General features: G+C 36.4%; 19 protein-coding genes, 2 long non-coding RNA genes, 3 other non-coding genes and 2 pseudogenes across 37 annotated transcripts; 14 read left to right on the forward strand and 12 right to left on the reverse strand.

Moving 5' to 3' along the window:
* The first annotated feature begins 1,997 nt into the window (after positions 1-1,997).
* LOC106352166 (F-box/LRR-repeat/kelch-repeat protein At1g09650) lies at positions 1,998-5,552 on the forward strand. Its single transcript, XM_048761912.1, has one exon. It carries the CDS (start codon positions 4,220-4,222, stop codon positions 5,336-5,338), a length of 1,119 nt encoding a protein of 372 aa, XP_048617869.1. The 5' UTR covers positions 1,998-4,219; the 3' UTR covers positions 5,339-5,552.
* A 7-nt stretch (positions 5,553-5,559) lies between these two features.
* On the reverse strand, positions 5,560-8,504 carry BNAC07G28020D. The gene has a single exon (XM_013791837.3). It carries the CDS (start codon positions 6,260-6,262, stop codon positions 5,612-5,614), a length of 651 nt encoding a protein of 216 aa, XP_013647291.1. The 5' UTR covers positions 6,263-8,504; the 3' UTR covers positions 5,560-5,611.
* A 1,574-nt stretch (positions 8,505-10,078) lies between these two features.
* LOC106348674 (serine--tRNA ligase, cytoplasmic) lies at positions 10,079-13,321 on the forward strand. Of its 3 annotated transcripts, none has more exons than XM_022706408.2 (8): positions 10,079-10,942; positions 11,015-11,085; positions 11,279-11,440; positions 11,528-11,836; positions 11,916-12,019; positions 12,100-12,283; positions 12,375-12,557; positions 12,659-13,321. In XM_022706408.2, the coding sequence occupies exons 1-8, from the start codon at positions 10,810-10,812 to the stop codon at positions 12,830-12,832; spliced, it is 1,320 nt and encodes a 439-aa protein (XP_022562129.1). In that variant the 5' UTR covers positions 10,079-10,809; the 3' UTR covers positions 12,833-13,321. The 3 variants fall into 3 exon arrangements, with proteins under 3 accessions (XP_022562129.1, XP_022562130.1, XP_013643915.1); XM_022706409.2 differs by having other exon boundaries at positions 12,662-13,321; XM_013788461.3 differs by having other exon boundaries at positions 10,083-10,942; positions 12,647-13,321.
* A 118-nt stretch (positions 13,322-13,439) lies between these two features.
* LOC106348673 (peroxisomal adenine nucleotide carrier 2) lies at positions 13,440-15,472 on the reverse strand. Its single transcript, XM_013788460.3, has 5 exons — positions 15,212-15,472; positions 14,575-14,806; positions 14,332-14,478; positions 14,089-14,246; positions 13,440-14,011 (listed from the first exon to the last, which is right to left on the reverse strand). Exons 1-5 carry the CDS (start codon positions 15,352-15,354, stop codon positions 13,729-13,731), a joined length of 963 nt encoding a protein of 320 aa, XP_013643914.1. The 5' UTR covers positions 15,355-15,472; the 3' UTR covers positions 13,440-13,728.
* A 3,560-nt stretch (positions 15,473-19,032) lies between these two features.
* On the forward strand, positions 19,033-23,704 carry LOC106411248 (mitochondrial Rho GTPase 1). 2 transcript variants are annotated; one of them, XM_013851967.3, is made up of 15 exons: positions 19,033-19,195; positions 19,379-19,606; positions 19,831-19,963; positions 20,145-20,294; positions 20,558-20,734; positions 20,868-21,122; positions 21,346-21,414; positions 21,487-21,542; positions 21,625-21,706; positions 21,885-22,096; positions 22,197-22,266; positions 22,590-22,702; positions 22,875-23,025; positions 23,113-23,299; positions 23,416-23,704. In XM_013851967.3, exons 2-15 carry the CDS (start codon positions 19,386-19,388, stop codon positions 23,487-23,489), a joined length of 1,950 nt encoding a protein of 649 aa, XP_013707421.2. In that variant the 5' UTR covers positions 19,033-19,195; positions 19,379-19,385; the 3' UTR covers positions 23,490-23,704. The 2 variants fall into 2 exon arrangements, with proteins under 2 accessions (XP_013707421.2, XP_013707422.2); XM_013851968.3 differs by having other exon boundaries at positions 19,073-19,195; positions 19,386-19,606.
* A 419-nt stretch (positions 23,705-24,123) lies between these two features.
* On the forward strand, positions 24,124-28,677 carry LOC106348677 (long chain acyl-CoA synthetase 7, peroxisomal). The gene is made up of 23 exons (XM_013788464.3): positions 24,124-24,484; positions 24,619-24,679; positions 24,789-24,866; positions 24,954-25,025; positions 25,114-25,195; positions 25,306-25,411; positions 25,486-25,562; positions 25,658-25,702; positions 25,786-25,872; positions 25,981-26,070; positions 26,213-26,292; positions 26,383-26,476; positions 26,556-26,644; positions 26,725-26,813; positions 26,890-27,019; positions 27,094-27,212; positions 27,321-27,444; positions 27,512-27,598; positions 27,693-27,796; positions 27,882-27,967; positions 28,050-28,136; positions 28,231-28,317; positions 28,404-28,677. The coding sequence occupies exons 1-23, from the start codon at positions 24,358-24,360 to the stop codon at positions 28,497-28,499; spliced, it is 2,097 nt and encodes a 698-aa protein (XP_013643918.1). The 5' UTR covers positions 24,124-24,357; the 3' UTR covers positions 28,500-28,677.
* An 869-nt stretch (positions 28,678-29,546) lies between these two features.
* LOC106348678 (protein ALWAYS EARLY 1-like) lies at positions 29,547-37,876 on the forward strand. 4 transcript variants are annotated; one of them, XM_048761914.1, is made up of 30 exons: positions 29,547-29,762; positions 30,113-30,241; positions 30,398-30,496; positions 30,573-30,638; positions 30,749-30,826; positions 30,935-31,109; positions 31,279-31,508; positions 31,593-31,830; positions 32,038-32,109; positions 32,235-32,470; positions 32,645-32,959; positions 33,037-33,215; positions 33,284-33,560; positions 33,634-33,822; positions 33,925-34,038; positions 34,130-34,207; positions 34,323-34,598; positions 34,672-35,359; positions 35,663-35,713; positions 35,765-35,857; positions 35,949-36,061; positions 36,173-36,246; positions 36,414-36,512; positions 36,638-36,706; positions 36,791-36,832; positions 36,941-37,017; positions 37,160-37,218; positions 37,312-37,396; positions 37,498-37,589; positions 37,675-37,876. In XM_048761914.1, the coding sequence occupies exons 2-18, from the start codon at positions 30,161-30,163 to the stop codon at positions 34,834-34,836; spliced, it is 2,868 nt and encodes a 955-aa protein (XP_048617871.1). In that variant the 5' UTR covers positions 29,547-29,762; positions 30,113-30,160; the 3' UTR covers positions 34,837-35,359; positions 35,663-35,713; positions 35,765-35,857; positions 35,949-36,061; positions 36,173-36,246; positions 36,414-36,512; positions 36,638-36,706; positions 36,791-36,832; positions 36,941-37,017; positions 37,160-37,218; positions 37,312-37,396; positions 37,498-37,589; positions 37,675-37,876. The 4 variants fall into 4 exon arrangements, with proteins under 4 accessions (XP_048617871.1, XP_048617870.1, XP_022561907.2 ...); XM_048761913.1 differs by having other exon boundaries at positions 35,779-35,857; positions 36,931-37,017; XM_022706186.2 differs by having other exon boundaries at positions 35,779-35,857.
* Positions 35,598-37,753, forward strand: LOC106348680 (cyclin-H1-1-like). Its single transcript, XM_048764276.1, has 13 exons — positions 35,598-35,603; positions 35,663-35,713; positions 35,779-35,857; positions 35,949-36,061; positions 36,173-36,198; positions 36,414-36,534; positions 36,638-36,706; positions 36,791-36,832; positions 36,941-37,054; positions 37,160-37,218; positions 37,312-37,396; positions 37,498-37,589; positions 37,675-37,753. The coding sequence occupies exons 1-13, from the start codon at positions 35,598-35,600 to the stop codon at positions 37,751-37,753; spliced, it is 936 nt and encodes a 311-aa protein (XP_048620233.1).
* A 7-nt stretch (positions 37,877-37,883) lies between the features above and the next one.
* LOC106348679 (putative protease Do-like 14) lies at positions 37,884-40,677 on the reverse strand. The gene is made up of 11 exons (XM_013788465.2): positions 40,543-40,677; positions 40,369-40,462; positions 40,175-40,279; positions 39,867-40,058; positions 39,631-39,758; positions 39,111-39,322; positions 38,913-38,994; positions 38,667-38,809; positions 38,453-38,573; positions 38,269-38,361; positions 37,884-38,188 (listed from the first exon to the last, which is right to left on the reverse strand). Exons 1-11 carry the CDS (start codon positions 40,555-40,557, stop codon positions 38,072-38,074), a joined length of 1,302 nt encoding a protein of 433 aa, XP_013643919.1. The 5' UTR covers positions 40,558-40,677; the 3' UTR covers positions 37,884-38,071.
* Positions 40,678-40,940: 263 nt separating this feature from the next.
* LOC106348685 (probable histone H2A.5) lies at positions 40,941-41,893 on the reverse strand. The gene is made up of 2 exons (XM_048761919.1): positions 41,458-41,893; positions 40,941-41,343 (listed from the first exon to the last, which is right to left on the reverse strand). Exons 1-2 carry the CDS (start codon positions 41,674-41,676, stop codon positions 41,104-41,106), a joined length of 459 nt encoding a protein of 152 aa, XP_048617876.1. The 5' UTR covers positions 41,677-41,893; the 3' UTR covers positions 40,941-41,103.
* A 126-nt stretch (positions 41,894-42,019) lies between these two features.
* On the reverse strand, positions 42,020-44,092 carry LOC106348682 (ATP-dependent DNA helicase Q-like SIM). Of its 3 annotated transcripts, none has more exons than XM_048761917.1 (8): positions 43,731-44,092; positions 43,549-43,648; positions 43,374-43,457; positions 43,224-43,293; positions 42,998-43,120; positions 42,827-42,919; positions 42,442-42,755; positions 42,020-42,334 (listed from the first exon to the last, which is right to left on the reverse strand). In XM_048761917.1, the coding sequence occupies exons 1-7, from the start codon at positions 43,825-43,827 to the stop codon at positions 42,453-42,455; spliced, it is 870 nt and encodes a 289-aa protein (XP_048617874.1). In that variant the 5' UTR covers positions 43,828-44,092; the 3' UTR covers positions 42,020-42,334; positions 42,442-42,452. The 3 variants fall into 3 exon arrangements, with proteins under 3 accessions (XP_048617874.1, XP_048617873.1, XP_013643925.1); XM_048761916.1 differs by having other exon boundaries at positions 42,998-43,114; positions 43,206-43,293; positions 43,731-44,091; XM_013788471.3 differs by having other exon boundaries at positions 43,206-43,293; positions 43,731-44,090.
* Positions 44,093-49,080: 4,988 nt separating this feature from the next.
* On the reverse strand, positions 49,081-50,738 carry LOC125589617 (ATP-dependent DNA helicase Q-like SIM). Its single transcript, XM_048761918.1, has 5 exons — positions 50,543-50,738; positions 50,013-50,233; positions 49,718-49,774; positions 49,545-49,625; positions 49,081-49,437 (listed from the first exon to the last, which is right to left on the reverse strand). The coding sequence occupies exons 1-5, from the start codon at positions 50,601-50,603 to the stop codon at positions 49,375-49,377; spliced, it is 483 nt and encodes a 160-aa protein (XP_048617875.1). The 5' UTR covers positions 50,604-50,738; the 3' UTR covers positions 49,081-49,374.
* A 275-nt stretch (positions 50,739-51,013) lies between these two features.
* LOC106410090 (putative F-box protein At4g17200) lies at positions 51,014-52,373 on the forward strand. Its single transcript, XM_013850585.3, has one exon. The coding sequence runs from the start codon at positions 51,206-51,208 to the stop codon at positions 52,367-52,369; it is 1,164 nt and encodes a 387-aa protein (XP_013706039.1). The 5' UTR covers positions 51,014-51,205; the 3' UTR covers positions 52,370-52,373.
* Positions 52,374-55,422: 3,049 nt separating this feature from the next.
* Positions 55,423-58,215, reverse strand: LOC125589618 (annotated as a pseudogene).
* Positions 58,216-77,035: 18,820 nt separating this feature from the next.
* Positions 77,036-80,562, reverse strand: LOC106409335. Of its 2 annotated transcripts, XR_007325794.1 has the most exons (7): positions 78,840-80,562; positions 78,606-78,765; positions 78,168-78,348; positions 77,979-78,105; positions 77,809-77,913; positions 77,543-77,719; positions 77,036-77,440 (listed from the first exon to the last, which is right to left on the reverse strand). It is a non-coding gene; the product is annotated as an uncharacterized LOC106409335 (long non-coding RNA). The 2 variants fall into 2 exon arrangements; XR_002660057.2 differs by having other exon boundaries at positions 77,979-78,348.
* Positions 80,563-90,910: 10,348 nt separating this feature from the next.
* On the reverse strand, positions 90,911-96,583 carry LOC125589620 (annotated as a pseudogene).
* A 584-nt stretch (positions 96,584-97,167) lies between these two features.
* Positions 97,168-98,859, forward strand: LOC125589621. The gene is made up of 2 exons (XR_007325795.1): positions 97,168-98,587; positions 98,677-98,859. It is a non-coding gene; the product is annotated as an uncharacterized LOC125589621 (long non-coding RNA).
* A 4,382-nt stretch (positions 98,860-103,241) lies between these two features.
* Positions 103,242-107,756, reverse strand: LOC106348681 (ATP-dependent DNA helicase Q-like SIM). Of its 3 annotated transcripts, none has more exons than XM_013788470.3 (15): positions 106,925-107,756; positions 106,620-106,839; positions 106,427-106,537; positions 106,142-106,331; positions 105,698-106,004; positions 105,168-105,388; positions 104,874-104,930; positions 104,701-104,781; positions 104,530-104,593; positions 104,348-104,447; positions 104,173-104,256; positions 104,023-104,092; positions 103,797-103,919; positions 103,626-103,718; positions 103,242-103,554 (listed from the first exon to the last, which is right to left on the reverse strand). In XM_013788470.3, exons 1-15 carry the CDS (start codon positions 107,457-107,459, stop codon positions 103,252-103,254), a joined length of 2,559 nt encoding a protein of 852 aa, XP_013643924.1. In that variant the 5' UTR covers positions 107,460-107,756; the 3' UTR covers positions 103,242-103,251. The 3 variants fall into 3 exon arrangements, with proteins under 3 accessions (XP_013643924.1, XP_013643923.1, XP_013643922.1); XM_013788469.3 differs by having other exon boundaries at positions 103,797-103,913; positions 104,005-104,092; XM_013788468.3 differs by having other exon boundaries at positions 104,005-104,092.
* Positions 107,757-107,932: 176 nt separating this feature from the next.
* On the reverse strand, positions 107,933-109,028 carry LOC106407452 (40S ribosomal protein S21-2). 2 transcript variants are annotated; one of them, XM_048761920.1, is made up of 4 exons: positions 108,899-109,028; positions 108,574-108,659; positions 108,336-108,468; positions 107,933-108,129 (listed from the first exon to the last, which is right to left on the reverse strand). In XM_048761920.1, the coding sequence occupies exons 1-4, from the start codon at positions 109,001-109,003 to the stop codon at positions 108,064-108,066; spliced, it is 390 nt and encodes a 129-aa protein (XP_048617877.1). In that variant the 5' UTR covers positions 109,004-109,028; the 3' UTR covers positions 107,933-108,063. The 2 variants fall into 2 exon arrangements, with proteins under 2 accessions (XP_048617877.1, XP_048617878.1); XM_048761921.1 differs by having other exon boundaries at positions 108,574-108,645; positions 108,899-108,986.
* Positions 109,029-109,089: 61 nt separating this feature from the next.
* TRNAE-UUC lies at positions 109,090-109,161 on the reverse strand. Its single transcript has one exon. It is a non-coding gene; the product is annotated as a tRNA-Glu (tRNA).
* A 44-nt stretch (positions 109,162-109,205) lies between these two features.
* On the forward strand, positions 109,206-110,943 carry LOC106348688 (sm-like protein LSM4). 2 transcript variants are annotated; one of them, XM_013788480.3, is made up of 8 exons: positions 109,206-109,387; positions 109,485-109,524; positions 109,623-109,664; positions 109,801-109,899; positions 110,024-110,101; positions 110,426-110,462; positions 110,558-110,665; positions 110,772-110,943. In XM_013788480.3, the coding sequence occupies exons 2-8, from the start codon at positions 109,522-109,524 to the stop codon at positions 110,792-110,794; spliced, it is 390 nt and encodes a 129-aa protein (XP_013643934.1). In that variant the 5' UTR covers positions 109,206-109,387; positions 109,485-109,521; the 3' UTR covers positions 110,795-110,943. The 2 variants fall into 2 exon arrangements, with proteins under 2 accessions (XP_013643934.1, XP_022561640.1); XM_022705919.2 differs by having other exon boundaries at positions 109,265-109,379.
* LOC125591021 lies at positions 110,125-110,233 on the forward strand. The gene has a single exon (XR_007327009.1). It is a non-coding gene; the product is annotated as a small nucleolar RNA snoR127 (small nucleolar RNA).
* Positions 110,944-111,140: 197 nt separating the features above from the next.
* On the forward strand, positions 111,141-114,394 carry LOC106348689 (replication factor C subunit 3). The gene is made up of 11 exons (XM_013788481.3): positions 111,141-111,380; positions 111,460-111,570; positions 111,774-111,806; positions 112,206-112,374; positions 112,688-112,869; positions 113,295-113,431; positions 113,529-113,627; positions 113,715-113,784; positions 113,861-113,935; positions 114,035-114,080; positions 114,155-114,394. The coding sequence occupies exons 1-11, from the start codon at positions 111,297-111,299 to the stop codon at positions 114,211-114,213; spliced, it is 1,065 nt and encodes a 354-aa protein (XP_013643935.1). The 5' UTR covers positions 111,141-111,296; the 3' UTR covers positions 114,214-114,394.
* A 3,595-nt stretch (positions 114,395-117,989) lies between these two features.
* On the forward strand, positions 117,990-119,353 carry BNAA06G28580D. Its single transcript, XM_013848344.3, has 3 exons — positions 117,990-118,211; positions 118,410-118,500; positions 118,987-119,353. The coding sequence occupies exons 1-3, from the start codon at positions 118,142-118,144 to the stop codon at positions 119,114-119,116; spliced, it is 291 nt and encodes a 96-aa protein (XP_013703798.2). The 5' UTR covers positions 117,990-118,141; the 3' UTR covers positions 119,117-119,353.
* A 189-nt stretch (positions 119,354-119,542) lies between these two features.
* LOC106352168 (60S ribosomal protein L22-3-like) lies at positions 119,543-121,035 on the forward strand. The gene is made up of 2 exons (XM_013791839.3): positions 119,543-120,217; positions 120,372-121,035. The coding sequence occupies exon 2, from the start codon at positions 120,391-120,393 to the stop codon at positions 120,622-120,624; it is 234 nt and encodes a 77-aa protein (XP_013647293.1). The 5' UTR covers positions 119,543-120,217; positions 120,372-120,390; the 3' UTR covers positions 120,625-121,035.
* Positions 119,913-120,076, forward strand: LOC125590901. The gene has a single exon (XR_007326903.1). It is a non-coding gene; the product is annotated as a U1 spliceosomal RNA (small nuclear RNA).
* Positions 121,036-124,219: the final 3,184 nt, after the last annotated feature.

Below are 124,219 nucleotides of genomic sequence, written 5' to 3' on the forward strand. Positions count from 1 at the left end.
GAATGAAGAAGAAACAAAAAGAGATTAGCATTTTGGGTTTGAGGAGAGATTTTTGTATAAAATTATAAAGTTTCTTCCCCACATGGAAAGTCGAGAATGACATTAAAACATGGAGACTATCTTTTTCTCCTTCGCTAATAAATCATCATCATCCATATATATATATATATGTCAAATAATTTTCATATTAGTTTCATAATTTAATGATATTAATAAGTTTAAAATAAATATAAATGTTTTTAGTTTTAAACAGTAAGTGTACATAAAAAATGCAGAAGATTATTTGTTGGATACCCGTTCGGGGTCGGTCCGGTATTTCAGATTTTTGGGTATTTTGGTATAGGGGTATTGAACCTGTTCGGGTATTTCTATACTTCAGATCGGGTTCGGGTATTTTAGTTCGGATTTGGTTATTTTGGATTGGGTTCGGATATTGAGATTTTCAAAAAAAAAATTAGTTTTTCATTTTTAGGTTTATTCTATTTAAAAATATAGATTTCACTTAACTGATTTTTTATTTTTTAATAGATTGAATGATTGATAAATTTGGAGATAACATTTCAAAAATAAATAAACATTAATTTGGCTATTGTTTTGAAATTTTGAATGTAACTTTTGTTAATACATGAAACAAAAAACTTGACATGCATTTTAATTGAGTGACAAATCATTTTCCCTGTAATTATATGTATATTATATGATCTTAACGTATGTGTAACATCAATATAAATATTTTAAATAAAATGAGAGATGTAAACAAGAAATATAAGGGCAAGTATACATATGTTCAGTCATTTTCAGATATTCATTCGGGTTTGGATATTACCCGTTTGAGTTTGGATATCCAATCTCTCCTAAATCAATACCCATTCAGGCATTTTGCTATTTTTGTTCGGATTTTGGTTTGGGTTTTTTGGGTCGGGTTCGAATACGGGTTCCAGTATCGGGTAAAATATCCACCCCTACTATATATCATAAACAAAAAGGAACATAATTTAATAAAACTAATAGTATTACTAAATTTGGGAGTAGTATTATATTTACATGTTCATATTTTCAAGGTTAATTTTTTATATTTTGGTAAATAAATATTATTTAATTTCAAGTTATAGTAAAAATCAGTTTTAACATGTTGTACATATAAAAGTCGTTTATTTTAACGGATCATAAAATTTAATAATTAAAAAAAACATAAAAATTACAAAGTTTAAAGTTTGACCTAAAATAAATACCATGAGTAAGCCGAAATTACAAATTCATCGGCAAATTTAAACCACATGCAAAAAAGAAAGACTAAGAAAGTAGAGATGACATCTCGGTGTTCCGTCGATGGCTGCGACAAAAATAAATCCAATGGAAGATAAATAGCAACATTTTTTTATGTTTTTCGGAGACAAAAAAAGGAGAATTGTGAAACGGATCACGAAGAGCAGGTGGTAGCGAATATTATGCCATCTCCAACGTCAGAGGCTGTAGAGGATGAAGAGTTGATTTCGAGTTCAACAATGGAGAAAGATGCTGCAACTAAGAAGTATATCGAAAACCATTACAACAAACGCATGACATGAGACACATAAAGGCTAAGGCTCCGGCCATAGAGGCCAAACACTTGGTATGATTTTGATTGAATTCGCTCATTTTTTTATGTGTTTTGTGTTTTGATGATGAGTCAATATAACAATGCGTCAAGGTTGCTGAGAAAGAACATGTTAACCCTTCAAACTATTTTGATTTCTATGGGAAGGTTCTTATAGGTATTGTAAGTAAAGAAGATATTGTTTCGTATGCTAAATGATTCAATAAAGTCTCTCTATAAACTGTTTGGTATTTTTATTACTTTTAATACTAGCTCAGTTTTTCTTTTATGTACTCCTAAAATCAAAATGCATGGTCAATTGTTGTAAACAAAGCTTAACATGCTCAAAAAAGTTTGAATGCTCCAAGGTTAAAAGACTAAACATATAATCTTTAGATATTGATCTTTAGCATGAATCTTTCCGTAACTATAACACTTCAACCAATACGACTTTATATCTAAATTGTCCTACAACGCACTGTGTCACATATACATATTATTTCAGATCTTTAACCTCAACTAAATAGTCATCTCACATAAGAACAAATACAATATCCCGCGCGAAGCGCGGACCGACCCTAGTTATACTAATAGTAAAAGTTGTAAGTCTTTAAAGATTAGGTTTTAACCTTCTATCCATATGTCTTAAACATTATCTTTCTAGTAATCGAGGACGGATTCAACATACACATGAGGAGGATTGGTTGTATACCTAATACTTATCTTTTGTATACCTAATACTTATCTTTTCCAGACGTTTGTTGGGAAGCGTCGTAATAAATGACATGGAGAGACTCTTCTAAGAAACTAGAAGATGTGAAGACAAATTTGTTTGTAACAATTTTACCAATGCATTTGTACATGCAGTTTGGAGAGACTTGACTGAAGGATATCTTATAGTAGTTTGGACCATGTTTCTGCCTCCAAAGTCCAAATACTACGGGCACCTTGTTGAAAGGTGATAAAAATTAATTTATCGTTAACTTTCAACAACTTATAACAACGTTTATAATCCACTATAACTTAAACTCAATGATGTTGAACACTTCATTGTTCAGGTCAAAACACATTAATATTTTAAAGTGACCGGCTCTGAAGTAAATTTTACCATCTAGTAAAACGCTGTGGTGGTCTGCAAGTTTATCTATACAATTAACAAGTGGAGTATTGTTGCAATCCACTTTTTGCTAATAAATGTTTTTATCAAGAAGCGAAAAAACTCGAAACTCCATGGTTGGTGGACATAAAATCATGCAGAGGACCTTGAACATTTTGCTTTCTTGATCGAATCCACGAAAGAAATTAGTTTCTTGCCTCATCAAACCGACGAGCTTGGGTAAGCAGGGTTGCATATATTATTATGTGATTTTTATTTTTTTTATTTTGTGGAATTTGCTTTGTGTTGCCTAGGCCTCTTATTTTTCATTGGATTATTTTGGTTAGCGAATGATTGATCTCAGGTAATTAATACAATCCTGTTAAAGTTTGCATCAATTTAGCGTATCAAAATCTAAGCACGTCAAATAAAGATTTTGTTACGCATAGATTTACTAATGTATGTCCAGCACAATAAAAAAAACTGACAAAAGGTATGTATATTAGATTAGTAATGTACGATCTACAAATGTTTGAGGTACATTCATACGGTTCATGCTGATGCTAACAAATAAATTCGTTATCTGTTGCATATGTGTTTTCAGGTCAGCTTGACACTGAGCATAACAGCGGACTTGCAGTCACTATTTACTTGGAACACAGAGCAGGTATAGTAGCATCTGAAAGCACACCAATGCCAATTTGGCATCTTCACAATCTCGTACTGTATTGTTGGATACTTCTTTCTGTATGGTTGGATCATAATAAAGCCAACAAAAACGAAAATATTTGTATGTTTTCGCTTTTGTAGCAGCAGGGTATAAAACCTGGAAGAATTCCCTGAATCAAGTAACGATTTATAGCCTACTTCTTTCGTTGTGGATAAGAACAAGTTCAGAGTTATGTGGTTTTAGCGTTGCTGCCTTCTTCATGCCTGTGATGTAGATCAGGACCTATTATTTATATACGATGAACATTTGACATTTTCTCACACGTTTCTCTATGGGATGCCATAATACCCGAGAAAGAGCATGCCAAGTTCTGGATACAAATCTTGAATAAGTACCGTTTCATCAATCAGGTAGTTGAAGCACTCTCTCTTAAAACACTCATCCTTCCCCTTTGTCAAGAGCATATCTGATTGTGGATCTTTCTACGGAAACAACCTCTGAGGGAAAGACTTCAACTTGACACTGCACTGGCATGTCATGCCCTAGACCGGCAAGATGTTTGCTGACAAAATAGTAATGTCTGGTTATGAAGAGCCGCCTCATGCATCATCATCTAGGAAAGAAAGAGAGCTATGTTTCAGGTTTGAGACTCCAATGTCTGATCTGTATACTGAGAACATGTTAATTTAGAATTATTATTTTTATTAAAGATAATAAGAAGATAATTATCATGTTGGCTACATGTGATTTTGTTTTACAAAAAATAAATAAATAACAAGATAGAAAAATCAGTGGGTTGAGATTTTCCTTCTGGTGTGAGCCTTTCCTGTGTATATAAAAGAGAGAGAGCTATGTTGTATCACTTCATCATTCATCAATGGCTAGGAAGACAAAACTTAGGAGGATAGAATCCGTATCAGTGCCCCACCACCATGTAATAGAGCGAATAATGGAGAGACTTCCGGTGAGGTCTCTGCTGAGTTTCAAGGCTGTGTCAAAGCAATGGAAATCAACTATCGAATCCAGGTTCTTCCAAGAAAGACAGTCGAAGCATAGTCAGCAGTGTGGAGATCCAGATGTTCTCATGGTGTCTTCAACCTCTCTAAGAACACTTGTGTTTGGTTCATTACCATCATCGTCGGTTAAGATGCCTTGGGGAAACAAAACGTACTTAGTTTGTCAGAGTAGTGTTGACGGCCTTGTTTGTCTGTACGATTCTCACAAACCTGGTTTTGTAGTCAACCCCATAACTGGATGGTATAGGCCTCTTCCTCTCTCGAGATTACAAGAACGCATGATCTTAAAGGACGGTTACATCGAGCTTGGACACTTAAACTTCAAGCCTGGGTTCGGTAAAGACGAGTTCACAGGGACGCGCAAGCCTGTTTGGCTCTATAACTCTATAGATATAGGTCTTGAAAACGCTACTACTACGTGCGAAGTTTTCGATTTTAGCACCAACTCTTGGAGGTATGTCGCACCCTCTGCTCCTTGTCGGATTCTTGGAGGCTTCCCCACTCCTGTGTTTGTAGATGGGTCGCTTCATTGGTTCTCAGAGTGTGAAGAAACCGAGGTGTTATCTTTCGATCTTCACAGTGAAACTTTTAAAGTCATCTCTAAAGCTCCATTTGGATCCACTGCAAGTCATTGGGAGATTCTTTTGTGCAACCTCAACAACCGCCTGTGCGCTTCCCAGTTGAAGCTGTCTGACCAAGTTATATGGTCGTTCAATTCATTGAACAAGACATGGGACAAGCTCTGGTCCATATGTATTGTTCCAACTTGGCGTTCCTTTGGTTTCCCAACATGGTACGCTCTCTGGCCACTAGCAATTTTTGTGGAGAAGAAGAAGAAGAAGAAGTTGTTGTTTTATGATCCTGCTCACAATCATACGCTGGTGTTACATGACCCTGAGACCAAATCATATGATGTTGCTTTTTCTGATGAATCTATTGGATATCCTGTTTGTTATTTTCCAAGTTTAATCTCTATTTGACTATTGTCAATTGTTAATACCAATCTTTGCTTGCAAGTTATGGTTATTGTGCTACTTGTCTCATAGTATTCATTGGATATAAAAACATATTTCAAATCATCTCTTGCTATGGAACAAGTACTGGGTGAACACACTTGAGCTCAACCATTGTTTTGAAGTGTGCTTCCTCATTCTTTTCCTCTCGTTTAGTTCAATGGTAGCATAACTGAAAGCATTCATCATGAAAACAAGAGAATCCTCGAGAAAGAATGAATTAGAAACAACACACACATGTTAAACTCTTCTACGAGATCTCCTCTTACTAAGAAGAACCGAAGAAGAACAAGACCTGACTTGAGAAGCTAACTTGACTAAACTCTCTTTCTTGAATCCAAAAACAAATGAAGCAATCAAACTGAGAAAAACAAAGACCAACGATCTAGCTTCTCTCTTGAGCTCTTTCACCAAACTGATACCAAGCACGCAAGCTCCTAAAACCTTGAGAATCTCATCACTCTTTATCACCTTCCCAGAGACTTTGCAGTAACCATAAATCCACAGCATTACACAAACGAGAATCAAAATTGGTACTCTGTTCGGTTTCCTTCTCCACCCATCGAATCTCCCCCATCCTCTCCAAGACCCACCACCACCACCTCCTCTTCCTCCGCCTAAATCAGCAATGACGAGATCCAACGGCTGCGGTAGAATCTGGAGATTAGTAGACAGTAAAGACAGAGACTTGAACATAAGCCTCGCAATTCTTCCGTGCCCGGCTCTTTTCTTCCTCCTCCTCCTTGCACAAAGAACCAAACTTTGGAACTGGGTTCGGTGTGGAATCGAAGGGAGCGACACAGAGAATGGAGATATTGATGAAAGTCTCGGACTTTGTGGATGAATCAAATGAACCCCATTGAGATGCGTGGATAGATGATGAAGAGTCATCAGCTCTACTTTGTTTCTCGGTCTAATAGAAATAGCCGTTGTTCAATGAGTATGAGATTGTCAATTGTGTGTGTTCAGGTTTCTTCGAACCTGTTCTTCTATTTACACACGTTTGTAATAACAAAACCAAACCGGGATACTAAAAATTAAGACACAAAAATTCGAACTAAAACTGAAAATTCTCGGTTGTGTTTCTTTTCCTGGTTGTTAATGCTCCTTAAGATCGCCATAACTGTGATTACTTGATTGAAGTCACAGTGAATGATATTTGAGATTGAATGACAGAAGATCTAAGTTTTTTTCTCGTTTACTAACCGCCCTTGGGATCTGCAGGCCATTCTTCACCTCACATTTGTTCAAATTTGATATCATTTTAGACTTCGGATGTTCATGTTCCAAGTAAAAGTAGTCTCGAAAAAAATTGAAGTTAATTTAGTCTCGGTGCTTGCTAGATTTGAGTTTAGCATCTTTTGGATGTTGTGTTTCTTTAAGAATCTAGAGGCATATCTATAGGCAAGTGACTTGACCTTAGTACCAATTGGATTCAGATCAAATGTGGCAGAAGTAAAATATTGATGGCTGTTCCCACCCAATATAGAAAACAACTCCAAAAGCATTTATATTTCCTTTTCTCTTACAGCCGAGAACGATGATAGGCTTAGAGCATGTTTATCCCTAAGAAATCTTAGGGTTTTTTTTGTCTAAAAAAAAAAATTAAAAAGCAAACCAATCGCGGGCCGTCACGAATCAGTGGGGCCCGCGAACAGTGTAAGAAACTCATTAATTGGTTCTTAATTAGTAGTTTTTGTAACTGATCCTTAAAGGTTTTGTGGGGACCCATGCACTAAGAACCTCAATAAGGACCCCGGATAAACATGCACAAGACATTTTCTTGGAGTTTTCCTGGTCCTTAGCCAAACTCAAAGAAGTAATTCATTGTGATTCAAGCACTTTGTCCTCTTCTACACCTATTCATGTTCCGGGGAGACACTTAAATCAGTTGCTGCTTTGGTCCAAGAGCAAAATATTCGAGAGTCCAACGGTTTTCAGTGCTTCACTGCGTCAATTGGTGGTAACGGAGCTGAATATGCTTTTGATCATCAATATAAAAACACTGTATTACCATGTGAAACTAGATTTTGACAACTGAATGTTAAATTAACAACTTTTTGTTTAGTTGAAATATCTACTTTTATATAATTTATGTAAATGATTTATAATAGTTGTTTATTAGATGAACTAAATCATATGAGAATCAACATATGATATATCGTTTATCTGACCCATTTTCGATTGGGGAACTACTGTGATGAAACATTAAAAACCAAGATTGTGGAATAACTTATAATTTTTGCAATCGTAAAAATATCAATATATTTATATTTGATTCATCATGTAATCAAATAATATGAATATTAATTAAATTTTAATATTATTTTATTAATTAAAAGTATAGCTATCTTTAATATTTTGACTTTACAAATATTTTAGATGATAATTAGGCATATATACTCGTATTGACCAAGTATTGTAATGGAATTAGAATTAAGCACTGTAATGGAATTAGAAATAAGTATTGTAATTAGAGTTGTATTGGAATTAGTATTAAGTACAGTATTAATTAGAGTTTGAGTGTTATTGAATATATAATTTTAAATAAGTATTGTAATTAGAGTTTAAGTGTATTTCAATGGAGTTTAATGATTAATGCATGTGAAATTGGTTGTAATTCATTTTATAACTGCAATGGAATTTTCGTTTACAAGAACCACCGATTTTTATATAAAAGATATTTTTAATTTACTTTGTTAAGCAGTTACTTATCCATAATTGTTTGTTTGAGATCGGAATACAATAGCAACCTCGATCAAACCCATAAATTTATTGAAATAAGAAGATCAAACGCAAACACCAAGAATATATTTCCTTTTTTAAAAGGTTAAGAGATTCCCACTTCAATCAACCATATATTTCTTGCCATTGTATGAAAACTTTAAAAGGAGAAAGTGTATTTGAAGAGATCCAAAATCCAAAGAATAAACAAGATTTTGTTTACTCTGATTTTCATATAAAAGGACATCAAATTCCATTGAAATTGAATTCCAACAAAATCAAATAGAAATTGACAAGCTGATTTTAATTGATTTCATATTCCACCTATCAAATACACAATTCAAGATCAGTAGATTTCACTTTAAATTTGAATTCTATTAAATTCCATTGAATTCATTAATTCAATAGGATCCCCTTCTTCTTTTTTGAATGTATCAATAACATCCCCATAGATGTATCATATGATGTAGTAGCTGATATAGATAGAATGTAGACAACTTGTTAGTTTAAAATGCTCAAGTCATGAACAAGAAAGTAGAGAAAAAAAATTCTTTATTTCAAATTCAACAATAAAGTGAGTTACAAATCAAGAGTTCAATATTATACTAATAAAAATCCTTAAAGATTATGATTTAACTTTTTATTCATAAGTCTTAATCATTATCTTTTTAGTAATTCAAGACGGCTTCAACATATACATGAAGAGGGTTGGTTGTTTAATTAATATTTATTTTTGCTAGACGTTGTTGGCAAGCGTCATAGTAATTGACATGGAGAGGCTCTTTTAAGTAGATTTTACCCTCTAGAAATACTCTGTGATGGTCCGCATGATTATCTAAACAATTAATAAGAGGAGGATTGTTGCAATCCACTTATCGCCAAGAGCTGTTTTTTATCAAGAAGCGATAAAACTCGAAAATCAATGGTTGTTGGATGTAAACTCATGCATAGAACTTTGAAGATGCCTCATCAAACCGATGAGGTTGTGTAAAGCCTTAAACACTCACAAAGTAGGGTTGCACATATTATTATGTGATATTTTTTGTGGAACTTGCTTTGTGCTACTTGAACCTCTTTTTATTATTGGATAAACGACCAATTTCTACACGCAATCTTTTAACTACGGCACAATTCTACATATTAGAAGTATTAAAACAAGTTTCTCTCTAATTCAATCCACATAGACGATGTGGTTTTAATGTTTTTGAACTAAACTGATACCAAATCAATATGTTTTGGGACCGAATTTTAAACCCGACCCAACTGAGTCACCTATAAACTCGATCCAACTTTCGAATCAAACTTTGGTAAAGTTAAAAATTCGGATTGTGTCAGTTTAATTAGGTTAGGGCTTGGCTATATTTCAAATTCGTGAGCATTCAATCAATCTAAATCGGATTGTGTAGGTTTTAGTTAGTGCATTATGGAGATATATGTTTATCTTTTTGGCTAGGAAAAAAATAGGTTTTATTACTTGTAATATGTGGAATTAGGACGACGTCGAAAGATTTCTTGCTATATGATACCTTTTTTTTTTGAGCAACCTGCTATATGATACCTTTGGTATAGAAATAGGTCATTTGCTCGATTATTTTGCTTAGCGAATGATTGATCTCAGTTAATTAAATACAATTCAAAATCTAAGCACGTCGAATAAAGACTGTTATTCATAGATGTTACCAATGTATGTCCAGCACAGTTAAAAAACTCACAAAAGGTATACGATCTGAAAATGTTTGAGATGTATATTCATACTGTTCATGCTGACGATAACAAAAGAAAGAATCATGCAACACAGATTCAGTCATGGACATTGCAAAAGTGATCTAGTTTTGAATAGTGATTATTTCAAACCTTCACACGCTGACAAATTTTTTTTTTTTCGTTTGTATTTGGCGTTTTACGTTTACAGTTTCCCACAAAATGACCGTGCGATTGTAGTCTCATTAGACATATTTTCTTTTTTAATCAGAGTCACATGATCCATTGATCCTACACAGTAACAAGGAGATCACTGTTTTATTACAACTGAAGAAAACAAACATAACTACACCATAACCAGAAATTTCTCTTACTCCCAGAAACTCAATCTGGCAACAACATGAAGCCTTATGCAACCCTAAAAATCAGTTCCTTGCTTAAAAAAAAAATCAATTGTTTTTGAAATGAGAAAAGTCTACAAGACTTTGCCTCCTCCAATTTCTTTCCATAACAGACTTGCCAACCCAAACTTTTTTTGCTCTTGCTAACTGGTCCTGGGACACTTGCGGAAGAAGCAATCTTTATGGACTTTTCAACCTGACTCTCGTCACAAACAGAGTTTTTCTTATTGTTAGAATGATAAACCATGTGGTTGCAGTGATTTTCTTTTTGGTCATTAGTAGCAACGCCGAGCTCAGAACTGTCTTTAAGATCTGAGCATGCAAGCCACATAAATAGAAAATACATTAAAAAAATACTAATAAATACCAATGAATAAAAATCTAGTAAAACAAATATAATTATATGCTATTTTAGATGATAAATTTTATTACACATTTTAAATTATTTTAAAAAAAAAATCAATCTAAACCTAACTTAGGGACCACGCTAAACCTAGGGAACAGGCTAATACTCTCCTATATATAAATAGGGACATAATCATCAGGTTCTCACAAGTCACAACACACAAATAAAAAAGCAGAGAGTACTTTTATCGAGCTGTTAGCAGAATAATGTTGGATATCAATCTGTTTCGAGAAGAGAAGGGGAACAATCCGGAGATCATCCGAGATTCTCAACGGAAGAGATTCGCCAGTGTTGATCTCGTCGACGAGATTATCGAGCTCGACAAAGAATGGCGTCAGCGTATGTATCGCATCACTATAATTGAATCGTTTCTCTTTGTGAGCTTTGATTGATTTCTTCTGTGTGTTTCAGGTCAATTTGAAGTAGATAATTTGCGCAAGGAGCTCAACAAGCTGAACAAGCAAATCGCCAAGCTCAAAATCGTTAGTTCCTTTGGAACCTTCTTCTTGTTGTACTTAGGATCTAATAAGTTAGTTATAAGGAGCCTTCTTATTTGATAATAAACTGATATAGTTTTCTGTATGCCAATTCGTTTGGCTGAACTTGATTGATATTTTAATAATATTTTATCCGATTTTGTAATGAGATTTTTATTCTTGTTTCTTTTTGGAATAGTCTAGTGCTGATGCGACGGAGCTGATTCAGCAAACAGAGAAGAACAAAGAAGATTATTCTACGAAGGAGAAGGAAGTTGGTGAAGCATGTGATGTTTTGAAAGACAAACTGAAGGAGGTTGGCAATCTCATCGACGACTCTGTTCCAGTTTTTGAAGATGAGGTTTGTTCCTTTTCTCTCTTTCCCTAAGTTTGTGACTGGAAAGGATAATGATTTAATATACAAGTTTTTTTTTTTTTCAATTTGCAGAAAGATAACCCTGTGATTGATTTTTGGGGTGATAAGCGGGTTGCTCCGCCTGGTCAGAAGCTGAAGAACCATGTGGATCTCGTTGAGCTTCTCGACATTGTAGATACTAAGAGAGGTGCTGAGATTGCTGGAGGAAGAGGCTTTTTCCTTAAAGGAGATGGTGTGCTACTTAACCAGGCTCTGATCAGCTTTGGGCTAGACTTCTTGAAGGATAGAGAGTTCACATTATTGCAACCTCCTTTTTTCATGAGGAAGGAAGTCATGGCCAAGTGTGCACAGTTGGCTCAGCATGATGAACAACTATACAAGGTCTGTAAAAACTTTTGTTTAGTTCTGTTGTTGAGATTTTATTTTATGAGTAAAAAATCTTTTGTTTTCTTTTGTTCAGGTGACTGGTGCTGGGGATGATAAATACCTTATTGCAACTGCTGAGCAACCTCTTTGTGCATACCATATGGATGAATGGATCGATCCCAAGGAGCTTCCCATAAAGTATAATAATACACAGCGTTTAGACTATTGTTTCTTTGTGTGTGAAAAACTCTCATGACATGATTACTTGTTTGGTACAGATATGCTGGTTACTCGACCTGCTTTAGAAAAGAAGCTGGTTCCCATGGAAGAGATACACGTGGCATTTTCCGTGTTCACCAGTTTGAGAAAATTGAACAGTTTTGCATCACTAGCCCTAACGACAATGCTTCGTGGAAAATGATGGAGGAGATGATGGAGCACTCTAAAAAATTTTACCAAGAGGTAATTAATTTTCAATATATTCAAAGTTAACAAAAACTCTATTAGTTTTTTTTTTTTTGTTTCTAATTAGCTATTTTGTATTCCTCTGCAGCTAAAAATTCCATACCGAGTCGTGTCAATTGTCTCTGGAGCATTGAACGATGCAGCTGCAAAGAAGTATGACTTGGAAGCTTGGTTTCCTTCGTCAGAGACTTACAGAGAGCTTGTGTCTTGTTCCAACTGTACAGACTACCAAGCTCGAAGGCTTGATATCAGATACGATCAGAAAAAGGAGGTAAAAGCTCTCGCGGCTCTTTTTCGTTCCATAAAGCAAAATATATATTTGATCTTTTGTCTAATATTTTTTTTTTTTTTTTGATGCAGAGCAATGAGCAGCAGACGAAGCAGCAGTATGTGCATATGCTGAATTCGACTCTTACTGCGACTGAGAGGACCCTTTGCTGCATTCTCGAGAACTACCAGCGTGAAGATCGTGTGGACATCCCTGAGGCTTTGCAGTGTTTTATGGGCGGACGAACGTTTTTGCCCTTCAAGGCAAAAAAAACTTAAAGCCGATTGATATTATATTATTATTGTGATTTTCATAAAAAAATTCATTGTTATCTCTTTGTTTAGATAATCTCTACATGATGATAGCAAATGAAAGAATCATGCAACACTGATTCAGTCTACTAGTTTTACAAAAGACTCTTATCCTTTCATGATCTATGGATTCATATTTTAAAATTGTACCTTGGTTAAACAACAGACAAGAATGTAGCAGACAAGAATCCAGCTAAGCTCTAAGCCTGATGGTGCAAAGTAGTTGTTGAGAATGACATATATGATGCGAGAGGGAAAATGGTTACATAACCGTAGAACACTCCGAGATTAGTGTCATAATAGTTCCATTCTTGTTTCTTCCATTTTGTGAGCTAACAAATGTTCCCTATTGATGCTCTGCTACAAAGATAAAAAGGTTGTGCATACAATGAATGTATCCCTCAGTCAGAATCACAGAACATTGTAAAACCTTATCTTCATCGTTCTAGAAAGAGGAGCCACATCACATCTACTCACTCTATAGAAAGAGGACATAAGATACTCATGCGAAGGAAAATAGAGGTTACAGGTAGTACAGTACTGATGGATAGACTTTCACCGGACATCTTCAAGCTTTGAATATAACATTTTTTTTTTATAATCAGAGTCACATGATCCTACACATAGATCATTGTTTTTATTACCACTGAAGAAAACCAACGTAAGTAACTACACAATAACCAGAAAGTTCTCTTACTCCCAGAAACTCTCCTTAGCTTAAAAAAAAAATCAATAGTTTTTGAAATAAGAAAAGTCTACAATACTTGCCTGCTCCAAATTCTTTCAATAACAGACTCGCCAAACCAAAGTTCTTGTTTGCTCTTGCTTTGGCCTCCCTGGGACACTTGCGGAAGAAGCAATCTTTATGGACTTTTCAACCTACCTTTCGTGACAAACAGAGTTTTTCTTATTGCTAGAATGAGAAACCATGTGGTTGCAGTGATTTTCTCCTTGATCATTAGTAGCAACGCCGAGCTCAGAACCGTCTTCAAGATCTGAGCCTGCAAGCCTTTGAAGAACCCTGAGGCTCCTTCTTTTTTCCATATAGCAGAGATGACGTAGGGAATCGTTTTCCTGATTCTTTTTGGGAGCTTCTTCGCTTCATTGTCCTTGGAGTCATCTGCTGCTTGGATCATCACCTTGCACCTACCAAAAAAACCATGAATGTATATAGATCACATATCCTCCAAAAGAGTCTGGATCAATGCAAAGCTGTATAATACCTGATGGCTGGATATGTGATGACGGTAGCAGCGCTTTTTGAAACGGCACCTAAGAAGAAGGCCATAAAGGCAGAGAGAACTACAGGGGAAGAGTCTTTGTTGGCTTTTGCCTTTCTTTTTTCAAGGAGGTTCTGTTTCAGCTGATCAAACACTGTATACTACAAAGAGAAAGAAGCTTATTGTTCAGCTAATTGCAGATAGTGAACAATGTATGAAGTTGGTGGTTTTAAATGAGAATGGTACCTGAATTGCAGGATTGGAGGTGAGTAAAAGAGAGATCCCAAGGCCATCAAATGCATTTCCCCAAGCACCTTCGGTTAAGGTCTTCCACAGTCCCTTAGCTTTGCCAAACTCGCTTGTTTGCATCCTTGATGAAGCTGTATCTAGAGGCTACACAAAACATAGAAGAAGTTATTATTTAGCATAGAGAAGATAGAAGACCAAGTAGGTTATTTGAATTAGAGCTGAGTGCAAAAGCAAACGTACTTGGGTCAAAACAGAGGTACAAACTCCAGCAGCAGCAGCGAGGAGCAGGTTAGCCGTTGTACCAATTGACTTGGAACCAAATTTTTCACAGTGCAACCTCTTGAAATAGCTGTAACTATAGAAGTAGATGAAAGAGGAAACGAAGGACTGGAGATTCTTAGTCCCAAGGCCTTGATACAAAGAGAGAACCTTCCCTGAAGAAATCGCTTCCCAAAACACATCCGACAAGTATCTGAAAACGTTACAGAAAAAAACAAAACACAGCTTTAGACAAACTCAAACAGACAATCATACTAAACCATGAAAACTCTGTTCTCAATAAATAGCTTCTTATTATCGATTACACCAAATTACGAATCTAAGAGAAAAAAAGGAGGCTGCTTTGGAGTTACCCATCAAAAAACAAAATCAAAAGGTTGAGCCTTGATCGAAGAATTGAATTCTAAGTTACGATCCAAGATCTACAAGGGACCAATAGATAAAAATCAAAACTTGTAAAGAAAACCAATTTCTTCATCGTTTTCAACTTCTCAGGCGAGACAGAGATAAACACACGCAATAGAAAGGATCATGATCCCGTAACAAACCAGAGCACGAAGGTTGTGTAAATAAAGAAGAAGGAGAAGAGAGAGGAAACCTGTATTTCTGCTGACCGCGAACGCTGATCTCGGCCTGGAACTTGGATTTACAAGTATCGAGAGGGTACAGAATGGTTGTGCTGAGAAGCGAGCCTATAGCTCCAGATGTAGCCTCCGAGATAGATTCCAGATCAACCCCCATCTTCTTCCCTCACAAATCAGCCGCAGAGACAGAGAGAGAGAGAGAGATGAAATGAGATTGTCTTTTTTTCTTTTCTTTATTAGGAGAAGAAGGGAGGAAGGTATGGGATCACAATGAAAGTGTTGTGTCCGTCTTGGGATTTTAAACAAGCCGTGTCAGAGTTGTTTTACCGACGTCTACATCATACTCTCGCCTACTCGGCATTACCGTCCTGGTTTAGTTCGGTCAAACGAAACAATTAAAAGTGGCGCCACGTGGTTTTCATGTTTTTTCTTAAAACAGGCTAGCCTCCAGCCCATGAGAGCCCAATAGTCACCGTGTTAGATTCATAGTCATCAGTCTTATCGTCAAATAAATCCTTATTGTCATTTGGATTGATTAATATTGACATTTTTTTCTATGTTTTTACATTATGCTTCCTGTAATGAGATGTATTATGCATCCGTTGATGAGAATATATATCTTTTATACACTGTACATTTTCATCTACACGTATAGAAACTATCCTTACGACCGCTTGGAATAGGACTTCATAGAGGAAGTTATGATTCACCTTGGTTTTCATACGATTTGGATTGGCTAGATCATGCAATGTGTGAAAACTGTGTCTTACTCCTTCTTAATCAACGAGACGGCACATGTAGTGTAGATGAAAATGTGCAGTGTAGATGAAAATGTCAATATTAATCAATCCAAATGACAATATAGCTCAAGGACCTTTCCTTGCAGTTTTCATGGTCCTTAGCCAGTCTCAAAGAAGCAATTCGTTGTGATTCAAGCACTTTGTCCCCTCCTACGCCTATTCATGTTCAGGGGAGACACTCAAATCAATTGCCGCTTTGGCCAAAAAAAAAATATTCCAGAGTCCAGCGATTTTTAGTGATTCACGGCGTCAATTGCGTCAATTGGTGGTAACGGAGCTAAGATATGCTTTTGATCGGTCAATTGTTTTTACCATTGAATGTAAAAACACTTTAGTGCCATGTGAAACTAGATTTTGACAAGTGAATGTTAAATTAACAACTTTTTGTTTTGTTGAAATATCTATTTATTATATAATTTATGTAAATGATTTATTTTAGTTGTTCATTAGATGAACTAAATAACATGAGAATCAAAATATGATATATCGTTTATCTGACATGTTTCGATTGGATCAATCTTCGTTTTTAATTGTCTCATCAAAGTAGTTTTTGTTTGAATTTAATAATAAAATATATTTATTTATTTTTTAAACATATCTTATATTTAATATATATCCATAATTATTTGTTTGAGATCAAAAAACAATAGCAACCTCGATCAAACCCAAAAAATTATTGAAAGAAGAAGATAAAACACAAACACCAAGAGTATATTTTTTTTAAGTCAAGAGACTCTCACTTCAATCAATCATAGATGTCTTACCATTGCATGAGAACTTTAAAAGCATGAAGTATATTTGAAGAAATCCAAAATCCAAACAAGAAACACTAGATTTTGTTTAATCTAATTTTTCTTATAAAAGTACATCAAATTCCTTTGGAACTAAATTCCAACAAAAACAAATAGAATTTTTATGATTTTAATTGATTTCATATTATATCTAGCAAATATTTAATCCAAATGGATTGCACTTTAAATTTGAATTCTATTAAATTTCATTGAATTCATTATTCAATAACACCCCTTTAAATGAATCATATACATAGAAAGCTAAGTGGTATATGATGTATCGATATAGATAAGATGCAGATAATTTGTTTAGTCTCAAAGTGTACAAGCAATGAACCAGAATAGAAGAAAGCAAAGCTTATTTATATTAAATTCAATAATAAAGTGATTCTTACTAATCAATAAGAAGTAGACCTTTAAAAACACAGAAGCAGACCTTGAAAACTTCGACGTCTTGATCGAATTCAAGATATAAATGAGTAGGATGATCCCTCATCAAACCATTGCTGAGTTTGGGTAAAAGCTTATAAGCTCTCCAAGTTAGGTTATAAATAGCCGATTTTCTTCTATCTCTGTAAGAGATTGTTGAACCACGAACCGGTTGACAAATGTATAGAAATTGAGACACAAATCTTGAAAGTTTTATCTCGTTTTGGCCTCAGCTCTCGGTGGAACGGTTTGAATGACAGAATGAAACCAACGGTAATAGATCAGCAAAATAATTTTTATTGTTTGTATATGTGTTGGTTGTTCATATATATTGTTGTTAAATTTTAAACCAATCAAAGTGATATTTTTCATAAGTTATTTGTCATTTGATCATATTTTATTATATAGGATATTTTTATTGTATTTGTCTATAAATCTAACCATTTATTATGTTTGTGTATATTAGATAAAACTTGTTCACATTTTGAAATATTTGATTACATTGGAATCCTTGTAGTTTTTTCTGTTACAATATTAAAATAGTACACAAGTTTTTTATATAATTATATAAGTGTATTTAATTTTGTTTGTATTGAATGATATTATGTATCTACTGCAATCTAAGGGGGTGTTATTGGATTGAGAAATAAATGGAATTGAATGTAACCGTAAATGAAAGTATAATATTTGAGGTGAATGTAATGTACTGAATTAAACCAAGTATGGATTCAACCAACTGAATATTGATTTATGTATCAACCAACTGAACAGATTTATATACCATGATTGTGTTGTTTTAAATTTTTGCCTTGTTGAAATTGAAAATCGTGAATGTATTTTTGAATATATTATTCTACGGATGAACAGATAAAATACCGGTTCGTACAACTCAAACCAGTTTGATATTAAACTTGTTTAGTAAATTGGTTTAATATTTAGATCACACTCTAATGATGTTGTGTGTAGAGTGCAATTTAAATCATATTTGAAGCGGGTGTATTTTAGTGGTATATGAATGTATCATTAAATATATGTCTTGATTTTAATTTTCAAATTTAAATATATTGGTTTAAATTAGATAGTAGGCTTGGTTTAATAACAAACCCATGTATTCAGTCAATATGTACCTTACACCTTCAGTAAGGATAGTTTATTCACCTATCCTTAAAAAGAGATACAAATCATCATCATCTCTTCTTTGAATGTGGATATTCAGCTAGCATATGGAACTATTTTGCTAGTAAAGTTTGGCCATCTCCTCCTGCTGATGTCCACTCAGCTGCAGCTTGGATTAATATGGTCAGGTCATCGTCTTCACCGCAGGCAAGGTGTATTATAAAGCCCTTGTTTCAGTCTTCCATTTATCATATCTAGAAGGAAAGGAACCGGAGGATCTTCACATCTCAGGAATCTCCAACCACCACCATTCGCGCAGCTGTGGACCGCCAGATCAGAGACCGCCTACTCTCCATTCCAGCTTCTCCTCGCATCCAGCCGTCGTTTCTTGAGTTCTTCTTTGCCTGCACAAAGTCCCCCTGAAGCCTTAGTTTTTATGTTCTCTTGTATTGGGTTGTTCTTGTTTGTAATGTTTCGCTAAATAAGTTGCTAATGCAACATGTAAACGTTCAGAAAATGGTATGAAATTTATCATGATTACAAAAAGAAAAAAAAAAAAAAAAAAACTTGTGTTAAAATACAACTATGCGTGGTCGTTAAAAATCAAGCGGTAAACAATAAGAAAACTACTTGTGCGTAGTGACAAGAGAAAAGAAAAATTACTCGCGTTAATAAAGAAGAGAGTGCATATATTTACGAAAATGCCACTAGAATAGAAGCAAAAGAAGCCTTTCTATTTGTTCACCACCTCCTTGGTTGGTTGCAAGTTGCAATCGTCACCGCCACCACAATCTCCCGAACTTTATTGGGGGGTTTTCCTAGGGCTTTTCAATCTTCGCGTCTTCCTCATTCTCCAGTTCAGGTCAGGGCTTATTCCTCGTTTCTCTATCTATTCTTCACGATCCTGCTCTCTCTTGTTGCTCGATTTATAAATCTGATTGCAAATTTTAAGCTAATTGGTCCATTTTGATCTTTCAAGCTCTAACTACTTGAATCTTGAATCCGAGACTCTGATTCTTTCTTCTAATTTGATTATTGTGTGCAGTTTCCAGATGGCGAGATACGCAGCTGGTACGGTTGACTGTCCTGGCTCACCCAAATCTGTGCGAATCGTTGTGGTTGGTGACAAGGGCACTGGCAAATCCAGCTTGATTGTCGCTGCAGCCTCCGATTCTTTCCCTCCCAATGTCCCTCCTGTTCTCCCCGATACCAATCTTCCTTTGGAGTTCTTCCCTGACGGCGTTCCCGTCACCATTGTCGACACTTCCTCCAGGTATATTATATCTCGTTCTATTTGTTTTTGACATGAGCAATGATAAGACTACTTGAAGGATAGTGATGAACTGGAAGGAATAGTATTAGCACGTACGGTGTCGATGTTGGGATAGCAGTGTGCCTACTGTTTAGTTACTTGTTAAAGGGTTTAGGGTATTCATGCTTTGACAGCTTTGTTGATTTGCTTAATGTTTCTTTTCATATTTCTGCTCGTGGGTTTAGGCCGGAAGATAGGGAGATGGTTGCCGAGGAATTGAGGAATGCAGATGCGGTGGTTTTGACTTATGACTGTGGTCGTCCTGAGACTCTCGAAGGTTTGAGTACTTACTGGCTCCCAGAGCTTCGGCGATTAGAGGTTTGATTTTCCTTTCTCTCTGTTTTCTGTTTTGTCATGTCAATCTTGTTGTTGTAGTAGGTGTATAATTTTCCTCCTGGTGGTCATGTCACTGTTCTTGTGTACAAATGTCTAGAAGATTTGTTGTTACCTAAAGTTTAGCTGTTTCTTATTATGATTGGCTTGTGATATTTTTTGACAGGTAAAAGTTCCTATAATAGTAGCAGGGTGTAAGCTCGACTTGAGAGACGACAATAGCCAAGTCAGCCTCGAACAAGTGATGTCACCTATAATGCATCAGTTTCGGGAGATTGAGACGTGTATCGAGTGTTCTGCCCTGAAACAACTCCAGGTTTTATGACTTCTGTCATTCCTCTCAAGATATAACATTTGTCTTACCTCAATCATGGCTAAAAGTTGGTTCGGGGTAGGTAGCTTAGGCATGTGATTGTCTTACTAAGAAACTTCAAGGATTTTAGTTGTGCTAACTTTTTGCTGTAAAGTGGTTACTATTGTGATTGAATTGCACTTTTATTGGGGATGAATTTCTAGATGAGAGTTATAAATTATATTTCAGGCCTGAACTGTCATCCTAATAAAAAAAATTTCCTGTAGGCACAAGAAGTTTTCTACTATGCACAAAAAACAGTCCTTCACCCAACAGGACCTCTGTTCGATCAAGAGTCCCAGTCACTGAAACCCCGGTGTGTAAGGGCTTTGAAGCGTATCTTTATACTCTGTGACCATGACAGAGATGGTGCTCTTAGCGAGGCTGAGTTAAATGATTTTCAGGTTCTTTTTTTTCTCTCTTTTTATGTTTCATGTGTTTTAACTATTTATCAAATTGGCTCTATCCTTTAGATTTCTTAAAAGACGTTATGATTCTCTTATCCCGATGACACATCTAATAGCTGTTTCAAAATAGGTCAAGTGTTTCCATGCACCATTGCAACCTTCTGAAATTGACGGTGTTAAGAGGGTTGTGCAAGAAAAGTTGCCTGAAGGTGTGAATGAAAGAGGACTGACAGTGACCGGCTTCCTGTTTCTACATGCACTTTTTATTGAGAAAGGGAGGCTCGAGACAACATGGACTGTACTTCGGAAGTTTGGGTATAACAATGATATAAGACTCGCTGATGAATTGCTTCCACCTTCATTATTCAAGCGAGCACCTGATCAGGTAAAATTGCACAAACGGAATCCATTACTGGAGTCATTGGGCTTTCTAGTCATCCACAACTGGATGGGCTGTTTATTGATTTCTGTGTTTTTAATTTTAAGAAAAAGACGAATTTGAATGCTTACAAGTTACAATACTGGGATACAGTGACGTTACAGCTCACATTAGCCTGTCTTCCTTGTCAATGTCCAGCTAATGGTTGTGTTCATTTTTTTTTTTGTAGAGTGTCGAGTTGACGGATGTAGCAGTCGACTTCCTGAAAGGAATGTATGTGTTGTTTGATGACGATGGGGTAATTCTCCTTTTTAACTAATGGCTTAAGTTGCAGTTCTTATAGTTGTCATAATGAATTTTTACTTTGCAGGATAATAATCTGAGACCTCAAGAGATCGAGGATCTTTTTTCAACCGCACCTGAAAGGTAGTTTTTTCCACCTCGTGAAAGCAAAAAACGTGTAATTTTGATTAATCTCCATTACATTAAAATGCCAAGTGAATGGCAGTCCTTGGACGGAAGCTCCTTATGTGGATGCGGCAGAGAAAACTGCCCTTGGAGGACTATCATTTGATGCTTTCCTGTCACTGGTTATCAACCCTCTCCTACAAACATTTTATATGCATTCAAATACATATAATCATTCTTCTTTTTTTTCATTTTTTTATTTGATTTTGAGAGATTAAGATGTCATGCAAGTCTTCTGTCTGTCAGAATTGTTTGTGTATCTTTATCCTTTATCGTAATCTTTCAATTCTATCGTTGCAGTGGTCACTGATGACACTATTAGAACCGGCTCGGAGTGTGGAACACTTGATTTACATTGGATTCCCGGGTGATCCATCTTCTGCAATTCGTCTTACTAGGAGAAGACGTTTAGATCGCAAAAAGAAACAGTGTGAAAGAAAAGTTTTCCAGTGCTTTGTTTTCGGACCCAATAACGCTGGAAAATCTGCATTACTGAATTGCTTTCTTGGAAGGTTTGCCAAATTAGCTCTCACCGAAACTTGTTACATTTCCAAAAATACAATCAGGATGACATATTCATGTGGTTTACTGTTGTGTCTCTTCATGATCTAGGTCATATGCTGATATTCCGGGATCAACCGCTGATGAGCGCTACGCAGTAAATGTGGTCGATGAATCTGGGGTGAGTGGGATTTCTTATGCAGTTTGTTTCATCATGTGTGTTTTTGTGTATATATTTGGATACATTTCACCTCGCGAATAATGTCCAATGTACGATATACTAAACAAGAATGGCAAACTTGAGTGTTAATTTGGGAACTTTGAGAAGGGAACTAGGTAGAGATATCTTTGATGAGTTGTTTCTATTGGCACATGCATGCGTTTCCAACGAGTACATTTTGAACAAAATTGTTCAGATGTGCTACTTTTTTGGCTACTTGAGGCTACTTTTTTCTTAGTTTATCATTGCTCATTAATCTGATAATTGCAAATCTCTGTGTGTAGAGTGCAAAGAAAACGCTTGTGATGAGGGAAATTCCAGAAGGTGGGGCTCAAGGGCTATTTTCATCCAAGGAGTCGTTGGCTGCATGTGACATAGCTGTCTTCGTGTATGACAGGTATATTTTGTTCTGTTTGATTGGTTGAAATAGGCTTGTCATTCTCCCTGTACAGCATTCTCCACTTGTAGTTTGTGTGTGACAATTGCGTTAACTGGATGCAAATGTTTGATATACCTTGACGAGGCTTTGAGTTGCTGTTTGCATTCCTGACTTATTTTTTCACACCCAGTTCTGATGAGTCGTCATGGAAGAGAGCGACTGAGTTGCTTGTAGAAGTTGCAACTCACGGGGAGGCCACTGGATATGAGGTCCCTTGCCTCATGGTTTCAGCGAAAGACGATCTTGATTCATTCCCGATTTCCATACAAGAATCCACCAGGGTAGGGTCCCTTGCCTATGAGTCAATCAAAAAAGCTCTCGAATAACTTACAAAGCACCTTACTTATTCACATTGATCTTTCTTGCAGGTGACGCAAGATATGGGAATAGAGCCTCCGGTACCCATCAGCTCCAAATTGGGGGATTTCAACAACTTATTCCGTAAAATCTTAACAGCAGCGCAACATCCTCATCTGAGTATTCCAGAGACCGAAGCAGGAAAAAGCCGCAAACATTACAACAGGCTAATCAACCGCTCTCTTATGGCTGTCTCAAGTACGTTTTCTTCCGTAGTCTTAATTTCTGACGCAAGTTTTCTCACAAACAAACCCATAACACAAAAAGCTTCAGACTCATGATTGCTGAAATCTCCTTTTAAATTTTGTAAACAGTTGGAGCTGCTGCTGTGGTCGTTGGGCTGGCTGCATACCGTGTGTATGCAGCAAGAAAGAGCACTTCTGCCTGAGAAGATTGAGAATGAAGAACCTAATGGTCTCAAGGTGCGAACACTTTTGTTCCGGGTTTGTTTATCATTCCCAGGTTTCTTACCAGAGTATTGTTGCTTTGAAGTGATGGTTGAAGATCTGTAGGAACACAAACATTTTAGGGACAGAAAAAGAGAACATGGTCAAATATACTTTGTGTTGAGTTTCTTCAATAACAAAACGAACTTTTTGTCTCCTTGGTGGTTGTTCTTATTTTTGGTTGCTCTGTTCTACAAATCAACAAGCAACAACACTTTAAAAATCAACACCCGGACTTTATCAAATCTCACACCAGAGAACTTTTGTTCATCCTGCTACAGCTCTTGTAGACAAAATAAGATGTCATATTATGTTATAAAATGGATGCAATCGTTCACGTGTTGAAAATTTCACTTCATTGTTTGTTTGGATCATGAAATAATCTCTTAAGTGACTTTTTATTGGTACAAAATGTAAATATTTGTAATGTTGCGGACCAAATAATAATATCTGAGAATGGTAAATTATCCACATGGGAGAGAGTGCCTGATCTCTTCCTGTGGATCTCAGTGAAAATGACGTAAGCAATATGTAAGAAAAGTACAGACAACTAACTGTTATATAATAATATGCATCATTGTAACCTGTTAAAAGAAATGATCACCACGGCTCATGAGTCCACTCCAACCAAACATACTAAATTTAGCATTCATAATCAAACGTTGATCTTCTTCTATATAATTAGTGTTCACCATTTTTTATTATAATGTTTCGATAGAATGTTATTTATGTCGTGAGGCAATCGGTGGCTTAATATTATTATTATCTCAAAAAGTTTCTGGAGAGTTAAAAAGAAAAAACTCATCCACGATGGAGTTTTCTTCACCGGCACAACGTCGTCTCCAGACCCTTCGCTCTCACCTTGATTCTTCTCAGGCTGATGATCAACCCTCTCTCTTCCTCAACGCCACCGCTTCTGCGGCACCCTTCTCTAACGGTGAGGACCCTATATATGTTTACAACTTTTTTCTTTTTTTTTTTGACTAATATATGTTTACAACTTTTACGTTTAATATCTTTGATCTCTCTGTTTGTTTACCATTGAGATTGAGCTTTTCATTTTTTCTATAGAGGATAGCTACAGCGTTGTGCTTCCAGAAAAGCTGGACACTGGAATTTGGAATGTCCACAGGTCAAAACACTTTGAGATATTGTTGTTTTGTTACGTACCTTTGGTCTTAACGAGCGTGTATATGATTATGATTATTATTATGGTGCAATTTCTGTTTTGTCCGTGCCAGATCTGCAAAGTCGCCTACCAAGCTCTTTAGCAGATTCCCGGATCATCCTGAAATAGGGACTCTGCACGACAACTTTGTGTAAGTACTTCTTTAACCTTTGTTCAAATAATCGGTTAGTTTATGATCTAACGCTGGAAAATTGTTATGTTTTTGTGGAATATTCAGACATGCTGTTGAAACGTATCCTGATAACAAGTATCTTGGTACACGAGCTCGTCCTGATGGAACCATTGGAGAGTAAGTTTTTTGAAAAACTCTTCTTTTAACTAACTTTTGAGCTGTGGTCTGTTTATGTTTATCATGTGATGTGTTTTTGTGTTTGAAGGTACACATGGATGACATATGCGGAAACAGCTTCTGCTAGACAAGCCATAGGTTCTGGACTTCTATATAATGGAATTAATCATGTAAGTTGTCATTCTTCTTTGGATATGAAATATATAGCGAGCTGCATTCAACGTTTCTAGTTTTATTGATCCATATGATTTTGCCTTAAGACTTGAATTTAATGGAACAGGGAGCTTGCGTTGGACTCTATTTTATCAACAGACCAGAGTGGTTGGTTGTTGATCATGCTTGTGCAGCATATTCATTCATCTCTGTTCCTTTATACGATACACTTGGTACCTCATCTTATAACTTTTTGGAGTTTGAAAGAAATTGTATTTTCTTAAATATGATTTTCTGTGTTACACAGGTCCAGACGCTGTTAAGTTTGTTGTGAATCATGCCACTCTTCAGGCCATCTTTTGTGTACCACAAACCTTAAATACCGTAAGTGTTGTTTTTATTTGTTCCATTATCTTTATGAGAATCAGTCGAAGTGGTCTAAACTGTATTTTTTTTTTAATAATGGGGGAACTATGAAGTTGCTAAGCTTCCTATCCGAAATCCCAACCATTCGTCTTGTTGTGGTATGTACTCCTTAAATTTGTAATTTCAGCAAGTTTTTATAAATAATTAGCACTTATTTATCTTTATCTGCACCTGTGATAAGGTGGTGGGAGGGGCTGATGAGAACTTGCCATCACTTCCTCCAGGTTCTGGAGTCAAAATTGTATCATACCAAAAGCTACTGAGCCAGGTAGCCTTCTACAATGTGTTGTTTGTATTGGTCATTAGCTTTTATGAATAGTTATTCCTTGTTTGGTAGTTAGAGAGACTTCATGTTGCTACTGGTTATTTTTTTTAGGGTCGCAGTAGCGTACATCCATTTTCTCCACCAAAACCTGAAGACATTGCAACCATATGCTACACAAGTGGAACCACAGGAACACCAAAGGTGAGTTGTTGTTTCCAGTTTCTGAAGCCTTATGTGTGTTTTCTTTGTTCTTCTAGTTGAATTGATGCTGGAAAAAACATGGTGAATGAATCACTTTTGAAGCTAAAACGCACTTCACAATATAATTGTTTTTTATATGAAGGGTGCTATGTTGAGTCATGAAAACTTGATATCAAATGTAGCCGGTTCCAGCTTGTCAATAAATTTCTTACCTGACGACATGTGAGTTGAAACTTTTCCCCTCACTTCTATAGTTTTAACTATTTTCTTATAGTGGAAGATCTTTAACTGAGATGTCTTCTGTCCTTATAGTTACATATCATATCTTCCGTTGGCGCACATATATGAACGTTCAAACCAGATAATGGGGGTGTATGGTGGTGTTTCCATCGGTTTTTATCAGGGGGTATGTCAATCTCATATCTCTTGTGACATATTGAGATGATCCTTGTAGTACAGAGTCAGACTAATTTAGATATTAACAGGATATCATGAAACTGATGGATGATTTGGCTGTGTTAAGGCCAACAGTATTCTGCAGTGTCCCTCGTTTATATAATCGAGTCTATGATGGGTAAGTCACCCTAATGTGTCCCATGTTATTGAGGAGTTATGTGGTTCTATGTTCTAAGTTTTTTTTTTTTATTCTTACAGGATTACAAGTGCGGTAAAATCATCCGGGGTTACAAAAAGAAGGCTTTTCCAACTTGCCTATAACTCAAAGAAGAAAGCAATCTTAAATGGTAGTGTCTAATAGTAACAGTTTAAAAAAGTGAATCAGGTATACCTTTTGTTAAGCTCTTTGCATGTGTTCTTTAGGAAGGAGTCCATCTCCACTTTGGGACAAACTGGTCTTCAACAAAATAAAAGAAAAGCTAGGTGGACGTGTTCGGTTCATGGGGTCTGGTGCTTCTCCCTTGTCACCTGATGTCATGGATTTCTTGAGAGTGTAAGTTTTCTTTTCTGTTGTAACGTGATTCACTCTCACTGGTCTCTAAGATTTTTTCATCATCATGTGTACAGATGCTTTGGATGTTCTGTGCGCGAAGGGTATGGTATGACCGAGACTTCTTGTGTCATAAGCTCTATGGATGAAGGTGACAATTTATCTGGCCATGTCGGATCCCCTAATCCAGCGTGTGGTAAGAAGCACAATGTGTGATATAAGATAATATTAGTGAAGAACTTTTAATCCAGTATGTATGATATGTGTACTAGATTTTGTATTTGAAAGTGTATTTTTTGGTCAGAGGTAAAACTCGTGGACGTTCCTGAAATGAATTACACATCGGAAGATCAACCATACCCACGTGGTGAAATCTGTGTTAGAGGGCCAATCATCTTTAAAGGCTATTACAAAGATGAAGAACAAACGTAACTCATTTTCTTCCTTATTATTGCTTTATATGTATAGATAAGTAGACACATTTTAGCTGAGCAGGAAAGAAATTATGGACGAGGATGGCTGGCTACACACGGGAGATATCGGGCTGTGGTTACCAGGTGGTCGTCTCAAGATCATTGACAGGTTTAATAAATTTGAAACAATCTCTGTTTTGATATTTCTTTGGTGGATAGAAGAATAGAAAAATCTTTGTTAAAACTTGCAATGTTCATGACAGGAAGAAAAACATATTTAAGTTGGCACAAGGGGAATACATTGCACCAGAAAAAATCGAAAATGTTTATACGAAATGTAGATTTGTTTCCCAGTGTTTCATACACGGTAATAACAAAAAGACTAAAACACATATGCTTCTTCTTCACTTGTGCTCTGTCTCAACCACGTCTGAAATGTCTATTAATGTTAGGTGATAGCTTCAATTCTTCTCTAGTAGCAATAGTTGCAGTTGATCCAGATGTTTTGAAAGATTGGGCTGCATCAGAAGACATCAAGGTATTATTATTATTTATAACTCTCAAGACTTTTTAATTTTATTAAACTCAGCTAAAGAAATATCTCTTCTTGGTGATTATAGTATGAGAATCTAGGACAGCTTTGTAAAGATCCAAAAGTGAGAAAGGCTGTTCTTGCCGAGATGGACATCGTTGGAAGAGAAGCTCAGGTAAGAACAAATAATATAAGAGTTAACAATCTCTCATGTCATAAAGAAAACAACTAACTAACTCAACAAGCTGACAATTTGTGGTGATATATAGTTGAGAGGATTTGAGTTTGCAAAGGCTGTGACTTTGGTGCCAGAACCATTCACCTTAGAGAATGGACTTCTAACACCAACCTTTAAGGTAAAACCAACACCAGTATGAAGTATTTTGAAACCCCGCAATGAAGTCTGAATCTCTAATTTCAAGTGTTTAAAACTTACAAACAGGTAAAGAGACCACAAGCAAAAGCTTACTTTGCAGAGGCAATATCCAAAATGTATGCAGAGATTGCAGCTTGGGACCCTATGCCCTCTAAACTGTGATGATCGATATGCATTAGAGGCAAAAGTGTTTGTTGTAGTTCCGAGGGATTGATAAAAGATAAAACTACAAAATATGTGATTGGAGGTAGATTCATAAGCAATAAATCAGATTTTTATGCTGTAATTTTCGTTTATTCTATTAAATAAAAGAATCAGAGAATGGCTTTATTTCGTCACATTTTTTTAACCCAATTACTTTAACTTTAATAACTATTTAAAATGTATATATATACTTAGATGATTTTTTTTTGTCATCTATCCATCTAGACTAGATCAAGCGGAAAACATACGGATGAAATTATAATATTTATTTTCAAAGAGAATATTAACATTTACTCACACATCTAAGAACGATACTCGAGTAAAATGTTCATATCAAAGAAATGACGATAATCAATAAAAACTCATAATGTATACAATATTATGAATTTTTCTTCTGAAAAACAACAAATAATTGTTCTATACTCCTATTTTACAAATTTTATTTAAGTAATGTATTGGTTGCAATTGTTTCTTTGACTGACAACAATGTGACGTTCTAAGTTAAAAAAATGTGACTTTGGAATCAAATTAAATTAATTAATATATTAAAAATCATTAAATTTATTAAAATATTTGTCTATTTTTTTCTTTTACTGTTTTTAAATGGTTTACAATATCTTTCCATGATAAAATGAACTCTTACTATTTGTATCACATTTGATTTAAAATTATTGTGATAAATAAATTTAAAATATTTACATATGAAATATTATTACAGAAAGTATGAGAAGAGTTGACAAAAAAAAAGAGAGAAGAAAATAGCAAATATACGCAATAAGATTTTCCATTTTGTCATTTTTTTCACCGTCACTAGTATAATTTGTTTATTCATACTAAAACAATTCGGGTATTTTCAAATATGATCGCATGTTGCCGTTACTACAAACCCTAAATGAAAATCAAGAACATCTAACGGTGCATATAACGAGAAGCCACGTGGACGCTTCAGATCACACACTGTAGATATCGAAAGGAGAATGCCTATTGGCTCTCTCTCAACTCTCGAGTCGTCGTCCTTTTATTCAAGTTTCGCGGCAACGCCTCTCTCTCTCTCTCTTCCTTCGTCTCCCAAATAATCTTTTTTTTTTTTTTTTTCACTTTTAAAAAACCTCTTTCGAAATTTCTCACCGATCTCTCCAAGAAGGTTCTCAAAAGCTTTTCTCTCATCCAAGTTCTACTCCGTGTGATTCAACGCAGATTCTCGTTGAGCTGCGTTACTCGGTGAGTGGATCTGTTCTGATCTAGGGTTTTTAGCAGAACTAATTGGGTATTTTTCCAACTTTATCGATGAACTTCGATTTCGATTTGGGGATTGAGTCTGCTTGCTTTCGATTTCGAAGTTGGATTACTTTCAAATTACAATTTTTTTTCGGAAATTTGGATTTGAAAATTGTGATTTATGTTTCTTCGTGCGTTTTTTTTTCTCAATCTGGGCCTTGTTCTCTTTTGAATTCATCAAAGTTGATTTCGATCCTCTTGGATTTGGTTATTATTTTACTGATGACTCAAATTGTGAAGTAAAGGTGTTGTCTTTCTAACTCGCAATCGATATACTGATGATCTTCTTTCAGTGGAATTGGATTCGGGATTTTGGTGGAAGGGAGCAGAGGAATCAGAATATGGCGCCTAGGAGTGTGAACAAGCGCGTCGTCACCAAAGAAGCCTCCTCCTCTCCAGAAATAGACAAAGTCAAGCAACGTGTGAGTTTTTTTCTCTCGCATTGACCTAATCTTTATCTTATTAAAAGCCCTTCACTTTGAATTTTAAAAAGAGTCTCTCTCTTTGTAACTTGGATGCTCTTTATCCTTCAAACATGAATCAGATTTACCTCGTTGACTGTTTTTTTCACGTTGCAGAAGAAGAAGTTGACTGACAAGTTGGGACCTCAGTGGACGAAAGGTGAGCTTGAGCGTTTCTATGAAGCCTATCGGAAGCATGGCAGAGACTGGAAAAAGGTAACACAGTATATGGTTACTTTCTCTACGTTTGTATGACTTTAAACTCCTAACACACTACTTCATTGCTTCTTAGGTAGCTGCTGCGGTGCGGAGTAACCGGTCTGCTGACATGGTGGAAGCTCTTTTTTCTATGAACCGGGTATGACTACAAGAATATCTCACTTTCTCTAAGCTTACTTCTAACCTTAAAACGAAATTAGGTCAATAATGAATACCTTCTCACATTTGATTTTGCCATTTCATTTCCAGGCATATTTGTCCCTGCCCGAGGGAACTGCGTCTGTCGCTGGCCTCATTGCAATGATGACTGACCATTACAGCGTCATAGTGAGTCCATTTGTTTTATCACGGCTGGTCCACTTTAAACGTCATGTTGAAATGGGTCACATTGTCTATTTAGTATACTTGTGTACATGCTTATGGTAACTTTTGTAGGAGGAGAGCGAAAGTGAAGGAGAAGGCCGCGTTGATTCTGGAGTGTTGAGGAAATATCAGAAGCGCAAACGTGCTAAAGTTCCGCCTAGTGATGTTCGAGAAGAAGTTATCTCACCTCATTCAATTGCATCGATGGAAGGATGCCTCTCATTTTTGAAGCAGGCACAAGTTTATGGTACAATCATTATTTTCCGCCCAAATAAATTTCCTGAAATTTAAGGCTTCAAAGATGCTAAACAAATGAGTACTATGCGATTTAAATTGTTGTAAATGAACAACAAGCTGCGGCAGCGTGTAAATGAATGTATTCAAGAATGTGTAATTTGTTACTTTACGTTATGCAGGAAGGGAGCGACGTGCCACTGGTAAACGTACACCTCGGTTTCTTGTACCAAGTGCAGATCAGAGGGATGATACAGAAGGTTCAATGCCACTAAATAAAAGAGCCAAGAAACAACTTGAGGCTGATGCTGATGCTGATGATGATATACTAGCATTAGCATTGGCAAATGCATCGAGAAGGGTTGGAGGGTCTCCAAATAGAAGACCAGGCAGCACGCCAAATGTGAAAATGGTATCTCTATCGCTCTAGAAATATAAGGTTTATTATCATGCCATGATTCATTTACAATAAATTCTACTCTTTGGGTTTTGCCAGTCACAAGCAAAGGAAGCTCAATCCAAGCACCATGCTAGCTCCATGTCTAGGAATGTGGTAAGAATAAGCCGAGATAGGAGGCACATTAGGGGATCTCCAGATAGAGATGGTGCCTTGTTGATGGATACAGAACGGGTTGGTAACGCCGAGGTTCCCCGGAAGGAGAAAAATGTCAGAATTGTAGAAGCAGAAGGAGATACTTCTGATGATAGCGGAGAAGCATGCAACGCCCCAAGAGGTAATATTTTCTCTAGATAGCCAAAAAAACTAATAAGAAACTATTTTATGGAGGTAAAACCCAATAATAAGTTGAGGTGGGAAAAAAAATCATAGGTCCAGTAATAGTCCCTTTTTATAGTTTTGTCATAGATGTGAATTTTCGATTATTACTATACCACATTGTCTTCTTAACCTAAAGGCCTTCATTTTTTTTTTTGATGTGTAGATGGATTAGAAGCTCTGCATGCATTGGCTGACTTGTCAGCTTTACTGACTCCGGGTGGTTTGATGGAATCAGGTGAGCATCGAATGCTTTTATATTCTGGGTTGGGTTTAATATATTGTCTGGGTTTAGAAGGAAAAACCCATTAATACATATCTGCAGCTTTAGCATCTTCTCTTTATGTTTTGTGTTGGATCCAGAATCATCTGCAGAGTTGAAAGAAGAAAGAGTAGCTAACACTCGGGAAACCGTATCCAGTAGCCATAACAGAGAAAAAGCAAAACAAGCAGGACGAGAAGACCATAGTGTCCTACATGTAATTTCAGCTGCTGATAGTAGAAAACCGAAGTCTGCGCAGGAACTCGTTGATGGTAATGCTGTTCCCATAGGGGAACTTGACACTTCAAGAAGAAAACGTAAACCTCTACATAATAAGGTATTTGCTTATCTATATATATGCAAAAAAACGCTTCTCTCCTGGTTGGTAGTTTTTTGCTTGGATTTAATCTTACTCTGTGTGATCTGTGGTTGGTTGTCCACAATGCACTTGTAGGATCCTTGGCAAAGTATTTTCATCAAAAACACTTATGCTTTGTTTATTGCATTGCAGGAATCGGCTGAAGATGATAATTTGAAGACTCTGCTCAACCCCAGACGTGCTGGTCAAGGTCCAGTAAAGCAGCAGAAAACTGCAAAGACATCGGAAGAATCTTGTTCAACTAGTGATAAGAAAATAACAAGACCAAATGAAGCAGTGTCAGCTACACGAGTTTCAGGTTCGGGTCCAGCGAGTTTACCCCAGAAACCACCAAACAGGCGTAAGATTAGTTTGAAGAAAAGTTTACAAGAAAGAACTAAATCTTCTGAAGCCACTCACAACAAGTCACACAGTAACGAAGCAGAACCACATCATGAACTACTAAAGGTGGGAGTCTCTAACTTCATTTCTCTTAAGACGCATTAAAAATCTAGTAACTTATTTGCTTTTATTCCATTTTACAGGAGAAGGTTTCGACTTGTCTGTCACATCCACTGGTACGTCGAAGGTGCATATTCGAATGGTTCTATAGTGCCATCGACTATCCGTGGTTTGCAAAGATGGAGTTCGTTGATTATCTAAATCATGTGGGCCTTGGTCACGTTCCAAGACTTACTCGTCTTGAATGGAGCGTCATTAAAAGGTTTGTAACAGTTCCCTTATATATTCAAAGATTTTGAAAAGGTTACTCATTTTCTGTTATATTTTCAGTTCTCTTGGCAGACCTCGGAGATTCTCTGAGAGATTCGTACATGAAGAGCGGGATAAACTCGAACAATATCGTGAATCTGTGAGAAAGCAATACACAGAGCTACGTGCAGGTGCTAGAGAAGTGATTCATACAGATTTGGCCCAGCCTTTATCAGTCGGGAATAGAGTCATTGCCATCCATCCAAAAACACGGGAGATTCGTGATGGGAAGATTCTTACTGTGGATCATAACAAGTACAACGTTCTGTTTGATGAATTGGGCGTCGAAGTGGTTATGGTAAATCTCAAACTATAATATTTATATACTTTAATCTTATCTCAGATGATTTAACAAATCCTTTTTGTTACAGGACATTGATTGCATGCCTTTAAATCCGTTAGAATATACTCCTGACGGCCTAAGGAGGCAAATGGATAACTGCTTGACTGTATGCGGAGAAGCACAGGTTAGGAAACACCCAAGCTCTGATGCATCTGTTCTGTTCACTCCTTCCGAGCTTGAAAATGTCGACTTTTCTATGAGTCCTACTAAGAAAGAGGTAAACAATGACGTTTGACTGGTCTGTTAAAGCTTTGGTCTTTCTTTTTTGGTTCAGTACATTTTTGGTAGACTCTATGCATAATGCAATAAGTCTCTACAGGATGATAGAGACAGGCGAGTCACTACTGATCAAACGTATAACACAGACAATATCAAAGCAAGAAGAGATGAAATTCAACGAGCTCTGATGCTGCAGCGTACTTCAGATGCACAGGTAAGGACTATTGGTAACTAAATAGGCTTAAGTGAACTTTAAATATATACAAACCTCATTTTGTTTATCCTGTCATGATTCTGGTTTTCAGGAAATGGAGCCAGAAATGGTTGGAATTGTCAGTGGTTCAAGGTCAATAGCACAAGCACTGGTGGATGCAGCTATGAAGGTAGTTATGATATGTGTTTGCCTTTGTTGAATTTGGTTGTATTTTTAAATACAGAGAACTCAAAGTCATACAAGTCTATGTTTTGTTTAAATTGGTCTCACCGTGGGGGTTGTAGGCTGCATCTTCGGGGAAGGATGACGAAGACGCAGGGAAGATGCTACAACAAGCTTTAGACTCAATCGGCGAACATCATCAGCCATTAGATAATTCTATAGTGTCTCGAATGAAGCATCAAGACCAAGCCAATGGCAGCTGGGATCATCATCAAAACCGGTCTCCCTCTAACACAGGAGAGGCGATGACTGAAGGATTGATGGGATCAGGAAAAAACGAAACGCAAATGGCTTCGGAGCTTATAAGCTCGTGTGTTGCAACTTGGCTCATGATTCAGGTAAATTAAAAGGAAACTTACTTGGACTAAAATGAAATGGGTATTGATTTGAACCTTTTTTTAATGCATGCAGAAGTGCACAGAGAAGCAGTACCCACCAGGGGACGTGGCTCAGGTGATGGAGACAGCAGTGAGTAGCTTGCAGCCGCGGTGTCCGCAGAACATGCCGATCTACAGAGAAATACAGACTTGCATGGGATGGATCAAGAATCAAATCATGGCTCTTGTCAAAACATGAATATAACTTTTTTGAGTTCCTTACATAATTAACCGTGTATCTTCATTTGAAAAAAGGGTAGCAGATTTTATAGGTCAGTTTAGTTTAAGTTAGTTAATAAATGAACAGCTTCTTGATTGGCTATTTTTTTTGTCTTTCTCAGTTTTGTTCTCTTCTCTCCTTGGAGAAAGGAAAGAAAGAAAAACATTTATTGGGCCAGTTCAGGGCTTAAGAGCCTGTAAATAATATTATCATAATCAAACTGAAAGGCCCAACATACTGTTGAAAGCCATAAAATTGAAATTGAAACGGTGGCGGTGGTTCAGCTTTATCTCTCTACTACTGGTTCTGTCTGAATAAGTCCGACTCAGAAAGAGAATCTCCGTCGATAGTGTGTGTGAATTTGGAACATTTCAGAAGTGAGATTTTCGATTTCGGATCTTTTGAATCAGTGGGAGCTGTTAAGCAGCAGCAGCTCAAGTAATGGCGGATTTTTAGACATCAACACAACGGTCCAAAGTGGATTTTCACTCCCCAGAAGCTGGTATCATGCCTTCCCTTTTCATCTCTACAACGTGTGTTTGCCTTTTGGATTCTCGAGAAATTCATGTGAAAATTGACAAGCAACTGCTGCCTGTATCGTTTAGTCAAATATGTTTCAAATGCTTTATAAACTTTTGATCTTTAGGGTAAAGACTGCCTTCATCTGTTGTTTCTGTGTTTGGGTTAATGGTTATTCAGTTTTCATAACTAAATGGAAGTGCTGCCAAAAGAAAAACTAAATGGAAGTGAAATTGTTTCATATTCTAAAAATTGCAACTAAGCTCTAGTGTTGTTGTGACTGTAGGCAGAGAGATATAAAGCTGCTAATCAGAGGGCAGTGCAATTGCTGGAGAAGGTGCGTTTGTGTTAAGTGTTGTTATGTAACTTTAGTCTGTATTCATGACAGATTCCTATTTTCAGTGTGGAACAACTCAAGTTGAAGTAGATGCCAGTGGATTACTAACTTATCCTATTGAGAAAGGTGATGCAGGAGATCAACGTAAGTTTTAGATTTATCTCACATGGTTCAAAATCTTCTTCTTCATTGCTGTTTTGTTGGTCAAATTTTAACTGATGTTATTTACTCTCAGCTGATAAGAAGCTTAAACCGTTGAGTGTTGATGAAGAACGGTTCATGAGAGCATTTTATGAGGCAAATGTCCAAGAAATGTGCAGTGCCTTTGAATTTCCTCACAAGATTCTGGTGTGTTGCTCTTCTTCCATTTGAAAGTTCATGATGAAGTCAAAAATAAAATTAGCCCATCTTGTATGTTAGCTCTCTGAATTCATGTTTCTCCTTCTAATCTTTTTGCAGGCAACAGCCCTCCAATACTTTAAAAGGTTTTATCTGCAATGGTCTGTTATGCAACATCATCCAAAAGAAATAATGTAACACTTCTTTTGGGTCCTTAAGAAAATTTGTATTGGAAGTGTTTACTAAATTTAGTCAAGTAGTTGAATTCTTTTTATTTCTGAAAAAGATTATTTAGGCAGTTAGTTACACCTTGGTTGAATGTTGTAATTTGGACTAATTGATGATACCTTTCATTAAACAGGTTAACCTGCGTGTATGCAGCATGTAAAATAGAGGAGAACCATGTATCTGCTGAGGAAATAGGGAAAGGGATTAAACAAGATCACCACGTAATTCTCAAGTATGAGATGGCTGTTCTTCAGGCATGATATATGAGTCAATTAATCTGTAGCAAATAACTTCCCTATGCTTATGTATCCCTGATGTCCTGTTCTTTTGTTCATACTAGCTTAACTGTATGTGCAGAGTCTGGAATTTGATCTGATTGTCTATGCACCGTATCGTGCAATCGAAGGCTTTATTGGTAACATGGAGGTAACTCTTGACTGTTTAGGCTTTTCATCTGTGTTTACCTTAGTGCTGTCTCTCCAAAAGTGACATCATCTTTTCATCCTCTAGGAGTTTCTTCAAGCTAGAGATGATGAAATCCAGAAGCTGGAGGTAAATCTATCTTTCTTACCTGCAAGTCTTTTTTTCACTTAGCGGGTCTTACTGAAGTAGTGAAGTGTTATTTTCTTATACTGGCATAACATGTCAAGCACTTTGCAGAGTTTGCTCAAAGCGGCAACAGGAGAGGCCGATAAAGTTATGCTCACAGATGCTCCCTTAGCCTTTTTTGTTATTAGGTTGAAGATAATCTACTTAAACGCATTAAAGAATCTGGTTAAACTAGTATAGCTCACATATGTTTTGTTATCACTTCTTTTCTTTAGCTTATATATATAACAGAAGAAGTATCACAAATTGCTGCATTGTTTTTTTTTACAGTTTGCGTTGGCTGCTCTGCGTATTGCAAATGGGGTTCTCGGAGTGGTTGACTTTGATAGGTTGTTTTTCCCTTTTTCCACCATATGGCCATCGTACAATTACATTATTCAGTCTCTTGGCGTCTGTTTTCAACTAAACTGCATTTAGCGCAGGTACCTGGAGAGCATTGTTTCTCAGCCGAACTCTGAGCACACGACTTCAGAGCTCACTAGATTACTTGATGACATAGAATCTTTGGTATGCGCCAAACTTTTTAAAAAAAAAATTTTTTTACATAACCATGGTTTCATTCTAAAAGGCAGTTTTAGTATATGCTCTCTCTCTTTCTATCTTTGCAGGTAAAGAGCTACAGATATCCAAGTGAAAAGGACATGAAGCATATTAATCGGAAGCTTAAATCTTGTTTAGGACATAGTTCTTCACATGACGAGTACACCTTTCTGTCTGCTTTTGATTCTTCTAATGACTTTTCATAGTTTTTTTTTTGCTTATTCTGTTATACTCATTTTCTTCAGGAGCAAGAAACGGGAGAAGAGATCGAAGCACAAGTCACATAGGAGCCCCAATGATGCACCAAAGGGAGCGCGCCGATAGGTTGAGTTTCTCGTTTTGCCATTAGCAATTCTTTCTTGTCATATTGTTTTTGATCTTACTGAATGTGGACGTATTAGATATTAGTTGACTTTGTTGTTTATATATGAGTCGTTTATAACTCAATTCATAATGGATCTCTATACCAATCAAGTCAAACTCGATGGTTAATGTTATATCAAAATGAAACCATTAGTAAGGATTACTTTTGTCCAAAATGACATCGACTTTAGTATCAACTTACCTCCGCTGTAAAAGAGGAAAGCAAATACCATGAAAAGAAGAAAATCAAAATACATCTGAAGTTTGGATCTGTAAGTCTCACATGTCTGGATTGGCCTCCTCAGGAATGACTTCTAGTGTGACCGTTTCTTTACTTGATCTCTCCACCACTACTCGGATCCGCTGCCCAACTCTATCGTCCATTATCTCTATTAACTGCAGTTGAAACTTCATTCACACATTAATACTTTATATTCTAATGAGAAGAATGTAGATTGATGAGATATGATACATGCCTCTTTGATGGTGTCGACCGGCTTGCCGTCAAATCTCACAACAACATCACCAGGTTTGAATCCAGCTCGATCAGCTGGTGATCCTGGAATCACCTGCAGAAACAGCAAATATACGCAAAATTTGACACTGATTAGGATTAATACAAACAACATGGATCTTCTTCTTTATGAACGAATTACTCACCGTAGGGACAAGAATGCCTTTTTCCACATCAGGAAACATCGGGTACCGTTCCTTAAGCTGAGCAATGATCATTTTGTTGAGTTCGATCATTTTTAGCCCAATCCACGGACGAATTACTCTACTGCAACAATAGTTTTCTATATTTCAACCTTCATCACGAGAAACAACCAAAGCCAAGCCAATGAACAGGTATAGAGATTGATTACTAACATACCCGCTTTTCTTGAAATGCTCGATGATTTTGGAGACTGAATCAATTGGCACAGAGAAGCCGAGCCCATCTGCAGCTAAGACTTTCATGATATTAACACCAATCACTTCTCCGTCCAAATTCACAAGAGGCCCGCCTGAGTTTCCCTGCCACACAAATAAGCAGAAGAATATAAAAACGAAACACATGCAAGCCAAACGTTAACAAGATCTCTCAAGCCATGGAGAAGGGAAAGGTGTGGATTATTACAGCGTTGATAGCACAGTCTGTTTGGAGGTATTCTCTACCTGTGCCTCTTAAACCCAAATCACTGCTTTTGCGATCAACACAGCTACACCCAAAGAAAAACAACAAAATCCGAAGTAAAGAACACAGTGTAGTGATAAGAACTTATCAAATGAAGAAAAGAAAATTATCGTGGTTACAGGTGTGTGTGTGTTTATTTACCTAACGATACCGGCGGTTATTGTATTCTGAAGAGAAAGAGGACAACCCACAGCTATTACCCAGTCCCCTGGACGAAGCTTACTCGAGAAACCAAGCTTAGCAGTTGGCAATGGAGTCTTTGAGTTTATCTTCACTAATGCAATGTCGGACTGTAAATCAGCATTCAGCACCACACCTTCAAACGTCCTACCATCTTGCAATGTCACATCAACCTGCAACTCAAAACCTCAAATGTTTCACACTACATAGATATGTTTCAAAAAAATAGATTCCATCCAGGTAGTGGAAAAAAACAAATCATATCATTAGCTATAATCCGAGATCTCTTACTATATCTCCAAACAATTAATCATGAATTCCTCAAACTGTCATTTCAAGATACTTGGCAAAGATGGTATGAACAAAAACTACATGGTTTAGTAATCAAGAGGTTTGAAATAAACTCTAACTCATTCACTAGTCCCACAAGCTCTTTTCTAAACCAGACTATGATGAGCTGATCGTTTTTTTTTGAACTTACCCTTCCTTTAGATGACTGGCGAATACTCTGAAAATCGACTACAACGTGAGCACAAGTCAATATTGTGCCATCAGCGTCAATGATCGTTCCAGAACCGATACTCTTTCCGGTAGTAATCCCATGAAATCCTTTTACAAAAAAAAAAAAAAAAAAAAATCCAAAAAGATCACCCAACAACACCCAACGAATCAATCATCCTACAGCCAGAAACAAAACTATAAGCAAAGAAGTGAAACCTTGAGGAACAGAGAGATTGACAACAGCCGGTCCTATTCTGGCAGCCGCATTAGCGATTGTATCCCTCCCCAAGAACCCACCGCTCGGTGGTTTCACACTATCCGAATCTTCAACAGGAGCTCTCTTCTCATCATTACTTGCAGCTGCTTCTGGTTTTGGACTAACTCTGGCAGAAAACGCCGCCAAATTTCCTGCACATATACAATAAAATGAACATAAATTTCTTAAAAAAAATGCAGCTTCATATTTGAAAAATTTACATACATAGATAGAGAGAGAGAGAGAGATGAGATTTTTCATTACGAACCAAACAAGCTTTGCTCTGTGCGATGAATCAAACTCTGTGAGAACTGCCAAGGCAATGACTTAGATTCTTGAATAGATTCTGGGATAGCCACTGATATTCTCGTTCCTGGAAATAAATGATCACACAGGATCACATTTTGCCACCAGTGTATTTAACCATGCGGCAAATAAAGTAAATGTTGGAGCTTGGTTTACCTGTATCTGTACTATAAACAACTCCAGAAGTAGCGGTAGCTACAGCGACGACGCGAAGAACCGAGCTTCGCTTCGAAGATGAGACGGCACTTCCCTGCCAAAAAGAACACAACAATAACGAGTTATTGAAATTTGAATCAATTGATGAATTAGTCGGATATAAGAGTTTTCAACCAGCAAATTCATCATCGCCAAATCTAAGATTCAAACACTTTTGATTGCAGGCTAAACCCCACGCACGCAAGGCAAGTTAAAAATCCTCCGTCCGTTTCCAGAATCATCGTGTAGGAGACAGACGCCTTAACAGCAATAAATTGGGCCGGCCCATCTAAAGCCCAATTTGAGCATGAACTGACTTATCCTCTGTACTTTAATTAATTAACAAACAATAACTATAATTAAGCAAAAACTACTTTGATTAATGCTACTACTACCCATTCAGGTTTATCGTCAACATCCAACCAACATTAATTTCTCTGTTTTTTTTCCTTGAAATCGAGTGGGGTATGAGAAGTATGAAAAATCCAGAAAGAAATTTTTATTTATTTGAGATGACTGAGAAACTGAGAAGATACCCAGAAATTATTAGTTCATTCATTACAAAACGCATAATCAGCCATTGGAGATCCATAAAACAAACCAAACGGAGAGTAAACATAGAAAGTAAACTACACAATCCCTAAAAAAACAAGTTCTTCTAGATTTGATATAACAAAGGAAACAACAGTAAGCATTTTAAGCCTTCTTGGGAGATTTGGCAGCTTTAGCAGCTTTCTCAGGCTTCTCAGTTTGAGATGCGGATCTCTTGGGAAGAAGAACCGGGTTGATGTTAGGAAGAACTCCACCGCTCGCGATGGTGACTCCGTGGAGCAACTTCCCCAATTCTTCATCGTTCCTTATCGCCAAGCAGAGATGCCTCGGGTTTATCCTGTTCTTCTTGTTGTCCCTCGCTGCGTTCCCAGCAAGCTCCAGAACCTGCGAGAGGGATTAGATTCGTTAGATCTACAGATTAAATCACAATTCGAAACCCTAATTTCATTTCCGAAGAATGCACATCCTCAAAATCGACAGAGATCTAAGATTATGTACCTCGGCGGCGAGGTACTCGAGGACGGCGGCGAGGTAGACGGGAGCACCGGCGCCGTACCTGATCGCGTAACGACCTTTCTTCAAGTAACGAGAGATACGACCGACGGGAAACTGAAGACCAGCCTTGACGGACTTGGAAACACTCTTCTTCCGATCACCTCCTTTCCTTCCTCCTGCGCCTCTCGCCGGCTTCGCTGCTGCTGCTGGTGACGACTCCATCGGATTCTTCTTAACAAACTAAACAAACACAAATTACTTTTTCCTATTTGACGGTTTTGTAGCGGTTTACGATTTGCTTGATATGACGATTTGATGATCCAACAACGTGTGTCTATATACACCATCTACTGCCACGCTGGCGATCCGTGTGTTGATGAAGTCAACCGTTCAGATTGTATTTCTTTGAGTTTGATCCAACGGTCTACGTGTTTGGATACTAAACGTGGGGGAGCCGGATAGGAAGGAGAGATATAAAACCCTCGAGTAATCTCAGCCGTTGGTTTCATCCCCCGACGTTAATCATGCTTTATCTTTAATTAATTAATCTAAAGCTTGGTTTACATATTTAAATCGCCATTAATACGTGTGTTTAACATACATTAAGAAAGTGAGTTTAATAAATTCAACTGTAATCTTCTAAGCTCTATGACAAAACCTGAAGCAACATCAACGGCTGCTCGAGCTGCAACCAAAGCTTCTTGTAGCTCGGAGTTAACGAGGTAATAAGAACATATCTCTTTGAGAATCACATCATGGCGCTCTTGAAGCCTCGCAACATTCTCTTCCGCAGCAACCAAAGCCTCATTCACTAGCTTCAGCTTCTCTATGGCTCGACGTCTCTGCCTGAACATGGGACTGAGAGCAAAGAAGAACGAACCTGAAAGAGCAATTGTAGAAAGGAATATTATGCTTCTGTAAAGACCCATGAACAGAATGTGCTTTGGTAAAAGAAGAAATGATCTAAATATAAAGTGGATTCGTTACTTGAGAGAGGTTTATTCTTTGCTTTTCCATGGAAGATTCTTCTGTAACTTCAAAGGACGTTGCTGTTGACGTGATCGTTCTCTTCGTGGTTTCCTTTCTCTTGGGCGTTTCATTGTCTCTAACCGTTGGCGTCTGATCTCTGGATCTGCCCATCCTTTGCCCCAAGATGAGAATCCGCTGTATGTTCTGCGTTGTTTCAATGAAACCAGCATGTCTGCTTCTGGGTATACATAAAGTGGCTTGTCATCTTCGAAAGCTAGTTGCTTCCTCCCCTTTTCTGTTGGTTCTATAAAAGCTATCTCAACTCGACGAGACTGCAACACAAAACCAAAGGAGTGGATCATGAAACTAAAAAAGAAAGGGGGGGTTGCTTTTTTGTTACTACCTTGTTGTCCATCTCTTTGATGTATCCCTCGGCTTCCATGATACGGGCAAGACCTTTCCACCAAAGACGATCTATCTCCATGAGTTTTTGGGACTGTCACCAACCAAAGGCCTCATATTAATATCATGACAAAATAAATGTACTATGTAATTTGTTGAAATACAAGATTACCTGCTCCCTGATTCTACTGATGAAGAAGAAAAGATTCGGTTTGTAAGATAACTTCTTCTGTTTGCTGTTGCCGAGTCCGTAATCTTCATATGATGCATGCTCAGAGCTAGTCTCTGCCTGCAACTAATCCACTAGCAGCTTAAGAACGGTCATAATATAAGACATCTAAATTACCAAATGGAATCATCTGTCTACTCCAAAGACGTACGTGAAAGGCAGAGATTACTTGAAACAAAAGATTAGCTTCCTCTCGTACATTAACTTGCTCTGGAGGCCCTTTAGTGCAAACATCGCATCTGTTTCATAGATTGGAAAGGTATTACGACAGTTCGCTAGTTTTACCTTAATGGTCTTTTACAAGAAGGATATGACTTACAAGTTACACTTCTTGGAAGTGAAATCCTCCCCAAAGTACTCCACGAGTATTTTCGCTCGACACTGTGAAGTGTTCATTCCGTATCTGCATAAGAAAAGAAGAATGGATGTAAAAGAATACAGAAAGAAAAAATGAAATATGCACACACACACACGTATTTGATTAGGATACAGACCTGAAGCAATCAGATAGCATCTTGTAAGCTTGTTCTGTCTGTTCTTTGCTCCTACGGCTCGGCAAAAGTGTTGGTACTCTCGATAGATTAGCATAGAGCACTGTAAATCCCAGATTGTTTTTAGGCACGGAAGACAAGATGATCTCTACACTACCAAAACAAATCAATATTAATCATCTCACCGCACTCAGCCAATTCCCCATCTCTTCCAGCTCGACCAGCTTCTTGGTAGTATGCTTCTGTTGGGTCCCTCCTAGATGGAGAGAACCAAGTGGGCATGAGACATAATAATAATTCTCATGACCCTTTGCACTGTAGACTCACAATAATAGAGTTGAGAGAGAGAGACAAAAGAGAGAAAGAAGAGAGAAGGAGGAGAAAACTCGTCAGGCTATTCCAAGACTGGTTTTGGAGGATCAAACGGAACTTGATCGGGCTGATATTTTGTGGGAAGCTTCTTCAGTCAGTGGGTTAGAGATTCACTGAAGGGATTTGGATTTCAACGGTTGGATCTTCTGTTGTCTGGGTTTTAGTGAAGCTGGTCGTCACAGTTCTTCAGCGGGACAGTCTTGGGTGTTTGGTAAATCCAACGGTGAGATCTTCTCTTCTTGAGCTGAAATTTGGCAGAGGTATTGTCGACTTGTTTATCTTGGATTTGTACGGTTGGATTAGTTTCTGGAAGCCGGAATCTTTGTGAGCTGAGGTCGTTTGGTTGCTGCCGGTTTTGAAGCTTTGTGTTGCTCTCTTGTTGTTGTTGTTTGTGTTGGAGATAGCTATTTGTAGCTAGACTCTCTGTTCTGTTCAGGCTGTTGAACAGGGAGGACGTGGTTGTACTCATACCATTTATATAGTGGATTTTTGAGTGGACTACGGTCCCGTGGTTTTTCCTTCTCACATCGAGGAGGTTTTCCACGTAAAAATTGTGTGTCTCATTTAGTTATCGCAACTTTGATATCTTGCCATCGTCGAAGTATTTTCCTCACAGGTTCGCACAAGGTCAGGGGAACACGACCGTGACATTCCGCTGCGCCGTGTGACTTTCCCCAACAGAGTGGTATCAGAGCTTCTGGTTTTAGAGCTTTGGTTTTGATAACTTTGGGTTGTTATTTGCTTGTGTGAAAGATGGAAAATATGAGCAGGATGATAAGCTTGAATGGTGCTAACTATCATCTATGGAAGGGCAAGATGGAGGATTTGCTCTTTGTTAAAGAATTCCATGTTCCAGTCTTCGAGGAGCAGAAACCTGAGAAGAAGACGGATGAAGAGTGGAAGCTGCAGCATCGCCAAGTGTGTGGGTTGATAAGGCAGTGGGTAGATGATAATGTGTTGCATCATATTGAGACTGAGACGGATGCTCGTTCTTTGTGGAAGAAGCTGGAGCAGTTATATGCTAGGAAGACCGGAAACAACAAGATGTACATGATCAAGAAGTTGATTGAGCTGAGGTATCAGGAGGGGACTCCGATGACAGATCACTTGAATGCGTTTCAGGGATTGCTCAACAAGTTGTCTGATATGGGCATCAAGTTTGATGATGAGATTCACGGTCTGTGGCTTCTCGGTACTTTACCGGACTCTTGGGAGGTTTTCAGGATGTCTCTTTGTAACTCCGCGTCGGAAGGTGTTATTTCGATGGATTCAGTGAAGAACAGTGTTCTTAATGAGGAAGCAAGAAGGCAGTCGAATGCTAGCAGTTCGCGTTCAGATGTTTTTGTTACTGAGTCAAGGGGGAGAAGTACAAGTAGAGATCCCAAGAGAGACAAGAACAGGAGCAGGAGCAAGTCTAATAGATTTGCTAATATGGAGTGCTACTTCTGTCATAAGAAAGGGCACATGAAGAAGGATTGCTGGAAGTTGAAAAACAAGCAGCAAGGAAATCAAGAAGAAAAGGTGGATCGGGTGACTCTCACCGAAGATCAGTTTCTCATTCTTCTTGAGGGTGATGCCATTAATGTCGCATGCCAGGACACCAGTTGGGTGATTGACAGTGGAGCTACTACTCATGCTACATCACAGCGGGATTTGTTTTCTACCTATACTACGGGTAATTATGGTTCTGTGAAGATGGGGAATGATGCGATGGCTCAGGTTGCTGGCATTGGTGATGTTTGCTTGGAGACTAGTCTTGGTACTAGGCTGGTGCTTAAGGATGTTAAGCATGTTCCTGATATTAGGATGAATCTGATATCGACGGGAAGACTTGATGATGAGGGCTATTTCAGTTTGCACGGTGGTGGTAAATGGAAGCTCTCTCGCGGTTCTTTGATTGTGGCTCGAGGTGAGAAGTCTTCATCTTTCTATTGGATGCAGGCTAAGGTCTCCAAAGATGTTGTTAATGCGGTGGAGAATGATAATGCCATGGAGCTATGGCATAAGAGACTCGGTCACATGAGTGAGAAAGGAATGGTTGTGTTGTCTAAGAATGAGGTGATTCCAGGAATCTCTGGTTTGCACCTACAGAAGTGTTCGCATTGCTTTGCGGGAAAACAACACAGGGTATCTTTCAAGTCTTCCGCACCTTCTAGGAAACCCGAGGTACTGGATTTGGTACACTCAGATGTGTGTGGTCCAATGAAGACAAGATCTCTTGGTGGCGCATCATATTATGTGACTTTTATTGATGATCATTCAAGGAAGTCGTGGGTATTTCCTATGAGGACGAAGGATCAGGTGCTGGGATATTTCAAGCACTTTGTGGCATTGGTTGAGAGACAAACGGGGAAGAAGCTGAAGTGTATCCGCAGTGATAATGGTGGAGAGTATCTTGGACCATTTGATGCTTATTGCAAAGAGCATGGAATAAGGCATCAATTCACGCCACCTCATACTCCACAGTTAAATGGGTTGGCTGAAAGGATGAATCGAACGATTGTCGAGAGGATGAGATGTTTGATCTCACAGTCAGGCTTATCGATGACTTTCTGGGCAGAAGCTTTGAACACGGTGGTTCATGTGCTGAATTTGTCACCAAGTGCTCCATTGGATGGTGATGTTCCAGAGAGGGTTTGGACTGGTAAGGATGTTTCTTACAGTCACTTGAGGGTCTTTGGGTGTAAGGCATTTGTTCATATTCCCAAGGTTGATAGATCGAAGCTTGAGATGAAGTCGCGGCAGTGTGTGTTCATCGGTTATGGTCATGATGAGTTCGGGTACAGATTTTATGATCCCGTTGAGAGGAAGCTCGTAAGGAGCAGAGATGTTGTGTTTATGGAAGATCAAACGATTAAGGACATTGACAAGTCCAAAAACCCAACTCAGATTTTTGAGGGTTTGATCGATACAGAGGCTACTCCTTCTACATCGGTTCACGGTGAGGTTGAGGTTGAGGTTCAGGATAATGCACCCAGTGCAGATGCTCCCGCACATGAAGATGGTAGTGGTGATCATGGTGACGATCATGGTGAGACACCAGCTGCTGAGAACCAACCTACTATTGTTAGAAGATCCGAGAGAGGTCTTAAACCGTCGACAAGGTATGATCCTAGTGAGTATGTATTACTTACTGATGGGGGAGAGCCTGAAAGCTATGATGAAGCTTTGGAGGATGAACACAAGGATAAGTGGTTTGGAGCCATGGATGAGGAGATGGATTCTTTTGAGGAGAACCATACTTTTGAGTTGGTGGAATTGCCTAAGGGCAAGAAGGCTCTGCTTAATAAGTGGGTGTACAGAATTAAGCATGAGGATGACAATTTGCCACCTCGACACAAGGCTAGATTGGTTGTGAAAGGCTACAGCCAAAAGAAGGGAATTGATTATGATGAAATCTTTTCTCCTGTTGTGAAGATGTCATCCATTCGGGTTGTACTTGGATTGGCAGCGAGCCTTGATCTAGAGGTTGAGCAAATGGACGTGAAGACTGCTTTCCTTCATGGTAATTTGGAGGAAGAGATCTACATGGAACAACCGGAAGGCTATGTGCAAAAGGGCAAAGAAAATTTGGTTTGCCGCTTGAAGAAAAGCCTTTATGGATTGAAGCAAGCACCAAGGCAGTGGTACATGAAGTTCAAGTCTGTTATGGGGGAGCATGGTTATGCAGAGACTGATTCAGACCATTGTGTATTTGTGAAGGTGTTCGGTGAGGATGATTTTATCATCTTGTTGCTGTATGTCGATGATATGTTGATTGTGGGCAGGAACATGGACAGAATTAAGGAGCTGAAAGAGCAGCTAGGTATGTCCTTTGCCATGAAAGATATGGGTCCAGCTAAACAGATTCTTGGTATGAGAATTGTTCGAGATAGAGGTGAGAAGCTGATTCACTTATCTCAGGAGAAGTACATTGAAAAAATACTTAAGCGGTTTCACATGGACAAGTCTAAAGTGTTGAGTACTCCTCTTGCTCCACACTTAAGACTGAGCAGTCAACAAAGTCCGAAGACATATGCGGAGAAGGAAGATATGGCGAAGGTTCTGTATGCTTCTGCAGTGGGTAGTTTGATGTATGCCATGGTCTGTACAAGACCGGATTTAGCCTACGCCGTTGGAGTTGTCTGCAGGTTTCTCTCCAATCCGGGAAGAGAACATTGGAATGCTGTGAAGTGGATTTTGAGATATCTCAGAGGGACTTCTAATTTGAAGATTACATTCGGAGGTAAGAAGTCATTGCTTGTCAGTTACACTGATTCTGACATGTCGGGAGATGCTGATTCTAGCAAATCTACTTCGGGTTACTTGGTAACATTTGCGGGTGGAGCTGTGGCATGGCAGTCAAGGCTGCAAAAGTGTGTTGCACTATCTACAACTGAGGCAGAGTTCATTGCAGCAACTGAAGCTTGTAAAGAGCTGTTGTGGATGAAGAACTTCTGTGAAGAGATCGGTTTCAAGCAAGAAAAGTATGTGTTGCTTTGTGATAGTCAAAGCGCTATTTGTCTCGGGAAGAATTCTACATTTCATTCGAAGTCAAAACACATTCAAAGGAGGTATCATTGGATACGTGATGTGCTTGCTTCCAAGGAAGTGGAACTTGAGAAAGTTCATACGGATGATAATGGAGCTGATATGATGACAAAGTCATTACCGAGGGGGAAGCTTGAGGTATGCCGAGAGATAGCCGGAATGACTGTCTCTTCCATCTAGTCGGAGGGGGAGTTTGTTGGGTCCCTCCTAGATGGAGAGAACCAAGTGGGCATGAGACATAATAATAATTCTCATGACCCTTTGCACTGTAGACTCACAATAATAGAGTTGAGAGAGAGAGACAAAAGAGAGAAAGAAGAGAGAAGGAGGAGAAAACTCGTCAGGCTATTTCAAGACTGGTTTTGGAGGATCAAACGGAACTTGATCGGGCTGATATTTTTTGGGAAGCTTCTTCAGTCAGTGGGTTAGAGATTCACCGAAGGGATTTGGATTTCAACGGTTGGATCTTCTGTTGTCTGGGTTTTAGTGAAGCTGGTCGTCACAGTTCTTCAGCGGGACAGTCTTGGGTGTTTGGTAAATCCAACGGTGAGATCTTCTCTTCTTGAGCTGAAAGTTGGCAGAGGTATTGTCGACTTGTTTATCTTGGATTTGTACGGTTGGATTAGTTTCTGGAAGCCGGAATCTTTGTGAGCTGAGGTCGTTTGGTTGCTGCCGGTTTTGAAGCTTTGTGTTGCTCTCTTGTTGTTGTTGTTTGTGTTGGAGATAGCTATTTGTAGCTAGACTCTCTGTTCTGTTCAGGCTGTTGAACAGGGAGGACGTGGTTGTACTCATACCATTTATATAGTGGATTTTTGAGTGGACTACGGTCCCGTGGTTTTCCACGTAAAAATTGTGTGTCTCATTTAGTTATCGCAACTTTGATATCTTGCCATCGTCGAAGTATTTTCCTCACAGGTTCGCACAAGGTCAGGGGAACACGACCGTGACATTCCGCTGCGCCGTGTGACTTTCCCCAACAGCTTCCAAGCTCTGCGGTTTCATTATTTCAATGAGATGTAATAAGATAGATTTGTTTATATATTTTGGTATCCATAAATGTTAAATATTAAAATCATTTAAAGAGCTCTGAGAGAGACCTGCGGCCAACCATAATGGATGATTTTCCGGACATTTTTCTTGTCAATTCCCATTCCAAACGCAATTGTGGCAACAACAACCTGAAGATGAGTACCATAACGTCAATATTCTTCCACATGAAGTGGATAACAGAGTAGAACATTCAGGATGAGTCAGAACACAATAAAATTACCTGCAGCTTATCTTCGTGAAATTCTTGGTGAACTTGTCTCAGATGTTTTTTTGGCAACTGTAAAATGTAACAAACTGTTAAAAACAGCCATAACAACATTTTAAAACAAAAAGCATTTAATTAAGAATCCAAGATCTTGCCATCATTAACTGGAAACAAAACAAAAATCTATTATAGCTGCTTGGTTGATATAGTGACTTGATACCAAGTTAATAAAGGTTGACAATTTTCATTCCTAAGAAACAGTTCAGAAGATTCATAAGGGAAAAAAAAAGTACATTTTTTCAGTCCATACCTTTGCATTATAAGCTGCAGCCTTCAGTCCAACCCCACAGAGATATTTTGCAATGTTTACACTCTCCTTTCTTGTAGGAACGTAAATAATTGTCGGTCCTTCAAGATTCTTCGCCTTGTTACTATGAATGTGTCCACATTCGTCAGGTGTCTGCTTTCCGGAAGGATCAGGAATATCCAGGACATCACAAGGAGACATTGCACAGAACTCGCCACAAGCAACTGCAATGATTAAATCTGAATCTAAACCACCATTCCTCAACACCAATGATATATTAAGAAAAGAAAAAATAAATCATACAGGACTTTATTTCTGTTGTCAACATATTTACTTTCGATAAGTTACCATTTCGCCAATCTAGTTTGAACATAAGGTGAAAACTTAACCAAGCGAAACTTGGCCAAGATTATGTATTTTACTAACGCTATTACTAAGTTACATGCAGCCATTAATTTTGAAATCAAAGTTGTGTAGTTGGATCAACAGTTTTAGATCATTCTGTTACCAAACAAAAATGAAAAGGAGCCTACCATCCCAATCGTCAACACTCTGGAAGATGTCGGTCTCATCTTCCAGATACTCTTCTGACATTTCTTTCCCATTTGAACTGTTTTGCTTTGCCAAAGAGTTCTCCGGATCCTCTTCATCATCATCATCGTTATCTGTCTCATGAATGCTTTCAGCCGCCGGAAATTGTTAGTGGCCGCCGGAAATTGTTAGTGAAAACCGAGATTCACACAAATCGACAACAATCGGAGGTGTTGGTGATGAATCGTGTGAACCCTAAAAAAAATTCTTCGTTTGTTAACAAGAAAACTGTTTTCATTTGAGATTAGATTTATTTTTATCATGTTTAAGTTTCTAAAATTAATGATAATGGAAGTATTATAATAATTATCAACTAAAAGGGTTATTTGGTCTTTCACACCCATTTTTAACGTGTGTACAAGATATAGAATTAGTGTAGTAATTAGTTAAAAAAAAAAGTAATTTTCTCTATAAAATATACAAAAAATATATAGTTTTCAATATCTACATAATTTGATATATATTGTTGTGTCGGTGATTAAACCCACTGTTTTTGTGTAACACGTATAAATATAACAAGCATAACCTAATGTGTGGTATATGTCATCTATAAGCAATCGTGAAAAAGTTAGAACCCTAACTAATTTCGGCACCTGTTTCAAACAATGACGACAATCTCTGATCTTTCCAGAGATTTGATCGGGGAGATACTCTCCAAAGTTCCGATTACATGTGTTGGAAAAGTAAGATGCACATGCAAACGATGGAATGCTTCATCGAGACATAGGATAGTTAGTAAAGCAGTAGCTAGGCAGTTTATGGGGTTCATGATGATGGATTTTAAGGTTTGTTTAGTTAGAATCGATCTCAACGGAATAGTAAAGGACGAGGAAGGCTCTGGTCCAGTATCTATAAAACCGATTGATAAGCTCACTAAAATCGAGATATCTAAAGTGTTTCACTGCAACGGCTTGTTGTTATGCACGACCAGAGACAACACAAGGCTATTGGTTTGGAACCCGTATCTAGGGCAAATGAAGTGGATCGAGCCCAAAAAAGCTTACCATAGATTGGACAGGTATGCTCTGGGGTATGATACAAACAAGAAATCCTACAAAATATTGAGGTTTGTGGATGATGCCTACTGGCCCACACCCCTTTTTGAGTTTGAAATCTACGATATGAACTCTAACTTGTGGAGGGCTCTTGATGTCACTCCCGACTGGGATATCGAGTTTTTTCGACCCGGCTTGACAGTGAAAGGAAACACTTACTTTTTTGCTAAACAAAAAATAATATTAGACGAAGGTGAAGCAGACGGAGATGTAGATGATTTCTTGGTCTCTTTTGATTTTACCAAAGAGAGATTTGGACCACATCTGAACGTGCCGTTTCACTCTCGTCTCGACGAAGACACCGTGGTTCTATCGAGTGTCGGAGAAGAGAAGCTTGCAGCGTTATATCAATGCATGTATAGAAATATGATGGAGATATGGGTTACGACTAAGATTGAGCCCCATGCGGTGTCGTGGAGCAAGCTGTACTTCTTAGCAGTTGATAAGATGGTCCCTCTCTTAAGTGGAAGTTTCTTCATTGACGAGGAAAAGAAACTCGCACTGGCTTTCACTTTAGACACACTTGGTCGCTACAAAAGGGCTTACATCATTGGAGAGGATGAGTATTTTAAACAAGTGGATCTCGGAGAAGCTGTTGTGATTCCTGATGACGACGGCTATCCCTACTGTTTCCCACTCGTCTGCTCTTACGTGCCAAGTTTAGTGAAAATCAACCAAGGCTTAGTACTATCGGGAAAAAGGAAAGAACGATAAGTTCATTTTTATAAGTGCCGTGTTTGTTTCCGCATATCATCTCCTATTTGTTTTCTTTTGCCTTTTGTCATCTTCTTTGAACAAGACTTAGTCAATTACTTTTATTTATTACTCTTATTGAAGTCTTTTTTTTTGTCAAGAATTTCATTCAAAAACAAGTCAAATGACTTGAAATCACACCAAGTTTTGAAACAGAAAATTGCAAATAAGACATCAGTAGATGCCACAAGGCCAAAGCCTTAAACAAAAGAACCCAAATAAAACGTTTAACACAATGTAAACAACTCCAAAGACCACTAGTTTTGCGGCCATCAGGCGGATTCATGACGATCAGCACTATGGCAGTGCTTGGTTTCTGATAGCAGGAGATAACCAAAAAGGGCCTCCACTAGCAATGTAAGATTGGTAACGTAGACCTGTAGTGACACTAGCGGCAATCTCAAACGCTAATGAGTTAACTCCCTCTGGTACTAACACCACTTGACAATAATCAAATTGGTGCAAGGAGCGAAGCGTACTCGATAGCAGTATTGGTACATTCGGGAACAATCGAGGGTTGTTAATGGCATCCAAAACAAGTGGAGATGAGATTTCAAAGATTACCTTTTTGAAATGTAAGTTGTGCATGTCCGTGCATGCCCGTAGAAGAGTGCACAACCCTGCTTCAAAGGAAGAACTCATAGGCAATAATGCACTCCTACTATGCACCAGTGGTATGCCGGTATGGCTTCGAGCAATCCAAGCTGCTCCACCCTTCAACAGGGGATCTACCCAAGACGATGCTACATTACACTTAGTAATTCCAGGAGGAGGTTTTTGCCATTTACTTCTTGCCTCAAGATTAGTCATTTGCGATGAAGGACCGTCTCCACTGATAAGTGACATATTTAGCCACATAGTAGCTTCGTTTGACGCTTTTGAGAAGATCAGTTCAGCATCCTTCGTCCATTGTTCAAAGCAAAACGAGTTACGGGCTTTCCATATTTGCCACAGGATCCAAGGAAAGGCTAGGCGAGCTTCATTCTCTTTTGGTAATTTCCTGCTCACCGACATCAGATGATAGAAATTGAGCCACACCGAGTTGACAGAAAAACCACCAGATGGCATAGGAAAACCAGATCTTGTCCATACTTTCTTCGCAACCTCACAGTGGAAGAGGACATGGCATATTGTCTCCTCTGACAATCCGCATCTGGAAAAAGTTGTATCTAACAAGATCCCCCGCGACTGCAATCTACTTTTGACAGCTAAAGCTCCCGACAGTGCTCTCCACATAAAATGTTTGATCTTAGGTGATGTATTGGTCTGCCACAGATCTTTCCAAAGTCTTTTTTCTATTGGAGGAAGACCTGGAGAGGGAGGAAGCTGCATTTCCTGCAAAGTCTCAGCTAACTTGTAGCCACTTTTTGAATTGTAGATTCCATTCCTTGAGAAACCCCACATTTTCTGGTCTTGACGAGCTACATCAATAGGAGTCTGCAATACACACTCAACATCCTCCTCCACTATTAGTTCTCGAATTCTTGGCACACTCCAACTTCCTACTCTCAAATCAATCAAATCACTCACCGTCAGTGTGAGATCAACAATCGCATCCTGTCTATACATAGGGGGACGAGCTCTTCCATCTACCAGCCAATTATCTGACCATAGCCTAGTAGTCTCCCCGGAGCCAATCTTGTGATATAACCCTTGTGAGAGAAGCTCCCTACCATGAATGATACTACGCCAAGCAAAGGATGGTCTAGTTCCTATGCTGCACTCCAGAAAATCAGTTCTTGCGAAGTACCTGTGCTTCAGAATCCGAGCCACCAGTGACTCAGGATTAGACCAAATTCTCCAAGCTTGCTTTGCAAGTAAGGCTTGATTAAACTTCTCAATATCCTTGAATCCAAGACCACCAAGCTCTTTGTCCTTACATAGCTTTTGCCATGCCACCCAAGGAATTTTTTTTTTATTATTTCCAGAACTCCACCAAAATTCCACCATAGCACTAGTCAGCTTAGCACACACATCCTTTGGCAACCTAAAGCACGACATTGCGTAAATATGTAGCGCCAACGCCACAGATTTCAAGAGAATTTCTTTCCCACCTTGTGATAGAGATTTCGAGAACCAACCCCTCAGTCTCCCCTGTAGCTTTTCCTTAAGGAAGTTCAGCATCTTGACTTTAGAACCACTAAATCATTCAGGTAAAATACTCTTATTGAAGTCTTGACCAAGTATTTATTTTATCACAAAACAAACATCCGTTTGGACATATGCCTGTTGCAACTACCTTTGCACCAAAATACTCGTCCCGTCGGCCGATCGTGTAGTGTGAACTGCATTTTGTTAGTTACCCTATACTTTAATTCTCCAGCCAATATTTGATGGAAAGAGAAATAGTTATGAGCTAATCCGTCCCTTCTCCTCACCGTACCAGTTACCAAATCAAAACAAAATAATGCCTATAATAAAAAAAAGTATTCAACAAGAGTGTGGCGGGATCGCTGGATCTTAAAAGATAAATATTGGACGACCGAATGAAAAGGATCAAGATCTTATGGTTGCTGATCTACTAACTAGAGGATCCAACGAGTGGAAAGTTCCCAAAGTTAAATCCTTATTCCCACTCATCTCAAAGGAAATTCTCAGCATCTCTCCGAGCACATTAGGGGTCATTGACGCTTTCGTTTGGACACCTACTAAGGACGGAGTCTATACCACCAAGTCAGGATATTTCATTGCAATGAAGAACAGAGCAACTCTCGACAATGAGGCGGATTCATTACTCGAGTTGGAATGGACGAAGAAGGTTTGGAAGTTGGTTCAAGGAGCTCTGGCCCTGGGGTCTAATTTGGAAAAACGAAGCTGTGAGTGCTGTACCCTGTCCGGGATGTGGGGAGCAAGAAACCGCTTAGCACCTTATTCTCCACTGCCGCTTTGCAAAAGAAGTCTGGACAGAAGCTCTTCTACATCGTATGCTTGCGTTCAATCAATTCCTAACCCTGAAGGAAGCCTTGATTGCAGGTATGAAATGAAAGCCTTGATTTGCATTAATTTATATTTAAAAACTGGAATCGAATATAAAAATTTCAAATCACAAGTAACTCAAATCTAAAACAAATATTTGTAATCATTTTTGTTTACTTTTTACATGGAAATGGCCTTCGGAATTTATGAAATTTTATAGAAAATCAAAGAAGAAACAAAAAAAAATTAAATCTTCTCATCATCTTCATGTCCAATTTAATTGCTTAGTTAACCTCTAAACATCTGAGCCCGTTCTCGATCATCTGCCACTGCAATTCTTGATGCTGACAACGAACAGAATCCGACTTCATTAACCCTCTACTGCTTCTGCTTCTGTTGCTGAGATTGCTTGCAATGCAAGATAGCTCCTTGAATAGAATTTTCTATCTCTGAGTTCAAACTCGTACTTCTCTTCAAAAACTGCAATGGGGATACCCTAAACTAGTCGATGACTTTTTGTTCGAACTCTTCGCAGGTCCTATGGGCTATGGCTCGCCTCCCAGGAACAGAACCACTACTCTTCTTTTTAGGTCTCTCTGCTCGAGAATACCTCAAAATAGATCCTTCATCAGCAACTCTTAGCTCATCAGAACAGCTTGACTTCGTAAAAAATGATCTTAGATAAGCTCTCGAAGATTTAATCGTCTTTCCCAAAACTCAATCGTGTGTTCAATAATCTCAGTTTCTTGCTCCAAGATTTCTTCTTCTCTTCCTCCTCCACTGAATTTGAATATTCAAGAATCTGTTGGAGAGACGGTGCAAGACTCGAAAGGGGTGTTACTCGTCACCGGAGTAGTAAACGTTCCGGTGGCTATAAAGGTGTGCTGTAGAATTCTTGGTCAAAGGTGTAATCTTCTACAAGCTTTTGAACCATTAGGAGACGTGGAGGTAAATGAAGAGGAAGAAGCTTGCCTTTGTAGAAGAGTTCATCTGCTGGAAAAGTGGTTTTGTCTATCTCAAGAGGACAAAGATGAGACATTTGGAACTCAAACTCTCTAGGGTTGTTGTTGTTTTTGTTTTTGAAGAGCTTTGCGTACGAGGTTAGTAAAAGATGTGACTTCCATGTCTATGTAATCGTCTTCTAGATTAGCTGCCATTTTTTTTAATGTGTGTTTCTTCTTTTTGTATTATGTTTTAGTGATTAGTGATCTGAGTTAAGAGTAGAGGATGTATGTTTTATATATGCGAGAGAGAGTTAGTGTTAGGTTTTTGATTAGGTAAATATGGTACAACTGTGGAGTGTGGACCAAGTCGTGTTTTCATTTTACGTACATACATCTATGATAAAAACAAGGAATTAATTAACACTGTAAATAAGGTATCTTTGTTTATATTATAAATAACTAGTGGTTTGTCCGCGCTACGCGCGGGTAGTTGTTGATTGTGTGTTTGAAGTTGCTTGTGTCGATATTGATATTTTCGTGTTCAATTTCTGGTTCAAAAATGGTGGTGAGGCTTTTTGTTTAGTTTAGTAGTACTTATCTAATGCTTTAAACATGTACGGAATAGTGAGTTATTGGTGGGGTAGGTGCAAAGACATTAATTTTGTGTGAAGTTTAGCAATTATTTGGTCTAATTATTTGTTTGGAAGACCATTGCATGTGTGTGAAAAAGGTCGTGTTGGGTTTTTCATTTGATAAAGCAAGCAGATTTCTTATGAAGCCTTATTAGCTTTATTATTGGCTTAAATATCAAACAAATTTAACTCCAGAGTAAGATTTCGTAAATGCCATGAGGTAATTTTATGATCAAGTTATTGCTTTTAATGTGTTATATGTTGTGCAATATGTTTGTAAGAATGATATATCTATATTATTAAAACTGAAGTACACTTTAGTACTGTTTGGAAACACGAATAGTAGTATAACCGAGAATTATTTGGAAACGAGGATTGCATTATTACATTAATTGTATTTCCATATTTCACTCATATTAACAAATTTATTAATTATATTACCTTAACAATATTTCACATCATTAATTATATTACCATAATAATAATAGTGCAGATTTTTATTTAGTAGTTAATCAATATTAATTTTGTACCAATTATAAAATCAAAAAAGTAAAATAACTGAGTTTTGCATAAGGTTAAACGTTTGTTTTAGTTTGTTTTACTAAAATATATTTTTTTAATTTCAATCGGTAGAAAATTACGTATCCAAAAAATAATTCAAAGACATGTTTTGTGAATAAAATCATAACTTAAATCTATATTATTAAAACTGAAGTACACTTTAGTACTGTTTGGAAACACGAATAGTAGTATAACCGAGAATTGTTTGGAAACGAGGATTGCATTATTACATTAATTGTATTTCCATATTTCACTCATATTAACAAATTTATTAATTATATTACCTTAACAATATTTCACATCATTAATTATATTACCATAATAATAATAGTGCAGATTTTTATTTAGTAGTTAATCAATATTAATTTTGTACCAATTATAAAATCAAAAAAGTAAAATAACTGAGTTTTGCATAAGGTTAAACGTTTGTTTTAGTTTGTTTTACTAAAATATATTTTTTTAATTTCAATTGGTGGAAAATTACGTAGCCAGAAAATAATTCAAAGACATGTTTTGTGAATAAAATCATAACTTAAATCAAAATAATAAAAATGAATTACATTTACTGTCACTTAATTTTTTACTCAATATAATTGTCTTACTAAATAAAAAAAATATCTCTATTTCACTTAATTTATAAAAATACATAGAAAATATCTTTTTTTATTAGTTTATAAAATCAGTTAGGCATGAACACTAGATACCCACTTAGGTACGAGTTGTTTCTTTCGGGTATCGTTTTTTTTTGTTTTAAAATTACTCCCTCCTTGAATATTATAAATTTATGTGTCACTACAAGAAAACGTGCCCATAACAACGAACATTTACGACGAAAATATTTCGTCGTAAATTTACATGGGCTTTACAACGAAATTACGAGGAATCTAACTTTCGTCGTAAACGCCATGTAAATTTACGACGAACTGATTTCGTCGTAAACTCCTCGTAAGTTTACGACGAATGTACGTGGAATGAGAAATACGTCGTAATCATTACATCGACATTACAACGAAGCATGTTACCGTTATATTTAGGTGAAAACGTGTATTAAATGTGCTTTAACTTACCTAATTTCGTCGTAAAGTCGTTGTAAATAATATGTTAAAACCATGTAAAATCCATGTAAAATATTCCTTGTAAAATCGTTGTTATATTTCAACTACCCAACTCGAAAATTTCTCTATATATATGTCATTTCCCACAACTCTCTTCCTCACAACACACAAACGGGAGAAAAAAAAATCCGAAAAAAAAATCAGAAAAAAAAGATTTCAAAAAAAAATCTAAGAAAAAAATGGCCGGTGGCGGTAGTATTTACGAGTTACGGAGTTGGATGTATTTGCACAAAGATTCCGACGGGAGGGTGACGAACGCATTTCTGAGCGGGCTAGAGACATTCATGCACCAGGCGGGCTGTACACCGATCACACAGGAAAGCGGTAAGATGTTCTGCCCCTGTCGGAAATGCAAGAATTCAAAATTTGCACGTAGTGAAACTGTATGGAAGCATTTAGTAAACAGAGGATTTACACCACAGTACTACATTTGGTATCAACATGGAGAGGGTTATGGGGGAAATGAAGCTAGTAGTAGTAATAATAATTTTGAGGATGGTCATCATAGTGAAGAACCGAATCATTTGCATAATGAATATAATTATCATCAAGATCATGAGCAGATGGTAGATCATGATAGGGTTCAAGATATGATTAGTGATGCATTTTTAGAAACAACTACAACAATAGCTGATGGAACTGGAAATGTAGAAGAACCTAATTTGGATGCAAAAAGGTTTTATGAAATGCTAGATGCTGCAAATCAACCAATCTACACTGGTTGTAGAGAAGGTCTCTCTAAATTGTCTCTAGCAGCTAGGATGATGAATATTAAAACGGATCATAATTTACCTGAGAATTGCATGGATGCATGGGCGGAGTTGTTTAAAGAGTATTTGCCAGAAGACAACGTGTCTGCTGAATCTTATTATGAGATTCAGAAATTGGTTTATAGTCTTGGGTTGCCTTCGGAGATGATTGATGTTTGCATCGACAACTGCATGATCTACTGGAAAGAAGATGACAAGTTAGAAGAGTGTCGATTCTGCAAAAAACCACGATTCAAACCGCAAGGCCGTGGGAGGAATAGGGTACCGTACCAAAGGATGTGGTACCTACCAATTACAGACAGATTGAAAAGATTATATCAATCTGAGAGGACTGCTGCGTCGATGAGGTGGCATGCGGAACATGTCCAGAGAGATGGTGAGGTTGCACATCCATCAGACGCAAGAGCGTGGAAACATTTCAACAAGGTACACGCAGATTTTGCTACAAATATTCGGAATGTCTATCTTGGGTTATGCACCGATGGATTTAGTCCATTTGGAATGTCTGGTAGACAATATTCTTTGTGGCCAGTCATTCTTACGCCGTACAATTTACCGCCGGATATGTGCATGGAACAAGAATTTCTATTTTTGACCATATTAATCCCTGGGCCGAAGCATCCAAAACGGTCTCTTGATGTTTTTCTTCAACCGTTGATAGAAGAGCTAAAGCAATTGTGGTCAGAAGGGGTGAGGACGTACGATTGTTCCTTGAAAAACAATTTTACGATGCGAGCAGTTCTGCTGTGGACGATAAGTGATTTCCCTGCTTATGGGATGTTGTCTGGCTGGACAACACATGGAAGATTATCTTGTCCATATTGTCTTGGATCGACGGATGCTTTTCAACTGAAGAATGGTAGGAAGAGTTGTTGGTTTGACTGTCATCGTCGCTTTCTTCCACTTGCCCATCCGTACAGAAGAAATAAGACATTGTTTCGGCACAAAAAAATTGTCAGAGACGGTCCTCCTCCATATCTCACCGGCCAGCAGATCGAAGCAGACATTGATTATTACGGAGCTCAGGAAACAGTTAAAGTTGGAGGAAATTGGCATGTTCCTGGAAATATGCCTGATGGATATGGTGTGTCTCACAATTGGCATAAGAAGAGTATATTTTGGGAGCTACCCTATTGGAAGGATCTTCTCTTACGCCACAATCTGGATGTCATGCATATTGAGAAGAACTTTTTTGAGAACATCATGAATACATTACTTAACGTCCCTGGGAAGACAAAAGATAACAAAAAGTCAAGGATGGACTTACCTGATATTTGCTCAAGAAGTGAGTTACATATCAAGAGCAATGGAAACGTTCATGTTCCCATCTTCCGGTTGTCATCAGAAGCCAAAACAACCTTGTTTGACTGGGTTGCATCAGAAGTTAAGTTTCCTGATGGTTATGTTTCAAATCTGTCAAGATGTGTTGAACGAGGTCAAAAGTTCTCCGGAATGAAGAGTCATGATTGTCATGTGTTTATGCAACGACTACTTCCATTTGCTTTTGCCGAGCTCCTTCCAGCAAATGTCCATGAAGCACTTGCAGGTAATTATAAAACGTTAATATATATACATATGTTATGAAATGTTATTAATTTGATTACTTTTGCAATATACAGCCATCGGCGCTTTTTTCAGAGATCTCAGCACACGTACGTTCAAGGAAGAAGTCATCGAACAACTTCATCATAACATTCCGATCATATTGTGCAACCTGGAGAAGATATTTCCTCCTTCATTTTTTGACGTCATGGAGCATCTAGTTGTCCACCTACCGTATGAAGCATTGCTTCGTGGACCTGTTCACAACGGATGGATGTATCCGTATGAGCGACAGATGAAACATTTGAAGGGGAAAGCAAGAAATCTTGCAAAGGTGGAAGGTTCAATAGTTGCGGGAAGTTTGACAGCCGAAACATCTAACTTCACATCATACTACTTTGCTCCAACTGTTCGTACGAGGAAAAGAGTTCCTAGAAGATATGATGATGGTGGAGTACCGACATCATATCCAATTGATGGTGTTCCTGACATTTTCTGCGAAATTGCACGGTTTGGTGGTAAAACGAAAGAAGTATGGTGGTCATGTGAAGAGGATAAACATAGTGCCCACACTTATATTCTGCTCAACTGCGAGGATGCAGTGACCCGTTACTTTGAAAGGTAAATATTTTTGTGAATGTTAATTATATGAATTGCAGTTAATTATGTATGACTTGATTATTTGTTTAATTTGCAGCATGTTTGTATCTCAAGTTGAAGAAGCAATACCAGGAATATCTGCAACTGATGTGGACACACGTAAAGATAAGCACTTTGTCAAGTGGTTAAAATCACAGGTACGTAATATATCTCATACATTGATTAATTAAGTAAGTGTTTTGATACTTCAATATTAATTAAGAATAACTGCTTTTGGCAGGTTGATTATGACGATCCTTATTATCCCGTATGGTTTCACGAATTGGTTCAAGGTCCAGTTGCAAAGGTCACCACATCACCTATGTATTTCACACGAGGATTTACCTTTCACACATACGAGTATGGGAGACATCGGGCAACGAGTAACTACGGAATATGTGTGAAAGGTGAAACAGACTTTTACGGGATCTTGCAGGAGATTATTGAAGTGGAATTTCCGGGGTTATTGAAGCTAAAATGCGTCCTCTTCAAATGTGAATGGTTCGATCCTGTTGTGAACCGAGGGATTCGGTATAACAAATTTGGTGTTGTGGATGTCAATTTTGGGAGAAGATACAACAAATTTGAGCCTTTCATTTTAGCTTCACAAGCCGAGCAAGTAAGCTTCCTTCCTTATCCTCGGCTTCGAACTTCCGGGATAAACTGGTTAGCTGCTATCAAAATTACACCTCGTGGACGCATTGTCGCTGGAGAAGAACCGCCCTTGCAAGAAGAAGACGCTATCAATGAAGTTGAGGTACCAGAACAACCAACTGATGAAATCCTTTTGATCGACCCGCAAAACTTTCAATATGAAGATATTCCCGAAGATGCGACAGATGAAGCACGTGAAGACGAGTTCGAGAGAAGCGACGATGATGATTGTAATGATAGTGATGAGAACGAAAACGATTTAGAGTGATGTAATATTGATGAGAACGAAAACGATTTAGAGTGATGTAATATATGTCTCTGATGTTGTATTTCTCTATTGTAACGTATGTTTAAAGAAATATTGTTTTTTTACCATCCTAATGTATGTGTAACAAATGTTGTTTTATATAATATGTATTTGTGTTAATTTTAAAAAATTATTTGGAGTTTTAGGGTTTTAGAGTTTAAGTTGGAGAAAGAGCACAAAGTAGTAGAGAAGAAGAGATATGATGTTAGATGATATGTGACTTTGGGGTTTAGGGATTTCATTCTCGGTGTTTAGGGTTAAGCGTTGTAAAATCGTCGTAAACCGATGTTTCCACGTAATTTCGTCGTAAATGGAAAAACGCGGGCCTGGTAACTTCGTCGTAAACGTGGGCCTTGTAAATTCGTCGTAAACCGACGTTTCGACGTAATTTCGTCGTAAATCGAAAAACGCGGGCCTGGTAACTTCGTCGTAAATGAAAAAACGCGGGCCTGGTAACTTCGTCGTAATGTTACGTCGCGTTTACGACGAAACATTTTTTATATATTGGGACGCCGAGACGAGGCTGCCTCGTCCATTCCTCCTAAACTCCTCTCCTCTCCCTAAGGTACATTCTCTTCCCTCCTTTTTTTTTTTTTTTTAAGTTAGTTTAGGTTATTAATTAGTTAGGTAATTAGTTTAGGTGATTATTTAGATAATTAGTTTAGGTGATTAGTTAGATGACGGAATCCTATAGTTTAGGTGATTAGTTAGGTAACGGAATAATTTTTTAATTATGTCGTCATAATTGATTAAATTTATTTAAATTTTTTTTAGATGGCTCCTAGAAGGAAACCAGCAGCACCTACTTATGCCCAGTTGTTTGGCGATGGTTCCGGTACATCTTCTTCCGGTCCATCGTCTTCCGATGCAGTTCCAGACTCTCAGACTTCTCAGAGAGTTTTTTCGAGTCCTCCTCTTCCACCGCAGATGCCTCCACCTCCTCCTCCAGCGGCTGCACCTGAGCCTGTCCCAGAAGGTGCAGTTCATCCGGATTTGCGTGTGCCTTCATATGCTCCCTTCGCGAGATATACGGTGGAGGATTTGTTTGTCCAGCCTGGACGGGAGGGTTTGGATGTTCTAGACCCCGATAGACCCCGAGGAACTTATTGGTAAGTTATTAATTTTTATTACTTTAAAATTTAATTAATTTTTATTTTGTAACGGTTAAATTGTTTTTTTTCAGGTTTGCGGCTAACAACCGTGTTAGCCGGAGCGTTTCGGCGAACTGGAGCAAGATACCAAATCACGTTAAGATCACGTGGTTTAAATGTTTTGCGGTAAGATTTTTAAATTTAATTAAATTTTCACTTTTATATATATATATATACATATTTTTAATATTTATTATTAATTGTAATTTTTTCAAAATTTTTATGTTTCAGCAAAAGTGACATTGGTCTTTGGGAATCACCGAGAGGGTGAAGGCGGAATTCGTTGCAAAGACAAAGACACACCTCTGCAACACAGTCTCTGATTGGAATGACAAGTGGGAGATCTACGGGTATGAGGGAAAGCCCACTGAGCTCACGACGGATGTGTGGGATGGCCTCATCGCCTATTGGGAGCACCCCTCTTCGATCAGAAAGGCCAATTCGTGCTCGGCTTCTCGAAGGACGAAGGATAAAGATGGTCATTTGCCCATGCTTCACAGAACCGGACAAAAACCTCATGCAGGAGTCCGTCTAGAAGCTGTAAGTTTTGTTTTAAATATATATTTTAAAATATTCAATTAATATAATTTATAATATTTAATTTAATTTTTTTTTTGTAGTTCGAGAAGACGGGAGTCTTACCTTCTCTGTCTGACCTATTCAAGATGACTCACGCCACATCCGACGGAGTTTTTGTGGATCCTGCATCTGAGAAACTCTTCCGAACAGTGGCTGGTCGGATTGAAGAACGGGAGACGCAACTAACCCAGGAGTCTCCCGATGGATTACCAGTCACATTGTCCACCCAAGAGGTCGACAGAATCTTCGAAGAGGTAACTTAAAATTTTAGTTTACATTATTTTAAATATTTTAACATAATTAACTATATTAATATATGTTTTGATTTTATAGGTGGCTCCTAAAAAGAAGGGACGGATAGTCGGTATAGGCTCTGTTAACGAAGTTGCAAGGGCAACTTCGTCATACACTTCGAGACGGGATGAAGAGACTGCTCAGATGAAGGCTCAAATGGATAGCCAGAAGGCTCAAATGGATAGCCAGCAGGTTCGTTTAGACTCTCTTGAGGATTTGCTAGACGTGATGGCCGTGGGAAACCCGGTTATGCAGAGAATGTTGAGTGAGAGACGAGCCGCTCTTGGAATGCCACCACGAGATCCCCAAGAGTCCGATCCAACCCGTCAACAGCCGAGCAACCCCACCAACTACTTCGACAATATGTAGTTTTTTTTTTCTGTTTGTATTATGAATTTAAATATTATTGTATGACTTTTTAAAAATATGTTTTCCAATTTCATATTTTGTTTTAAAATTTAAATTATTTTAAATTCTGAATATTAAATATAAATTAAAATCTATTATATACTAATTAATAATAATATAATAAGAAACGATGTAAACTCCTCGTAAACATTACATGGAGTTTACAACGAACATTTACGAGTGATTAACATCAAAATATTTACGAGGATTTTACATCGAAATGTTTACGAGTGATTTACAACGAAAGTATTTACGTGTGCTTTACATCGAAATAATTACGTGGGATTTACGACGAAGTCGTGGCGTTTACGACGAATCCTTTCCCTGCGCTTTACGAGGAATATATTTCGTCGTAAACGTAACGAGTCGTTTACGACGAAACCTCCGTTACGACGGATGTTTAACAACGAAACGTCTTTCGACGTTAATTCGTCGTAACACCCCGTTTACGACGAATTTACAACGAATACTGCCCTAGTAAAAAATATGTTTTCTTGTAGTGTGTAGGTTTTGAGTTGGGTCCTTTTGAGTCTGGATGAGTTTGGTTCTGATGTATATGACCCTATAATATCTAAATAACCAATGTATTTGAAACGGGTTTGGATATTTGTACCAAAAATAACCATATTATCCGATTCGATCCAGGTCTTTTGAATACAATTAGTTATATTACGACATATCTAAAATATAAAACACTAATTATGAAAAAAAATATTAAAGTATAAAAATATAAGTATAATGTTATTTTAGTAATTTCATTAATTATATTACTTTAACAGTACATCACATGATTAATTATATTTACCGTAACAATACATCAAATCATTAACTATAATATACCATAAAAGTAATAATGCATATTTTTTATTTATTAGTTAATCAATATTAACTTTGTGCAATTATAAAAAACAAAAAAGTAAGATAACCGAGTTTTGCATATGGTTAATAGTTTGGTTTAATCTGTTTTACTAAGCCTTTCTTTTGTCTTAGTTCCAATTGATGAAAAATTACATAGCCAAACAAATCATTCAAACGCATAGTTTATGTGAACAAAATAATAATTTAAATCAAAATAATTAAAAAGTATTACATTTATCACTTAATGTTTCACTTCATATAACTATTTTACTAAATAAAAAAATTCTTTCTATTTTCTTAGCTTTGCCAAATATATAGAAAGAGTTTTCTTTTTAATTTATTTGCAGAATTAGTTAAGTATGGACATTCAGATACTGATTGAGGTACAAGTTGTTTCTTTCGGGATTATTTTTTTTGGATTTTGAAATTAGGCGCCACTTGGATATTATAAATTTATGTATAAGGTTTGAACTGGGTCCTTTCGGGTCTGCATGATTTTGATTCTGATGTGTAGAAACATAAAAATATCTAAATAACCAATGTATCTGAAAGGGGTTCGTATATCTAAATAACCAATGTATCTGAAAGGGGTTCGTATTACCCGATTCAGTCCAAATCTTTTGAATACAATTAGTTATACGGCGATACATCTTAAATATATAACACTAATTACACTACAAGAAAACATAATCTTAACGAGGGCGGTTTTCCTCGTTATTTCGTCGTAAAAGAGGCTTTACGACGAATTAGCGAGGAAACGCGTTTGCTCGTTACACGTCCGTCGTAACACATATTTCCTCGCTAATTCGTCGTAATTTAGCGAGGAATATATTTCGTCGTAAAGACGAAGTAGAACGATTCGTCGTAAAGACGTCGCTACAATTCCTCGTAAGGACGTCGCTACAATTCCTCGTAAATAACTCGAAAAAGTTCCTCGTAATCTACACGTAAATACCTTGAAAGATTTTCCTCGCAAAATACACGTAACAACCACGAAATGATTTCCTCGTAAAATAGTCGTAAACATTTCCTCGTTATTTCCTCGTAAATAATTCCTCGTAAAATACTCGTAAACTGTTCTCGTCATTTCCTCGTAAGATTTCCACGTAAAGAGGTCGTACTTTAGCTACGAATTTACTTCGTTTTTATTATTTTACAGAATTTTAAAATATAATTAAAAAATAATTAAAATTATTTAATTTAATAATAAATTAAAATTCAAAATAAAAATAAATTCATATGAAAATATTTTATAAATAAATAAGTTTTGAATTTATATAATACAACAACAAAAAAAAAACTAAGGGTCGTTCATCGCCCGGTAGAATTCATCACTCCTCCTCGTAACATCCGCCTCGTTATGTACGTCGTCGGATGACTCGCCATGAATGGGATGTTGTTGTCGCATGTTCCTCAACATGGACTCCCATTCCGGATTTGTGGCCGCAATAACGTCCAAGAAGCCCTCGACTCCACCCATACGAGATTTTGTCGCGGTCAACTCGTTACGCAGCTGAGCGGACTCTCTACGCAGCTCCGTGACTTCATCATCCCGTCGCTGACCATAAGACGATGTCGCTCTCGGAACATCATTGACGGAACCAATACCCAACGTCCGTCCCTTTTTTTTAGGGACAACCTTAAAAACAAAAAATAAATATTGTAAGTAAATATTTAAAGTTAAATTAAATGAATAATTAAAAATTAATTTTTTTGAAAATTTACCTCCTCGTAAATCTTATCCACTTCAAGTGTGGATAAGGTGACGGGTAATCCGTCGGTAGACTGCTGGGTCAGCTGAGTCTGGCGGTCTTCAACCCGAGCAACTACGTCGTTGTAGATTTGCTCGGACTTGCCATCTACAAATACGCCCGCCTTGTTCTTGTGGGTCCTCTCGTAAAGTTCCATAAGAGACGGGAGATGTCCCGTCTCTTTGGCCTAAAAAACAGTTAAGAAAGTTAGAATAAATTAATATAATTATTAAAAAATTATTTAATAAAATATTTAATTACCATTTCCAAACGGACACCGGCGTGGGGTTTTTGGCCCGTAGTGTGAAGCATCGGCCCGTTCCCGTGCTCATCGACCGTGTTACGGGAGTTAGAGCAAGCCTGGGCGATTCTAATCGAATCAGGAAGGCGCCAATAACGGATGAGGCCATCCCACACGTCCGTGGTGAGCTCAGCGGGTTTGCCACGCTCATACCCCTTCACGATCCAGTCACCCTTCCAGTTGGAGACCGTGTCCAACAAGCGAACTTTCGCTTTCGCGTTAAACTTCTTCCTCACCCTCTCAGTGATCCCCAAAGCCCAATTATATTTTTGCTGTTGGAAAAAATAAATTAACAATTAGTTTTTTAGAAAGTATATATATAAATCATGAAAAAATTAAAATATATATAATTAATTAATAGAAACTTACAGCGTAAATTTTGAACCACGTCTTTCTGACGTAGTGAGGCGTCTTACTCCAGTTTGGATGTGCCATGGAGAAGTAACCCTTGATCGTGTCGGTTACGTCCGATGCAAGACATCCGTCAACCCCCCACCTGAAAAATACAAATTTAAAATATAAATTATTTTTTAATGTTATAAAAGATATTTAAACGAATTAAAAAAATTAATGCAACATACCACAACGTTCCGTCCGGTCGGTCTGGGTCGATGACTGGTAAACCTTCTCTGCCTGGCAGACTGAGAATGTCCTCTACCGTGTACTGCGAGTAAGGAGCACTCGGAGGCACCATCAGATCAGGATGAATATCAGCGACCATCGGAGGTGCCATCGGAGGAGGCACAGGAGGAGGCATCGGAGGAGGCACATGAGGAGCCGATGGTGCACTAGAAGAAGTAGACCCAGAGACTCTCTGAGTGTACTGAGTCTCGGGGACAGTCTCCTGGCCCGAAGAACTGGGAGCGGAAGAAGAGGCCGGGTCTAAACGACTACCCGGCTCACCGAAGATCTCTCTGTAATGGGCAGTAAGTCTTCCTTTTCGAACCTGGAAAAAAAAATGAAATTTTTAAAATTAACATCAACAATATATTTTCCAACATTATCCACCTAATCAACACTAAATAACATAAAATCCGCAAACCTATCTAAATTCCCTATACTAACCACCTAATCTATCCTAAACTAACCAAATTAGAGAGGAATCAGGCTCACCATTGCTACGAAATGGAGAGGAAGTAGAGAGGAAGTAGAGAGGAAAGAAAGAGTGAGCGGTCGGGTGTATATATAAGATTACATATCGTCGCAAATTCGTCGTAAATTTACGACGAAATAGCGAGCAGTTACAAAGGCCCGTGTTTTTTTTACGAGGAAATGGCGAGGAATCACAAAGGCCCGTGTTTTTCTTTACGTGGACTTTACGACGATTTTGCTTACGTGGAATTAACGTGATTTATGTTTAAATCTTTTGACGTGGTCTTTACGACGATTTCATCCTACGTGGAATTAACGAGTGTTATGTTTAAATCCCTAGAACCCCAAACCCGAAACCCTAAACCCCAAACCCCAAACCCCAAACCCCAAACCCCAAACCCCAAACCCCAAACCCCAAACCCCAAACCCCAAACCCGAAACCCGAAACCCCAACCCCGAAACCCCAAACCCGAAACCCGAAACCCCAAACCCGAAACCCCAAACCCCAGATTCCTTATTTTCTACTTCATATATTCCAAACCCCCATCTTTAATTTTCTACTTCATATATTCCAAACCCCAAACCCGAAACCCGAAACCCCAAACCCGAAACCCGAAACCTGAAACCTCAAACCCCATATTTCTTATTTTCTACTTCATATATTCCAAACCCCCATCTTTAATTTTCTACTTCATATATTCCAAACCCCAAACCCGAAACCCGAAACCCCAAACCCGAAACCCGAAACCCCAACCCCGAAACCCGAAACCCGAAACCCAAAACCCGAAACCCCAAACTCGAAACCCGAAACTCGAAACCCCAAACCCGAAACCCCAACCCCAAAACCCGAAACCTCAAACCCGAAACCCCAAACCCCAAACCCGAAACCCCAAACCCGAAACCCGAAATCCAAACCCCCATCTTTAATTTTCTACTTCATATATTCCAAACCCCCATCTTTAATTTTCTACTTCATATATCCCTAGAACCCCAAACCCGAAACCTGAAACCCGAAACCCGAAACCCGAAACCCCAACCCCGAAACCCGAAACCCGAAACCCCAAACCCAAAACCCGAAACTCGAAACCCCAAACCCGAAACCCCAACCCCAAAACCCGAAACCTCAAACCCGAAACCCCAAACCCCAAACCCGAAACCCCAAACCCCAAACCCGAAACCCAAACCCCCATCTTTAATTTTCTACTTCATATATTCCAAACCCCCATCTTTAATTTTCTACTTCATATATCCCTAGAACCCCAAACCCGAAACCTGAAACCCGAAACCCGAAACCCCAAACCCGAAACCTGAAACCCGAAACCCGAAACCCCAAACCCCATATTCCTTATTTTCTACTTCATATATTCTAAACCCCCATCTTTAATTTTCTACTTCATATATTCCAAACCTCATATTTAATTTTAGGTTTCGTCGTTATTTCCTCGTTGTCTTACGTGGTTTTTACGACGATTTAATCCTACGTGGACTTTACGACGATTTTATGCTACGTGGACTTTACGACGATTTCATCCTACGTGTACTTTACGACGATTTCATCCTGCGTGAACTTTACGACGATTTCATCCTACGTGGACTTTACGACGATTTCATCCTGCGTGGACTTTACGACGATTTGTGCTTACGTGGAATTAACGAGTGTTATGTTTAAATCCCTAGAATCATAAACCCGAAACCCGAAACCCCAACCCCCAAACCCCATACCCTAAACCCGAAACCCCAAACCCGAAACCCGAAACCCCAAACCCGAAACCCCAAACCCGAAACCCGAAACCCAAACCCCCATCTTTAATTTTCTACTTCATATATTCCAAACCCCCATCTTTAATTTTCTACTTCATATATCCCTAGAACCCCAAACCCCGAAACCCGAAAGCCCAAACCCGAAACCCAAAACCCAAAACCCGAAACCCGAAACCAAAAACCCGAAACCCCATATTCCTTATTTTCTACTTCATATATTCCAAACTCCATCTTTATTTCCATTCCAAACCACAATATCCCACATTTGCTTATTCATAAAACAAACTCCCAGCATTACCTTATTCATAAAACAAACCCCACATTATCTTATTCATAAAACAAACTCCCTCATCTTATTCATAAAACAAATACATCAATCGGATACATCGACATTCTCGTCATCACTAGAAACATCATCATTTTCATTAAACTCGTCTTCAACAGCTTCGTCTGTGGCATCATCGGTAAGATCTTCGTACTCGTGATTATGCGGATCAATGAGAAGGATGTCATCAATTTCTTGTTCAGGTTCCTCGACTTCATTTATCTGTTCTTCTTGCAATGGTGGTTCTTCTCCACTGATGATTCGTCCTCGAGGTGTAACTTTGATCACTGCTAACCAATTTATACCTGAATCTCTCATCCGAGGGTATGGAAGGAAGCTAACTTGGTCTGCTTGTGAAGCTAAGATGAAAGGCTCGAATTTGTTGTACCTTCGTCCACCGTTGACATCAACTACACCGAATTTGTTAGACCGAACACCTCTGTTGACGACGGGGTCGAACCATTCACATTTGAAGAGGACGCATTTCAGCTTCAGTATCCCTGGAAATTCGACTTCAATAATCTCCGTCAAGATCCCGTAGAAATCTGTTTCCCCTTTCACACATATTCCATAGTTACTGGTCGCCCGCTGTCTACCATAGTCATATGTATGAAAAGTATAGCCCGTGTGAAATACATCTGTGATGTGGTGACCTTTACAAGTGGAGATTGAATTACTTCGTGTAACCACTTAGGATAATCTGCATCGTCGTCGTCATAATCAACCTGCAAAAATAAAGAGAATGTTAATGAAATACAGATAATGTATGAAAAAAAAGTTTTAGTTAATACCTGATTCCGCAACCACTTAATGAAGTGTTGATCTTTCCTTTTGTCTACGTCACTTGTGGATATACCAGGAAATGTTTCTTCGACTTGAGAAACAAATAGGCTGTAAAATCACATTTTATAGGAATGAATCTCTCGCAATTATACAATTAATTATAGTTATATGTGTTTCGAAGTGTCAATATATGTTACCTTTCAAAATAACGCATCAATGGATCTTCGCAATTGAGTAGAATATAGGTGTGTGCACTATGAGCGTCTTCTTCACTCGACCACCAAACCTCTTTACACTTCCCACCGAGTCGCCCAATCTGGCTAAAGATGTCTGGAACACCAGCAACTGCATATGTTGGCGCAACACCACCATCATCATATCTTCTTGGAGCTCTTCTCCGTGTACGTACTTTTGACGCAAAGTAGTACGATGTGAAGTGAGAAACTTCTTCCGTCAAACTTCCAGCAATTATAGAACCTTCAACTTTGGCGAGGTTCTTTGCTTTTCCCTTCAAATATTTCATGGCTCGCTCATACTGATACATCCATCCGTAATGTACAGGTCCACGAAGCAATGCCTCATATGGGAGGTGGACAGCTAGATGCTCCATGACGTCAAAAAATCCGGGAGGAAATATCTTCTCCAAGTTGCACAATAAGATGGGAATGTTCTCCTGAAGCTGTTCCACAACTTCTTCTTTAAGAGTGCGTGTGCTCAGATCCCTGAAAAATGCTCCAATGCCTTTTATATTCAAAAAAAAATTAAACACATTGTTAGTCATATATTTTTTGTAAATTATTGTGATATAATACACTACGTACCTGCAAGTGCTTCATGTACGTTTGTTGGAAGTAGCTCCGCAAATGCAAAGGGCAGTAGTCGTTGCATAAATACATGACAATCATGACTCTTCATCCCGGAGAACTTTTGACCCTTTTCAACACATCTAGAGAGATTCGAAACATACCCATCGGGGAACTTCACTTCTGATGCCACCCAGTTGAACAACACCGACTTTTTTTCTGAAGATAATCTGAATATCGGAACGGGAACTTGTCCATTGCTTTTAATATGTAACTCGCTTCTTGAGCAAATATCCGGCAAGTCCAACCTCGATTTTATGTTGTCTTTTGTCTTCCCTGGGACATTCAATATTGTATTCATGATGTTCTCAAAGAAATTCTTCTCTATATGCATCACATCGAGGTTGTGGCGCAGAAGAAGATCCTTCCAATATGGCAACTCCCAAAATATACTCTTCTTGTGCCAGTTGTGATGAACACCGTAAGAATCTGGCATATTACGAGGGACATGCCAATTACCACCCCAACGAACTGTTTCGTTAGCTCCGTAGTAGTCGATTTGCGCTTCAATTTGTTCTCCAGTTAGATATGGAGGAGGAGTGTCTCTCACAACCCTTTTGTGCCTAAACAAATTCTTGTTTCTTCGGTAAGGATGGCCAATGGGAAGAAATCGACGGTGACAATCAAACCAACTTGTCTTCCTACCATTCTTCAGTTGAAACGCATCTGTCGTTCCATTACAATATGGACAAGCTAATCTCCCATGTGTAGTCCATCCAGACAACATCCCATAGGCAGGGAAATCACTTATGGTCCACAAAAGCATCGCTCGCATCGTAAAATTCGTCTTCGTTGAACAGTCATACGTCCTCACCCCTGTTGACCACAAATCCTTCAACTCTTTTATCAGTGGTTGTAGGAAAACATCCAGGGACCTTTTTGGATGGTTCGGACCAGGTATTAATATGGTCAAGAATAGTAACTCCCGTTGCATGCACATCTCCGGTGGCAGGTTGTATGGAGTAAGAAAGACTGGCCACAATGAATATTGTCTCCCTGACATTCCGAACGGACTAAATCCATCTGTGCATAATCCGAGATACACATTCCGGATATTGCTAGCGAAATCTGGATGTACTTTGTTGAAATGTTTCCAGGCTCTTGCATCTGATGGATGAGTCATCTCACCATCCGTCTGAGTATGCTCGGCATGCCATCTCATCTTTCCAGCAGTCTGCTCTGATTGATACAATCTTTTCAATCTGTCTGTAATTGGTAGGTACCACATCCTTTGGTACGGTACCCTATTACGTCCCCGTCCTTGCGGCTTGAATCGTGGCTTCTTGCAGAATCGACATTCTTCTAGCTTCTCATCATCTCCCCAATAGATCATGCAGTTGTCGATGCAAACATCTATCATCTCCGAAGGCAACCCAAGACTATAAACCAGTTTCTGAATCTCATAATAAGAATCAGCAGACACATTGTCTTCCGGCAAATACTCTTTAAACAAGTCCGCCCATTCGTTCATGCAACTTTCAGGTAGATTGTGATCAGTTTTAATATTCATCATTCTAGCAGCTAACGACAATTTAGAGAGACCTTCTCTACAACCACTGTAAAGTGGTTGATTCGCCGCGCTTAACATTTCGTAAAACTTTTTTGCATCTATATTAGGTTCTTCATCTCCATCATGAGCTACGAATGCATCAGCTACCATATCATGAACCCTATCATAATCTACCATCTCCTCCTGCTGGTAACTATGTTCATTATGCAAATGATGATCAACCGGTTCTTTTTCCTGAAAATTGCTATTACTACTACTAGCTTCATTCTGATCATAATTAAAACCTTCTCCATGTTGAAACCAGATATAGTAATTTGCCGTGAAACCTCTATTTATTAAATGCTTCCAAACATTTTCACGGTTTGCCAGTTTCGAATTGTTGCATTTCCGACAAGGACAGAACATCTTACCACTTTCTTGGGCGAGCGGTGTTGAATCTGCTTGATGCATAAATGTCTCCAGACCCGCAAGGTATTCTTTCGTCACTCTCCCGTTAGCATCTCTATGCATATACATCCACTTCCGCAACTCGTAAATATTCCCGGAGCCAGCCATTTTTTTTCTTTCACGTTTTTTGTTGTTGGTGTGTTTAAAATGATGTTTAAACATCCATATTTATAGGAAAATTCGAATCTGGTAGTTGTAATTTTGCTATGAATTTACGACGAAAATTAATTAGGTGGGCAAAAAAAACGTGTAACACCTATAAAGTTGGTGGATTCAAAAATTTCCTCGCTAAATACACGTAAACTATTCCCTCGTAAATACCACGCAAAGTTTACGTCGTATTTACGAGGAAATAGTTTTTCCTCGTAAAATACTCATAAAGTTACATCCACTTTACGACGAAATAGTTTTGTCGTTACGTTACGAGGAAATAACGATGACTTTAGTTTTTCACGTAAATTCGTCGTAAACTCGACGCAAATTTACGAGGATTGTTTTTCCTCGTTAATTTTCGTCGTTAAGCATGTGTTTTCTTGTAGTGTTATAAAATAACGAATAAAATTTTATAAAACCGTAAAAATTAACACCCGCACGGGCGTGCGGGTCAATCTCTAGTTGAGTTTAAATTGAGAGACATACATTTATTTTTGAGATTTCTTTCTTGGTTATTTTTTTTCATCTGCAAAGCTCTAGTATTCTTAGCGTCCACTGCTTTCACATATAAATATTGTAAGATGAACTTGGGTTGTATGTTCAGCTTAATGACAAAGGCTGAAGTGGCGGTAGTACCTTTTTTAATGCTACCTTGATTAGGATCGTCTAGTCTGATATGGCTTTGGCTAGTGATGTGGTGAGCAGCCATGGTTGGTTATGTTTCATAATCTTCTCGAGACGTGGCGGTTTCTCTTGCATTTATACGACTTAAAGTGTTTACTGAGACGAAGATGGGTAAACCTAACTGATGGGTGTGTGAGCTACCTGGTGCTGAGTCCATTTCATTCATATTAGCATCTTGATGGTGAATTTCTCCTGCAAAGCAAACATCCAAAAGAATCAAATCACTTAAGTTTGTATTTGTTACCAGTTTTAGAACATGCAGCTGTTTTAATGAATGTAAATGTGCTAGTGTTAACGCAGAGCCTAAATCATACGAATGTTTAGTAAAGAAACTTGATTAAAATTTAAATATTTCTTTCATCAGATGTAAATAACCTTACATGTTTAGGGCACTCAAACGCATTGTGTTTGTGTTCACCAAAGCTACTCGATAATGTTTTAAACTTGTTCAGCGAGATGATTAATCTACTCTATTCAAATAGAATAACTCTAAAAATGACTATAGAGAGTTATAGTTGGACCATTTAGTTAGTAATTTAACAAATTAACCTAAATTTATTCATATATTAATTTTAGAAAAAAATGTAAATAATATTGATATCTAAATAAAAGATTGAGAAAAAATGTCTATCCAAATCCTAACAGATTCTATTTGTTTTTGGGTATTTAGTTTTGGAATGAAATAACATAGCCAAAATCTGTTAAAAAATATAATATTAAACTTTTTCTATATGAAACAAAATAACTTTGTGCACGATTTTATGTACAATTCTTATGGTAATAATAAAACAAAAAGGTAATATAATAAATAAAACAATTAGTTAACAAACTATAGAATATAGAAATTTAAACGAAGCTGAAATACATGTTAACAAAATATAGAATTTACTAATTTAATTTAGTCACATATCAACATTTCGAAAATATAAATTTTCAAACAAAAGTTCTGATAAAGTTAGTAATAATTCATATAAAATTAATGTTTAGAATCAAATTTTTTAATATGCTGTTACATGTTTTATTGAACAAAGAAACAACACAAATGGTTAATATATGAATAGTACAACTTTATTGTCGGTAAAAAGTACAACTTTATTTAAAAAAAATAAATTCACCAAATATAAAATTTCAAACTCATATTATATACAAAAACTAAAACTATTATAAAAGATATTCCTTTATAACTTATTTTACATTCTAAATATTATTTAAAAATAAAAAAATATATGCGTGTGGAGAATTTAAGTCCGGTATTTTTATAAAGTAGTATTGACAATGTTAGCCTCTTATGTAGTTTTATTTTTTGGTACATTAGCGTAACATTTCATACGTAGCTGTTTGAGCTTTAAATATGATATGCTCATGAAATGATTTGATCGATAGTGTTTTTAAATATTAAACATTCATATTAAACCCTATCTTATTTGTATTTCCTACAGCATTCCATTGTCTCAGAGTGACGATGCTGGCAGTTATTAGTATAAGCTTGATAGTATACCTCTATGTACTTGATCGCAAGAGTTAGATTCTTGAAGGAAACTTAATAATATAGTTGGTTTATAAGGAATAATATAGTTGGTTTATATCTAAAATAATATTTTGATCCACCGTTATTTTACATTATTAGACTCTACGTCTTAAAACAAAGAGAAAGCCATTTGAGGAAATAAATTTGCAATAATAACTCAAAGATCCACCACTACATTTAGTTTAATAATGTAAAATAGAAAGTGACCCTATAAGATTATTTCAAGCAAACAGAGGTGGACTTTCCTTGTCACGTGGAGCTATGTCTTGTGTGCCTTCTTTTTCCACTCTCATTTGGATCAAGCTTCGACTTGTTTGCCGCATGACGAACGCTTGCTGGTACAGCAGATGAGGATAGTTGAGGGTCGTCACTTGTAGTCTCTCGGACTTTTGCTGTCGCACAACGTGATACCTCTACAACAGTGTTTTGCTCACCAGTTGAGCGCTATGGTGCTACTGGTTTCTCTACAGGCATATCATTATAAGAACCTGGGTTATATCGCAGTACTAAACATGAAAATGTAGTTTATGAAGCTGTATATGTTAAATCAGTATAAAGGTACCAACTTGTATGACAAATTCTGGGAGTGGTGCACGCTGTTCCTAAGAAATGATACGGGAAACGGTGAAGGTTTGGTGCTTGGAAGTGAAATTAAACTTCCATAGCTTGAGCTGGAAAAGTGTAGGTTTTGTGCCTATAATATCAGGCTACAAAGTGGGGTAGTTCGTTGTCCACATGAGACCCTGCATGTACAGAAACATATTTTCAATAAAGCTACACATAAGTTGGAGCATTAGTTTGATGCATATGGTAGAATATAGGAAATCTTAACCAAAATTTGTGCAGCTTCAGCAGCTTGAATGTTTGCCAACTTTTCCATCTCCATATCAAAAGCGACAAAGACAGCCTCATCCAGCTCGTCTGATACACATGATACCTATAGGCAAGGAATAGACACATGAAAGTATTGTAGTATTGCAGAGCCAGCTTAAGGATTGTTACCTTAGGACAGATTTATCACATACGATGAATGTGAAAGAAGAAATCTCTCGCTAGAGCAACCAATGTAACACCAACCTTTATATGCATGGATACCAGTTACTTTTGCCTTACATAGAAACTCAATAATCTGTAATCAGTAAGAGAACCGTAACAATTAAGAGGGTAACTTGAGATAGTTGAGAATTTGACCTGAGGATCAGATATCAACAGCATTGGTTGAGCTCTGCAAGGGTGAGATACATAAGTTTGCGGGATCATAACCGAACAGTAAACTAAGAAGCTCCAAGATATAAGTTTGCAGGATGATCTCCTCAAAGGTCTCATCCATTTTAGCACGTAAATCTGGTGCAAGGGGACTCGCTCCTTCCTCCTGCCAAAAAAGAATCAAAACCAACCAAGAGAGGTAGCGTCAAATTCGGAAAACTATCTCGAAGAGAGTCAAAGCTCTAGCCAAAAGCTTCAGAGCTTCTTTAACCAAATTGGGGTGGTTTAGAGACCCTAGCTTCAAATGCTATTCTGGTTCCATAGAAATGCGAATCGGCTCCTAAAACCTCTTAGATTTCGGACAATCAGATTACATAGTGATAAACAACTGAGAGAATATGTTGGTTAAGGACTGAGAAAAACCATGATAAAAAACTGATGTCAATGGGAACAGATGGTCGCGAAGAAAACAAAGTGGCAGTGCGGTAGAGGCTCGGTGGTGAAACTGAAGTCTAAGATAATTGGCCCATCTGTGGGCGGAACAGATAGTGGTCGCTGGGGAGGTTTGGCTACGTCGGAAAATCTGCAAGGGGAAGAGGCCGATTGGAGTTTACTGTAACAGGAAAAATTATAAACCAAATTAAAAGTGGAAAAGACCTTTGGAGTTTTCGTTGGCTTCTCTGTTTCCTTTGAATTCTTTTTTGGCTTCTATGTACTTCTTCAGTAGTTCTTAAAAGATTGAGATTATTCGTGTCATCCCTTTGTTTTTTTTTGGGAAAATATATAGAAAGTTTGGGAAGTGCAAAAGAGAATTGTCTGAGTGTGGTTTCTGAATTGAATAAGATATTTATCGTTTTTTTATGGTGGAGAAGCTGTATGTTACGAAGTGGAAGAAAGGGGATAACAAAGAGAGTCTAACGGATCAAAAGAATCCCAACATTAATGAAAAATAAAATCCTGAAAGTTACGATAAGTGGAAGAGAACAGTTCGTGGTGAAGAACAAAATCAGTTGCAAAATATGGGCTATAGCCTACCAACAGAAAATAACAAAAGTCCAAACTACAGACCAAAAACCACAAAAGCCCAAACTAAAGTAACTATTAAATGACGTGGAAGAATGCTGCAATCCTACTGGCTGAATTTCCAGTCCGACCTGGACGCCCTTAGAGGGCTTAGTATGTTCTTTTTAGTATAGTTTTGATGATTTTTCGGAAGACCACCACTTAAATCTTGAACTTAATATACGGTGAGTCAATCCTTTTAATGAACACTTATTTTAATATTCCATTTTCTTTCAAGAATTATTTGATTGGCTTTGAAAATTAACGGCTTAATAATGGTGATTAAAATTTAAATAATGTAAGAACGAATATACAAAGTTGAGGAGAACGACAAAAGTATCTCATACATATTATATCTGGTAACTATTGTACTTATTGTGTGTTTAGTAAGTGTCTAACAATAACAATGTCTGAGCCAGCGTCCATATAAAACCACCGCCCTTTTAGTTCAGGACTTGATGTCAATCCGTTGCGTGCCATCACCATCGCCCATTGTCGCAGCCTTACCGTCAGGGATCTATCACCTTTCACGTGTAGTCATCTCGTACCAGGTCCGTAACACGACGAATGTGATCAAAGTCGAGAGGGAGAGAAGACAAATGGAATTGGATCCACAGTCTCACCACACAATCACCCCCATCATTAACGTGGGTCACTGGAGGAGCGGTACATGTAACCGGAGAGTCGTGCAGTGATCAACGGAGATTGTACCAGCCACCGTGATCCAAGCCGTGTAGCTGCGTACGTGTTATCTTCCTTGTTACTTTCGGTACAAGCAATATCTGCAGCATATAACCCTATTTGTATCTTGTGCATGATGAAATCTTGTAATTAGGTGTGGCTTGTGCGACAAGTAATCATTCGAAAGTTTAGACCGAGTCTCATTGGACGAGTTATTTCCAGTTTCGAGCGTTTCCTATTCTACTTCCAATGGTAAACTTGAAATTCTCACATCTTTATATAATCACCAAAACAAAAAATATTATTTATTATACTAAAATAATAAACTAAAATCTATTGCAATGCATAATATATAGTATAATAGAATCATACAAGCTTTACTACATTTAAAATAAACAATAAAGCCAATTAAAAGATAAATGAGATCTTCTAGATACTCTGCATTATTATCACTAGGGTGGGTGTTTGGGTACCCATTCGGGTTATGTATCTAATAAAATTTCAGATTTTCCGATTCAAAGATTTCAGCTCCATTTAGGTATTTCTAAATTTCGGTTTTGGTTTGGTTCGGATTTTTGCGGGTTCTGTTCGGGTTTGAATAACCCATTTAAATTATTTTAAAATTTTTAAATGTCATTATATGCTTAAAATTTCTCAAAATCTATATACAGAAATTATATATTACGTATAAATTTAAATAAAATATGTCAAAATATCTATAATTAACATATAAATTGGTTTGGTTTGTATATTTGGATAGAGAATCAATAAATATTTCAAGTATTTTTGGTATTTTGAGTATATTTTTGCTATTTTATACATTTACTTTTGATTATTTGTATATATTTTGAAATATTTTGGACAATTTAAAAGTATTTTATATATTTTGGATATTTTTAATATACATTAAATCTAACAATCAGTAATATATTTAGGTATATAAATCTATTTCGGATACATTCGGGAACCCAAAATATTTCAATTTGGTCTGTTTCGGTTTTTTAGATACCAAAAAAAATCTGAACCCGTACAAATACTTAATCAGTTTCCGTTCGGGTTCGTTATTACCTTTTTGATCGGTTCGTTCAGTTCTTCGGATTTGGGTTTTTAGCCCAGCTCTGATTATCAAAATAAATTAAAGTTTATATCATCTAATAATTATTTAATAATAATTAAGGGATTTATTTAAATATGTATTGTGAATAAAATTTATACTATCACACGCACACACATAAATATAACAATCACAAATTAATTGTAAACTAGATCTGGATCCGCGCAACCGCGCGGGTGTTAATTTTCATTTTTATTTACATAGACATTTTATTTTTATTTCAAGAATGATGTATATTCAAATGTGTATATGGATTTTTCAAACATAAGCATGTGATTCAATTTTATTGTTTTCATCAAATTAATCATTTCAAAATGTAACATATATTTTCTTTTATATATTTTTGTTTGTTGAATTAGATTTTTGAACTCATGAACTTTTGAAATCTAGTTTGGTAAAATATAAAATTATTTTCATTTACAAAGATATTGTAACATTTCACAAAAATATCAAGTCAAAGTGAATTAAAATTATATCTCTTAGATTATAATTATAAAGTAATTAATTAAATATTTAGTATTTTTTTGTTATTTTATCAAAAAACGAAGTAGTTTTTATTTAACAAATAACACTGACATATATTTAAAATGATTTTGTTGCATCTACCTTAAAAATGCGTTGGTAGCATGTTATTCTATAATTTTTAATAACTTATCTTCTTAAATTAATAAAATTCAATCAAATACAGAGATTAAATAATGATTGTAATATTGGCCACAATAGTCTATGATCCAAGTAATGAGTCCATTAGGTTTCAGTTACCTATTTTTTTACGGGAAGAAAACTAACGATTTTTTGATAACACACACGACTTTTTTTCGTTCAGAACAAAGCTAATCTCAGAAGAGCTTTATGTCTTCCTCACCGCATCGTTAAACATAGATGCATATCACTTTTCACTTGAATCTAAACGGAAGAAGTTTTTGAACATCATCAATAACTAACGCCTATCTACAAATGTTTGGAGTTTATTTTTAATTTACCTAACAACCGATTACTATTCTAGATGATTTTAGGGTTTGGTTATGTTGAATCGAGATTTGATAGATTATATCTCAATCATACAGATCGGCGTTTATGACATTGGAGAGGTCCACTCCACGAAGTACGAACCTCTGTTTTTGGGTGATCAAGCTTAGTTTCTGAAATCAAAAATATGTTCCATAAAAGCATTAACAGAGACGTAGTGGTGGAGATGTTTGTAGGTCGTACAGAGGTTCGTAGACAAAATAGACAGGTACTTTAATATACTAAGTTGAATTTCCTCTGTTTTGGAGCTTGAGCATAGGATAATATCTTTTGTTTATCATACTAGAGAGGTACTTTAATATACTCTTTGTTTTTTTCAAAATTGATATACTGCAATAAGTTAGTGACGAAATATATTATTTACAATTGTTTCATATTCTTAAGCTCTGTTTTGTAATCTCTGCAGAGAATCATCTCAAAGATGCATGATATGGAAGATACTGCAAAGTCCTTCTAGTGCAGAGGAACTGTTGAATGATCTTGAGATCAAGAAACAGAGCTCGTACATGGGTTAGGCATCTCAAACAGTATACGTAAGTTCTGTATAATCCATAAATTAGTTACTAAGTTCAATGACTGACTTTAAAATTTATTCTTGTAACAGAAATATAATACAAACAGGCTCCAAGGAAAGCCAAGGAAGATCGTGAGGAATGATATTGTGAGGAAGATCGTGAGGAATGATAAGCCAAGCTAACAGATATATAATACAATCTGTCTCGCAGCATGCATGACATGGATGAACAATTGTGAGGAAGATCATAAAGAGGCTCCAAGGAAAGCCAAGGATCATTGGTTTTCTGCCTCCAGGAGTGAAGCAACTTAACTTGGACTCGCCAGCCCTGTTTGTAGGGCTTGACGTCTTTTAGTAACGAAAGTGCTTGGATCATAGACATAGCTCAAACTGTTTTAGTTTAGGTGATGGTTGAGGTTAAGGGTAGAGCCATCGATATATATATAGATCGCTAGGTTTGTTAGGGTATTTAGAGAGAATATACCGTGACTTTATTCGCAAGTAATATATATGAATTGTAGAAAATTTTGAATAAGTTGTTATGGTTATATCGTAAATATTCATATCTTGATATATTAGAGGATATTCTTCTTAGTTGTTTCGATATTTCATTGCAAAAATTTAGGAAAACACATGAGGAGTCGACGTGAAGTTATAATTCGATCATTATGGTTAGAATATCCTTTTTTAAACGTTCAAGTAACATGATACTGTGTAAATTAGTTGTTTCAATATAAGGAATATATATATATATTATTGTTGCAACAGAATCTTGGTTTTGAAAAATCTTGTTATATTGGTTAATTTTAAAGATAAACAATGATTTGAATAATGATCGAATTATAACTGATATGATATATTGGCTCGATGTTGATATGATAAGACCGGTTTGATGGTTCTTTTCAGGTGAACATGTTCAAATAATAGAACTCGAATCATCACTTGAGCATGTATAAATAATGTGTAAGTGACAAAACCAATCTAAAACAGAGGTTTTATGGACCATTTTAGATGAAATGGATGAGCTGTTAACGACGAACCGGCTGTATGGTCTGTCTACAAATGTTGTTGATACGAGTTGGTTTTGTTTATTACATGAACGACATGTATATTAACATACCAGAACTCTAGAACAGAACGAAAATGTATTAGTCTATGAACGAAAATGATTTCAATATGATGGATTATGTTTTATGTTTTAGATGGTTTACATTACCACTATGTATAATTTATTAAGGAATCAAATGTGGGTTTCTTAACCACTCTGGTTTTATAGGAGTCGATGTTATATTATGAATCCATATTATTAACAATAAATGAATGGTAACTGATTTTTAATGAGGGTCCATTTTTTTAAAAATCACACATGAATCAAGGTTGTGACTTCTCTTTTAATATATAAGATATCTCTTATATTAAAATTATAAATAAATAAATTAAATATCTATTTTGTTTTTGTTTTTGTTATTTTTTTCAAAAAAACGAACTATCTTTTATTCAACAAATAACATTGACATATATTTTAAATGACTTATAGATATATCTTTAAAATATGTTAAAAGATTTTTTTTCTATAATTGTTAATAACTTATCTTCTTAAATTAAATAAAAAATCAATCAAATTCAGAGAATAAATTGGAGATTGTAATATGGGCCACAATAGTCTATGATCCAAGTAATGAGTCCATTAGATTTCAGTTACCTATTTTTCCGGGAACAAAACACACTTTTTGTGATAATACACGCGACTTAAATAGGGGTTATTGGCGTTCTACTATTTTAATGGATTTGAGAATTCTTCTAGGATTTAAGAAATCCATTGATTCTTAAATCAGACATATAGATTTTGAAATCAAACATACGGAATTCATAATAAAAATAAATGGATTTTTAAAATCAATCAAATGGATTTGCAATAAATTCAGCTTTATAATAAAACAAAGTATATAAAAAGTAAAACACATTCATATATTATACATTTATAAAATCTCTCCACATATCTGTTGCTATTGTGGCTCTCACTTGATTGGCATGTTCTCTTTGCTGATCCTGAGTTACAAGAATTTCTTCATCATTGTTATTAACTTCTTCAACATCTTCTACATCCTTAGAGTCTTTTTCTTCAGGAAAATTATTTGTTCTACAAAAATTCCGAAGAAAATTATGTAACCCAACACACGTAAGTACGATCTCTGTTTGTGTCTTGTAAGGAAAAGGGGGTGCAGATTTAAAAATTAGAAACCGAGATTTGAATATACCAAAAATTCTCTCGATAACATTCCTCAAGGAAGCATGACTATAATTAAACAACTCTTTATCATTCAGAGGAATAGAATCCTGACCAGAAAACTCTTGTAGATGGTATCGAACACCTCGATATGGAGTTAAGAAATTCCGACGATTTGCAAAACCGCAGTCAACTAGATAAAATTTTCCTGATATTAAACAATAAAGTAGTTAGTTATCTGGAAAAAATATGTATGATTTACAATATATATATATATATATATATGTACCTTCTGGAACTGGTAGTCGATTAGTGTTCCTTGTTAAAGCATCATTTAATATCTTTGAATCATGAGCTGAACCTTCCCATCCACTAAGTACGTATATGAATTCAAGATCAAAATTACATGCAGCCGACACATTTTGGGATATATCACCTTTTCTGTTGCGGAAAGGAGCTGCATCATATTTTTGCACCATTGCAAATATATGTGTACCATCGATAGCTCCGACACAATCCTAACATATAGTAAAATTATGATCTATAGAAAATAATAACTCAATCATGGTTAAAATATTAAAAAATGTACCTTGAAGTATGGATAAAATCTTGTACTTTCTTTAATCTTGTGAGGTGTTCCGGGTCCGGCGGTAGCCATAAAACTTGGTGAAATTTGGTTTAAAGCTCGCAATACTTTGTGAAAATTCTCACTTATAGCAAACTTGGATCTCGTAAAAGTATCTCTTGTATAGCAATACCTCGAATTTTACCTAATGAAAATAATAATAATAATAATACAGCCTTATGTTTTTTTACCTTTAGATATTCATCCCATACTTCTTTTGAAGCTGTAAACCTTTTTGTGGTTGAATCCCATCCAAATCCAGAACTAAAAAGAAGAAGTTCAGCCGCGTTTAGATATTTTGTTTTCAAGATCTTCATTCTGTTTGAGTAGTGTTGATAGGTTTTATTGCATCCATGCATTCGATTGAGAGTAGATATAATTCGTCTCTCCACCGTAAATTTGCTGAATGTGCCATTACTGTCACGCAAACCCGAAGCAACAGCATCTAAAAGTAAATTGATCAAAGTTTTATTTTCTTCAGGACTCCATTGAATATATGAACCTTTTTCTCGTTCTTGCGATGAGTCTTGTGTTTCTTGATGTGATTCTCCCATTGATGCTTCTGGTTTTAGGTTTTATGTGTTTGTCTGTTTATAAAATTATGTGTGTATAATGAAGATTATATAGAAATCGTGACACATGTATTATGGAAAACGGAAAATCAATATAGAAATAATAGAAAATAAAAAAAATCAGGAAATATAACTTTTTGTTCAAAAGAAACGACATACTCCTACCCAAAAAAAACGATCACATATTCTACTGAAAAATGGAAGTTGGTGTTAATAATAGAATATTGCATGATGAAAGTGCCATGGCTTATTTGAAATTTTTGTTGTATACGTGAGATATTGGACATTTTTTGTTAGAGAAAAATTTATAAGACAAATCCATTCAAAATAACAAGCTATAACTCAATATTTGTTTCTTTGTATTTTACTCTCTAAAACACTTATAAATCTATTCAAATCCAAATTCAAATCAAATCCTTAATCAAATCCTTACTATTGAATAACACCTAATTTTGAAATCTATTTTAAAATCATAGAACCAATAACAATGAATTTGAATACAGATTTTAAAATCATAGAACCAATAACACTAGATTTTGCTTGGATTTTCAAATCCATTAAAATCATAGAACCAATACACCCCCTAAGCTTCGTTCAGAGGAAACCTGATCTCAGAATCCGTTTATGTCTTCCTCACCAAATCGTTGAACATATATACAGATCACTTTTCACTTGAATCTAAACGGAAGAAGTTTTTGAAGATCATCACTAACTAACGCTTATCTACAATGGTTTGGAGTTTATTTTAATTTTATCTAACAACCGATTTCTATTTTACATGATTTTAGGGTTTTGTTATGTTGAATCGATATTTGATAGATTATATCTAAATCATACAGATCGGCGTTTATATGAAATTGGAGAAGCAACAACGAAGATCGGTTACTGGGTGATCAAGCTTAGTTACTGAGATCAAAAATCTGTTCAATAAAAGTCTTGGAACCTCAATTGTGTTCGGGGGAGAGGAATAACAGACACGTTGACAAAATAGACAGGTACTTTAATATACTAAGTTGATATTGATCTGTTTTGGAGCTTGAGCGTAGGATAGTTTCAAGCTAATGACGAAATATATTAGTTGAGCTCTGTTTCATATTCTTAAGCTCTGTTTTGTTCACTCTGCAGAGAATCATCTTGACAATGACGGAAATGGAAGATACTGCAAAGTTCTTCTATTGCGGAGGAACTGTTGAATGATCTTCAGATCAAGAAACAGAGCTCAACATCTTACCCACTGGAAAGTCTCGTACATGGTTTAGGCGTGCAGAGGAACTCTTGAATGATCGTGAGGAATGATATTCTGAGGTGTAGATATTAATTTCTCGAACTGCGCAACCGATTGATTTCGTCATTTAACATTTTGTGCGCAACGGATTTATTTCGTCAAGCTAACAGAAATATATCATACAAACTGTCTCGCAGCATGCGGTTGCGCGGATGAACAATTGGGAGGTCGATAGTAAAGAGGCTCCAAGGAAAGGCAAGGATCATTACACTATGGTAAATATCGCCATCTCCACAACCAATATCTGAGCTTTGAAAAAAACATTTACTTGGTCTCTTTTGTTGCAGGAAAGTTCTGCAGGATCGGGTTACCGGAGAATGTTTAATGGAAATCACCAAGTGCTGGGAAAATCATGCTACTTGTCACTCAATTCATGAAAACATCAGGTGAACTATACAAATTGTTTTTTCATTATTTATTGATTAATTATTAAGACAATATAGATTAACTACTAAGATTAATTACTTAAATGGTAGATTAAATATTGATTAATTAGTAAGACAATATTTCTTTGTTTCAGGAATGATATTGATAACAATGAATTGTAGAAAAGACTCCATCATAACTCAGCCATTTGACTCTCACTATTCGATAAGTCAGGTTAGCTTTTTAGAACCATTTATCATTTGCTAGTATATCTAAGTGGTTTGGTTAGATAAGAAGGGAAGCGCAGTTAGATTAGAACCATTTATCGTTTGCTAGTATATCTAAGTGGTTTGGTTAGATAATAAGTGATGTACAACAGATTCTTTGCGTTGATAGTTTTGGCTGTGAGTTGATTGAAGGTTGCATATCTTGGTTTAATTGTTTTTATTTCTTTGCTATAGTTTTAACATCTAGAAAATATATAGAAAAATGATAAGTTATATCAAAAACAACACAAATCCATAAATAAGTTGAAAACAGCTTGAAGAAATTCAAGTACGATAAAGAACTTCCTCCTCCCTTCTCATGAAGTCCATAAATCTGAAAAACACATCACGTTTCAAAGATATTTTTAAAATATGATCTTAGCATATAGTAATAAACAATAAATGATGGAGAGCTGTAAATGTGTCTATGAGTCGCCATTCACCAAGCCGTATTTTACTCTCTGTTTTTTTTATGAGAGTCTTCCTGACCGAGCAGTGTATCTTAACATCCTGAAACAAAACAGATCATAAAACTTAGTACATAGACATATTTATTTAGTTCGTAAAGTACATAAACAATTGCAAAAGTGATAACATAAAACGTATAAAAATAATCTCACAGTTTCTTCTGCGAAGATCATCTCAAGGGTATCTCCTCCATAATTGGTTTTCTGCCTCCAGGAGTGAAGCAACTTAACTTGGACTCGCCAGCCCTGTTTGTAGGGCTTGACGTCTTTTAGTAACGAAAATGCTTGGATCATAGACATAGCTCAAACTGATTTAGTTTAGGTGATGGTTAAGCTTAAGTGTAGTGAGATCGATATATATAGATTGCTAGGTTTGTTAGGGTATTTAGGGAGAATATGCCATGACTTTATTCGCAAGGAAGAAAATCAATTGTTGAAAATTTTGGATCGGTTGTTATGGTTAGTTATATCGTAGATAATGATATCTTGATATATTAGAGGATATTCTTCAACGTTGTTTTGATATTTCATAGCAAAAATTTAGGAAACAAACATGAGATTTGGTTGTTTCAATATAATCTTAGTTTTGGCAAGTCCCCGTTATTGTTGCAACAGAATCTTAGTTTTGAAAAATCTTATTATATTGGTTTTAAAGATAAAACCATGGTTTGAATTTTGATTGAATTATATTAGCAAGTATATGAACAGGTTTTGTTTTAACCGGCACATCTATGTGGCATAACCGGCAGATCTAGGGGCACAACTATATATAAAATGTAAATCGTGTTGGTTTTGTTTATTACATGAACAACATGTATAACATACCCGAACTCCAAAACAGTACGAAAATGTATTATTCTATGAAATGGTTAAAATGGTTTATGTTTATACAGCAAGTAAAATGAAAGTATACGATGGTCAAGATCTATGAAATGGAACCAAGAGCTCTTGGCCTAGTGGTATTGGAACTCCGGCTGGAGTGCCCGCCCTGGGTTCGAGTCGCCTTGGCCACCTTCCCGCCTATAACCGTGCGTGCCCGGATGGAAGGCCTCGTGGGGATTAGTCTGGGCTTACCGTCTGGGAACCCCACGGTCATCAAAACAAAAAAAGATCTATGAAATGGTTAAAATGCAAGTATACGATGGTAGCTAGGTGGACTCGATTACCAATCATATGTCAATCAGCTTCAATTATACCACGCTAGATCTAATGTATAATTTATTAAGAAATCTAATGTTGGTTTGTTAACCAGCTCGGTTTTGTAGGAGTCATTTTATTAGCAATGATATAAGTTAAGCCATATAATTAGTAATAAATGAATAATAACTGATTTCTATTAAAGATCCATATTTTAAAAAATCACACATGAATTGAAGTCATGATTTCTGTTTTAATATATAAAACTTTTATGATTAGAAAAAAAAATATTATATTATTTAAATAAATATACGTAAAATATGAGAGAATATTTATGATAGTGTATTAACATTTTACATGCATTGAGCATTCTATACGATATTTTAAAATAAAATAACAGTCCTGTAAGCCCATAATAAAACAAAACAAAATGAAAACGAAATAAGCAAACCTGGTTTAAAAATGGCCACGTGTCAAGTCTTTTGTTGAACTATTTGGTTACATGGCTTCATGAACCCTACTTTATTTAATAAGAGATCTGTTTCTTTCGCGCACAAAACTCTCTTGGTCACTGGCTCTTCTCTCTTTCTCGTTCCTCTCTCGCTCGTACCCTCCTCTCTCTCGCTCGCGCACAAAACTCGCTTGCTCACTGTCTCTCCTCTCTTTCTCGTTCCTCTCCCGCTCGTACCCTCCTCTCTCTCGCTCGTTCGCTAATGGCATCCGTGAATCTTCAACTAATAGCGGTTGTTAACCAGGGTATGTAATTGTTACTTTTCGAAAGCGTATTTCAAAATTGTTATCATCTTGAGAAGAGTTATAGAACATCAAGAAGTCATCTCTGTTCTTTCTTTGATGGGAATGATTGTTATTTGTTAGTTTGTGTAGGTTGGGAACTGTTGTTGTTTCTAGTTATAGGTTTCTAGATTTCTTGATTATCAAGAAATCTTCAGTTCATTAGAATCGATTGTTTGTTTTATACTCATACTCTGTTGTCTTTTGTAGATCTTCAGCAAGTACTAAACGCCTCCCACGAGCGGTGGCTCAACGCCGAGGAACTGCATATTTTGTTTCAGAATCGTGCACTTCTGCCTCAATCAACTTATACAGTAGATGCGCTGGGCCTATACCGAGTACGGATGCTTACATTCGCCGACGATCACGCATGGACTCTGTTTCCAAATGGCAACCGGGTCATAGGCGGTAGGGTAGTTCACGGAGGCCTGACGTTTAATTACACTTTCGCGCAAAGCCCCGATCTTCAACGCCGAACCATACGCCGCCGACAATTGTACGTCACTTTTACATTTTCCATAAAATTTAAATTTGTTATATTTTTCTTAATACGAAATTGTGATTTTTGGTTTTGCTTAATTATTATGTAGGTACGAGAATCATACGTTTGTTCACTACGTGGCGGTTTAGCACTTTCGAGGGTTTTATATTATTTTCATAGATTTGTACATTTAAGGTGTACTATTACTAATGACATGACATGAGCAAGCAAGCATTGTATAAATCTATGATATAGTTTTCTACAACTTAATAATAACATCCTTAAATACTCTCAGATTATATATGGTAAACATTTACATTAATTTAAATTTCTAAACTGGAATCGAATATAAAAATTTCAAATCACAAGTAATTTAAATCTAAAACAAAGAGTTGTAATCGTTTTTGTTTAAGTTTTACACGGAAATGGCATTCGGAATTTTATGAAATTTCATTGAAAATTAAAAAAGAAGCAAAAAAAAAGAGAGAAAAAAATCAAAAGAAAACAAAGAATCTAATCTTTAGTTCTCTCACTCTCACTTAAATCTTCTCATCATCTTCATGTCCAATTTAATTGCTTACTTAACCTCTAAACATCTGAACCCGTTCTCGATCATCTGCCACTGCAATTCTTGATGCTGACAACGAACAGAATCCGACTTCATTAACCCTCTACTGCTTCTGCTTCTGTTGCTGAGATTGCTTGCAATGCAAGATAACTCCTTGAGTAGAATTCTCTATCTCTGAGTTCGAACTCGTACTTCTCTTCAAAAACTGCAATGGGAATACCCATGCCCGGCCCTGGCCTAAAACTAATAAAGCATGGACTTTAGGTGCCAGAGTTTATATATATTTTAGGGGCGCCAAAATACAACCAAGTCTCTTTAGTATAGTGGTTTTTTTTAACTTTTCCTTTGGCCCTTCAAGTGGGATGTTCGAACACTGCTTTCACCCCCTTCCCTTATAGTTTTCCTTCTATTATGTTTTGTATTATTCTTATTAAATATTTTAAAATTCAACAAAAAGATTAAATATATGTAAAGGGCATTATTTTTCTATTTTGCTTTAGGCGCCGGTTAGAACCAGACCGGCACTGGGGATACCCTAAACTAGTCGATGACTTTTTGTTCAAACTCTTCGCAGGTTGTCTCCTCATAGAAATCGAAAAAGATCTCCTATGGGCTATGGCTCGCCTCCCAGGAACAGAACCATTACTTTTCTTTTTAGGTCTCTCTGCTTCAGAATACCTCAAAATAGATCCTTCATCAGCAACTCTTGGCTCATCAGAACAGCTTGACTTCGCAAAAAATGATATTAGATAAGCACTCGAAGATTTAATCTTCTTTCCCAAAACTCAATCGTGTGTTCAATAATCTCAGTTTCTTGCTCCAAGATTTCTTCTTCTCATCCTCCTCCACTGAACTTGAATATTCAAGAAAATAGTCTTTAGGGTTAGGCTCTTTACTCACTTGACAAGAATCTGCTAGAGAGACGGCGCAAGACTCGAAAGGGGTGTTACTCGTCACCGGAGTAGTAAACGTTCCGGTGGCTATAAAGGTGTGCTGTAGAATTTTTGTTCAAAGGTGTAATCTTCTACAAGTTTTTGAACCCTTAGAGCAACATTATTGGTGGGATGAAGAGTGAGAGAAAGATAGTCCATTGTTTTTTTTTTTTTTTTTTTTCTGGTCGTTGGAGAGTAAGGGACAGCCTTTAATTAGGGGTTTTTCCCTTCTCTTTCTTCCTCGGTTCCCACCCCCCTCCTCTAAGGGATGCCTTAAGGGACTCCCAATAATGGTGCCCTTAGGAGACGTGGAGGTAAGTGAAGAGGAAGAAGCTTGCCTTTGTAGAAGAGTCATCTGCTGGAAACGTGGTTTTGTCTATCTCAAGAGGACAAAGTTGAGACATTTGAAACTCAAACTCTCTAGGGTTGTTGTTGTTTTTGTTTTTGAAGAGCTTTGCGTACGAGGTTAGTAAAAGATGTGACTTCCATGTCTATGTAATCGTCTTCTAGATTAGCTGCCATTTTTTTAATGTGTGTTTCTTTTTTTTTGTATTATGTTTTAGTTATTAGTGATCTGAGTTAAGAGTAGAGGATGTAAGTTTTATATATGCGAGTGAGAGTTAGTGTTAGGTTTTTGATTTGGTAAATATGGTACAACTGTGGAGTGTGGACCAAGTCGTGTTTTCATTTTACGTACATACATCTATGATAAAAACAAGGAATTAATTAACACTGTAAATAAGGCATATTTGTTTTATATTATAAATAATGATTTTTTCGGAGGACCACCACTTAAATCTTGAACTTAATATACGGTGAGTCAATTCTTATAATGAACACTTATTTTAATATTCCGTTTCCTTTCAAGAATTATTTGATTGGCTTTGAAAATTAACGGCTTAATCATCTTCATTAATGGTGATTAAAATTTAAATAATGTAAGAACGAATATACAAAGTTGAGGAGAACGACGAAGGTATCTCATACATATTATATCTGGTAACTATTGTACTTATTGTGTGTTTAGTAAGTGTCTAACAATAACAATGTCTGAGCCAGCGTTCATATAAAACCACCGCCCTTTTGATTGAGGACTTGATGTCAATCCGTTGCGTGCCATCACCATCGCCCATTGTCGCAGCCTTACCGTCAGGGATCTATCACCTTTCACGTGTAGTCATCTCGTACCAGGTCCGTAACACGACGAATGTGATCAAAGTCGAGAGGGAGAGAAGACAAATGGAATTGGATCCACAGTCTCACCACACAATCACCCCCATCGTTAACGTGGGTCACTGGAGGAGCGGTACATGTAACCGGAGAGTCGTGCAGTGATCAACGGAGATTGTACCAGCCACCGTGATCCAAGCCGTGTAGCTACGTACGTGTTATCTTCCTTGTTACTTTCGGTACAAGCAATATCTGCAGCATATAACCCTAATTTTATCTTGTGCATGATGAAATCTTGTAATTAGGTGTGGCTTGTGCGACAAGTAATCCCTACTGTTTCCCACTCGTATGCTCTTACGTGCCAAGTTTGGTGCAAATCAACCAAGGCTTAGTACTATCGGGAAAAAGGAAAGAACGATAGGTTTACATTTTTATAAGTGCCGTGTTTGTTTCCGCATATCATCTCCTCTTTGTTTTCTTTTGCCTTTTGTCATCTTCTTTGAACAAGACTTAGTCAATTACTTTTATTTATTACTCGTACTGAAGTCTTGACCAAGTACTTATTTTATCACAAAACAAACATCCGTTTGGACATATGTGTGTTGCAACTACCTTTGTACCAAAATACTCGTCCCGATCGTTTAGTATGAAATGCATTTTATTAGTTACCCTATCCTTTAATTCTCCAGCCAATATTTGATGGAAAGAGAAATCGTTATGAGCTAATCCGTCCCTTCTCACAGTACCAGTTACCAAATCAAAACAAAATAATGCCTATAATAAAAAAAAGTTCGAACGAGTGGAACAAAAAGCGATCGGAGATGGGAATTCAACAAGAGTGTGGCGGGATCGCTGGATCTTAAAAGATAATATTGGACGACCGGTTGGCCCACCGAATGAAAAGGATCAAGATCTTATGGTTGCTGATCTACTAACTAGAGCATCCAACGAGTGGAACGTTCCCAAAGTTAAATCCTTATTCCCACTCATCTCAAAGGAAATTCTCAGCATCTCAAAGAGCACATTAGGGGCCATTGACGCTTTCGTTTGGACACCTACTAAGGACGGCGTCTATACCACCAAGTCAGGATATTTCATTACAATGAAGAACAGAGAAACTCTCGACAACTTAAAAGTATTTTGGACAACTTAAAAGTATCTTAAGAACTCATCATCAAAGGTGTACTCTTCTAGAAGCTTTTGAACCATTGGAGACGTGGAGGTAAGTGAAGAGGAAGAAGCTTGGTATATGGTAGATTGGTTATAGTTGATAAAATTAATGATGAGTATAAAAGTTGATGAAAAGACGACGATCTCTGATCTTTCCCGGGATTTGATAGAGGAGACACCAAGCATGGCTGAAGCGCATTCAATATATGGTTTTGATCAGTTTTGGCAAATTTAATGTAGAATCAATAGACTTATTTATTATTTTGACCACAATTTACTGTATTTAATCAAATTTGAATGGTTTTAGAAAACCGTTACAAACCATTTAAATACAAAAATATAATTTTAACCGTAAACACCTAAACAAAAGTCAATTTGTACCATCACCATTTAAATTGTAAACCCAAAAAAAAAAAGATTATAGAAAAGTTACCTACATTCTTTTGGTCAGAGCGATTGGAAAATCTTGTAATTTTCTTGATGTCTCATGTCATTACATATTTGGTTGATCAATAACGTTTTGTTTAAGAATATTCAAGGATTTTTTTTTAACGAACCAACACTTACTATAAACATATTTGAAAACTCAAACTACATCAATTCAATTATTTAATAAGAAGCTTAAATCAAAACAATGCTCCACACCCAACCAAGCGCAAACTCCTTGATATTGTTATCCTCGTTGCCATAGTGAAGTCTGCATAGAACCCAGGACCAAGAGCTCCACCAACAGTGAAAACATAAGCAGACTGTCTCTATAGCCTTGAACGTGGCTTTGTATCATACCTCATTTAGATGTCCTTCTGACCATCCAAACATCTGCCACAACGCCATATCTCTTCTGTAAGAAGAAGAAACCCATCGAACGCTTGGTTTTAAATGTCGTGTGGCGAGGATTGGCGAAAGGAGGCTCGACACTCGCCACTCGCCATGGCGTTTCATGGCGATCGCATCACGTATCAGCCGCTCAAAAGGTACCTTCTATTCCTAATACCATAAATTATATGAAACTTTGAAAAAAAAACATAGTAAACATAATTTAAAAAGAATGTTAAGCTACGTATATAATACAAACTAGGTACATGAACGTATAAGGTTCTTAACACAAGCTAAGTAAATAAACTCTAACAAACAAAATGAATGATGCGTGATATATAAGAGGTTTGCGTGAATAGAGAAGGTATGTGATAAAGAAGATATGACACTATGAGCCTTATATGTGATCAACATGATGTGGTAAACACTAAAACTTTAACTAACAAAACAAACCGATAAAGTAAAGAAGAGCTTATGCCGTCAGTAGCTTAGAGAAAGCAAGAGAACTTGTGAAAAAGTAAGGGGACGTATTACTATTATATAGTACATTCACTTAGGGTTTTTACTTTTTAGATGGATTAGGGCATTCGGTTAGAGTATATTTAGCGTATATTTATAGTATATTTAGAGGATATTTAGAGTATAATACACTTATATGCTATTTTACTTATTTTGAAACCAAAATTTTGCTAACGGTTTGATTATCAACAACGTAGCGACGCAATGATCGACTCAGTGTATACAGGTGTAGCGAGTAAAGGCGGTCGACTCTCGTACCTCGCTTAGCATTGGGGTCCTGAGTCGTTTTGGAGGTGGCCTCAGGTCGCTACTCGCCATGGCGAGCGAAGCGGTCGCCTTTTAAAACCAAGATCGAACGTCGGTGTCAACAAAACAAAACAAGCTCAAAACTCGTTTGTTCTCTTTCCCACAGATCTTTCTCTATTGTTGTTTCACTAACTCAACTCAATATTCTACTAGTACAGATAGATCACTTACCAAAGAGTATGTAAGTACAGAGTTTAGAATGAACAACAACACACTAGAGAAATCTAAGAAATCTAATCTCCAGAAGAATCACACAGTCTCTACTGATATGAACCTTGATGGCTTCACCCATCAACCCTACACTAGAGTAAAAACTAACTAATAAATGAAGTTGCTATAACCCCAAGATCGCGTCCGGTGACCACGACCATGGCATGAAATTGCTTCCCTTGCTGCAAAATCTTGAGAGATGCACATAAGACAAAGTGAACTCACTAGTGTCTACTTTTTCTCTATAAAGAGCTTCTAAAGCACAGTGTTCCATGATACGACATCTTTATCCTCAACGCTCTCGAACACCGTAACAGAATCCTCGTCTCAGGGGAAGAACAAGAGAAGACCAAAGCACAAACCTCGTTTCTCAACTCGATATACTCTTGTGGTTAGTGATATAGCCGGGGGGGGTGTTCGGATTTAGGGTTTCTATTGGTTTCTATTCAGCAATGGATAGTGGCCGCCGGAAATTGTTAGTGAAAACCGAGATTCACACAAATAGACAACAATCGGAGGTGTTGGTGATGAATCGTGTGAACCCTAAAAAAAATTCTTCGTTTGTTAACAAGAAAACTGTTTTCATTTGAGATTAGATTTATTTTTATCATGTTTAAGTTTCTAAAATTAATGACAATGGAAGTATCTATCCTATAATAAAAGGGATATATAATCCACAGGAAAGGTGTCCACGTCACTTTAAAAATCAACCAATAATGAAGTTTCATTTTGCCACGTCAGTCTGCTGTTAGTCAACACAAAATTTTCGCAGGCCAACTTAGTTATGGGCTTCTGATTTTCTGTGTTGTCGTGGCTCATCATTATAGCCCAAAATACATATCATTATTATTCAAAATACGGGCAAAATTAATTAATCACAGCCACCGTTTACAACCTTTTCAGATTTCTCTACTGTAAAGATTCTGATTTAATTGACATAAAGTTTACCTAGCCATCTGTTACCTCTTCTTCATCTTCTGCCGTTTAGAGTATGCTCAAACTTCTACATGTCAATCCATTTTCCAACTTCTCTTTGATACATATATATATATAGACTCCAAATCCTTGAACCATCGCTATGGTGGCCCTAAAACGCTCCAAATCGTCGATCTCTGACTGTTTACTTCGACAAAGTCGCCGCCTGTCAAGTTGATTCACTTTTGAGAAGCCCATATCCCGCTAAAGTCGGGATGCTAATCGGCCTTCACCTGCTTCTGATCGAAGAATAGGTATGACCTAATCTTCTCAAACCCCTCAATTTGATAGTGCCAGTTTATGTAACCTAACATATATCACACATCCACATGGCTCCATTGTTCTGAAGCCGCTATGAAGATTTTCTGAAGCGTGTCTCCTCCTACAGTTCTTTAGGGAATCCACACATTGCTTTTGAACCAGTCAATCGGAATCGAAATGGGTGTTTCAGAAATGCATTTGGAGTAACGGCGAGTGCGGCGTCTTCTTCGTTAGTCTCTACGATCTGCGCGACGGCGAGAAGAGATTGCTGACGTTTCGGCTGAACACCGGGGCGTGCGATCGGATTTCGGCGGTTACGCTTCAGAGAGAGTTTATGAGAGAGACGACGGTTGCGGATGGATGTTGCGACGAACACGTGGCGAAGGATGTGGGGTTAGGTAAGGCGATAGAGGAGATGATTCCGAGTGGGGAAGGGGATAAACTGTTTTGGGCGCATTGGATGGACGTGCTGGGTTACTCGCTGAATGCATTCCGGTTCTCGAATTTGAGTTTCGTGGATGGACGCTGAAGACCCGAACCGGAGATCTCAGGTGGTAAGGATGAAACTGGAAAAAGATCAGACTCTTAAACTTGTGGCTGTAAGTGTCTCTCCTTATTCCAGCAACTTCTATAGTTGTGTGCGCAGATTTGCTTACCATTATTGCTTATTAAGCTAGATTATATACTTTACTATTAATTTATTTAAATATTTAATATTATATTGAAATGATAATCTTTTCTGATAGATAGTGGTTATATATGAACACTTATCTCTGCAATCAAACAGTGTTATCTAAATTGTTTGTTAAATGATGAATGGACAAAATAAGTCCCAAGGCGTTTTCATATTTGATGACAAGGTGCGCAACTATCTTTCTCCAATATTTTTATCCATGATCCATATTTATTTCTTCTATCTTTATTTAGTTTTGACAATTATTGTTTGTAGGGGTCCGGCTACAGAAGTAAGCTTCAGCTTAGGAACTAAGGAAACCAAAGTTGTGTTTTGTAATTATACTATGTTTTTGGAATTATGTTCATTGGCGTAAGTTGCCGTTAGTCGGTAAGATTGTACTTGCTTTTTAACCTTTTCCTTAGTGATTTTCAAAATTGGTAAAGACCTATTTAAGTTTTTCCTGCGTTCTTTGCCAATTCCTCTTCCAAGTGTTTTGCAAGTTGTGACTTATTTCTTCGTTTCAGAATTATACCTAGATTACTGGTATTTTTATAGCTTAATGGACCCTTTTATAAAAAAGGATTGATCTTTTTAGGAAAACATGTAAAGTAGATTCAATTTGATCTAAGAGTGGTATGTAATTTATTAATCTTCAAAATGAATTGTTTCTCTAATTATTATTTTTCATTTCAATATTTTGGTGTAGCTTTATCAAATTACATATAAAAACTCATTTGTATACTTCCATATGTATTCAACATACATACAATGTACAATAGAACATCTATAAATTGAACATTATTTTCTATAAATTAATAATGTTGGGACTTTGAAATTATGTTAATTTATAGAGATATTAATTTACAAAAAGTTTCTTTTTCGATTCTTTTCGACTTTTTTCTATTTTTATTTATACCATATATACATAAATAAAAAATTTAGAAAATTGACTTTCAAATTGTTTTATTATATTACTTGGTTTATATTTTTATGTTTTATATAACTTATATGTGGTTTTTCGATATAATTTTACTAAATATTATCAAAATATATTGAAATGTTATGAAAAAATAGAAGTATTTTTATTGTGAATATAAAATCAATAATATAATATTTGGTTTGTACTTATATGAAATGTATATATAGATATATTATTAATTTATGATTTTAATGAGACCATATATTTACATAGGATTTTCTAAGAACATATTATCTTCTTATTTTATTGATTTGTGTCATATTTTGAACCGGCCGAACTTGGGACCGGAATTTTTTATTAATTTATAGAGGGTCTACTTTAGTATCAAATAATATCATAAATATTGATGAACTTCAAATCTATAAAGTTTTACCTAATATATATTATTATGAAAGCATTCATTCCTTCTTTTAAATATAATATATTTTTAAAATATAAGTCTAAAAATGAAAATTTCTCTAAATTAATAGCTCTATAAATTAATAAATTATCATAGTTCCAATATTATTAAGAGTTTTATTGTACTATTAAATTTCCGAAGTTAAATTATATACTATAATGCAAATTATGTTCAAGCGACTACGAAATAAAATGTAATACAAGTACAAACTTTAAGATAAATTCCGGAGTAAGTTGATTGTATATTTGTGATGATTAAATTCAGTCACAAATAGTTTACAAGTTATTTTTTTAAAACAAATTATTAAGTGAAACTCAAAAGTATCCACTAACAATTATATAATTTTGTATTTAATTAATATTTAATTTTAAGATTTATTAAATCACAAAATTCAACACTATTTTTCTCTTCAAAACAAAATAGTGAAGAAAAAGAATTCAGTTTACTATAATACCAAAATATTTTCCAAATAAATTCATTCACAAATAGTTTACAAGTTATTTAAAAAAACTAAATTATTAAGTGAAACACATAAGTATACAGTAAAAATTATATAATTTTAAATTTTTTTAATATTTAGTTTTAAGATCTGTTAAATAAAAAAATTCAACACTATTTTTCTCTTCAAAAAAATGGCGAAGAAAAAAAAAATTCAATTTACTATAATACCAAAACGTTTTCCAATCCAGTAATATAATTTAAAATATTTAGTCAAAAGAATATAATTTAAAATGCAGAATGGTGGTAAAAAAAGGGTAGTTCCAAATAATAAAAAAACGGATGCAGTACAAAAAAATAAACAAGAAAGATATACACTCTATTTTCTGTAACTCTATGAAAATTTAAATTATTTGCCCACATAAACCGTCTGAGAACAATATAAAATCACACAAATAGATCGATAAATTAGGAATGGTCTTAATCTACTTAGATAAAAAATGTATTACTATTATCAGTTTAGTCATTCAAAAAATAGTAATAAACATAAAACCAAACAATAATATGGACAAATGGTTAAAGTTAAATTTCTTATTTTTAAAAGCATATAAACAAGAAGAAATTTTTGAAAATGAATAGAATTTATGAATTTACAGATATTGTAGTACATATCAGTGGTAATAAATATAGGCTAACTCCACATCATATATCTTTAAGAACATTTCCAATATAAAACTTCATTTTTGTTCCTAAATAAAGTAATTTTATAATGGAATTGAATTTACTCTCTAACCATGCTCTAAAAATGGAGTGAAAATAAAGTAATAGACAAAAAAAATAAAATAATTACTCTATTTATCGAGTTATCCATGTTTCCTCTATTATAAAATAAAAATAGAATAAGGTTATAGCATTTCTTACTCCAAATTTTATTTTGAAATAAATTATGTAGTAGAGTTGAAAATGTCCTAAGGTCAACTAAAAACAACAATATACTTAGCAAACAGTACAAACAAATGTTATAAGGCAATACACTGTATAAGGACACACATCTCCAAATTCATATGCAAAAAAACAGAAGTTGTTAAGGTTGTTTATGAATAAGTAAGGGATGTTACATACACTTTAATACCTAGAAAGAACAACTCTCTTATTTTAATAGACTTCATCAAGGTATTTTAGAAAAGTAGGTATTTCTTCAGTTATAAATATGGTTTACAATAATGTAACCAACTGTTTTTACATACATTGTGTCAGTTAAAATTTTGTATTGAAAATTTAATTTCATTTTGTTTAACCATTTGTTTAACCAGAATAATAATAATAATAATAATAATAATATTTTTTAAACAATGGGCAGCGTAGACCAGTTTTTGATAGTACTTAAAAAACCATATGATACAAAAGAGTAGAGAAACATAACAATGAGTCATAAGAAGAAATGCAGATATTTGTAACGACTCACCAAACTGCTCTAAAAAAAACCATTGGATCAGTTTCAAACATAGGTATTCATTATATCCCTGCAGTAAGTTTTTTTTTTCGTTTTAGAGCATTTTCAACTTCAATTTATATTTTTATTCTAAAATAAAATTAAGAGTAAAATGATATAATTTTACTCTATTTTTTGCTTATATAATAGTGTAAAAGTAAGTTCATTAAAAAAAAAGATATTGATTCAAGATTTAAAGATTTAGGTGAGTGAATTTGATTAGTTATCAAAAACTATTATCATTCAAATATTTATCAAACATATAGTAAAAATATTTTTGAAATAGAATACATTTATAAAAAAATATTTATATATTTGTCTGAAATGAAGCTAAAGTCATAGGTGTATAATTATGCAGTAAAATACACAATAGTTAGAAATAAAGTGGAATTCATCAACCTAAAGAATCACAACCAAACATCGCTAATTACTGTCAATTACTTTTTTTTGCATATTTTATGAATATTTTAGTGAAAAATAATCCAAATCATTTTTAAATATAAAATATAATAAGACATAATCCGCGCGTAGCGCGGAAAAAAGATCTAGTTATAATAATTATCAACTAAAAGGGTTATTTGGTCTTTCACACCCATTTTTAACGTGTGTACAAGATATAGAATTAGTGTAGTAATTAGTTAAAAAAATAAGAGTCACAATCTAAGTAATTTTCTCTATAAAATATACAAAAAATATATAGTTTTCAATATCTACATAATTTGATATATATTGTTGTGTCGGTGATTAAACCCACTGTTTTTGTGTAACACGTATAAATATAACAAGCATAACCTAATGTGTGGTATATGTCATCTATAAGCAATCGTGAAAAAGTTAGAACCCTAACTAATTTCGGCACCTGTTTCAAACAATGACGACAATCTCTGATCTTTCCAGAGATTTGATCGGGGAGATACTCTCCAAAGTTCCGATTACATGTGTTGGAAAAGTAAGATGCACATGCAAACGATGGAATGCTTCATCGAGACATAGGATAGTTAGTAAAGCAGTAGCTAGGCAGTTTATGGGGTTCATGATGATGGATTTTAAGGTTTGTTTAGTTAGAGACATCACCTCACGTTAATCATGCTATATCTTTAATTAATTAATCCAATCACCATTAATACGTGTGTTTAACATACATTAAGAAAGTGAGTTTAATAAATTCAACTGTAATCTTCTAAGCTCTATGACAAAACCTGAAGCAACATCAACGGCTGCTCGAGCTGCAACCAAAGCTTCTTGTAGCTCGGAGTTAACGAGGTAATAAGAACATATCTCTTTGAGAATCACATCATGGCGCTCTTGGAGCCTCGCAACATTCTCTTCCGCAGCAACCAAAGCCTCATTCACTAGCTTCAGCTTCTCTATGGCTCGACGTCTCTGCCTGAACATGGGACTGAGAGCAAAGAAGAACGAACCTGAAAGAGCAATTGTAGAAAGGAATATTATGCTTCCGTAAAGACCCATGAACAGAATGTGCTTTGGTAAAAGAAGAAATGATCTAAATATAAAGTGGATTCGTTACTTGAGAGAGGTTTATTCTTTGCTTTTCCATGGAAGATTCTTCTGTAACTTCAAAGGACGTTGCTGTTGACGTGATCGTTCTCTTCGTGGTTTCCTTTCTCTTGGGCGTTTCATTGTCTCTAACCGTTGGCGTCTGATCTCTGGATCTGCCCATCCTTTGCCCCAAGATGAGAATCCGCTGTATGTTCTGCGTTGTTTCAATGAAACCAGCATGTCTGCTTCTGGGTATACATAAAGTGGCTTGTCATCTTCGAAAGCTAGTTGCTTCCTCCCCTTTTCTGTTGGTTCTATAAAAGCTATCTCAACTCGACGAGACTGCAACACAAAACCAAAGGAGTGGATCATGAAACTAAAAAAGAAAGGGGGGGTTGCTTTTTTGTTACTACCTTGTTGTCCATCTCTTTGATGTATCCCTCGGCTTCCATGATACGGGCAAGACCTTTCCACCAAAGACGATCTATCTCCATGAGTTTTTGGGACTGTCACCAACCAAAGGCCTCATATTAATATCATGACAAAATAAATGTACTATGTAATTTGTTGAAATACAAGATTACCTGCTCCCTGATTCTACTGATGAAGAAGAAAAGATTCGGTTTGTAAGATAACTTCTTCTGTTTGCTGTTGCCGAGTCCGTAATCTTCATATGATGCATGCTCAGAGCTAGTCTCTGCCTGCAACTAATCCACTAGCAGCTTAAGAACGGTCATAATATAAGACATCTAAATTACCAAATGGAATCATCTGTCTACTCCAAAGACGTACGTGAAAGGCAGAGATTACTTGAAACAAAAGATTAGCTTCCTCTCGTACATTAACTTGCTCTGGAGGCCCTTTAGTGCAAACATCGCATCTGTTTCATAGATTGGAAAGGTATTACGACAGTTCGCTAGTTTTACCTTAATGGTCTTTTACAAGAAGGAGATGACTTACAAGTTACACTTCTTGGAAGTGAAATCCTCCCCAAAGTACTCCACGAGTATTTTCGCTCGACACTGTGAAGTGTTCATTCCGTATCTGCATAAGAAAAGAAGAATGGATGTAAAAGAATACAGAAAGAAAAAATGAAATATGCACACACACACACGTATTTGATTAGGATACAGACCTGAAGCAATCAGATAGCATCTTGTAAGCTTGTTCTGTCTGTTCTTTGCTCCTACGGCTCGGCAAAAGTGTTGGTACTCTCGATAGATTAGCATAGAGCACTGTAAATCCCAGATTGTTTTTAGGCACGGAAGACAAGATGATCTCTACACTACCAAAACAAATCAATATTAATCATCTCACCGCACTCAGCCAATTCCCCATCTCTTCCAGCTCGACCAGCTTCTTGGTAGTATGCTTCCAAGCTCTGCGGTTTCATTATTTCAATGAGATGTAATAAGATAGATTTGTTTATATATTTTGGTATCCATAAATGTTAAATATTAAAATCATTTAAAGAGCTCTGAGAGAGACCTGCGGCCAACCATAATGGATGATTTTCCGGACATTTTTCTTGTCAATTCCCATTCCAAACGCAATTGTGGCAACAACAACCTGAAGATGAGTACCATAACGTCAATATTCTTCCACATGAAGTGGATAACAGAGTAGAACATTCAGGATGAGTCAGAACACAATAAAATTACCTGCAGCTTATCTTCGTGAAATTCTTGGTGAACTTGTCTCAGATGTTTTTTTGGCAACTGTAAAATGTAACAAACTGTTAAAAACAGCCATAACAACATTTTAAAACAAAAAGCATTTAATTAAGAATCCAAGATCTTGCCATCATTAACTGGAAACAAAACAAAAATCTATTATAGCTGCTTGGTTGATATAGTGACTTGATACCAAGTTAATAAAGGTTGACAATTTTCATTCCTAAGAAACAGTTCAGAAGATTCATAAGAGAAAAAAAAGTACATTTTTTCAGTCCATACCTTTGCATTATAAGCTGCAGCCTTCAGTCCAACCCCACAGAGATACTTTGCAATGTTTACACTCTCCTTTCTTGTAGGAACGTAAATAATTGTCGGTCCTTCAAGATTCTTCGCCTTGTTACTATGATTGTGTCCACATTCGTCAGGTGTCTGCTTTCCGGAAGGATCAGGAATATCCAGGACATCACAAGGAGACATTGCACAGAACTCGCCACAAGCAACTGCAATGATTAAATCTGAATCTAAACCACCATTCCTCAACACCAATGATATATTAAGAAAAGAAAAAATAAATCATACAGGACTTTATTTCTGTTGTCAACATATTTACTTTCGATAAGTTACCATTTCGCCAATCTAGTTTGAACATAAGGTGAAAACTTAACCAAGCGAAACTTGGCCAAGATTATGTATTTTACTAACGCTATTACTAAGTTACATGCAGCCATTAATTTTGAAATCAAAGTTGTGTAGTTGGATCAACAGTTTTAGATCATTCTGTTACCAAACAAAAATGAAAAGGAGCCTACCATCCCAATCGTCAACACTCTGGAAGATGTCGGTCTCATCTTCCAGATACTCTTCTGACATTTCTTTCCCATTTGAACTGTTTTGCTTTGCCAAAGAGTTCTCCGGATCCTCTTCATCATCATCATCGTTATCTGTCTCATGAATGCTTTCAGCATCGTGATAACCAAAATCATTCTGCCCCTCTGACTCTAATGAGATTACTGCTAGCTTTTTCCCGGTAGCCTTTCTCTTTCCAGAGTATAAGTCAGTTAAGTTCTGGAAGTCTTTTGCATATGAAGCTGCAGACTTTGTTCGACTATGTTTAACCTGTAAATGACAGAAAAAAACATCAACTTTAAGCTCTACATCTCATGGTCCACATTCAGCATCAAGTAAGTTGCATATTAGTTTGCTAATCATATTCCTAAATGTAAAGTGAAATTAAATCTGAGCTGGAAACTCACTGAAAATTGCAAATTTGGCCTGAAAAATGAAGTGAGAACAGTTTTTGTTTCCTTTGACAGGTGAAGTGACTGAAGAATATCTTCCTGTACGTGAGCTGTGGCTGTTGCAGTCAATGCCATTATCGGCACATCATACTCCAAGAATGCCAAACTGCTGACACAAAAGTTTTCCCGCAACATAGATAGTTTCCTGAAAATCCAGCATCGGGGAGATTTGTTTAGAAAACTAAGAACACACACAGAAAAGCAATAACACTTGCAAGTTTTGATTCTTAAAAAACATACCTATAGTCCGGACGAAAATCATGTCCCCACTTTGATACGCAATGAGCTTCATCAATAGCAAAAAGAGCAATTCCATGAGTTTTGGCAAGCTTCTGGAGTGGTTTAATCAGTCTGCGATCAAGTTTAAATCATCATTTAAGCAAATAAAAAAATAATACAAATGCACTCATTTAAGAGAATTTCAGAAATTTACCGAACCACTGTCTCAGGACAGACATATATGATCTGATACATTCCCTGCATTGCCTTCTGTTCTATACGATTATCAAGTTGGCCTGAACCAAGAAAACAAGCAGAGACTTTGTGCGTTGATAGCTTAAGGCACTGATCATGCATCAGGCTTATCAATGGCGAGATCACGACAACAACTTTTCCCGTCAGTAATGCAGGAAGCTGGAAGCAAAGAGATTTTCCTGCATGGTGAGACACACATAAACCGCAATTAGACTCCATGTAGGAACGAAGAAGGCATCAGCGATGAGTGAAAAGGGAATCTACCAGATCCTGTTGCAGCTAGAACAAGACAGTCCTTATGAGCAACCCATGTTGACAAAGCCTCCCTTTGGAAACTTTTCAGAGACGAAATACCAAACCGGATTCGTAGAATGGAATCAACTCTTTTCTCCCAAGTTGATGAAGCCTCTGAGCAACCACTTGACTCAGTAAACACCAAAGGAGGAGGCTTTATCATCTCTTCTGAAGGATCAGACACTACTGAAGTCCCAAAGCTGCCACCTTTCTTCTTGTTCCGATCCACGGATCTAAAATGGTCAAACAGACTCGACTGTCGCATTGAACCGGAGGAAAACGAAGAGGGCAAAGCTCTCTTGCCAAGGGTCTTGTTACTATTACTCTTTGTAGAACATAGTGAACTAGCAGAAGAGAATCCACCAGTTCTATTCAGAAGATACTCAACAGCGTCACCACATGACTTCCCTACAGCTTTTACAGCTTCCACAGCATCCGGTTTTGTAAAACCCATTTCGACAAGCTTCATCACAGCCTCGTCGAAACACGAATCTAGCTTATCCATCGAGTTCAAACTGTCTGGTCTGACTAAAGGACAGTCCTTTTTAATATGGGTATCGGCTTAAGCAAATGATAATACTCAGAACTCCGAACCCTAGTAATCGAATTAACTAACAATGTTCCGCCATCGCCAGAGATACAGAGCTTTCAAGCTTTGATCACTCACCTTGGAGGACAATGTTTCTGGGAATCCGCAAGCGAGGAGATGAAGGAATCGCAAATAAGAACCCTAAGCGCCAAAATAAAACCACTCAACAATGAACGGAAGTGCATCAAATTTGCCGCTCACCTTCCCCTGACGACGTCGTTCGGATCGTGAATTAATATTATCCTGTAATTCATTCATATAACTATAACTAAACTATACTGTGTGGTTTGAGTGTTCAGATATCATTAACATTTGGTTTGGCTTATCCCAATTCTTTAAAGATTGTTCGAAAATGAGAAAGGTTTGACAAATTTTGAAGATGTGAGGAAAATCAGAACACAAGAAGCATTAAAACCAAGAGTCAAGCAAATATCATCATTACTTCAGTATGTCCGATGATCATTTTTGAATTAAATAACAACATTCAGAACAAAGCAAAAGGACAGCTTAATCAGGCTCTTTAGATTTGTTTGGCTTCGACCTTCTTCTTCTGCCACAGCCTGTCCACCCCACTGTCAGCGTCTCCCTGCAAATAGTCAATCAAATGAATATTAAGCAGTGTTTGCTCAAGCTGATAAGTCCTACTTCTTCTAACAAAACTAATTAACTCAAAAAAGCTTATATACTATTTCAAGCCACAAGACCATTCAAGAGACAACAAAAAAAACCAACTACGATTGACAAATTGATAACACAAAGATTCCAGAATCTAAAGATAAGTCTATGACAAACCTGGGCACGAACAAAACCGCAGAGAGCCAAGGTAGTGAATTGACCGGTGTAGATGCCATCAGCATCTAAATGACCAATGTTGAGTTGCACAGAGGCATGATCCTTTGATGTGATCATCCGGTTAGTAGCAGAGCTGTGGTTTCAGATATAAAAAGAAAAAAAAAAACTGTCAATAAAGATGCCTATGAGAGATTACGTAACAAATTAATTTAAAGAAGAGGAAACATTATTGTATTACCATTTCCTAGGAATGTAGAGTTCCGTGACCTGACCCTCTTCGTTCTGCATCTTGAATTCAAGTAGACGATATCTAAAATTCAAACACTATATCAAAAACAGAACACATAACAACTACGTTAGAATAGAACTCTCTAACAGCGACAGTTAACTGCATCAAGTACACGCCATTCAGAACAATAAAATTAACCAGATATTAAACGACAACGTTCAAGGTTATAGTCAAGGTAACAGCTAGCTAGATAATACAAATTAGTACGAGGACAAAGAATCTAGAAGCTATCCAGCGGAGAATCAAAAAAGAGTTCGTTAAGTATTATTATTACCTGAGGAGAAGCAAAGCAAGTGCGGCAAAGGAGGAGAAGCCACACGACTGAGAAGCCACAGCGTTTATACTTCGAATAAACCCTAAAAGTTTTAAAACGGGCCATGAAAGAAAAAAAAATGAACTCGCTGTTGGCCCCAGTAAGGCCCAAGATTGTTTATATATTTAGCATATAAAATTTAAAAAAAAAAGCTCCGATGCCGGGAATCGAACCCGGGTCTCCTGGGTGAAAGCCAGATATCCTAACCGCTGGACGACATCGGATTTGTTGGTGACATCGCTACATAAATTATAATTATATAATAAAATAACATATTACGAATCCAAAACACTTCCTATGTATTTGACCTAATTAGAAATCCTTCAACTACTCAGTTCAACAAGAGAGGTAGAAAAAGGTAACCCGATTTCGAAAATATTTCGCCGCCTCCGTCCGTCGTCTTCGATCTCTTTCTTTTGTTGAAGAGGAAGCCAATCTTCTGGTAGCAAGGTTTCTCTCTTTGCTTCCGATTTTTAAGGCTTTTGTTCTGTTTCCTCTATTGGTTCTTCCGAGTGTGGTTTAATGTTGTATTCTTTTATGTGATCAGGTTCTTCACGGATCTCTAAATCTTTTGATTCGAGAAGATGGTAAAGTTGCTTGATGAGCTTATACAATATCTTTAAGTTGTTTGTTTGTATAACTTCAAAAAAAATTTGACTCTTTTGGTTTTGATTTTTTTTTGTAGCTTCCTCTTTCGCTGCTCAAGACTGCTCAAGGGCATCCCATGGTATTGCGAAATTTGAACCGTTGATTATAGTTTTTGTAAGCTAAGTGGGGGAGAGTCTATATGAAAGTTGTGTGCATAGGAGATTTCTTTTTCTTTTAAAGTTTACATCTTTTTGATGTTTGAATCCTTGTGGTAGCTTGTGGAGCTCAAGAATGGAGAGACGTACAATGGGCATTTAGTGAATTGTGATACGTGGATGAACATTCATCTGCGTGAAGTCATCTGCACATCAAAGGTTATATCATCTTCTACTTTCGTATATTGATAGAAAACTTCCATTTCGTTTTGTATTTCCTCGTGTAATTTTTGTGTGGTTGGCACTAAAATTATGTTGGTCTGCCGCTTGATTTACGCTTTAGGACGGAGACAGGTTTTGGAGGATGCCGGAGTGTTATATCCGCGGTAACACTATCAAGTACCTTCGAGTTCCAGATGAGGTACCTTCTTTTTCTTTTCTTCTCTGGAGTGATGATGCTTAGCCAAATCAGATATGTGCTCCAAGAGGTACATGCCTCTTGTTGAAGCGCGTCTTGGACGATATCACAGAGAATGGTTGTTGCCTGACCAGATTACTGACGCACTTGTGTTGTGTTTCTGAAGCGAATAACTCTATATATTTGAATAGTCTCTTTTGTTTCGACCCCTCTATGTTCAATTATATTTTGAGTAAACAAAGTTCTAGTAATGTAGATGTGACAGTCATAACCTGTTTCAGTTGTGCCTAGATTGTTTTTACTTATTTTGCGTTTTTCTCTTTTCAGGTGATTGATAAAGTACAGGAGGAGAAGACCCGCACAGGTATAGTTTTACCATGTCTACATGGTGCCTTTTCAAACAGAGGCAAGCTCTTCTTGGTAATTAACTATATATCAACAATGGTTACATATATGCAGATAGAAAACCACCAGGGGTTGGACGTGGGAGAGGACGTGGTGTGGATGATGGAGGGGCCAGAGGCCGTGGTCGAGGAGCTCCAATGGCGAAGATGAGTGGCAACAGAGGTAAAGATGATCTTACTAGATTACACCAAAATCTTTGATGATCTTCTACATAGTTTTGTCTGCTGAAAATGGATTTGAGCTAAACTATAATATGCTGTGAAAACAGGAGCAGGTCGTGGCCGTGGTTGATGCAAGAACTTATATAAAGACTGCCTGCTGCTGCACTCGCATTTTAAGAGTTCTCTTGTTTGTTTAAATTTCATCTTTGAGCTAATATATAAAACTAAACATTGTGCGCTGAATATATAAAATTCGAGCTGTTATAAGCTTTTCCCTTATCGGTTTTAATTTTTACTGAGTTCTTTGGGAGGATTTTGATTTGGTTTCTATCAGATTACAAAGAAAAAAAATCAAATGATCTCGATAAATTAAGCATCTACAAAACCAGCGATGTATTTTGTAGTAAACCCGTTTGAAAAGCTCCACAGTTTCGTCGAGAGCGATCTGTATGTGGAACTACTCAAACACTCTAAATGAAAAGGAGGGTTCGTTCGAATTTACTCAGGTATCGACGCAAAGCGAAAGACGTTTTCACAAAGAAGCAGCTGAGAGTGGAAGAAGGGGGAAGACGATTCACTTCTTTCCCGCCACTTCCCTTTGCCTTCCCTAAACCCCTCCGGTGGTGAGCAAGATGTTGTGGGTCGACAAGTATAGGCCGAAATCGCTCGATAAGGTTATCGTTCATGAGGATATCGCTCAAAATCTCAAGAAATTGGTACTCCTTTTGTTCGAGCGCTAGGTCAAAATTTTGCTTTTTGAACGTTTTGGGAGCTGAATTTTGATTCTCTGCGTAGGTTACGGAGCAAGATTGTCCGCATTTGCTCTTCTATGGGCCGTCAGGTTCGGGTAAGAAAACCCTAATCATGGCGCTTCTCAAGCAGATATATGGTGCCAGTGCTGAGAAGGTATCCTTCTGTTCCTTTGTTTTTATTTCTGGGTTTATAGTTTGGTAATAGCAAAAGATGAAGACTTTAAAACCTATTGTTGTTGAGGAAAAGTAATCTGTCTGTTTTTGCTTGTTGGGATGTGGTTAATGTACTAACTATTGATCTTTTTCTTTACATTGATGTTCATCTTCTGATTGCTACTTTTCATTTTCATTCTGCAGGTGAAAGTGGAGAATAGGGCATGGAAAGTTGATGTGAGTTGTACATGGTTTTCTCTTTTCTGTTTACCTTGCTTTTTATTTCTAAATTTCTCTCTGCTTAATGTCTTTTGCTTTTGTTGGATTGATCAGTCAATCTTGTTTCAGTGTATTCTTGTGCTTGTGAAATGTGAACTAATAGATGTGAATTGTGTGTTTACTATCATTTTCTTCTTTTGGTGGTCCTTCTATATAAGATTATTCTATTAAAACAAACATGACAACGTTGTGAGAATTGTCGGTTTTGTTGTCTCTAATTTTGAGTATATGAAACCTACTTAGAGCCAAACCCAGTGAAAGTCTTGGTGTTCTTCCTAGCTGGTCTAATAATCTGTTTTCATAATTTTTTTTAAGTTTCCGTCTTTATGTTATGTTAACGTGTTTACAAAAATGCAGGCTGGGAGTAGAACTATTGATCTGGAGCTCACTACACTATCAAGCACCAATCATGTGGAACTTACTCCAAGTGATGCAGGCTTTCAGGACAGATACATCGTTCAAGAGATCATTAAAGAAATGGCCAAGAACAGACCAATTGACACCAAAGGAAAGAAGGGCTACAAGGGTAAAAATTAGTGTTTTCCGCTTGACTATTTCACTAAAATTATCACTAGTGGAGTAGATGGTTGCCTCATATATCGAGTTTAAAGCTTCATGTTCAACTGAGTGTCTTCGTTACACATTTAGATGGTTGTTCTCGGTTATCAACTTATCCCTTGTTTCTTACATATTTTCTTGTCTAAGTATTGTCCCATGCCCTGCCCAATTAGTTTAACTTTTCCACATAATGTTGTTGGATGATGGCTGATATACAAAAAAGTATTAGGTTGTGCGCAAACACATGATTTTGTGATTTTTGTTTTGTTGTGTTTTGGCAGTGTTGGTACTAAATGAAGTTGACAAGCTCTCACGAGAAGCACAACATTCTCTGCGGAGAACAATGGAGAAATATAGCTCATCTTGCCGTCTCATCTTATGCTGTAACAGTTCTTCAAAGGTTACAGAAGCCATCAAGTCTCGTTGTCTCAATGTGCGGATTAATGCACCTTCGCAGGAAGAGGTACATAAGCTGCTCCTCTCTCTGTTTAGACTATTCTCTTAAACAATCAGCCAACTAAATTTTCTTTTAAATGCCCATCCTATGGGAGATCTCAAATTACATTTAGTTTTTTTTTTTCCTATAGATCAACTTTTAGAAATCAATTCTGACATATACCTTCCTACTGTGTACTTCTCACTAGACGGGCTAGAACACAAGAAGTTAAAACTTATGCGAAAACTTTCTGACTGCCTATCCTGTAGCATGTCTGTGATGTGCAAGTTTGTTCCTGTGATTTCTAAAAAACATTGATATAAAGAATCTGTAGTTGCTGTTATGAAGATGATGTAAGATTCAGTGTTTTGCTTAATTTAGCCTGTGTAAATTTTCTTGCAAAAAAATGTATGCAAGATAATTTTAGAAGAAATGTGGTTCTCTGTTTGCAGATAGTGAAAGTGTTGGAGTTCGTTGCAAAGAAAGAAAGCCTGCAACTACCCCATGGTTTTGCTGCTCGTATTGCCGAGAAATCAAATCGCAGTCTTAGAAGAGCTATTCTGTCACTTGAGACTTGTCGTGTCCAAAAGTAAGCATCATTAACTGTATCTATGCAGACAATCAATGAATCTGATTCATTCTTTTGTTGTTTTGAAAAGTACTTAACATGATTCCTCTCGTTGTAGCTATCCGTTCACAGATAACCAAGCGATATCTCCCATGGATTGGGAAGAGTATGTTGCTGAAATATCAACTGACATGCTGAGGGAACAGAGTCCTAAAAGGTTCGCAGTTTAATAAATCATTTAGCTTTTGCAAATTATAGATTTAAACATTTCTTGATCTAACCATTCTCTCGTGTGCTTCTTCAGTTTGTTTCAGGTGCGCGGGAAAGTATACGAGCTGCTGGTTAATTGCATTCCACCAGAAGTCTTACTGAAGGTTTCAAACAAAAACCCAATTCTAATATTCGTGTCCTTTTATCTTTCCTTTTTACACATAATTTATACTTCTACAGAGGCTTCTTTACGAATTGCTGAGGAAACTGGACTCGGAGCTGAAGCTTGAAGTCTGCCACTGGGCCGCATATTATGTAAGATTATTTGTATACACCACTCATTGTCTCAGCATCTGTGTTCTCATTCGAGACTGAGCTCTCTTCGACGATGATGTAATTGGCTCCTTGTTACAGGAACATCGGATGAGGTTAGGTCAGAAAGCCATATTTCACATAGAAGGTATGTAAACTGTTCATTCCAAATGGGTTACGTAAAAAGAAAATCAGCTTATTATGGGTGTTTAACACTGGCAGCATTTGTGGCCAAGTTTATGAGCATATACAAGAACTTCCTCATCTCAACATTTGGGTAGAGAAGAGAAGGATGGCTCCAAATCCAGGAAAAGAGGAATTACTTGTTGTACTGTGTTTTTTCTTTTAATGATATGATGATCCGAGGCTCTTGAAACTGTGATGTTTATTTTCTTTACCACCGTCTTCGTTAGACTTGAACTGTCTTGTTTTCATTCGCTATGGAATCGATTTTGTTGATCAGTAGCTAATTATAAGAACAAGGCAACAAAAAGAGTGGTTTTGTTGATCAGTAGCTACGTATATTGGCTCGGGCCAGTGCTAAGCAACTCAATTAATAGCATAGATCACAATGGGAGAACTCTTCCACTCGAGCTCTGAAAATGTCTAATAGGATCCATACTAGCTCTACGTACGAGCTAAATAAAGAGAACCCACGGTTTACGGGTTCGAAACAAATAGCCTATTAACAGACGCATAAAACTTAGTCACAACTTACAAGTAAGGGTCTGACCGGTGAACAAATAGAAAAAGAATATACAAAAAGAATATACAAGAATAGAACAGCACGAATGAAAAAAATAGTTGTTCTTTAATTTTCTACAAAAAAAAAATGAACATTATAATGAGGCAGTTTCAAGGCTCTCCAGCGCGCCACATCAGCAGGTTTGTGGGCTCCACGTTTATTTTTTAAAAACCCATAGTTTTGGTAAGATGGCTATGAACAACAAAATACACTTTAACCAAGTGGTCTAAGGCTTCTAATTAAGTCCGCAAGTTTGTGGGTTCAAACCACGCAGCCCCCAAATTATATGGGTCTCACTCAAAGTAAATTATTTTTTTCATTTTTTCGATATTATTTCATATGATAATGATAAATGGGCTTCTTCAAAAAATAAAAAAAGGTTCGATATTATGTTATGATAAATGAGTTTAGACTCTTGAGTTTCCTGGAAAGTAAGAAACAGCTTCTCTTCGTCAATTTCTTCATTTCCACATCTTAAATCAATTCATTATTAATGGTCTCTATTCGTAACACCTCCTTAATTCCTCCTTATATATACTTCATCTTAAACAAAGCAACCATTCATCTCTAAAACTCTCAACGATTCCTCTACTGGTTGCAGCTTCAGGGAGAATATAGAGCAACGAAAGTCGGTAACATCAGCAGACTGTTCAATTTTGACTTATCGTGCATTTCAGCGTGAGTGAGTTGAACTAGAAAAAAGGAGATCCGATGTTGTTCGAAGCACAAAAACAGTTGCTTCATTATGCCCTGAGAATAAAATGATGAAAATATATAAGAAGCAATGGTAAGATCTTTTTAAAACTTGAATATTTGAATTTGAAGGCATATTCAGTGATATCAGTTGCGTAGTTTGTTTTTTTGTCGTAGGCTTTTTAAACGCATATCTTCGGTTCAGCTTTCAGATCTTCTAGGTATCAAACCCACAAAAGAACATTAAATCTCACCATCACAAACATATCAGATCCATGCGTCGGCAGATTAAAAGACCAAAAAATGAAAAAGAATAATGGAGATTTGGGAAGAATCTTCCTCCTCTCTGTTAGGCTAGATTGACGGCGAACTCGAACCGATGGCGTGACGGCGAGTTTGCGAAGATGGTGTGAAGTTGAGCTTGAGCACATGTGAGATGATGGTGTGAAGTCGACCTTGAGCTCCGCCGTGGATTCGTCTTCGGGGAGCCTCCAGAGCTTCGTCACCAGCGAATCTTCGTATTCTTCAACTCCATTATCATCTTCTTATGTTTTCTGTTGATCAAATATGAAAAACAAATGGTAAGAAAGAAGAGGAAGAGAAGATTCATACCAAAAAAAAAAAAAAAAAAAAAATGAGAAATATGTATCTGCAGAGAGAAAGAGAGAGAAGAATAAATCTCCACCCTTAGATTTAGATTAATCCAACAATGCATAAGATTATCCTTTTATCTGTTTTCAATTGGTCAAAAAGATTAATATTTCTTTTAATTAATTATTATATAAATTTAGTTAGAATTTTAATGTAGTTTATGTGTTTAGTATATTTAATAGTTATTGTTTATTTTGTGGTTTAATGAATCTAATTGGCCAAAAGAACTTTATCTTTTTTTTTGTCTTCTCTTTAGTATTTTTTGTAAGTTATGTTTTATTCAAAATTTATCTATTGAAAATTTAAGATAAATTTATGGTAACAAGGGAAACACATCAAGCTTGTTAATCAATTTATTTAATTGTCAAACTCAATTAACAAATTCAAACCTTCTTATTTTAGGCTCCGAAAACAACAAAGCAACAAATGAGCACTGAGCAAGGAATGCGGCAGAGACAGCCTTAGCTGAGGTGAGCATATCTCTTTTCCATGACGCTTTAGAATAACTATAATTTTACAAACTCACACACTGAAAATGCAATCAGGCCAGGAATTGCAAGAACTTGTGAAGCTGTCGATGATGAGGAAAAAAAAAGGAGATTAAACTGTTTTTCCAGTTTCAGACCTAAATTGTGACTCAAGACCCACCGATTTTCAAGCCCAAGCATTTAAAAACCCAGCTATTATGTTTTCATTGTGTTCGAAAATAGACCTATACCACTTTAACCTTTTTAGTCCACCATTCCCATTTTTAAACTATCCATAATATTTTTACCAAATACTCTCTCCATTTCATATTAAGTGTCGTTTTAGAGAAAAAAATTTGTTACAAAATAAGTGTCGTTTTCGGTTTTCAATGCAAAATTTATTAATTTTATTCTGTTTTTCGTTTTTCTATTGGTTGAAATATGGTTAGGTGTATAGGTAATTGTGTTTTTATATAGAAAACATGCAAAATTAATTGTTTCTTTAATCTGTGTGCACAAGTCTAAAATGACACTTAATATGAAACAGAGTGAGTATAAAAAAACTACGAATGAAATAGGCATACAACTATATAATTATATTAAATTATATCATTATTAATCTATCTAAAAGAAACTATACTACAATTATATATTTTCAAAAACATGTCATGACACATTTAAAAAAAACTAATTAAATTTCTTTTGAAAAAAAAAACTGTTTTACGTTCCAATATTAGAGTTTTATATTAACAACTACTTAAGTTTTGCTACCTACGTCATGAAATCGCTAATAACGTAAAGACCCGATTAAATCGTACAAAAATAAAATATGGAAATACAGACACAATTCAATTTGTTAAACATTCTTATCTGTAAATAAAAAAAATTATTCACTAATAAATAAAATTCTTTATTCACTAATAAATATTAACCCCCACAAGCCCTAAACAAGCATGATACCTCATTCTCTTTTCTATCCATTAAACTATGTTTCTTTGCATAATTTGTAAACATATTAAAAACCATTTTATTTTTAATGTCATTCAACTATTTAACAATAATATACTAACAACCTACTAAATAGATAATAACAACAACATTGAACATGAAAGCACTAATAACACAAATACTCGATAACATCACCTAAAATAATATATGGAAATATCAAAAGCATATGAATTCCTAATCATTTTTATATCAATTCAATCATGCTGGGAGATTTACAAATTTCAATCCTGACCATTTTCGGTTAAAACCCGAACAAAAAAATATTCACAAAACAAACATCAAAATCTCATCCAAGCATTATCATTGTCTCTGGTTCCGCGCAAGCGCGGAGACTATGAAACTAGTGAGAAAGAATGAGAGAGAATTATTATTCTTTGTGAATGGTGATTTTTTATAGGAACTTTATGAAATATATTATTCCTCTTCATTCTTTAGTCACCGATCATACCCCTAAGTAATTAAATGACACGTGTAACAGCGGGAATGAAGCGCAAGTTAGCAAATTGGTTTTATCTTCCTTAGAATTTTCCGCCTTTGGTCGCTTTAAAGCCACGGCCAAACGCGCTTTGTCTACTCTTCAATCACTTTTCTTTTCTCTTTTTTGTTTCCTACCCTCTTCTTCCGAATTTCACTTCTTAAAGAGCAATGGCGGAATCAAAGACAAAAATGGCAGAGATAAGGGAATGGATCGTAGAACACAAGCTTCGTACCGTAGGTAATAATCAAAATCGACTGTTTTATAGATCTGTTGGTTATATATGTCGTGTTCATCCCAATGTTTAGATCTCAATTTTTGTGCTAAAGTAATTGAAAGTTCCTATTCGCTTCACATCCTCGGTGTCCCCGCGTTTGCGTGTATGTGTTCTTTTGGTATATATACTATGGTTTGATATTAGCTCTCGGCTCTTGGCAGGTTGTTTATGGCTGAGTGGGATCTCTGGTTCAATCGCTTACAACTGGTCTAAACCTGGTATGAAAACCAGTGTCCGAATCATCCACGCCAGGTATCTTCTTTATCTTTGTTCTTATCTCCCTTTTTTAATGGTTAAGAAACAAACATGCATCTAATTAATTAAATTGGTTATGTTCTTCTGTATTATTTTCTTAAATACACTAAGCTTGAACTGCTTCAAGTATTGTTACTCCTTCTATATCTTTCTCTGTGTGTTTGCGCTTGAGATTCTCCAGATTAATAATTATCCTTTCGTTCTCCTTGTTGTTTCTTCATTTCTTCACCTGGTTGGATGTAGATTACTCATTCTAACAATAACAAATTGAGTCTCTGATATGTATCATCATATACACTATGCTTTCCAATACGCGTGTTTTGTACTTGGTAACATATTACTGAAGCAACATTTAGGATGCATCACAAATTCACCATGATGCAAGTCTTTTTTTTTACTGAATTTAAGATGATAATGTTGATGGTTAATTATTCTTCACCATTACATCTCTCACACGTTTTGTGTATTGGATTTTATTTTCAGGCTACACGCTCAGGCTCTGACATTAGCCGCTCTAGCTGGAGCAGCTGCAGTTGAGTACTACGATCACAAAACTGGAGCCACCGATCGCTACCCCAAATTTCTCAAGCCCGACAACTTGACTAAAGACTAAAAAAAACTCTTTGTTATATCATGCATTGGCTGATGCCTATTCTGTTACTGTAGGCATATTGTTGCTAGTGACATTTTTTCATGTCCTTAAATCTTTCTTTTAGTACTTTGAAATTAATTAACTGCTTGGGTTATATAATCCCCACAAACTTGCAGATTGTTTGCAAAATACGGGATGCAAAAATGTAAGAGGTACTTGCAGAAAATTATATGAATAAAATTCAACCTTCATTCGGCTTATGAGCTGTTTATATTATTTTCTTCATATTCCAACCTCAGATTAGAGTTAGACACAAGCTGACAACCTCGTCTAAGATTGGCACTGGCTGTATGATAACATTCATTTTATAGATGATTTGAAATGTTCGAACTTTTTCTGGCTATAGTATATTTTCGAAAGTTTCATAGCAGAAGATTGTTAGAACATGATTATTGGAGAATTCGTAGGGTGAATTTCTTAGCGGAATATAAAAACCCGTTTCTTAACTTTTAACTACAAAAGGTAAAAACCAGCTCTTAAAACTCTTATTTAATAACCGGTTATTAGCTTTTTTAATTAAAAGTTAAGAGACGGGTTTTTATATTCCGTTAAAAATCTCTTCGTAACATACATTTATCTTTCTTTCAACACATTACCCAATTTTTCATTTAATGGGCCTGTATGTCCGGCCCATGCGTTCAATACCCAACCCATTTCAGGCTTGTGCCAGTGGTTTCAGTTGTCCCACATCGCTTGCACTTAGAAATAAGGTCTCGGGAAGAAGAGTATAAGAAGGAAAGTGGAGTGAACAAGCAAACCACTTACCTGGACAGGGTCAACTCATGATCAAGAAGATGAGTGGCCTAGGCTAGTGACCTCCATTGCACTTTGAGGAGGGGTGCTTAGCCTAAGGTCTCCCCAAGTGGGAGAGCCTGTGTCATTATTTGTGGCAGAGGGAGCCTGCGTTCGCGCGGCTCCTACCATCTATCATCAGTTTCTAAACTTTTTCGGCCCATTATAAGAAAATGGTTACTGAGACTTACATTTCTGAAACTAATCTAAAAGTTATGTGGGCATCAGGAAGACGCCGCAGTTCCATCTTCCAGCATTTTTTTTCTAAAGGTACGCTTTCATCGTCACTCTTTCAACTTAAAACAACCTTTCCCAGTATTGATGTATGTTGTAGAAGTGTTCCGACAGAGAAGAGAAGGAACGAATTTAGTTTATAGTTTTTTTTTTAGCATTATATGAATGGCCAATATGTTTTTGAATGTAGAGGGAAGAGAGGTGTGAAAATGAGTCGTGGAAGTGCCGCAGCTCCAAAGGGGAAGAAGAAGGGAGTTTCCTTCGCCATTGATTGTTCTAAGCCTGTTGATGACAAGATCATGGAGATTGCTTCCTTAGAGAAGTTTCTTCAGGAGAGGATTAAAGTTGGTGGTAAAGCCGGTGCTCTCGGTGATTCCGTCTCAATCACTCGTGACAAGATCACCGTCACCTCTGATGGCCAATTCTCCAAGAGATTTGATTAAAATCTACACCAGTCTTAGCTGTAGAATCTCTTTAAGTTATCTTAGAGAGATTGAGTTTAGTCAATCTCTCTAAGTTAACGTGGTTTTGTTATCTGTATGTGTAGATACCTAAAGTACTTGACAAAGAAGTAACTGAAGAAGCACAATGTCAGAGATTGGCTCAGAGTGATCGCAGCCAACAAGGACCGTAACCTCTATGAGTTGAGGTACTTCAACATTGCTGAGAACGAAGCTGAGGAAGAAGACTAAATAAACCAAGATTTTTTTCTGATCATCTCTTCCTCTTAGTTGGTTTTTGATTCTACTAAGATTATCTCTGTTCTGGTTAGATATTATCTAGTTTGGTTTGAAGGGATACATTTTGTTTTGTTGCTGCGCATTTGAGCTTCTATGGAGTCTTGTTTTTTTCCAGACAGTTATTTCGGTAAACCGTGTGGAGTTTCGCAAATCTTTCGTTCCAAAATTTGTTTTGTCGATGTTAAGGTTAAATGGTTACAAGCAGAAAGATTGTACAATTGGAGTATAGAGATTGGTCAAGTTAAATGAACTATACAAGCAGAGATTAGTTACCCCGAGTCGTTGATTTCTATCAAAATGCAAAGATGATACTTTAGCTATGAAACGCGGCAGTTTACATATTGGATGCGTGATCTTTGACAAAGTGAACATTAACCGGTCGGAAAATAGACATGGTTTATTCAATTATTGAATATTGTCTAACATGATTAAGTGAAATGAATGAAAGTAGTACTCACTATGTTCTAAATTGTACAATGTTTTAGGTTGAACACAAATATTCAGAAAGTTATTTTCATATTTAGAATATCATCAAAACTGTAAATTAGAATGACCACATAATTATAAAATATAATTAGTTACACGATTTCTAAAATTAAAATTACAAAGAAAATTTAAATTATCTTATATTTTGAGACATCTAAAACTCTATTGAACACCTTACATTTTGAAACAAAAGTAGTAATAAATTTGGTATACATATTCAGTTGGCAAAATGCAAAAGATTGTACCCTAGATATATGTAAACAAAATTTTAATTATGAAATGAGAGAGAGAGGCAGTGACGTCAGAGGGGAAATCCAAACCCATAAAACATGGGGGAACGATTCACTTCAATTTCGTCAGAAGTAAGTGACAGTGAACTGCAGAATCCTCCACCTTTTCTTCTTTTTCTTTTTATTAAAAAAGTGAAATCTTTTAGTTATACAAATATCTCTATTTCTGCATATAATGAAGAATCTATCCGTCTAAAGATTCGATGCTCATGCTTTAAAACGTGTGACAATGATTGAATTGACCCATATATGATTTTCTCTAACTGGGTTTTAATCTAACTTGACCTAATAAGAATTTGCACAGGTTCCTTTTCAACCGCAGATGAAGATAGTTGTACTTCACTTTTAACATGATTACATGTTTTCAAAGTAAGATAAATAAAAAATAGGTCAAACTCTCAGTTTGTCAACAATGGTCGATATATGGGGATATTACCCATCTTGGCTAATGGAAATTGTGGGAGGAAAAAAAAAATTTGTGGGTTACTAATGGTTTGTTTTAATTTTGTTACTAATGGGCAAAGAGGAGAACAATAAAATTATTAAAAGGATTGCATTGGAACAACTCTTCAAGCCACAAAGTTTCTGTCTCGCTATCTATGGACTATAGCGGTGAATTTTTTCAATTAGTTCCGAGGGTAAGAAAAAAGAAGAGGGAAAGAAACTCGCGAGGAACACGCAACCCATTCCTCTCTGTGTTACTGTCTCCATCACCACACCATCATCTCTCACTTCTCTTCACCATCCTTTTTCTTCCTTTTTTTTATAAACTTTTCTTTCATTTCTTTCCAATTTCAAATCAAATTCGAAAAAAATCAATTATGTTTTTTTAGAGAAAGTCAGCCAAACGTAAATTTTGACTAAGTATCCCTACTAATTATTACGTTATTGGAGAAACTTATAGTATTGTTTTTTTTTAATCGAATGTGTTACTAGTTTTTAAAATAACTACATTTTCTAAATAAAAACCAAAATATAAGTTTTCTTAATAACTTTTGATCCACGTTGACTATTTTCATTTTTATTACAAATTATTATTTAATAATAATGAACCTTATATTTTTCTAGTATTGTTATCATTATTTATTATGACAGTGTCTACTATTCACAGAATGTCTTAGAAAAATAGATTTGGGATTTGGTTAATTTAAAATAAATAAATATATGTAAGCATCAATGTCATACCAATGCCAATCCAAAACTAAGATTAAATTTACGAAAGCTAGCACAATATGTGAATGAAAATTTACCTAATAATAAATTGATCTTTTGTAATTTTTTTTGATTTACTATAGTTCACTCCAAAATAACTCATAAAGATTTAAGTTTATCGATAAAATAAATTTTACTAATTAAAATTTAAATATTAAAATAATATGTATATATTGATGTTGATAAATTTTGGTATTAGTTAGGGAAATTAGTTTTCATCATTTTACTCTTTCATGCCTATAACAATAAGACGGAACCAATATAATACTTTTTTAACTATTTTCAGAATAATGATTTTATTATTAATATTTTTATTTGTTAAGAACTAGAATTTAAAATTACCATCCAATCAATTCTTTTAATAATGAGTTCTTTAAAATATATACAATCAGGTTAAGTAAAAATAATTGTTTAACATATTTAATATGAAAATATTATATAAAAACATTTTTAAAAATTTGACAATAAAATAAAATTATTTATTTAAAATTAATTTATGGAAATTTTACATATTTGTTAAGAGTTCTATTGGTATTATTTATTAGAAATGATATTTATTTTAGTAACTTTAAGTTGTTTAAAAAAATTGACTTATAAGTGAAGCTTTTAAAAATAATAATAACTTAAAAATCAAACTTTAGATTCCAAAATATACAAAAAATTAAAACAAATTTAAAACCAAAAACCAGAATCTAAAATTACCATTTAAGTTTTTTGAAAAACTAAAATCTACAGCAAAATCAAAAACCAAAAACTAAAATCTAAAAATCAAAATATAAAAACCAAAAACTAAAATCCAACAATCATCACCTAAATCGTTATATTCGGTGCAAATCTACAAAACATGTGTACAACTTTTTATTAGCTGGATGTAGACTTGTATTATTCATTAGCTCATAGTCATTAGTAAATGTAGCTTACACATTAGTGAAGATAAGTTACACTTAATCGGGGCCAGAGGCGAAATCTGAACTATTTTTGAATGGGTGCACATATATAATAACCAGTGTAAAGTTGCATATGAAAAGTTTGCTTATAAATATTTTATTTTCTTAGAAAAAATTTGTTAACGCTAATATAAATCATAACAATTTTTACTGGCTTCCCTTTTTTTTTTCTTTTACCGGCTTCCCCTTAATCGTACTCTATTTTTTTTATGCCATCTCCAATAAAACACCAAACCTCAAATGTGATGTAATATTTTACACCAACTATTCATCACACCAAAATTAAAATTATGTATTTTATTATTTATATTTAATTATAGATAGTTATTTTTATTAATTAGTTTTTAACTCATAGTTAAATAA

The sequence above is a fragment of the Brassica napus genome, chromosome C7 (genome assembly GCF_020379485.1).
Source record: "Brassica napus cultivar Da-Ae chromosome C7, Da-Ae, whole genome shotgun sequence".
NCBI classification, from domain to species: domain Eukaryota; kingdom Viridiplantae; phylum Streptophyta; class Magnoliopsida; order Brassicales; family Brassicaceae; genus Brassica; species Brassica napus.

What these genes read in the sequence shown, in the direction of transcription:
- LOC106352166 (XM_048761912.1), top strand. Translation starts at nt 4,220, where the DNA reads ATGGCTAGGAAGACAAAACTTAGGAGGATAGAATCCGTATCAGTGCCC.
- BNAC07G28020D (XM_013791837.3), bottom strand. Translation starts at nt 6,262, where the DNA reads ATGACTCTTCATCATCTATCCACGCATCTCAATGGGGTTCATTTGATT.
- LOC106348674 (XM_013788461.3), top strand. Translation starts at nt 10,810, where the DNA reads ATGTTGGATATCAATCTGTTTCGAGAAGAGAAGGGGAACAATCCGGAG. An exon ending in CGACAAAGAATGGCGTCAGC is followed by an intron (nt 10,943 to 11,014) that starts GTATGTATCGCA and finishes TGTGTGTTTCAG; the next exon opens with GTCAATTTGAAGTAGATAAT. An exon ending in CTAAAAAATTTTACCAAGAG is followed by an intron (nt 12,284 to 12,374) that starts GTAATTAATTTT and finishes ATTCCTCTGCAG; the next exon opens with CTAAAAATTCCATACCGAGT.
- LOC106348673 (XM_013788460.3), bottom strand. Translation starts at nt 15,354, where the DNA reads ATGGGGGTTGATCTGGAATCTATCTCGGAGGCTACATCTGGAGCTATA. An exon ending in CGCGGTCAGCAGAAATACAG is followed by an intron (nt 14,807 to 15,211) that starts GTTTCCTCTCTC and finishes TAACGTTTTCAG; the next exon opens with ATACTTGTCGGATGTGTTTT. An exon ending in ATCACATATCCAGCCATCAG is followed by an intron (nt 14,012 to 14,088) that starts GTATTATACAGC and finishes TTTTTTTGGTAG; the next exon opens with GTGCAAGGTGATGATCCAAG.
- LOC106411248 (XM_013851967.3), top strand. Translation starts at nt 19,386, where the DNA reads ATGGCGAGATACGCAGCTGGTACGGTTGACTGTCCTGGCTCACCCAAA. An exon ending in CTGCCCTGAAACAACTCCAG is followed by an intron (nt 20,295 to 20,557) that starts GTTTTATGACTT and finishes AATTTCCTGTAG; the next exon opens with GCACAAGAAGTTTTCTACTA. An exon ending in CCATACAAGAATCCACCAGG is followed by an intron (nt 23,026 to 23,112) that starts GTAGGGTCCCTT and finishes TCTTTCTTGCAG; the next exon opens with GTGACGCAAGATATGGGAAT.
- LOC106348677 (XM_013788464.3), top strand. Translation starts at nt 24,358, where the DNA reads ATGGAGTTTTCTTCACCGGCACAACGTCGTCTCCAGACCCTTCGCTCT. An exon ending in AATTTCTTACCTGACGACAT is followed by an intron (nt 26,293 to 26,382) that starts GTGAGTTGAAAC and finishes CTGTCCTTATAG; the next exon opens with TTACATATCATATCTTCCGT. An exon ending in TTCCCAGTGTTTCATACACG is followed by an intron (nt 27,797 to 27,881) that starts GTAATAACAAAA and finishes TATTAATGTTAG; the next exon opens with GTGATAGCTTCAATTCTTCT.
- LOC106348678 (XM_048761914.1), top strand. Translation starts at nt 30,161, where the DNA reads ATGGCGCCTAGGAGTGTGAACAAGCGCGTCGTCACCAAAGAAGCCTCC. An exon ending in TAGACAAAGTCAAGCAACGT is followed by an intron (nt 30,242 to 30,397) that starts GTGAGTTTTTTT and finishes TTCACGTTGCAG; the next exon opens with AAGAAGAAGTTGACTGACAA. An exon ending in CACATCATGAACTACTAAAG is followed by an intron (nt 32,960 to 33,036) that starts GTGGGAGTCTCT and finishes TCCATTTTACAG; the next exon opens with GAGAAGGTTTCGACTTGTCT.
- LOC106348680 (XM_048764276.1), top strand. An exon ending in CAGTGCAATTGCTGGAGAAG is followed by an intron (nt 35,714 to 35,778) that starts GTGCGTTTGTGT and finishes TCCTATTTTCAG; the next exon opens with TGTGGAACAACTCAAGTTGA. An exon ending in TAAACGCATTAAAGAATCTG is followed by an intron (nt 37,055 to 37,159) that starts GTTAAACTAGTA and finishes TTTTTTTTACAG; the next exon opens with TTTGCGTTGGCTGCTCTGCG.
- LOC106348679 (XM_013788465.2), bottom strand. An exon ending in GCCAGTCATCTAAAGGAAGG is followed by an intron (nt 39,323 to 39,630) that starts GTAAGTTCAAAA and finishes TTTGAGTTGCAG; the next exon opens with GTTGATGTGACATTGCAAGA. An exon ending in CAGACTGTGCTATCAACGCT is followed by an intron (nt 38,810 to 38,912) that starts GTAATAATCCAC and finishes TTTGTGTGGCAG; the next exon opens with GGAAACTCAGGCGGGCCTCT.
- LOC106348685 (XM_048761919.1), bottom strand. Translation starts at nt 41,676, where the DNA reads ATGGAGTCGTCACCAGCAGCAGCAGCGAAGCCGGCGAGAGGCGCAGGA. An exon ending in TCGAGTACCTCGCCGCCGAG is followed by an intron (nt 41,344 to 41,457) that starts GTACATAATCTT and finishes TCCCTCTCGCAG; the next exon opens with GTTCTGGAGCTTGCTGGGAA.
- LOC106348682 (XM_013788471.3), bottom strand. Translation starts at nt 43,827, where the DNA reads ATGCCCACTTGGTTCTCTCCATCTAGGAGGGACCCAACAGAAGCATAC. An exon ending in TGGGGAATTGGCTGAGTGCG is followed by an intron (nt 43,649 to 43,730) that starts GTGAGATGATTA and finishes TGGGATTTACAG; the next exon opens with TGCTCTATGCTAATCTATCG. An exon ending in TCAAAGAGATGGACAACAAG is followed by an intron (nt 42,756 to 42,826) that starts GTAGTAACAAAA and finishes TTTGTGTTGCAG; the next exon opens with TCTCGTCGAGTTGAGATAGC.
- LOC125589617 (XM_048761918.1), bottom strand. Translation starts at nt 50,603, where the DNA reads ATGTCAGAAGAGTATCTGGAAGATGAGACCGACATCTTCCAGAGTGTT. An exon ending in CTGCAGCTTATAATGCAAAG is followed by an intron (nt 49,775 to 50,012) that starts GTATGGACTGAA and finishes TACATTTTACAG; the next exon opens with TTGCCAAAAAAACATCTGAG. An exon ending in TCCATTATGGTTGGCCGCAG is followed by an intron (nt 49,438 to 49,544) that starts GTCTCTCTCAGA and finishes ATGAAACCGCAG; the next exon opens with AGCTTGGAAGCTGTTGGGGA.
- LOC106410090 (XM_013850585.3), top strand. Translation starts at nt 51,206, where the DNA reads ATGACGACAATCTCTGATCTTTCCAGAGATTTGATCGGGGAGATACTC.
- LOC106348681 (XM_013788468.3), bottom strand. Translation starts at nt 107,459, where the DNA reads ATGGATAAGCTAGATTCGTGTTTCGACGAGGCTGTGATGAAGCTTGTC. An exon ending in TGTCCTGAGACAGTGGTTCG is followed by an intron (nt 106,538 to 106,619) that starts GTAAATTTCTGA and finishes ACTTGATCGCAG; the next exon opens with ACTGATTAAACCACTCCAGA. An exon ending in TCAGTAGAATCAGGGAGCAG is followed by an intron (nt 103,719 to 103,796) that starts GTAATCTTGTAT and finishes GGTTGGTGACAG; the next exon opens with TCCCAAAAACTCATGGAGAT.
- LOC106407452 (XM_048761920.1), bottom strand. Translation starts at nt 109,003, where the DNA reads ATGGCCCGTTTTAAAACTTTTAGGGTTTATTCGAAGTATAAACGCTGT. An exon ending in CTTGCTTTGCTTCTCCTCAG is followed by an intron (nt 108,660 to 108,898) that starts GTAATAATAATA and finishes TTTTTGATATAG; the next exon opens with TGTTTGAATTTTAGATATCG. An exon ending in CTCTACATTCCTAGGAAATG is followed by an intron (nt 108,469 to 108,573) that starts GTAATACAATAA and finishes CTGAAACCACAG; the next exon opens with CTCTGCTACTAACCGGATGA.
- LOC106348688 (XM_013788480.3), top strand. An exon ending in CTGCTCAAGGGCATCCCATG is followed by an intron (nt 109,665 to 109,800) that starts GTATTGCGAAAT and finishes TCCTTGTGGTAG; the next exon opens with CTTGTGGAGCTCAAGAATGG. An exon ending in AAGTCATCTGCACATCAAAG is followed by an intron (nt 109,900 to 110,023) that starts GTTATATCATCT and finishes TTTACGCTTTAG; the next exon opens with GACGGAGACAGGTTTTGGAG.
- LOC106348689 (XM_013788481.3), top strand. Translation starts at nt 111,297, where the DNA reads ATGTTGTGGGTCGACAAGTATAGGCCGAAATCGCTCGATAAGGTTATC. An exon ending in GAGACTTGTCGTGTCCAAAA is followed by an intron (nt 113,432 to 113,528) that starts GTAAGCATCATT and finishes CTCTCGTTGTAG; the next exon opens with CTATCCGTTCACAGATAACC. An exon ending in GCCACTGGGCCGCATATTAT is followed by an intron (nt 113,936 to 114,034) that starts GTAAGATTATTT and finishes TCCTTGTTACAG; the next exon opens with GAACATCGGATGAGGTTAGG.
- BNAA06G28580D (XM_013848344.3), top strand. Translation starts at nt 118,142, where the DNA reads ATGGCGGAATCAAAGACAAAAATGGCAGAGATAAGGGAATGGATCGTA. An exon ending in ACACAAGCTTCGTACCGTAG is followed by an intron (nt 118,212 to 118,409) that starts GTAATAATCAAA and finishes GGCTCTTGGCAG; the next exon opens with GTTGTTTATGGCTGAGTGGG. An exon ending in GTCCGAATCATCCACGCCAG is followed by an intron (nt 118,501 to 118,986) that starts GTATCTTCTTTA and finishes TTTTATTTTCAG; the next exon opens with GCTACACGCTCAGGCTCTGA.
- LOC106352168 (XM_013791839.3), top strand. Translation starts at nt 120,391, where the DNA reads ATGAGTCGTGGAAGTGCCGCAGCTCCAAAGGGGAAGAAGAAGGGAGTT.